This window comes from Aptenodytes patagonicus, chromosome 2 (genome assembly GCF_965638725.1).
Source record: "Aptenodytes patagonicus chromosome 2, bAptPat1.pri.cur, whole genome shotgun sequence".
Taxonomy (NCBI): Eukaryota; Metazoa; Chordata; class Aves; order Sphenisciformes; family Spheniscidae; genus Aptenodytes; species Aptenodytes patagonicus.
Genome location: NC_134950.1, coordinates 39,127,504 through 39,271,682, shown reverse-complemented (window position 1 = coordinate 39,271,682; position 144,179 = coordinate 39,127,504). Strand labels below are relative to the sequence as shown.

Sequence of the window (144,179 nt, the reverse complement as noted above, 5' to 3'; positions counted from 1 at the left end):
GCCTCTGCAGGGCGTGGCTTTCCCTTTCTGCACCTTTTCTGATATAGCTGGACCAAACCTGGGTGTCATTACAGTGAAATACAGACACCTCCTCCCCATCTCAGCAAGCAGGAGGCAACTGGGAACTACGTAAAGCCAGCCACCTCTTATGGGAAACGTGTGCCTGCCCAAGTTCAGCCTGGGGCACACCAGACACAGGCTGAGGTAGCTGATGGGCAGACAGATTCTCCCATGAGATAGTCCTTCACGTGGCTCTATTTAAGGGGGTATTAAAGACTCTGGGACGCTTTCCTATAACTCCTTCACACCAAACTCTCTCTAAACTGATGCACCAGAATAGAAGCAAATAATCCACGTGCGTGGATTGTATGCAGTAAAAAACAAAAATTTGGCCAGACCAGAGGTTTGGATCTGAGCCTGGATCTGGGATCTGGGCACGCTTTGCAGTGTATATACAGTATATGTCAAGAGTGACATTTTAGAAGAGCTTAGGAGAAGAAGAAATGATGTCTTGCATCTCCCTGAACGTAACTCCAACGGCAGTACTAGAAAAGAGCAATCAGCCCTTTTTAACCACACTTGTTCTCACAGAAGAGTCAGGAAATTAAAGATTTTTTTTTAGGCAAAGAGATCAAATGAATTTTGGTCCCACACTTCAAAAAACCTGGCACTTTTACCAAACAGTGAAGATTTTAAATAGGAAAGGACAATTAATTACTCCAAAGAAGTTGCTAAACATTAATAAGCACAGAACTTAGACATAATAATTTTCATCTGACAACTATTGCCATTAACAGTTGCTGTGTTAAGGAATATTTAGAAATCCTGACTGAAATTTTCAAATATAAATACAGTAATGCAATATAGATCTATTGTTTGATAGACTTATGGCATGGACACAGTACATAATTTTCTTTGCCCTAGAGCAGGTAAAGAGGAAAAAAATATTGCACCAATGCAACACAACTGAGAGAAAAATGAGCTGCAATGGTTTATAGACGAGTAATTAGAAACAGTTAATTACCACATTACACAAAGAAACTAATCTGTATCATGCATCAAGGCAGGCCTGGGCTCAAGCAAAGACAAATGTTGTCCAGACTTTTGAGCAGATCTGGTCAAAGATTTATCAGAATGTGATTTTGTAAAATGGATTTCTCTTTTTTGTAAGAGACTGGAATTAAATATTAAGCGTAAACTCCCATTGAGATGATGACTGTGACCACTTTCATAAAATATATTATGAAGAATAAAACTCAAATTTTTGTTAATTCATGAAATGTGTGTATATACAGGTGTTCATGGCTTCAGATGGAGAATAATTTAACCATTGTAATTCTCAGTCTATTTTAACCAAAGCCTCCTTCTTGTCACTGGTACTACTCTGTACAAAATCAATCTGAAAGCAGACAAACACATTACTCAAAGCACTTGGGAAGCCACAGTAATAGGTATTTAACTGACCCAAGCATTGCAGAGGGCTGGTGGTCATCAAAGAGAGTCTAAATCTCAAAAAAAAAGTGCCTTTAGTCATGGACTTAGGATATGTTTGTAGCTGTGGGTCAATGTACTGCTGCTGATTTCACAGAATCACAGAATCACGGAACGGTCAAGGTTGGAAGGGAGCTCTCCTGGAGGTCATCTGGTCCAACCCCCCTGCTCAAGCAGAGCCACCTAGAGCCGGTTGCCCAGGACCATGTCCAGACGGCTTTTGAATATCTCCAAGGAGGGACATTCATAGGTGGTACCTTTCTTTTCATGTTATTACTGAAGCAAAACTCTAGGCACGACAGTACCCCATCAAGTGAAATAAAAACCATAAACCGAAGGGTCTCAGTATCTCACAACATTTTATTTTTTAGCTTAAATCTAGGTAGGTCACTAAAATAAAGAGATTCAATTTCAGTCATTTCTTAAGGAAAATAATAACCAAAAAAAGATCCTGTTAAACGATACTTAAAATAGAAAATTTTTTTGTTGTTCCAGAGGTGGTCACATTTCAGGATTAAAGGGGCTACAGAAAAGCATAAGAGTTAATACTATTAACATAATGAGACAGCTTTATCTAGCACTTTGCTGTTTGTTCGTAGATTTTAAGTGAATTTGAGAACAGTTTCTGTCACATTTCAGGCATGACCTCTCATGTGCTCTGACACATTGCGCTGGGCCACGTATGTGACATCATGTTTTCCTTAAAGAAAGAAGTCTGATGTGACCTATACAACTCCATGCCATGAGTCACAGCATGATGTATTGGGCAGAAAATTTAAAAAGATGCTTTTGAAAAATCCACCATTACAAGAGTTAATTTTTCATCCTGGGAAACAAAAATGTTACAAAGTACAAAAATACTTCTAAAAATGCCAAACTTTTCTTCATACATTGTTTAGGTCTAGATTGGTGGTTGTAATATATGATTCTCTTTTAAAGACTTAAATTAACAGATAGATAGATAGATAGATAGCGATAGAAATGTTCTTTTCAAGTTGTTTTTCTTCTTGCTAAAAGACATCCTCAGTATGTTTTTATTCTCTAGACAAGATAAAGGTGAAATGAGCAAACCATGCAACATGCAATGAGACAATGAATGCTTCTCCTTATCCTGAAATTGCAAAGAGAACAGCTCTGTGCTGGGGCTTTTGAGCTGCATTGTTATCACTTCCATGATGATAGCTGGTTGAATTTCAAACTCACGTCACTTATTGAGCTGTTACCTTCATAGCAGGATTTTATCTACTGTCTGAACTCTGTCGGGTCCCCTGAGCTCACAGCAGAGCCTGAGCAGCATGGAGTACACAGCTGTTTCATCTAGCAGTTGGGTGTTGTGGAGCATCTCGGCATCTTTGAATCACAAGGAGCTGGATTTTGGTCCCAGTTCAATGTCCCCGGAAGTCAGACACATATGAAAGATATGTCATGCTCTTAAAAATAAGACCCTGGACCCTTCCAGCCTACCATGAAGTATCTTTACAGAGCTGCAGCGCTCCTCTGACAGGAAGCACAACGTGTCTGTGCGTGGGGGCATGCTGGAGCCACAGACACAAACCTCCTTGCAGCCCACTGCCGTGGTTACAGCTCCTCACTTTCCATGACCGCCCAGCTTACAGAGCTGGCTTCTCTATTGCTGCCCACTGAGCCACTTGTGTGAGCCAGGTCAATTTAAGCAGACTAATTTAAACAGCAGATGCAGATTTATTTTGCTCATTTTCACTGAGGTGGGTTTGGGAGCACTCACACACGTAGTTGAGTGAGAAGATCGGAGTAGCAATAGCCTCTAAGAGTGGGTAGCACTGAAAAGCTGGGGCAATACATCTTCTACTGGCAGAGCCACATCCAGGAGAGATTGCCTACAGCCTGTTTTACTCTGAGTGCCATACTGCTGTACCTAGGCTTTTTTGGGAGTAGAACTAGCTCATTTAAAACTTCCTCAGGTCTCTCCAGGTTACGTCGCACCCTGTGAAGAGCAGACACCTCCACAAAAAAAATCCTTCTCCACATCCAGGAAGGTCACAGCTGTGATAGTCCCTGGATTGCCTTTGTCTTTGCCCTCCCAGCAGTGCAAGGTAGTTTGATGCAAGGAAAGAAAATTTAGCACCAGTCTGTGATGTTCATGCATTGTGAATAACCCTCCATGCTGATGGAGCAAGGTGGCATGGCTGAGGGCCAAAGATGCCAGTTGAAAAACCTTGGTATAAATTCAGGATGTAGCAGATTCTGTCCATTGCCAGTCAGGGTTCAGCCCAATAAAAGCCTTTTGGGGGTGAGTCTGCATTGAATAACCTTAGCCACTTAAGCTGGACATGTAAAATTAAATGCTGCGAATACTCACACCATCCTCTGTGTTTCAACCTCCTTTGCTGGGATGATGGAATGTTGTCCTGCACATGTATTTCCCTAGCTTCCTTCCTCCCCTGCTCTGGACAGTGATAAACAAGGAAGAGTGTTTCTCCTCCACAAAGCTCTTGCCCTGCTCCACCTCCCTGAGAACTCGGTGGCGGCTAAAGATTATCCTTCAGGTAGAGACTCCTCTGACTCCCTGGGGATCAGCACTGCTACTTCACTTTTTCTTTGCTGCTGCCTGCAATAGTCCTCTCAGATCAGCCTGCTCCAGAAGAAACGTGTTGAAGTGAACTGAATATCAGCAGCAATTAAATTTGTGATGGTGTCTAAGCAAATATCCTCACTCAGTAACTATGGTTTGTTTGTTTTGCTCAGGTAGCATCTATAGTCAACTTTCCATGAAGTTTTTTGACTTAACAGTGAGCCAGCGCCATGAAAATAATACGTTCACTTAAGCACATTCAAATTCCCATTATAAAAATATAACTGCTGCCGGGTGGGCAGCTGGATTTAATGCATACGTGCTTGTGAACAAAGAAATTTATATATGTATCTGTAATGCAGCCTCTATCAGCTTTGCACCTTATTTTTACATTGGCAGTGATTTTCTGAAAAGGAATAAAAGAATCTGTCCAGTAACTAAACTTCAGTGTAAGAAAGTTTTTAGATATACTATTAAAATAAAGTGAATCGATCTGTCTGCTTACAGTTCTGTACATTTTGATTCAAGTTCAAAGTACAAAATTATCTTCTACTGTGCAATTACGCATCTGCACATAGGAGACTATGCCTCTCATTCAACCACCTCCTTATATTAGCTGAATATGTTAGTCATATCTTGTCATAAATTGTACCTCTCCATAAGGAATCCATAAAGAAGGTAGTAATAGAATGGCATTCCCATTCATATTTACCTACTCTAAGTCTGCATTAAGCATGTATTTCCTTTACTTATTTACTTTATTTAAAAATCAATTGGATATTATGTTTGAAAACTTCATAGCACAATATAGCTGACTGGAGCCATTAACTTGTGCATAACATTAATGCAAAATTTATTTGGAATCTTCTGCTTGAGGGGAAGGCAAAACGCAGTTTGTTTACAGCAATAATGATGGAAGATATTCTCAAAATGTTCATAAGAAGTGTATATAATTAGAAGAAGGTTATTTGAGTTTCTCCAAGAGCAAACACACTGGAAGAGAAAACTCAGCCCAAAACATTTTTTTTCTGAGACTACAGTGGACAAAGGAGCCACCTTCCACACCTCTGGTTTCAGGGCTGGAGATGTGCCCTCTGTAATGACAGCAGGGAAAGAAACGTTCAGGTAACAGCTTAGTGATTTATATCTGGTGGTTTCTAGAAAGACGGAGCCAAACCTGAAGACAAATGGAGTAACTCTCAGCTTTACACTTGTTGTAACTTAAAGCAGAATTTGCTTGTCGGTAGTAGAGGAAATAGAAGGCTTATAACTATGGCACAAAAGTCCTTTGTAAGGTAGACTTGATGTGATTTTTTTCAATAGGTATAATGTAAGTACTTAGCAGAGTGTCTTTCTCTGGCCCCTTGACATTTAAACAGGAATCTATTAGTCAACTGATGTCATTAGCTAAAGTACATTCTTTCTAAGGATGACACTGATGATCTAATCGATCATCATTATTAAGCTAACATCAATCAACTGCAGGTAGACTACAGCAGCTGCCTGATAGATAAAGTTCCTCTACTAAAGTTGGAGACAACGGACTTCTTTTCAATTCCTTGCTGTTTTTAAAACTCACAAAACATTGACGGGCCAAATTCTGCCATTGATTTCAATGGTGGTATTATTTTAGATTTATGTTAGTGTAAGAAAATAAGAGGAAACTGTGTTCTCTTGTTTCAGCAATAGGAAGACCGTAAAAGTGTCATGGTTGTGGCATAGCAATTCAGAAGAATGAGTAAGATATTTGCCTGTTAGGTGCCAAAGGCAAATTTTATTAACAAGTCTCAGCTTTAGACAGCATCAGTCTAATACAGTGAAATAAACTGTTAGAAATTCCTAGTCCTTTTCACAGCAAGTTTTAGCAAAAATGAAGGAACAGCCTAGAAATAAGACGAAAGTTGACCTGAGCATTCATTCATCCACTATTGACTGTATTCACTGTGCTCCCTTGGTTTGTTGAAGCTATTTTATAGGCAATTTTATACATATGTTGAGCAAAGTTAGGAACTATTATAATCATATTAATTGTGTTCAGGGAACAGGATACCACCAGCTTCTGAGCTGATTCTTTTCTCCATTTGCTGATGGGAAGGGAGTGAATCACCATAGAGTGGGTGTGGATGTACAATGACCTCCACCAAGGTGATGACTTCCAGCAGTAAACAAGTGTGAGGAAAGAGGTGAGCTTTGCTGGGAAAAGGGCAGGCAGACATTATCCTCTTCAAGGAACAAAAAAGAAGCAGAGTTTAAAACACTTCTTTAGTCACTATTTGGTTATTCATCTTCTTCTCTGGTAATGTAGGACTGATTTCACCAGCTCATAGACTGCATGTTCCTCATGGCAGAGATCTGGCACCCAGCTTGGTCTGGAAGGACCATCGCACTCAGGAGCTGCTAAATACACACGGCCACAGCAATCCATATTACCAAGCCTCTATTCAGGAAGGATCCACCACCGCTGAGTTTCTAAAGGGTACCCAGATAGAGAAGTCCCTGACCATGAGGAAACAGAATGTGCACGTGCCCTGTCCGAAATGGGTTTCTGCTCCCTGAGAAATTATTTGCTCATTTCAAAGACCCATGCCCTGATGGCTGCCATCAGGACAGCAGCAAGGTCATAAAGTCATCCCATAAAGGCACGTTTCCCTCCAGTGGCAGTGAGACTGCAGCAGGCAGAGCATGTGCCGTGGGGAGGAGATGTCGTACCAGCCTCTGAAAGACAGGAACGAAAGGGAGAGGAGAAGCAAGCCAAGATGGGGGTGCCTGTCAGGTCTGCCTCATCCCTGTCAGATGTCAGCTGCCTCCATTGCTTCTAACTATAAATGTGACAGATAGGTGCCTCATGCCAATGAGTGCTTATAATCATGCATGATGAAAGGATCTGAGATTATGGTGCTGTCAGTGGATTCTGTGTCAAAATGGAAATTTATATTTGGTATTTACCTCACTTGAAGTCTCTTAAGTTATTACTGCAGTTTTTAGCCAATTCTGGGCCCCACTCCCTCCACCCCTACATCTGACCGAGAGGTTATGGAAGGGACATTCAAAAGAGCCTGTGGGAGGCAGATGTCCAACCTCTAAAGAAATTCAGTAGGATTTGGGTATCTCAAAGCTCCTTCAGAACCTGTGCCCACTGGGTGCCAAGTAAATGGAAAGTGCTTTATCTTAACCCAATCTCTCAGCGCAGCTTTAAGTGATGGGACAAGGTGCCAAAGATTGGGGCAGATTGAAGAGGTCTGCAGCGAATTGTGGGACATCCATTAAGTGATGTAAATTACCCAGATGCAGGTCGGCCTTGCTCAAGGTACTGGGTCCAAGTGCGACCTACTTCTGTTCCAGATTCAGAGCAAGCTCTCCAGTTCTCTGCACTTCTCCATCAGCCCAACTGTAACTATGCTAGGATAACCTTGTCACTGTAACGCTGCTGGGATGGCTCAAGAGCTACAGTTTTCTAAGGTGGATGAGTTCTTACCAGAACAAATCTTGTACCAGAACAACTGCCTTTGGGTGGACTCTGATAGCACCTCTGGGCATCATTCATTCAGAGAGTGTATTAGTCTGAAGGAAAAAGAATGAAGTGACAAAGAGGAAGTTCAGCTTTAATGAAATCAACTCCACTGAGACAAGAGGCAGATCATCAAACAGCCATATATGCCTGCACAGATTTCTGCAGGCAGAGATGAGCTTGTTTTGCTCTTCTTCCAGTTAAAAGTCATAACCAGTCTAGTTCTTGGTTGGTCTTGGCATACCCTGATCATTAGCAAACCATAGAGTCTCTATGGTCCATATTGCCAGAAATGGTGTGTTTGAACCCAAAGCAAACAGAATAAAGCTGGATTCTCTGTCTCAACAATCCTGCCAGCGATAACAGCTTGCTATTTTACTCCTTAATGGTGGACTATGACAGCAGACTATGGGGCCAGCACAGAGGTTCCAGCCAAGAGAAGCCAAGTGAGAGACAGCCTTGAACACAGTAAGATTTTGGTAATATACATCAGTGGCAATATGTCCTCACTACTCTGATCCGTTAGCATTTTATATATATATTCTGTCTGATGTGAATATCTGCACAAGTGAGAGTTAGTTGGAACCTTTCACTCTATTCCTGAAATTGTTCTTGGATTCGCAATAGACTCCACAGTTACCCAGCAAATGAGGTCTGATGTGCTCACAACCTACTGGGGCATGGCTATAAATTATGTGCCTGACAAATTTTAAATTTGACCTTAAACACCATATGTGTTTAGCATAGATATCTAGTTAACAGCAACCAGCTCACAACACTCAGGTTTGTATGCTGTGCAGAAAATTTCTTAATCTATACATGAAAAAGTATTTATTATACATTTCCAGATACACTTCTCTTGAACTGATTTTTCTACCTCTGTATCACATTCTCATAAATTTTGTATCTGCATATACCAAATCGTGGGCACATTTCTAGTTTACCATTTTAATATCACTCATTATTTTTAATGTTACAAAATAGCAGTACTGGAATTATGACTTTAAATAATCAGAGTAACCATTGACAGACAAAGTACTCCATACTTCATGAATTGTGCTAATAAATACTTATTTAGTCGACAGCAGAAGTAAAAAATCTCTTCCAACTACATCAAATTGACTATATCCTGCACTGTCAATTTTTAATTTGCATGGCTCCATCTGAATAACAAAAATTCTAAGATGTTTCACATTCATTTACTGGTGGAAAAATAAATGTAACCATAGTAAGTAATCCTATTATGTTCTCAATTTAAAATGGTTTATAGCGCTGGTTTATCATCAGACATCTCTTGTCTAACAGACTGGCTCAACATATCTTAAAACACCTGAAAGACTGAGAATTTTCCTGTAAGAAAAATTTTCTGTTTACATCTGAAAATAGTGTACTCGAAGTCTAGGCATAAATTTGCAGAACGAGTCTTAATGGAAACCTTTTTGTGTCTTGGCTCCTTTCAAGAAGAGGAGCTGCTGCTTGCTCTGACCTTTCTCAGAATGATGCACCGTACCTATACCTGAAAGGCTCAAGCTGACTTTTGCGATACCTACTTCTGGAAGAGAAGGTGCTCAGTAACCAACAGAAATAAATCAAATCAGTGACCTTTACTTTAAGTACATCTGTAACATCTTCCAGTGATCTAATGGTTTTCTCTTTCCCGTCCAGGGTTGTAGGTGTGAAGAACTGACCTATCTGTTGCAGTCTGTGCAAGTCCTTACTGTTTTTCTCCCAAACCAAACAAAGTTTCCCAGATTCATTGGGCACATTCAGCACTAATCTGCCTTTTAAGATACTGGGGAGACTTTGTTCTCACTTCTACCCACAGAAACCCTGAGTAAATCAAGCAGGTGACTCTGTGTCCCCTGAAGTTAATAAATCCTCTAGGACTCCCTCCCGAGTTTACTCCTTATTCAGATAGTTTCACATTTCTCACACATCATCATGATGTTCAGGAACGCTTCCTGGTATTTGAACAACAGTATTTTATTTACAAACTCCCAACACACAGCACTTTACAAAAAATAAATCTGCCACTTGTTCAGATTGTTTGTTTGCTCCCTGGTCAGTGTAAATACATGCAACAGATAGGAAAGGCCCCACCAGCTTTTTCAAAGTAGATGTGGAAAAAAGCAAACCTTTCAAAACCTTTTGCCTCATTCAACATCAGAGCCTAAGTCCTTTGCTCACAGGGGCTAGTTTCTGCTCATGTGTGAAATGTTATTAGAACGCTGAATTAAAATTACTCCAAACACCGGGATTTTTCAAAGCTTGCAAAAGAAGTGACAGGAAATCGGGTTTTGCAAAGAAAGCCAGTACCGAGACTTTGACTGCCATTTAGAAACTGCAAGTCAATGTACAGCTCTTAAGATCATATTTCTTGACCTCTCATCAGGAATCCTCACTTATCCTGCTAGCATTTCTGAGTCACATCAAGTTGAAGCTTCCTGCAATCCTATTTGCCCAGATCTTTTAGCATACCTGTTAACTCTTCACTACTACTCTCCTTAAATTTGTCCTTACAGACTATTACTCCAGTAATGCCTACAAAATTCAAACCAAGTCTCCTTGTTGCCCTGAGGCCGAGCATACGGACTTTTGCTGATGCTGCCTGCCAGTTCCAAGATGCTGAGTCTTAAAATGCCTGCATCTTCTGGGGACATCACTCTAAAACACTGTATTTGGGGACTGCCATGGAGAAAAGAGACTGAATCATGGAGGGAAAGCAAGAAGGAAAACAAAGACAGCAACAACAAAGTAATGCAAAGTAGATTTAGGCCGGCAGCACCAAGACTGTTTTACAAGCATTTCACTACTTTGCCCTTTAAAAAAAGGACTTCTACCTTTTCGTTTGGCAAGATACTGAAACGTACTGATAAATATTTATAATTTCTTTCTTATTTAAGTAAATGTAAGTAAAATATTACGTTTTATGCCTTTTCTGTTCTGATGCTCCTGATTATATAGTAGAAATGCAAAACAGAAAGATAATCTGAAAAGAGGTAACAAAAATATCAGACTAGGATATGATGAAAAAGGAAAATAAATGGGTCTATCCTTAAAAGATAACAGCAGTTTTATTATTTTTAAAAAAATGATACTTGCGTTATGTGTATTAAATGCTAATTGCCAGAAGAGTTTATATCATCAAATGTTTATGCATGTAAGATATAGAAATGATAACAGACTTATTCAAAATTTTCCTCCGGGGCTTCTTCTGATGAATGTTTGAATGCAAATGATTTATTAATTAAAGACGAGTGGAACTTCTGTGGTACTGTTAAAATAAAGCACGCCAGTTTTGTCCTCAGGTAATATAAATCAGTCCATAAGCCTCATTCTTCATTCTTTTGCATCAATGAGGTATGTGTGTAGCACCAGTGATATCACTAGGCTTATAACCAGCAAGAGTTTATGCTAACACAGAAGAAAATCAGGCCCATTAAATTCAGTATACTTTTCATGCTGTATAGCAACCTGGGTTTAAGCATATTTCTTTCAGGCATAAAGCAAGTGGTGAAATGTTCATAAGTGTGACAAATGAACATCACTTATCATGAAGCTCAATCCAAGATCCACCAAAACAGGTGGAAAGACTCTTTTGATCTTAAGATCTATTGGATTTCTCCTGTTTCATACTATGGTGTGGTGCTGCCTTCTAGGTCTTCAGGCAGAAGCCTGTGAGACCTCTCAGACACCAGGCAATACAGTGAGGGCTGGCTTTTCTGGGAAGGGAAAGGTCAATGATCCCAACATTTTTAAAATTAAAATTATAAATAGTGCTTGTACACTAGTCTTTAATCAGTTAGACCGGGATCTCTAAAGGAGATTCTTCTTTCTCTGGGTATGGAAGACCTGACTGCAGTTATCTCCTTTGTCTGACAGGAGCTGAATCCAGAGAGTCCCCTAAATATCAGGCTCCACTTGGAAGGAATAGAGGATGGGAAAGGCAAGAAAAGTCCTAATGACTTAATTGCTTGGTATTACCTTTTTTTGAGGGGAAAAAAAGTCCTACAGTTTTCACTTTCCTAATGAGTCTAAACATGAGGCACATTAGTCACTCTCTGCGTATGTTTGCTCAGCGTCCTATACAGCTCCCAGCTGAGATCGCACCACCTGAGAGCAGTCTACTGGAGGTAGCTGGGGTGCCCACTGGGAGATAGGGGAGTTCCGTTTGAAATCCCCACCCTGAATAAGGCCCCCAGTGGATATGAACATCCTTCAGCTGCACTCTTCTCGAATGTCCTAAAAAGGAGGCAAGGGGTATCCACGTAGTTTTTCCTTTTCAGGCTGGTCTATTTTGCAGTAAGTGTTTAGACAGACAGAGACTGGGTGGCAGCCTGACTGCCAGGAAACTCCCATGGTGGGCAGTCAAGTGACAGGCTGTCCCAACAGGGTGCCAGGTCATCTGGGTTCGGCTCTTGCTTCAGTGGGTATTAATTATTTGTACATAGCAGGATAACAGGAGAAACTTTTCTCTTCCCACCTTCTACTGTCTGCCTCTCCACCTTACAAAATCCATGGATTAAAACACTTTCTGAGACAGTGAGAGATGTGGGCATCAAAATCACTTTGCAGGGGTTAAAACTGACCCAGCATCTCCCATACTGTGGTAGCGAGTGCTCTAGCCCCTGAGTTACTGGTCAAAACAGGAGCCACTGCCACCAAGATGTTTAGGATTTACAGTTTAGTGAAAAGGAGGACAATTACACATGGTTCAACCCGAACACAAGTTGTTCCCCATTTTGTCAGCTATCAATTAGTCATGCAGCTCTAATTTTGAACATTAGCAAATGCCTCTATTTTTAGAGTATCCTTATTCAAGAACCCTGAGTCCACAGAAGATAACAAAGACATTTAGAAGCAAGAAAACAGGAAAAATATTTATCCAGTGTCACCTCTGATATTGCTTTATACAGTGTGCTAGAAGCGTTAACTATTACAAAGGTTTGCTTGTTCAAAGTGCTGTGTTAATATTAACTTAGTAAAACTAGTCGTGCTTTATAACTAACTAAACAGCAGCAGAATACTGATATAGAAAAAAGCACATAAATTCACTAGTCAGTGGATAAACTTACTACCTCTTTGGTGTTCCACACAGGCCAATGTTAAGAGGGTAAACCCTACAGTCAGAATAGAAGAAGGTAAAATCCACGTATTTGCTCTGACCTTTGACTCCTCGCTACTACCAGCTGCTAAACTGCGTAAGAAAAAATTGCCAAGAAGAAAAAGGCCATGGTGTCAACGTAAGAAGGACTTTCAGTATAACCGAGGGAAAAAGGTAGTGAGCAGAATGATGTAAAGACTGTCCTTTGCCACTGCAGAAAAAAAACAAAGCAAGGACCTCAGGGGAAGCTCTCTTCCAAAAGCCACGTAATCCCTCCCGGGAGTACGCTAAGGTCTGTCAAACATCCACTTGGATGGATGGTCTTGTTGAAGGCTGCTCCTGACCTTTTCCCTCAGCCAGTCAGAACTCCCCTTCCAGACCAAACATAATAATTAGCAGCTATGTTTACCTTGTTCCTGCAATTCGGCAAAAATTGCCCTGTCCACAGAGCGTTCAGAAACTGATGGGGCTACTGATGTGGCTGGGCCCTACACGTGCACCCGAATCTGCAGGTGGGGACTGAGTAGCTGGCAGGCAGCTAACAGCAGAACTTGGAGCCACTGCTGGTAGAAAGTGTCTTTACTGGAGGGAGAAGTTTGGTGCGTTTATTTGTTTATGTATTTTGATTTGATGTGTAAAAATGCCTCTAAGCACTCTGACAGTAATTAAATTTACAGTCCCCATAGGATTATTCTGTGAATTATGCCAATGTAGGTATTGATAAGGTGCCCGTAAAACCACACTGTTGCAGCACACAAAATGAACATGTGTCACGCTGGAGGAGTAGTACTGTTGTTGGTGTACGCTTACCTCCCACATGAAATGCCATCATACCTGTTAAATCGCACTTGAAAATGTGTTAGCACTTAACCAGAAATATTTTCAAAATAACACTTGAACATAAGAACCCTTAACTGCCAGAAACTTTCCCCTAATTTCCTGCTAAAATTTACTTGCTGAAGAAGCTCACTTCCCAAACAGATTGCAAGAAAAAATTCAGGAGACCCACTGGCTGAGTGGAATGCCCAGACTATGAATGCTTTTTAATAAGATCTTGACATTTCTCATTCTGACCCTGCTTAACACAATGCTCTTCAATTCTGCTTCCTGAAAATAAGTTTTATTAAAAAGAGAGAGAGAAACAAAAAGTGTAAAAACTTCTTGCAAATATCTATAGGTCACCCACACTGTGTTAAAGAGAAACTGCTGAGAACTTGAATGTTGCAAAGGCAAGCACTTAAGAAAAAGCTGGAATTAAAGTTGCCTGTGGAGAAAGTGGTATATGAGTGTGGAACTGAAAACAGTCATAGGGCAAACGAGTGAGGTGTGATAATCCCCTGTACGGGGATGGTACAGGCAACCTAGTCATGTCATTTTGTATCTTTCAGTGCTTGAAGCTTTCAATCACAGTATTCTTCTTGGGTTTTTTCTGTGTAATTTCCTAGCTCTGCTTTTTTTTTTTAAAGCTTTTTTTTTTTTTTTAAACCTCTAGTGTTGTTTCACAGTGACACTCACCACCAGCAGGACCACAGCCGCTACAGAGTCACCAAACAAGACAGGAACGAACATGATTTCTAGAAACCTCATCTTCTCCAGACCCACCTTAGCTGCAGCTTCTGGTCAAACTGCGATTTGGCCCTTCAACAGGAGAGCAGGAGAGCTCAAGATGAACCAGAACCTTAGTCCAAGTATTTCACAAGCAAGCGCTGGTATGAAATTGTGCTAGGTCTGGCTGGGATGGAATTAGCTTTCTTCATAGCAGCCCGTATGGTGCTGTGGTTTGGATTTGTGACTAAAACAGTGTTGGTAACACACCAATCTTTTAGCTATTGCTGAGCAGTGATTGCACCACGTCAAGGCTTTCTCTGTTCCTTACTCTGCCCCCCAGGGAGCAGGCTGGGGGTGGGCAAGATCCTGGGAGGGGACACAGCCAGGACAGCTGATTTGAATTACCCAAAGGGATATTCCACACCATACAACATCACGCTCAGCAATAAAACCTGGAAAGACCAGTTTTCAAATTGCTACTTTCCAAACTAGCCATTGCTCGGAGACTGACTGGGCGTCGTGGGAATGATTGTCTTTGCATCACTTTTTTTTTTTTTCCCCCTCTCCCTTCCCTTCACTTACTAAACTGTATTTATCTCAACCCAGCAGCTTTCTCACTTTTGCTCTTCTGATTCTCTCCCCGATCCCACTGAGGGGAGGCAGTGAGCAAGCGGATGGGTGGGGCTGAATTGCTAGCCAAGATCAACCCACCTCAGAAGATCCTAAGCTTGATTTTCCTGTTGTTGGCAGTGGTTAGTGTGTGCCAGCACCGGATACAAGGAGGTCATTCATCATGTGCACCACAACAGTGATGGCACCAAGAAAAATGACACTGTTGGTGCTGTAAAGCCAGCGGGAAGAATCCACCTTGCTGGCTTTTACTCAAACAAGTTGCTGAACCTGATCAGGACACTTCTCCGGCCAGTACAGAAAAACACACGGCCCTGTGCTACCTGAATCTAGGAGTTTGAGTAACCAGCAAATATGTGGTAGAATAGATGGTAGTCACCAGCTAAAGAAAATCTTTCTCCTCTCTTCAAACCTGTAACTTTGATTCAAGGTTTAAATGTCAGTGCTTGTCACATCCGCTTTTGTCCGCCGCAGGCTAGTCCTACGATAGAAATGTCTTCATATTCTTCTGTGCTTAGAAATCATTTTGAGTGGACCTGACATTTTCCTGACCACAGGCTGTGATGACTAACGACAGGATATATGTCATGTTCTAACTTGCAGTTTGACAACAGTCAAAAAATTCAAGAACTGCTGTGCTTCAAAATGCAAGAAGTCCTGAGCCATGATACAAATTCTTAGTCACACCGTTACCCTAGGGTATGAGTTTCCACCACGATTAGAGGGTGATTTGATTTGTTTGTTTCCAATAATGTTATTAAAGCTTCTGATTTACTTGAAAGAGTTCATTATTTGGTCTGTATTTGTTTTGCAATTTACTTTAAATTTCAAAAAAGTTAATTAAAGGGTTCTGTGAAGAGCTCCCATACCCAAGAGCAGTGGCCTATGGTGACAATTCAACAACAGAGTGTTTGTGATATCTACACCACCACAAGCATGTAGCAGGCATCACTCTCAGATTGTCTCCTATCTGACGACCTCATGATATAGGCATGGATACACACTGTAACCAACATTGCTAATTACCGACGTAGCAACAAAAATGAAGTAACTGTAGAAGTTTACTGAAGCTGTGCAGAATTCTGAATGATCTAAAAATATGCCATTATCCCTGCCTTTTTATTTGTAAGAGTGTCATAGTCTGTCATTTTCTGAAGGTGGGTAGATTTTTTTTATTTGTATTAATATGCACAAAAATTAGGCCCCTTTTAATATGCACAAAAAATACCCAAAAAGTAGCCGCCTTTTGAAGGTCTGGAGCATTTTGAATATGATTTAATGGCAAGTGTGAAAAACAAATGAGCGTCATAAGTAGTCCCCAGAGATTTCCAGATGCCATAAGCAGACAGAGAGTTATTGATTGTTGCTTAACATGCCTGTAGAAAATAATGGGGTAACAGCATCTGTGCTGTAGCAAATAAAGTTATTCCATCTGTTGTGCCAGCACCAATATTTGGATGTGTCCAGAGCTGAAGCCTCATTATTTGTAATGCCAGCTCCACTGTAACCAGAAGAGAAAGCAAGCAGGCTCCCAAGCCCTTGTGCTTTTGCTGTCTCGCACCAAAATTGTGAAGCAGTTCGAGGAAGAAAAGGCAAATCAATAAGTAATTATTTTACAGCCCTCACCACTCTTCACCCATGTCAACTAATTGAACTAATAAATAATTCATGGCTTTCTTGCTACCTCGTTGAAGACGGGCAGCAGTTTCCTCAAATGTGTCATCACTATTGATGAAGAGGTGACAGGGATGATCTTTCCCCATCTCCTTTCGGTCACAAGTGGCCTCGTGAGTTTGACAGCGGTAGTTCAGTTCTGCCAAGCTGAGCGGGGCTGGCAGGGGAAGAGGGAGGCCCGGGGTGCCCAGGCTGCCTAACAATAGGGTGTTGCTTGTATTCAGTCTCCTCCTAACAATACAAGTGGGCCAGGAGGCTCATGTACATGGTCCCCACTCCTGCGTATCTCTGATGTAGCTCATGAGACATGCCATCTGAGGAGTGCCAGGTCGTTGCAGGGGCTGGGGGCTCCCTGGGGAGCGGCAGGAGCCCCCCGGAGCGGCAGGGCAGGCCCTGGCAGCCCGTCCCTTCCCACCCCAGCCAGGAGCAGGACAGTCAGGGGACACCGGTGCAGCCCCTGCCCCAGGCATCGGGCACCTCCCTGGGGACGGGCTGAGGCTGGGACAGGATGTCAAGCCCATGAGTGGGGGTCAGGGTCAGGCCTGGTGAGGGTAACTGGGGTTAGACATGCCCTGGATGGTCCGGCTCAGTTCTGGCCACATCATCCCCATGGCTACGGGGCCAGGGGCCACACTCGGCTGCACCAGCGCTGAGCTGCCCCGAACCTGGCAGCCAGTGTCCGGAGCAGGGGATGTGCTCGGGGCCCTGACAGGCAGGAAAACTAAAAATCTCATGAGATGAGTTCGTGAGAGCTGGAGAAAGCAGGCAAGCTGTTGGGACACAGCCTCTTCCGCAGGTCTCCATCCACGACAACAATACACAATTTATTAGGCAACATACAGTTTAAAATAACCTGGTGGGATTTCGGCAGTCTTAGTTGATATTTATTAACATTGGTTAATAACATAACATTTTATGTTATTTCTGTTTTTTTAAATATAACACTGCATGCTCCATGATTGCTTTTCCTTTCCCCACCAGCAAATAAGGGCCATTTTGGATGACTGGGCAGCCTGATGCAGTCTGATTTAACTTCTTCTTCGGTTTCTTTGATGGGAGGTTATTTCTCACCAGCTTTCAAAAACTGCATACATCACCTTCCACATCCAAGTCTTCATGTGTGAACTTTTGGACATACCAATATTACAAGCTTTGAAAAACATATGAGGGAGCTGAAAGGTAAGTTAGAAGAGTAGGTAGTAATGTCCTTTTTGATCATGGAGTGCCATGTTATACTGTGAACATCAACATGAAGTTCAGACTCTGAACAGAGACATCTGATGGGGTAATTTCCAGAGGATGTTTCCCAGAAATCTCTTTTAAGAGCTTATAACTGCTTACCTCTTCAACAGGCTTCACTTTTTCACTCGTGTTTTCCACAGGTATCTGCTTTACACTCATAATTTTTCCTAAATTCAGTGTATATGTTTTGGGTGTTTATGAGAATAATCTTAGGGAAAAGTTACTGTTTTGAAGTAACATTTCAAGTTGAAAGAAATCTCACACTGAGAAACTCAAGAGCCCTGGCGTGGAGCAGAAATTTTGTCCTCATATCAGAGATGCTTCTCTGATGCATTTCCAAATTCTGAGGAATCTTTATTCACACGTGCCCAGTAAAGATTTGTTAGTATTTGGTGCCTAAATTCTCTAAAGATGTTGTGGCACCGGGTACCTCCAGCTCAGGCTATAGAGGCACTTTTTCCCTGCAGTTGGTTTTCTGGACTGTCAGGGACCAATGTGTTTTCACTGCCGGAGACACCTTCCTCCCCTGTATAGGTTCAGGGGATGGGAACCATAGGTTCATCTACTAGTGTGTGGATGAGGAGCGCACTCTTGCAGCAAATCGCCTGTCTGTCCACCGCTTACCATGCTTTGCTTCATTTTGTGGAGTGCTCTCACAGTGTATGGGTCGCACTCCTGCAAAGTGAAATTATTAAGGGAGGGATATAGTCCTAATGTAAAGGAAGGGTCCTGCCCATGAAAGGTTGTCCAAAGTGAAATCCCCTGAAACACTTACGGGGTGGACACTGGATCCTGAACACATACTGTTTCACTCCAAAGGTCTGCTCCCATTGGGCCACGGTATTTGCTAATGCAGACATAGCCTCTCTGTAGTGTAAAGAAGTAGGAATTTCCTACCTGAGCTGCAGAGGACAAGGACCAGACCAGGGGAAACGAAGGAGCAAGGAACCTGTTTGGAAATAAAAATGGGGGGTTTTTTGGTAGGTGCTATGAAGTTATTTAGACTTACAGACAGTGAGTCTCAAACTGGGATGAGGAAGCTACAGCAAGAGAAACTGGAGCCAACTGCACATGGAAGTGGGAAAGGAAGAAATAGCTGGGAGGAGAGCAGCAGAACAACAGCTGGCAGCAACCAAACTGTAATTCAATGAATAGGTCATGGGTGAAACCCACAGAAGTTTTGCCATTGACTTCACCCTAGAACGCCAAACAGCTTTAGGTTCATCAGCATGAGCAGGATGTAATTTTAAGGCTGTTACAAACACATTTGAACTTTCATATAAAAAATTGCCTCTGGCCCCCACTAACACCTCACTTCCCAATCTCTTCTCATGCTGTGCTTGTGCCTGTAGCTGTAAGCTAAGCATGGACAGCCACTCAGCAGGAGTAAGTTGTCATTGATCCACTGGCTTAAATAGCAGTTGCTTAAATTTATCATAGAATCATAGAATGGTTTGGGTTGGAAGGGACCTCTAAAGGTCATCTAGTCCAACCCTCCTGCAATGAACAGAGATATCTTCAACTAGATCAGGTTGCTCAGAGCCCCGTCCAACCTGACCTTGAATGTTTCCAGGGATGGGGCATCCACCACCTCTCTGGGCAACCTGTGCCAGTGCTTCACCACCCTCAGAGTAAAAAATTTCTTCCTTATATCTAGTCTAAATCTACCCCCCTTTAGTTTAAAGCCATTCCCCCTTGTCCTATCGCAACAGTCCCTACTGAAAAGTTTGCCGACATCTTTTTTATATGCTCCCTTTAAGTATTGAAAGGCTACAATAAGGTTTCCCCAAAGCCTTCTCTTCTCTAGGCTGAACAACCCCAACCCTCTCAGCCTTTCCTCATAGGAGAGGTGTTCCATCCCCCTGATCATTTTTGTGGCCCTCCTCTGGACCCGCTCCAACAGGTCCGTGTCTTTACTGTGCTGAGGGCTCCAGAGCTGGGCACAGTACTCCAGGTGGGGTCTCACCAGAGCGGAGTAGAGGGGCAGAATCCCCTCCCTCGACCTGCTGGCCACGCTTCTTTGGATGCAGCCCAGGAGACGATTGGCCTTCTGGGCTGCAAGCGCACATTGCTGGCTCATGTCCAGCTTTTCATCCACCAGTACCCCCAAGTCCTTCTCGGCAGGGCTGCTCTCAATCCCTTCATCCCCCAGCCTGTATTGATACTGGGGGTTGCCCTGACCCAGGTGCAGGACCCTGCACTTGGCCTTGTTAAACCTCATGAGGTTCACACAGGCCCACTTCTCGAGCTTATCCACGTCCCTCCGGATGGCATCCCATCCCTCTGGCGTGTCAACCGCACCACTCAGCTTGGTGTCATCTGCAAACTTGCTGAGGGTGCACTCAATCCCACTGTCTATGTCACTGATGAAGATATTAAACAGTACCAGTCCCAATATGGACCCCTGCGGGACGCCACTCATCACCAACCTCCATCTGGACATTGAGCCGTTGACCACTACCCTCTGGATGCGACCATCTAACCAATTCCTCACCCACCGGACAGTCCACCCATCAAATCCATACCTCCCCAGTTTAGAGAGAAGGATGTTGTGGGGGACTGTGTCAAAGTGGTCCAGATAGATGACATCTGTAGCCCTTCCCTTGTCCACTGATGTAGTCACTCCATCATAGAAGGCCACTAGGTCAGGCAGGACTTGCCCTTGGTGAAGCCATGCTGGCTGTCTCGAATCACCTCCCTGCCCTCCATGTGCCTTAGCATAGCTTCCAGGAGGATCTGTTCCATGATCTTCCCAGGCACAGACATGAGACTGACTGGCCTGTAGTTCCCCGGGTCTTCCTTTTTTCCCTTTTTAAAAATGGGAATTATGTTTTCCCTTTTCCAGTCAGTGGGAACTTCACCAGACTGCCACGACCTCTCAAATACGATGGATAGTGGCTTAGCAACTTCATCTGCCAGTTCCTTCAGGACCCACGGATGGATCTCATCGGGTACCATGGACTTGTGCACCTTCAGGTGCCTTAGATAGTCTTGAACCTGATGTTCTCCCACAGTAGGCGGCTCTTCATTCTCCCAGTCCCTGCCTTTGCCTTCTGCGGCTTGGGCGGTGAGGCTCGAGTACTTAACACTTATACCTGCCTGAGATCCTACTCTAGGAATTTGGCAGTTAGATGAAGAAAGAGCTAATTCTGAAATATTTTCTATTTTAAAATGAAAATGTCTTTGTAGCCTAAATCTAAGTATGTATTATTATGCCTGTTACCAGCTGTAGTTTACGAGCAAGGCAATAGGACTCGTGAAAAGGAAGAACAGGATGCGATTCAGGTAAATCAGAAATCACTTCAGGATTGATAATATTCAGGACTTTTACCTCCTGCAGTAGTATGTAATAGCAAGTTGGTTAATCAGCAGAGGAAATGCACAGGATCTCTATAAATTATTTAATTCCAAAGTGACAGGAAAAGATTATTAATGAGTGACACTATGATACAATGCCCTCATGGTGAGACCACCTGTAGTTTAATGAATTAACATTGTTACAAGAATCTTTGCTTAAGACTTATACATTTAATTTGATTGTGTTAAACATGCCACTTATTTATCATTAGTAATGGGATTTCTATTTTTAGATATTGGTCTCAACACGAGCAATGGGACAATATAATCAAAAGCGGCTTCCATGATATATACTCTCTATAGGAAGATTGGACAGTGTTTCGCTATGCGTTCCCTCCATTCTCTAATTTTTCGTCTGGTCTTGCTGCAACTACAAGCATAAGCCATGACAGAGTCAGCATCTAAAGAGCAGCAGGTTATGGAGACTAACTAGACAGGTGACGCAGGAGGCGCAGTCCTACCAAGCAGCTTTTACTTTAACTTCAGGTAATATTTCTTATTACAGCCAGTGAAATGTCATATTTAAATCTGAACCCTGCTCTGTGCACTGCTATATCTCTCTTCTACCTACAGTTCATCCTGTGCTTGTAGTCACACAGCAACACTGTCCCTTTCATTTCGCTGGTCTAATTTCTTCCTGGTCTGTTCCTTCCACTCAGACAGTTCTGTCCCTCCTTCAAAAAGATTATAGCACAACTGCAAAGCATACAGGAGCCAAGGTGGGAAGGGGCCTCTGGAGATCACCTGGCCCAACTGTCCTTTGAAAGCAAGGCCTCAGATTAGGTTATCAAGGGCTCTGCCAAGCCAAGGCATGAGTGCTTCACTTGTAGTGAGGGAGATGCCACTACTTCTCTGGGCGTCTTCTTCCAAAGTTTAACTGTTCTCATGGGGAATAATTTTTTTCCTTATATCCAGGCACAATTTCCCGTGAAATAACTTGTGTCCATTGCTTTTTGTCCTGTCACTGTGCATACCTTTTTCCAGTTTACAGGGCACCAGATTATCAAGTACTGTAAATCAGCACAGTTCTGCTAACTCTAACCATCTGCAAAGGTGATTCACTAGCATTAGGGATCTGTGCTTTCTCTACCCTGACGTGACATCAGAACAAGTTTCCTTGGGAGTCTCAGCATGAGAGGCTGCAATCAGGGACCAGGGGCTATGAATACAGGTATCAAACTGCCTGCCTAACTGACCTTCTGAGCATCTCTGCAGATGATGTATAGCAGGGGCACTTGACCTAGAGGCTCTGGGTTAGAGCCAGCCAGCCTGAAGACTAATCCGTCTTCTGCAAAAGGCCCAGAAACATTGGCAGGAGCAGGTTGGGAGCCAGAGAAGTTGCTCTAGCCGTCTGTTACCTGCTGCTTCCTTTTCCTAAAGTACTGCAGTCCCCTCCTGTTACGTCCAGTCTCATGATCTGTTGCACATACGTGCTCTTGTCAATTTTGTTTATGTGACAGAGCATGTTGGATTATGTGGCAGAGAAACCTCCACTCCATAGAGCCCACAAGACCTTCCACACAGCACCTCTGTTCAAAGCTAGCATGTATTTTACCCAGCCCCTACTTTCTCCTAACCTTCCCCAAGTCTATGTGACTATTTAAATACGTTTCCTGCTTTGGGTTTGGGAGTTTGTGTGGTTTTTCTGCGGGGGTGGTTCTTGACTGTTTGAATAGTTAAAGCTTGGGTTAGGAACAAATGCCTTTGATTATTGATCAAATTCCAACCAAACACAGCAAGACAAGTAGAAAAATCTTTTAGCACAGGAAAAGAAGGAGGATTTTTCCACATGCAGAGAATACAGAGAAGGAATCAGGAGGCAAAGGAGCTGTCAGAGCAATGAATGGCCGCACTGTCAGTAGTGCTTCAAAGGCTGTGCTCTAGCTGCAGAAAAAGAAAACTGGAAATCAAGAAATGAAAAGGCTAGAAAAACTCATTTTGGAGACTCACCCATAAGTAATACTGTCCTTCCACACCCTCCCACCCTAGACAAAGTAATTACATGTGAACTGTAATAGAGAACTGGATATTGATTGCTGTTTTATTGAAGAGATGTGGCATGGATCTGATTCCCTTTGCTCTAGAGATGTGGAAACAAATGAGTTCGACATAGGCAATAGGAAGAGCAAACACGTAAAACTATACTTAAGACTAGTTAGAGAAAATTCATTTTGAATTAAACCTAGATAGCATGACTGAACATGACTGCTACATATCAGTGCCAAGCCCACCATGAAAATCAACTTTTTAAAAATGTAGCCTATACTGACAAAAAGGAAACACGACACTTAGGAAGTGATAAATTCTCATTTACCTGAAATTGTAGGTAACAATCTCAGGTCTCTCCAGACTTTTTGGCACCAATTACTTTTTTAAAATTTCAAAAATGTGTGTTCTCACTGTCTGCTGCATCCTCCCGAAGTGGGAGGTGGAACTGAAGTCACCGCATCGGTTGGGGCCACTCCTCGTTTGTGGGCTTCCTGGGGGTGCAGGGAAACACTGGCCAGAGGCTGGCTAAGTAACCCATGTTCTGATTTCCTCTGCCCTTACTTCCTCCACGTGGCCATCATCCCAAAAGTTGAGGCTTCCCCTTCTTTTCTTTGACTCTAACACTTCATGCATTTCACTTACTGCCATCTCGCAAATCCTTTCTCATAACCTGGTGCAAGACCTCATTGAAAATGTGGAGCCAATCAAGTCTAAATGAAGACTCACACCCAAACTGGAGAGAGTATCAACTTGGAAAAGTCCTATTTAAACTAGCAATTATGAAAAAAAAAGAGTCATAACCGGTCTTTTCCACAACTCCCCAGCAGAAAACATTAACTAATGTGGACCACTTTTGAAGACCAGTTTTGATGCAATTAGAGACAAATAAGTTCAAAACATATTGCACTATCTTCAATATGGAAAATTCTGTAAAAACTGCTAAAAAAATAGGAAAAACCCTAGCACAGTTGAATCATTTACTCAAAAATCCGTTCATTAGGAAAAGTTAGCTATGAAAGCTTTTATCACTGTCTGCTGACCTAAAACCACAAAAATGACCTTATCCTTCTTACAAAACTGGCTGTTACCATAACTGTCCTATTCTGAAAAAGAGCTAAAGGTCAGGTTATCTTTCAGAATCTACATCTTGAAGGAAAGCTGAGAGACACTACCTTACAAATACATCTTAAGGTTTATACACCTACATAAAATACCCAAAACACCTGTCCAAATACCCAAATATTTTGATTCATTTGTCTTATTTCTTGTTGAAGAATTCCTTTATTTTCCTTTCCAAGAAGCAGAAGGATAGCAGGATCCTGAGGTAGAGCAAATGTTTTAATAAAAAAGTAAAAGCAACACTTTGTTCCACATACAAGAATGAGAAAATGATCCACTCATGACCGAGCAAGTGCCTTTGGTGGGTGTCCTGATAATTTCCTCAATGCCATTATCTTGTTTATAATATAAGACCATAACAAAAATTAAACATGGAAGTTGTATCTTAAACACATTTTAGAATAGTTACATTTTTGTAAATAATTAACAAAGTTCCCACTACACTAATTAGATATTCAAATTCACCTAGTGGCTTTGTTGACACCTCTTACACATCCCCTGATATGGCTGTGGATAAGAAGCAGGATCCGTACAGTTATTTTAGGAACATCTTCATACAGAGAACTGTTGCAAAACCTCACTAACCGTGCAGAAACATACAATAGGAAATTATGCAGTCTGATGGTGGGTTTTGCACTCCTTTTGCATACAAAAGCAAAAATCATCATGCAGCAGAATTCAGATTTTATGCACTGCTTTACACACACACAGGGCATAAAATAATTACATGCCTTTATAACATACTGTCAGTTATGTCAGTAACAACAAAATGTATCTGAAGCAAGTTTACCATTTGAGAAAGCAGATTCTATGAATTTGCTCTGATCTTTACTGAATTCAAAAGGAGCAGCAGGGGCATTTTAGAGGCAGAACTTTGCTCCTCAGATGTTTTAACAGGTGCAGTGGGCACACGCTGGTGTTTGGGAAAGGAGCTGTAGAGCTACAAGGAGCCACAGTGACAGTGGCAGGGCCCTGAGTCCATCCCCTGCTCCGGGCAATTGCCGTCAGGCTCAGGGCAGCTGAGGGCATCCCCCATCCCCATGCCCGCAGGAGGACATGGCCAGAACCAAACCTGGCCATCCTGGGCCATGTCTGACCCCAGTTCCCTCACCAGGCCTGATCCCGACCCCACCCATGGGCTGACATCCCGTCCCAGCCTCAACCCGTCCCCACGGATGTGCCTAATGCGCAGGGCTGACCCAGTGTACCCCAGCTGCCCTGCTCCTGGCTGGGGCGGTGGGTCCCTGGCTGGTTCCCCACTGCTTGGCCCCACACAGTCATTCTGACTTTGACCCGCAGCAGGGTGTGCAATGGCATTTTATGTGCAGTTTGCATAGAAAAATATACAGGTTTGAGGCAAAAGAACATCAGGCCCTTTGTGGGAGATTCACCTCAACCGATTTTAAGGGCAGAATCCGGCTGCCCGAATGTGAGCACCTGGTGCCACATGAGGTCCCTTAGGGTCTGCCACCCAGCCTCCAGCGCTGCTCCAGCAAGACACAGATTTCCCACTGCTCCTGCAGTACATCCTCCAGCCTTGCCATGGGGTGGGGCATCTCTGAATGCCTATGCCGGGGAAACGGAACTGAGCCCTGACTGTCTATACGGTAAAAGTGAAATTCCTCTTTGGTTTGACACCTAAATTTAGCTATGACAGATGTTGCCATGGGAGACAAGTGTCTAAGCTCCCATCATTGTCAGTGGAGCTCTAATCAATACAGTCAGGGGAGGTAAAGAGCTGCCCAGCCAGAAGTTGTTTACTTTTTGGTGGGCTAAATCACTACCTTGAGTGTCAAGGAGCAGTAAGAGTGGGTCTGCTTTGGAAGGGAAGCTAGGAGCCGAGGGTGGCAGCGGGGCAGGCAGGATGGTGGCCTCGCTGACACTGGGCTCTTTCCTGGAGCATCCGGGCAAGAAGAGCTGAGCAGACGTGGCAATGGGAACCAGCATTAGCCAAGAGCCCTGTGATCCCCCAGCGAGTCTGTAGTGGCAAGGAAGACCTGAGGCCGGGCCAGAAAGGCAAGTCAGGGAGCCAGGGTCAGGCTCAGGGAGCTGCAAGACCAGGCAGGGGCACCCCTGCACTGTGGCTTTGTTAGAGACTGAGGGAAAGAGCTCCCAAGTGAAGGAAGAGCAGGACCTCGCTGAGGATCCTCAGGGCCAGACAGCTGCACCACATCTAAGCCAGTCTTGAGCCCAGGCTGCCAAACCCCCAGGATTCAGAGGGATTTGCACAGGTTCCTGACAGCAAGCTTCATTGTCTGCACTGAATAGGGGCTTGATTCCTCTGTCCAAGGATAGGCATCTTGTGCCTTTGGGATGTCCTAGTGTACCCCTCCTGACCTCCAGCTGCTGCTTCAGAAGGGCTAGTGTCTGCTATAGGTCCTATGGCATATCTGGCAGCCCTGAGTAAGTGCATTAGATTCTCTGGGGGATTTCAAGTGGCTATATACAGGAGCTTAGACACTAGTCCACACCACAGAGTCTCCCACTTGTAGACACCTAGTTGTAATCTGCAGCTAAATGCCACTCCAGGTGTCCTACCTCAGCTAACTGCCTGCACTCCCTCTGCCATCAGCGGTGAGAGAGAAGAAGCTCCAGAGGCAGTTCAGCTCATTTTAGGTAAGTTGGATAAATCTCTCTTTAGAGGTGCCTTCCTCTCTCTGTGTAGAGGAACCTAGATCATTGATTAGAGGAGACAGCTAAAGTTGAATGAGATGTGTCCCACCTTTTGTTTTTAGAGATGTAACTGTGCAGGAGATACTGATTGAAGACTACAGCCCATGATCCTAGTGCAAGTTCCTAGTGCAAGGACTCACTAACAGTGTGGGCAGCTACACTGCACATACAGCTACAATGTAAAATTCTGCACCTGGGTCTTCTCAGAAGTACCCCAGCCCTGGCAACGTTAACTCCTAGCTCCTCGACTCCTGTCTGCATCCTCTCAGGATCTACAAACTGAAAGCTCTTTGTTTTGTCTGCAGCACTTGAATCACTGAAGAAGCAAAGCTCTGTGTGCCCTAATACATCAAGGAGCACATAAAAATAGCAAGAAGGAGCAATTTCCTCAGTTTAATCCAGTAATTTAGTCAAAGCAACACTCAGCAGGTAAGAGACCTGGGCTCAGTGACCTGCTCTCAGCGACCTGCTCTCAGCCCTACCTATCACTTCTCCAGAGCCCTCTCCAAAGGCAGAGAGAAGAAACCATAAACAGAAAGAATACGTGAGAGCATCTAGTCAGATGTGTAGAGCACTCATCTGAGAGAGGAGAAATCAGCACTTCAGTTTCTGCATCAGCTATTATTTATTTCATCAAATGGCTGCCTGATATAAACCACAAACATTAATTGGCACAGAGACTTGTGGTATCAAAGTTCTTTGTTCTTGTTCTTATACCCCAAGTAACTATGGATTCCAGTGAAAAATGAGTAAAAATTACATAATTCATTTGCCTCTTTATACATCAACTCATCAAAAGCCTATTGAAATATTTCTTCCTGCTCCCTGCATCACACACCCCCACTAATCAGGCCTGGAAGTTTTTAAGGTGATTGATACAGCAACACAGTCTTTTGGCACAAAGTGATGTAAAGGTGGAGGGTGTAACAAGGACAGAGCCAGGCTCTTTTCAGTTGTGCTCAGTGGCAGGACCAGAGGCAATGGGCACAAACTGAAACACAGTTTCCCCTGAAACATCAGCTCCCCCTGAACATCAGGAAACACTTTTTCTCTGTGAGGTTGACCGAGGGTGCCCAGAGAGGCTATGGAGTCTCCTTCCTTGCAGGTATTCAAAAGCCACCTGGATATAGTCCTGGGCAATGAGCTCTAGGTGGCCCTGCTTGAGCAAAGGGGTTCGACCAGATGCCCTTCAGAGGTCCTTTCCCACCTCAGCCATTCCGTCAGCCTGTGCTTATTTCACTCACTGAGTCTGGTGGAGCACTGGTTGCTTTGTGTCAGTGTGGTTATCTAAGTGCTTCAAGGCTGTCTCACGAGCTGTGATCAGCAGAACTCGGGCACTAAAGTTTGGAGACTGCTGAAAACCCCTGCAGAAGAGAGAACCTCGTAAAAAGAAAACAGATTACTTGGACACATGACACATGCTGGTGTGCCCCAGGGAAAACTACTGGAAAAGGTGTTGTGGTTTAACCCCAGCCAGCAACTAAGCACCACACAGCCGCTCGCTCACTCCCCACTGGTGGGATGGGGGAGAGAATCAGAAGGGTAAAAGTAAGAAAACTCGTGGGTTGAGATAAAGACAGTTTTTGCTTTGCTAAAGCAAAAGCTGCGCACGCAAGCAAAGCAAAACAAGGAATTCATTCACTACTTCCCATGGGCAGGCAGGTGTTCAGCCATCTCCAGGAAAGCAGGGCTCCGTCACGCGTAACCGTTACTTGGGAAGACAAACGCCATCACTCCAAACGTCCCCCCCTTCCTTCTTCTTCCCCCAGCTTTATATGCTGAGCATGACGTCATGTGGTGTGGAATATCCATTTGGTCAGTTGGGGTCAGCTGTCCCGGCTGTGTCCCCTCCCAACTTCTTGTGCACCCCCACCCTACTCGCTGGTGGGGTGGGGTGAGGAGCAGAAAAGGCCTTGACTCTGTGTCAGCACTGCTCAGCAATAACGAAAACATCCCTGTATTACCAACACTGTTTTCAGCACAAATCCAAAACATAGCCCCATACCAGCTACTGTGAAGAAAATTAACTCTATCCCAGCCAAAACCAGCACAAAAGGTCACTGATTCAATTTATTTTTGACTCACTTTAAACTTTGCATAAAGGACATGATTCAGTGAGCTCATTTACACTGGGCTGAACAGCACAGTTAATAGGCCTTGGTGCTAATCATTTCAATTAACAAAAACTAGTAATTTTGACTGAAAAATGTAAGCAGACTCATATTCTCCCTCACAGCCAAATGCACAGGGTCTCTATTAATTTCTGTCAATCCATAAAGTGCAGTTAGGATTGTCTCCTCTCTTTGAGGCCAAATTCAATATTTGGCTGCAACCTGCCCTCTTACAAAGTCTCACCTGTCACTCAGTGGGAAATCCACAATCCTGGTAGTTGTTTCAGGATATAGTTTGTCCTTCCAACAAAGGGCATCCTGTTTTTCTTTGTTAGCTGGTTCTTCCTTTCCTCAACAACAACAACAAAAGACTTACATAATTAAAACCGTAGCTCCGTTTTAAGGTGTTTTTAAAGACAGTCTGAAGGAATGTGTTAACAGCAATGCACGTAGCAAAGTGAGTATAAAATTGTACACAGATTCTCCCTTAAGCACTGAGAAACGGTGAGAAACAAATTGTTGTGCTACGAAAACTGACTGTGCATCAGAAGCAAATCAAAACAATCATTCAGAGGGCAAAATGTGATTTTTCTGGAAAATCAGAAATTTAATCAATGGCATAAGTGTTAGAAACAGTTAATAGCAGAACTCTATTTAAAAGGTTTGCAATCTTATTTTTCTGTAGCTCCCTCTAGCTTGGTAGCTGGACCAAAATATTTCTAAGTTTAGACCCATGAAGATGAAGACTAAATATAGGATATAAAACAACACTTTATGAAAACAAAAATCCAAAATTTTCAGCTGTGGGTGTCTTTGGTAAGACGTTCACTCTTAGGTGACTGGATGCAGATCTTACTCATTTCAGTGGGAGTTGTGGGACTAGGCATTTCTAAGCTCAAGGACACTTCTATCCAGCTGTGTCAATGTACATGAAGGAGTTTTGAACCTGCTCTTCATTTTCCCAAACCATTTCTTTTCAGCTTCCTTCTTCTCTCTGCTTCCCAGTCTAAACCTTTTTTCCCCCTGCTCTTATCTAACAAAGACAGACATCACTCTGTTGAATCCCACACATCTCCAGTCTGGAGACTGGCTCTCCCTGCTATACCATCAAACTTCCTAACTTTGATGAGACCAGGAGGAATGATATTCCCCTCTAGTAATAGTAGGAAATACCACAAGATGTTGCTCAGTGAAGTATTGACTTTTTTAATTTCATGTCATCATGTTTCTCTCTCGTGTCATCTTTCAGTAACATATGGAATGTAAATTCACAAGTTGTAATGACAAAACAGGAGGGAACAAGCACTGCAGACACAGACTCCTTCAAAAAGTTGGGGATGTTATCGCACTGCTTTGCCATCACAAGCCCCCCAGGAGGCGAAGGGCCAGCCTAGCTATTACCAGGTGCCGTCTGCACATCTTTGAAGATATTCCCCTTCTCCAGCTGCAGCAGTTAAGCACATCCTGCAGAATTTAAATGTCATTGTTGGGGAGAGTCTGGTTAATGTTATCTAGTAAGGAGAAGACACTTCTCTTCAGCATATGCATAAAGAACAAAACTCCGATAAAATTAATTGGGATCATTTTACCGTCGTGGCCAAAGTCAACCCTAAGTGCAGAAAGTAACAGTAATCATAGAATAAACATCAGGCAACAATATTGTTTCTGGATCAAGTCAAGAAAGTTCATTTCAAAGTTGGAGTGGCTACTCTTTTCCATCTAAACCGTAACACTTCTTCGATGAAGCTTGACCCACTGGAAGCAGAGTAAGAGCTATCCTCCTTTAAGAAAACAACATATGACTCCTCTTTCCTCCTATCTATGACTAACCCCAATTAGAATTTACTCTTTTTATAAATATTCAGGCATCATTTGACGCACTGCTGAAGGAAGATAAATCTGAAACCATTTCTGGATGAAGAAGAATCACAAAGATCATTCACAGGAGGCAAACGCACTCATCTGGGAGAAATGGGAGGTGAAAGCTCTACAAACTATCTGAAGCACTTGATGGATCTTTTCCCACCCTCTGTGATTAATAGAATGCATAAGCTATTCAGTCTCCAAGCATTTTGCTTGAGGAAGCTTTGATTTGAAAAATGAGACAAGTGCTTCCAATGCTGTCATTGATAGGAAATTAGGTGATAAAAGAGAGCAGCTCTTAAATATTCATAATTAGAGCTGTCAAACCGCTATACTATCCCCTCTCTCTTCTTGCATTTACCCAAACGTTCTGTCAGGAGTAATGAAAACAGCAAAGCCAGGGGGATGTGACAGTACTAAAGTGTTTCAGAAGTAATCACAGGAGGACAAACAGGGTTGGGGTTTTTTTGGTCCAGACCACAGTACAGATATAATCATCAAATCAGATGTACCTAATAGTTAACTTGCTATGTTGTGAGGTTTTGAGTTACTTTTCTTTTAATGAATGGTACCATCAGAGGTTTCTCCTTCTGCTACTTCCCCTCTGTTTGGTGCAGTAACAAAGCATTTGACTTACCAACTTTTGATTGTTTTCCTAGAAATACATTCCAGGATGATTTTTCTCATGACTCTGAAAAAAAGAGAAAATTATCTAATGCAAAATTACAATAATAAGCAAAACCAGCTAATTTATTTTAATATTATTAAACTAATACATATTTATAGAGATCTTTTGTATCTAAAGCCCCATAATGACAGAAGTGGGTCTCAAACCAGGATATCCCAAATATGAAAGTAGGTATACTCAAAAAATGAGGGATTCAAATTGTTATGAAATTCATTAACTTTCTTCTAGCACTCTATTAATTTAGAAGAACTCCAACTCGGCTCTGCTTTTTTGGTCAATTTTGTGCACAGTGCGGCAAGAACCTGCAGAACTTCACCAGCAGCCGTGAGACGTGCTTGAACAGGCAGCTGCACAAGCGAAGCAGCACTACACATTTCAGGTTGCTCCTGACTGGACCAAATCTCTGCCACAGACATTTCCAGAAGAGCAATATCTGCTCGGGGTGCAAATTCTCACCATTTGGTTCATCACTACAAAAACATCTTCTGTGAGAACAGCTGCTCCTACAGAAGACAATCTTTGCATCATTTATGTTTTTCCATATAGCTTGTAAAGGTATGAGTTCCTCCTGTACTGGGAGGTGACACAAGCAAGCTATAGCTGCAGGAGCTCCAGTGCAGCCGAGGCCTTAACCTGATGTAAAGCAGTGACTTCCAGCTGCCTTCAGTGTCCATTAGATTGGCCCTTAAGGAGCAGCAAGGGCAGATTACGATTTGTCACCTAGCACATATAACTACTGCTGGGACCATTTCTAAATTGGAACAGAGTTATAAGGTTGACTTGAAACCCACCTGAGAGGTAGAGAGCAGTACAAGGCAGTAATTGGTACACAGTAACATTGTCCTCCGGTTTTGGTACAGGAAATAATGAAGACAAATGGCTTTTACAATTGACACTTCAGGAGTATATATGCATGAAGAATGGAATTACTTCCAAAGACTTTTGGATAGGTCCGTATCCCTACGTTAATGAAACGAGACTAGCCTGTAAAAATTAAAGGGATCAGCATCTGATCCTAAGATGCTGATCTTTGTCCCTAAGACAAAGTTTTATGTCTTTTCTGAGAGCTATCACACAGCTAGGGCTGGGGAAAAAATAACTGATTCAACAAACATACAAAAAATCCCAAATGTATGCGATTCTCTGGAAAGGGAATGGAGTCCAGGACAGACTGTCTGGGCGGTGGATGCTGAATGCCCCAGCATGTCTGGCTCCAACATCGCCTGAGTGGCAGACTGGCTCACAGCTGCACACCCCCGACACGTGTAATGGAAGATCTGGCAGACTAAAAGAAAGTGGCCCCCACTGGGGAGCCAAGTCCCTGGATCTCTATTCCTAAATGTGTGCACCCAGATCATCTGTTAGAAAGTGGGCAAACAGAAAGGGGTTTGCAGTGAAAGACACTATGTGCTGAATGCATAGTCTATGTTCTTCCATATCTGCAAACACGCTGATTGAATGTGTATGTAGGGGTTTTTATACTGTATAAGAAATTTACTGTTTAAGCGGACAAGTATAATATCATTTTCCCATGTGTTTGTGATAGTCCACTTCTGCAAAGTTTTTGTGCTCAATCCACCATTCCGAAAGCCTTTCTTTAGAGTCAGAGGGAGGCAGGAACCACAGTGTTTTCCCTTCAAACTGGACTGACTGGTACCACCTTGCATCTTCCTTTACAGCTGTAGGAAAAAACAAGCATTCTGCCTTGCAAAACTGTAAAGGGCTCTAAGGAGAAGACTGGACTTTACGGCTGATTAGGCTAGATCACTACGATAGTCTTTCTGGAACAAGCAAAACGCTATTCCTCATTCCCCTGTGCAAGTGGTGGGCGGATACTGAAACATTTCTGCTGTCACTTTTTGATTTCATGTTATGTGGCTTCATGTTGAGCCTTAATTTGCTGCTTTTTATAGCTCAAGTGTAAGGAATACAGTTGAACAAATGTTACTGTTCCCCCTGCCCCCCCCAAAAAAAAAACCTGCTGTGAATATTCATTTGCATTTTTGAACAAATTCACTGGGATTACACTCCTAGTTCATCTCCGACAAGTAATCCAGTGAATTCTCTAGTGAGAAGCAGCCACAACTGTGAGCAGGGAGCGCTGTGCTTCGAACGTGGGGCAGGCTCAGGTCTACCAGGAAGAAGAGAAGGGGCTTTAGCCAACCACCTTAATACTGGTCACTCCTTCTCATGTAGCAGGACCCAGCTATGGCTATGAGGACCATGACACAATTTGGCTTACCCCTTCACGGAGGTCAGGACAGTACTTGTCCTCACACCTCAGCAGCACAACAGCACTCAGGGAGGCCACACTGAATTTCTGCCTCAAAGGTTGCAAGAGGAGGAAGCAAAAGATATTGCAGACCTTTTTTTTTTCACATTCCCTTCATGGCTGGATCCACAGAGCTGACCTACGGATGTTTTGGGAATCAATCCTGAATTTCAGTAGCGTGAGCAAGAGCAGAGTGCAGCCTGGTGTAACAACAATACATAAAGCATAGCTGTATAAGTGCTTTCCAGCACGGGGAGCCCCATTTTTAATGTTGTACTGAAATATTTACAGTATCTTTGCCTTTGACCATGCAGAACAAGTAGGAGAATATTGACAGCACTACGAAAACACAGCAGCAGGTAAACGGAGTTAAATCCTGAGTCACTGAAGCCAACAGGAAATTTCTGAGGGAGCTGGACTGGATCATTGTGTACTACCTCTTCACAGACATTTTAAAGACGTATATACTGCTTTTGTACTGTACCCCAGAGCACAGTGCTGCTGTACCTGAAAGCCTGCAGTTTCGAAGATAAGAACAGAAATCTCCACCTCTCCTCTTTCCCTCATGAAAAAAATGCATTCATTTTTAATGTGATTTTCAGCCGTTCCATCCCCTGAGCTGACTCACTCCAAGATCAGGAGAGCACCGGTGGCACATGGGAAGCAGCAGGGGCCCATGGCCAGGGAGGCAGGGGCAGAAAATGGCACCACCACCCTCTTTCAGCCGTGCCCAGCCCCTAAACCAGCTGTATCATCACAGCACCCCGAATGTCCCAGTGCATGAGACTCCTGGCACTGGACGAAATACATGAAGCTGCCATGAGAGGCTCCAGGTAGGGCAGAAGATTGCTTGGAGTAGCCTCTATGAGCACACTGGATAACACCAGTCTCACTGCTGTGCACAACCCCTTCTCCAGATTACAGGTCAGATGACTGGCTGCATCTGGTACCTCAGGGCAAGGACTGAAAGTGGGTGAGACACAGGTGGGGCAAGGGCGGTCAAATGGGTCTGTCCAGTTGACTGGCCTGCTTTCCATCTCTAGCCCTCAAGAGATGAGTAAAGATTTTCAAGGAATTCCTTAAGTAGTTTGATTGCCAAACGCATTTATATAGAATCATCATCGTCTCAAAGCACTGAAGTGTAAAAGAAAAATAGACTATGAGTAAAAATGTAAGCAAGGGAAGAAAAGAAACAGGAAAGGAGAGAGGAGGAGAAAAAATAGCTTCTTCAGAGGAGATAAAAAGAAGGAAACAAGAAGAAAAAAAGACTCTGGATAGGGAATAGATACATAGTACCTTGAATGGTCTCTACCTGTCAAGGTCCCACACAAGAAAGACAGGATCATCTCACCTACCTGTGACACCTACATAATGAGGGCTATACTTGAATTACTCAGATTGCCACTAAGCTTACTGAAGAGAAGCAAGCACTTCTAGGGCAAGCTTTGTCTTGTCTCAAAGAAGTTATCCAGAATATCTCAGTATTTCTTGTTTCTCTCCACTGGCTCTAAAAGGAGCCTGAACAACCAGCTCTATGTGGACGCCTATACTGTAGACACCTAATTGAGGTTAATACCACAGTAACGTCTCCCACGCTCCTGTATGGTCTCTTCTGCTTCTTGATGTTCTCTGGGACTCTTGAGCTCCATGTTTCTCCCTTCTCAGAGAGAGATGCCCATCACAGACAAAAGCTGTCACGCTGCCAAGATGAAGATCAGCTGAATGCTTGGGAAACCAGGACCTGGCACACCACAACACACAAGACAAGTAGGCTTAGATGTCTCAGGGCATCACTGACATGCACTACCAGTTTCTAGCCATAAAGCCAATGCCTGGCCAAGTAGCAACCGGTGTATTTCTCCCACTGTGAAGACTGATAAATCATGTAGAAACAGCAACTATGTCCACTTCAAATTTGTCAAATACAACTGCCTGTGGTAATCTGTCCTTCACAGGCTGGGTTCAGCTCTTGTGTAAATCCGCTGAAGTCAGGGAGAAGTCGTAACAGGAACAGAGCACAAGTCCTAGTAGAATGACAATAGCAGGCATATTCAGTAGCATACTAATTCAGTTCACTAAATTCGGCACTTCCCCACTTTATTTAAATAATTATAGTGAAAGAGACATTTATAGAATGAAAAGTTTGGAACAAAGTTCAATTTAAACAAAACTGAATGAAATAAAAAGGTACATTTTCAGTTGGCAGAAAGAAATAGACTATATTTGGATTTTGGTCAGAAATTCAAGGACTGTTTTTATTGCCTCTAAATATGGCAGCAGAATTCTGAGGTCCCTGGTACTGGAAGTAATTCTGGAGGCACATCCTCTTTGGAAGAAGATTAGGGTAATTTTCCACACATTTATGTTTATTAATAGAGGGGGGAAGAAAGATTTAACTGTCTCAGAATTGATGGAAACTTGTAAAAGCCTCAATGCCGGGAAAAGCTTCTGTCCAGAGCTTGTACTTGCCGCTTTAACAGGCATCTTGCATCAAAGCATGGCTGCTTTCAGTCATCCACCTCTTCATCCCAAGAGAAGTTGAAAAGTTACCAGGAATTCCTGATCCATTCAAGAATGTACTTTTGAATCTGTTTTCAGGCAGGTATTCAAGTAAAATGACACTGATTTCGATTCACACTGATGAGCTAGGCCACGAACGGTGATGGTCCCAGTTTATGTCCATGGTGGCCTTCCAAAGGATGCTAGCAGAATCTGCACACCCTTGCTGAACAATGCCATGGCTCAGCTATTTCCTTTTTTTTGGGCTGCCGGCCAGACTAATTGCTGGCTTTCAGCATTTTTGGATGGATTTGGGCCAACAGCCAAGTGACCTTGAGCTCACCATGTTCTGCCAGCTGCTCTGTGATGCTGTCTGCCTACTTCTCACCTCCCTGCCCGTTCTCACCTGCAGAGTGCAGGGGTGTCAGCTCATCCCAACAGGACAACTTCCCTTTCCCCCCTCTCCCCAGCAGAGAACAGTCTTCAGACGGACAAGGCCACATTTCTCAAACTTGTTGACTTCAGTGGAATAGCTTCAGGTTTTACCTCCAAAACAGGCGGAGTGGGGATGTGCAGTGAGGACCACTGACGTACTAGAGGGGAGCTCTGGGGTGACGTAGCTCTTTTAATACTTTTGTGCAATCTTGTGCCCTCCACAACACCTCTGACCTGCAGTTTCAGCAGAAGACACTTGCCAGAGCCTAAGAAGCAGTAAAAACGGGAACGTTGCCATGATCCAGAGGTGTGACTGCAGCTCTTCTAGACATACTTGAGTCACCTTCAGCTGCCAGCTCTGGCACTGACAGCAAGCATTTCTGCACAGACTGTGCAAATCTGCCCAGGACCCTGGGTGAGCACTTGGCTGCGGATGTCCTCAACGTCACAGCTCCCTTGTTATCTGTACCCAAGCCAGGAAATTTCAGGTGAGCTCAGGATGGAAAGGCAAGCCACAGTCCGCCCCTTGAACTGCACAACAGTGAAGGTGTAAACCAAAATGCTGAGTACATGGGACCTCTTGGTACTTCGGAAATGCAAGTGCAGTTGTTGGCACGCCAGATGGAAGGGATGTAAACAGACCACACATCCATCCTGAAAACCTCCTGTATATCTACACATGCACCAATCTCCCTATGAAACAGCATCAGGTTAACTACATGCATTCATAGAATCATAGAATCATTCAGAGGCTTTTAAACCTTGTGATCTTACTGGAAGAGGAAAGCTGAAAGCAGGGCACTTATTTATAATGAAGGCATTTACAGAAGCAAGACTCTTTTATCTGTTTACCGTGTGGTACCGAATAGAGGATTCTGTGAGCATGTGCATCAGATAATTGTGAAAAATGTATCTGCATTATCTTTGTTAAATCTCTCACTAACGTGAAAGAAAGACTAAAGGTCATCTGTCAAATGTAGTTGTGAGGCAGGAAAAAAATGTCTCATGTTAGATATCTCAAAACCGTTAGGCTCATGGTATTTTTGTTGAACAGAGGAAATGTGATCAATGAATCATTAGGAGTCTTGTGCCTGATAATGGAGGTCAAGAGTGCCTTTTGATTATGAGTTTAAGATGCTTTTATTAACCTGTCTCAAGATGGTTGATTGCTTTCTAATGTGATGAGACCCTCTCCAGCACTTGAATTTTAAAATAGAGATCTTCATTGTCAAATGCTTCTCAATAATGCTTCACAATAAATGAATTATTGTGCAAATGAAACTCAAGGTAGTTTTTAATAAAATCAGAGAGATTTCAGTATTCTGTAAAGACTAATCATGTTTTACAAAGTACTCGCTAAAATAAAGGTAACTAATAGGAAGACACCTGGAAATGAATGAGGAACTAGGTGGATCTCATTTTCTTTTCACACTAAGTTTCTGAGTATGAAAATACACTAATTTCTAATTCTAACTGCCTCCAGTTAAGCTCTGGCTCATTATAACAGTGCATATGTGAGAAGAAATGAATTCATCTATGCTCAGGTCCTAAGGAGCAAAGCCATTTTCAGCCTTGATGCTTTCTGATACAAAATCTATTTTGCACCTCATTGGCTATATAGATTACATTCACATTCGTGTCACAATTCTGCTACACAGTTAGAGAAGTGCAAAGTGATGTCTGACTAAATGAGAATCAGGCCGTCGCACATAAATTTTCACTCCTCTTGCAGGGTCCCAAGTCCCATTTCACTTACACCAAAGTGAAACACAAGTAAATCCATTTAAATCCACTGGACTGTACAGATGGGAAAACAGAGTAAGGAAGATCTTAATTAGAGAAGATGAGCAGCAATGTTCCATATTTAAATGGCTGCATGCTTTGTAGAGTTAGAATATATAGGATTTTGTTCATGCACCCTTTTTAAAACTCTGACAGCTTAGGCCGCCTTCTTGAAAGGCAGTTCCAGTATCAGTTCTGAATTTATAAAAAGGAGCAGAGCACAGTTTTTCATTAGGTCCTGCCAGCCCCAACTATTCATGGTAGATGAGTTTCCTGTACACTGTTTTCACCTGGTGATATGTTAGAGGACAAATTATTAAGTCACTAATTAGGCTGGTAGCTGTTCAAATTCATATGACTTCACTTCATTGTACAGCTATGTGACATAATGCTCAATTGTCTCATCTGCCATCTGCTTTGGTGTCAAGATGTGCTTTTTTCCAAGTGACATTCTGTTGTCAATTGCAGCATTCTTGACATTTCTAAATGTCTTTGTTGAGAAGTTTGTGGTCTACTTCGTGTTTCCACAAGAAAGTGTTGTTGATCACCACCAGTACTATGGGACTTGCTGTTCGTGGCAGCGGGAGGGATCACTCGCCCTGCCGTTTCTAGGCAGCACCCTACAAAATTCTGAAGCTTTGCAACCATTTCTCCCAATTCCCTGCCAGTTTCACTTCTGAGTGAAGGATTCAGATGGCTTCACTTGCTCTGTTTGCTATTTTGCTCTTCACTTGCTCTACACGTTCAATATTCTTCTGACATTACATGCAAGTATGACATCAGAAAAATTAACACTGGTTGTGAGGCCTTAGTCACCTCATATAGTCAGGACTGCAAAGAGTTAGTATGTTATTGAGATGCTCAGCTTACTGTTCTCAATTTAATTTAATATGGACTGGCTGTGTACTGTACTATATTATACTGTGTACTGTATTGCATTCTATAAGGGGGAACCTCTCATTAGGCAGCAGTTGTGCACAAAACAATGTTATACTGGCTCATGAGCTGAATATGAATCAACAGTGTATGATGCTGCAAGAAAAAAACAAACTAGTCTTATTCTTTGGGGTACTGACAGGAAGGCCATTTGCAAGACCTGGGAAGTATGTTACTGATTTTCATTTGGGGTATCAAAGCCTAAGAAAGATGTAGGCATATTTGAAAGCTTTCAGGGGGCAACAACAAGAATAAAAAGTCTGGAGAACCAACAACAGACAAGGATGGGTTAGCGGCACAATTATCATCAGTGCAATTTCTCGAGATCCCTTCCATTTGCAATGCTGCAAGTGCGTGATTTCTGAATTCTTGACTCAATCCTTCCAGCCCACAAACACCAATGTGTGCTCTTGGGGGAACTTTTAAAGATCCCAGGGAACTGTAGGGAATAGGTGGAAGAAGCTGCCTTGCTGAGTGCTCATTCACAGTGCCCATGTGGGTATGTAACGCAAGTTACAAGGATGTTAGTAACTGTCTGAGTATCTGCAAGACTTTTTCCCCTTACATGCCCTTTTCAACAGCTTAGCCTAATTGTACGCTCTGAGGGTACCTAACTGTATCTTGCAGATACTCAGACAATTATTAACATCCTTGTACCTAACTAACTGTGCCCTAACTGCACCCTCAGAAATAAACAACACAGAGCAACTCTTTGGCCCGATGCTGTAAAGCTGTGGCCCTCTAATTAGTCCCACTGACAGTCTGTGCACAAAAGCAGGCTCAGATAGCTGGCAAAGCTGATGTAACCCAAGGCAATGCCAAGTCACACCTGTCAAGGATCAGGCTGTAGGCCTGTACTGTAGCAATGAGAGAATTTGGTTCATAAAAGCTTTCAGGATCAGGCCCTGCATAGCTTTCATAATGCATTTAAATAACTTCTCTTAGACACGGCAAAAAAGTAGTTTGTACCATACAGAAAAAGGTCACAACAGCACTTACATTTCAACAAGAGGTAATTAACACATTATTTGGCCTTTCATTTGTCAGTTCTTATAAAGTGATGTACATGGCCAGCAGTTACACAAGGACTCTGTTGTACTAATGTCAGCAGAGAAAAATTTCATTAAGAAACTAGAAGTTGCATGGAAGTGTTATTAAGTTACATAGAAGGTATTTGCACACTTCCACTTTTTTGCTTTAAGGTTCACACTGAGACTGAATACACAAATTTTCTTTGTGGGGCACTTGCCATAAGACATGTTCATTTAAACAAAATATACATCCAGCAATCCTTGTTCTATTGGCACATACACTCCTTCTTTTTGATACCATGGTGAGAATGCCGGGCCTTCCGACTTTTTGCTCAGTGAGATACACTATTGGAGGATCTTGCATTCAAAACCTGCAGTTAAATACATACCTCGCTTCAAGCCCTGAAATCAGTAGGACTCTTCATGTGCCTGAATCCCTTCCTGAATCAGACTGCAAACAACAGTTTTCCCACCCAGTTTAGCTAAAGATGAAGCTGAAAGATGAAGCAAGGTAGCAGCCAACATATTTTGGTTTGTCTGAACAGCTCTCATCTAGCATTAGCTCTCATTATCTTGGCAAGCCCCACTCACTGCCCACAACACATGGAAAACCTGGCTAACTTTTGCTCTTCTCTATCCTAACGCAAACAGTAATGTAATGGCATGATTTTAGTGCTGCTACAGAGAAAGTTTGCTGAGGATTTAAAGTTAAAATGTGTCTTCTGGACTCTGAAAGCTCTATCATCCCATTTGTTTTTAGACAGAAGCATAATCTGAAAGCAACTTTTCCTTAAAAGTTGTCATGCTACCACCCTGAAAGATAGCAGAACGAAGAGGTATTTCAAGTGATTGCAGGGACTTGTACATCTGGGCATTTTGCAAAGAGCAAGTTTGCAACAATCTGTTGAATTTTCCAAAATTATAATGAAACCAACTCAGAATCATAGCCTGTGTCCTGTTTGATCTCAACTCAGCAAAGCTGTATACAAAAAAAAATTGGTGGGTTTCTAAACCGAAGGGATCAAAGCTCTAGTTCATAAGGTTCCTAAATTCATGCTTAATTTTATCTGCCTGAGTTTAAACTTCAAAATCCAAACACAGGAAAACACAGGTGGTTAGCTTGCAAAACAAACGTACCTAGCTGAAGGTAGGTAGGAAGACAGGTTTACAAGCATATTTTATTTCTATACATATGCAATTTTAAACTAGTGTAATTTACATGGAAAATGCAAACTCAAATGTGATGGTATAAAAGCAAGATTTTTTTTTTCCAAAGGACAGCAATCAATATTGCAGTCAAAGTACATTTTTCCTATATGTAAAACAAAGATCTCATGCCACCTTGGAGACCACTGCTGAATCCATTGAGATGATGAACACAAATCTTTGAATTTCCAATCCAAAACCAGACTTTTTAGCAAATAAGATGTTTGATAGTATCCATCTACTTCTCTTTTTGTTCAAATTGTTTGAGTTTAGAGGGTTTATTTAGAAGACATAGGCTTAGTGTCTGATGTTTCCATCATAATAACTCATAGTCTGAACAAGAGCATCTCCCAAGATCTGTGAATATGCTCAGTCCAGTCTTAAACCATCTACAGTTTTTTTTTCTTTCTCTAATCAGTGAAAACATAATGAGAATATGCTTTATCTAGAGCTGTTTTGCACAGCTTGAGTAAATTGGAGTGAAGGAAAAGCTGCAATCATTCAAACCATTCATTTAAAGAGATGTTGCTCTCCTTCTTCCCTACTGATCCTCTAAAACTCATTTATGAGGTATTTTTCCACTTAGCTTTCCTCTTCTTTCCTCTACTCTCTCCAATTGTAGACGTCTGTATTTTCATTGATGCAGGATACAAAGCCCAGGAAAGGCCTTACCAAGTGAGTGAAAAGCAATTGCTTTCCAATATGTAACACTGCCCACACCAAACGTACAGCTGGTATTTTCCATGATCCTCTAATTGACGGGTAACATCAATAAGGATTGAGTCATAAGCTTAATTCACAACTCAACTATTTCTCAAACTTACCACCAACTATTTCTCAAACTTACCACCACCTGTTTCTCACACTTACCACACCATTCAAACTTACCGCACCATTTATATCAGTGCATTATAGGAAGGTTAAGCCTGGCTTACTCACGCAGTTTAGTAGGTACTTTTTCCAGGTCCCCGGGAGTGCTCTGTAGACCTGCATGAGAAACGCAGGCTCTGACAGACCTCGGCACAGCACACGGCTGTTCTGTCCATCGACAAATTAGTCCAGAGACAGGCTGCGGGCTGGAGCAAGGTTGCCCCACAAATGAGGGGAATTCGAGCTCAGTGCTTCACAGAAATAATTAGAAATACTAACAGACATGATCAGGGTAGAGCATAGACTATGAAGAACAGCTTCAAATACAGGAGTAAGTAAGTAAACACAGTAGAAATAATAGGCCTTGGAGATGTCTGCATTAATGCGGCGAAGAAGGAGGAACAACGGAAGGGAACGAAAGGGATGAGAGGAAAACAAGGCTCCAGGTGATGGGTTACGTGGAGCACCTCCGAGGCACTCTGGATGGAGCGAGGCGAGTGTTGGGAAGCCCAGAGAGGAGGCAGGTGCAGGATCCATCTTCAAGAGAGAAGGAAGGTGTCCTTTGTCAGATATTTGGACAGCTAGAGAACGCGAATGCCTGGCCCTGTAAACACTATAGAGAAACGAGCAACAAGGAGTAACAGCACAGCCCAGCAAACACTCCTATTTCCATATAGCACCTCGCGCCAACAGGTAGTCCCAGTAGCAAAGACTGAACTTGAGTTGTATGAGATACCTGCAGGTTTTAAATCAAGAGTTAACAGTATTGTAGATTAAGCCAGTCATTCACCCTTGGCTAAAGAAGCAAATCTTTTCTTTTGTCCCTTTCACTTATGTGAAAGTATTTATTTATTTTCATTTTATTGTTGCTCCTAACTACTGCCACACAATTTCCCTGCCCCTGCCTGAAAATTTCCTTAGTAACTGAGGAAAATTACAGACTGAGCAGTTCCCACAGTGTCTGTAGAAGGATTTTGGAAACTGAGATTCTATCCCATTTTACAGGTTTGCTCCTTTTCCTGTGGTGCAGCAGCTGATGAACAGAAGCACACCACAGAAAACTAAAAGAATAAGGATGCACTGTGCAGAACAGCTGATTCGGTTTTGTGGCAGCACGAGGGAGGCTCTGAACAGCTCGGAGAATCACTCATCCCCTCCAAGGACTCAAGAGCTCTGACTGCAGATTAGGACAGGGCATTTCCTGCCCCAGCTCTGAGGGCTCTGATTCAGCAGCAGCGGGGAGGTTACCTTGTGATGGCCAGCGATGTTCCTGCTCCCAGTTATCCCCGCCACCACCCCCCTGAGATGCTCCCAAACCCTTTGCAGGAATGACTGAGCAACCCATGTAGCAACTGGTTTAGTTTGTAGTGTGTTATAAGGTAACCCCAAATTACTGCCAGTTTCCCTTAACGCACCAGGCTGCAAGCTCTGGTTGCTGCAGGAGCAGTTATGGGCCATCTCTGCTGCTACACGACCAGTTATGCCACCTCTACAAGACAGACTTCTTCAAGAAGAGGTTTGGTAGGCTGCTGTAGACATGAACCACAACTGCTCCTCCAAGGGAAGCCATCCTCACTTGTGAGTCAACCTGTGGCTAATTCCCTCAGGGACAAAGCCAGTTTGAGAGATTGCTGTTCCCTCTGGAATGCCTAGCCAGGCATTCACACTCCCACCCCACCCCAGAAGCTACCTCCCCCGGCTATGCTGATTCAGCTACCTTGTGAGCATGGTCTAAAACCTGTGAATTCACTGTGTTAATCTCTAGGACTTCTTTTTCAGTGCAAGAACTATTTTAACCACATCTGTTGTCACTGGGTAATGGCGTAGAGTCACAGCCTTAGGCTGTATGACATTCAAAATGAAAAATATTTGTTTAACAGAAATTCCCCTAATTTACGCTGAACCACGACATAGATCCTTGGTACAAGCTCATACAAGTTTACAGATGATTCTTGTCTTACATGAGTCACCTGTAGTTACATGTGGTTGAAAACCTCCCTAATATCTCAGATTGAACCTATAAAGTGCCATATTCCTGTGTACAAAAAGATCTAAACCAAGACTTTTTTCCCCTTTCATTGATAACTGTCAACTGAAAATGTATTAGCAAGACCTTGAAGTGACTGCCACCGATGCAACTGAAACATCAAATTTGAAGCGCGGCACTTAGTATCTTTTACTTGGACACCTACAGCATACATTATCAAAATAGCCTGTGGGAGGCACAGTCGCACACACAAACGCTTTTGCTGCTTCATGGCAGGACCTGCATGTACATTCCCCGCTCTTCATCACACCACCTTCAACGTGTATTTCATCACGCTGGTGTCAAAGGTAGTTCTAAGAACAAAACAGTCTGAAAACACACTGAAGACAAAATTCCATCCTGACTGATCAGCCTCGCTGATGAATGGACGTGTGGAGGACAAAAGGTTACAAACCGGGCTTGGGGATCCTTTTCCTTGCTGACTGCCAAGTAGTGCTGAGGCTTGCTGAGACATCTTTGGCAAGCAGCATTTCAGCATACATCTCCATGTCATCCAGCAAGGGTTGGGAGAAGATTCGGGCGGTTGTGGTGTGTGAAATGGTTGCGGTGTGTGTGTGAAATGATGCCTGGATCTACGCCTAGCCCCAAGTTGAAGGTTCCCCAGTAAGTCAGTGAAGAATTGTGGTCCTAAATGCATTGCATTGTTTTGCTTTGAGATCAGGTCTCATCCTTTTTCCTTTGGCAAAAATCAACATCCAAATCTTTCTTGTACATGTGAATGCTGTTATCTGCGTAGGCTTACTCACATGCATGCAGTATTTGCACATGTGCATAAAAGGCTGAGATTTTCTACTGAAAATGCGGCCCAAGAAGCCTTTTCTAAGGCCACTCCTGAAGATGGATTGCTTCTGACTCACAAAGGCATTAGAATATGGGAGCTGGCACAGTCACTGTCAGCAGACACACAGAGATTTATCCTCACCTCAGACTCACAGTATTGAACCCTTAGTTTGATTTGATTTGCCTTGTGTCCTTCTGTCAAAAACCAGGAGTGACTATGGCACATCCTTTGTGTCGTGGATGAAAACCTACACGTTCAATCTCACTCCCAGCATCGGAGACATTTCCAACCATGAACCCAACCCAAGAACGGAGGAACCATTTTAGTTCTGGTTGCAAGGGCAGACTTAATCCAGGGCAAATCTGTGTGCATGACAGATTTCTTGTAAAAGAAGGAAATGTGTTCCATGGCTTTTTTTTAAACTTGTAGAAGTAATCCTATGCCAAAAAGTAGGTCTACCCTAGACAGGTGATGAGAAGGACTGACCCTGGAAAAAGAACACATTACTACGTTGCCATTCTTTCCATCACTGTCTGATAGTTCTCACTCTGTTCTTTAAATTCTCCTTAAAAACACCTAACAAAACCGAGCCACACCATTGCTGGTATTTCTAATATTAAGACCATGCTACAAGAAAACTTTCTCAAAGAAATCAGGTCACTGTAAAGCTCATAAAAAAGCAAACCACATCACAATATGTTTTCAGCCTGACTCCCTAATGCATAGCAAGATAGGCATCAAGCACTTGGGAAGGCCTCAAATTAGCTTAGCTTTGTTTTGTTTACCCAAAACCAGTTCAGTGAAACCACACAGTCACAGCCAGTCAACTGATCAAAAGAGATTATGGTCTACCAATCACTTTCCACAATGCCTGCAGTTATCCAAATCTCCCTGCTATCTCGCCAGCTATCTACGTTCTGGCTTCTGAACCAAAAATCAGGCTCTACTTAGTATCCACTTGTAACTGCATCCCCCGTTGCCCAGACTTACGTTTTGGGACCAGAGCTACAGCCTCCTGAGTTGCATCTTCATGGTTTTTCACAACTACAGCATTCTGCTAATATCACATTAAATCTTTGGACAGGAAATCTAATCCTGCTCATTTACAAACCAAGTTTTTAAGCACAGATAGTATCATCAGCATCAACAGAAAAATCCGCATGCCTAGAATTAAGCACGACCCTTAACACATTTCTAGTGGGGCCTGACATCGATGAAACCACAAGAAGCAACGACCCATTATCTGTAATCAGCAACTTAACTCTTTCTTGAATAGTAAAATCTGTGACTACCAGGCATATTTTTGTTATACCGCTGAAGTCAATCCTGATATTTGATAAAAGATGGCGGCTCAGGTCTTTGCAAATTTTTTATTCTTTACAGACAGTTTCTTCACATTATATGGACTAGTGAATAGGAAAGAGTGTTTAGCCAAATTTTCATGCCTATGATTCATTATTTGGACTGCAAAAGCACTTATATGTCTCCGGAAAGAAGATATACGCTGAAATACATGAAATACATTTTACAGGGGTAAAAAACGTATTGGGAAGCAGAATTTGGTTCACGAACCGTCCTACTTAATTTAGCTTCAGTGAGCGAACAACTTCTCCCTTACAGGAAGAAATCCTACAACACAGTTTTTTACTTCAAAGTGTACTGAACAAAGTTGGTGGAAAGGAATGATTCGGAGGCAGTGTGGGTATTTTATGGGCACTTTCTCCTATTTGCCAAAATTACCAGCACTTTGGGTTTTCCTGATAAAAGTGTTCTTCATAATGATCCTCACAGCAGGCTTATGAATTGGTTGAATCATCTTGCAACTACATCTACTGCCATCCAGAGGTAATTGGCAAAAGTTTGAAGAGTAAATCTAAGTTAATGGTATCACTAAGAGTGAGACACAAATACTGTACATTAGAGCAGTTCCTATCAAACACAAACTTAAAGTTGTAGCCCAGTTGAACAGAAATGACAAAAATAAAAGTTAAGCGGGATAATTCTTTATTCTTTTCCAATAGAAAAACAAAACCAACAGTGTGTCATACTGATGTTGTAGTTCTTCTGGTGCATCACATATATCCTGCGTTATGCGTTCTATTAATCTTTTGGACAAGTGTTTCTGCAAATTACACTCTGCCATCTTATATTTTTCATGCAGACTTCAACTGTGGTTAAAAAAAAACAACCCCAAACCCTACAGCTTTCTTCACCCCATAGAAAGCCTGCACTTTCCCACAGCATCCAATTTCTGTCTGATCATCTCACAGTAAAGAAAGTAAGCAAACACTAAGGAATTAAGCACATACAGACACGCCATGACTTCTGTATTACTATCATTTATACTGAAGAGATAGAGAACCTCATGGAAAGAGACAGTAAGGCTGAAATTGTTTAAGCATCTGTGGATTGTGAGTGCCCACAGTAAGGGATAACTGCTTTCAAGTCCTACGGCTGAGCACTCACAAATCCAGCCACAGGTGGTTTGAGAAATGCGATATTTGAGATTCTAAAACTAGGAACCCAAAATCAGAGCTGACCAAAATGAATAGGCATTGCTAAAATTCATCCTTAAAACATTTACTCCAAAAGCCTGATAGCAAAGCTGGAGCAAACATGAGATAATAAAAACGTATATTTTCTAACAGCTATTTCTATAATTCAACATTGATATCACCCTTTCATCTTTCAAAAGCCCAAATTTTCAGCAGTACACACATGACTGTTCACTTACAGGAAGCTGTGTGCCTGCTCGTAATTCTCAGGTCTAAACCGGGAGCTATAAGCTCAAAGCGTGGCTATGATTACTATGGCAAGCACCTCAGAAGCCACTTCTCACAACGGGATAGTTCCCCAAAATATCCATGACTCTTATTTACAAATCCTGTTTGGTTTACAACTCTGTTCAAATATTCTTCCAGCTACCACCTTCCCAACCACACCATGAAATCACAAACTCAGAAATGTCCTGTCTGAATAACACACCATCGCTATGTACAGCAGTAATCATTTTGTAGCCAGGCTTCACTAAGAGGCAACGTTGTGCTGAGGACACTTGAAGCACAGTAGCATGAGGCTCCTTCTTTGGTTATGTCCTGTGCTTACAGGACAAAAAGTTTGGCGCTGTCAGTAAACCAAGCAGATATTTTTTTCTTCTACACAACAGGAGGAGGTCTAGACAAAGACTATGAAATTTCGGCTTGGAATAAGTAAAATCTGACTCTGCCAAGGCCTACAGCAAGACTTCGGCTTGGTCAGGGTTTCTCCCATGTTCTTTAGAAGCCTGAATCCTTGAAATGATGCAAGAAGCTTTTTCAGAATTGTTCTCTAAACAGATATTTAGATTATTTTTGTGGGTTTTTTTAAATAACTTTAAGAACGTGTTGTAGCATCTACTTGTGACAAGTTTCAAAGACTTACCTAATTTGCTGAAAGTGTGATTTTCATAAACAGCAAAAAAAAAAAAAAACAATGAAAAAGCATTTACAGATTTCTTCTGTTGATCATAATTGTTACTGTTCAATCATGTACGTAGAGACTAAATACACAGGATCAATGCATTGTCTCCAGCAATGAAACACACGGCAAAGATCAGTAAAAGGAGAAAAAAGGCCATTAAAAAATTCACCTTTGAACTCCATCTGAGACCAAGTATAGAATCTCCTGTCACTAATCCGTAATCATAAGGGTGCCCCTATTAGACTATTATCGCAAAGTAACACTGAAGCAATTGAGCAAATGAACAGTCCCGTTTACTGCGTTGGGACCACCCATACAGTAAATGGCAATTTCTGGAATACGTTCAAAGGCTGGAATTCAGTTCTACACAGCAGTTGCCAGAAAGTAATTTTTACCTTCTGAGATTCTTTTTTCCCTTCCTTAGCAGGTTCATGCTATCAGGTAAAACAAGACGACCGCCTCCTGGCTTGCACTCCTTCTGCTATTCCAGTGATACACAGTAATCATTAACGCTTAAAGCAACTTTGGAAGTGCAATAGATATTATCAATTATGTCCTCTCAGTCCCAGACATTTACCTGAAGGCTTCTGGGCTTCGTTCAAATATAAACCAAAAGAACTCAAAGAGTTAGCTGCGTAATGATAAAACAGGAGGGTACAGGGATCAGTGTAAAGGTATTGACCAGACTACCGAAAAAGCGCACCTTGCGGTTCAAAAGTATAAATTTATGCCTAAATCTAAATAGTGCATGTGCATCTCTTCAAAGAACTGTCTTTAAAGTTAATTTTATCTGTAATTCCAGGTGAAAGTGTGAGCTGTCCAAGACAGCGAACAAAATGTTACCCAGCGCAATGCCATCTTGTGGTAAAGGGGAAAACTGCCTGTGCCGCCTGGCCCGGATTTAAACGCACAGGGACTCTGCTGCTCCGTACTGTACGAACGACACTCAGAACCGTTGCCATGGAAAAACAAAGACTTTAACCTAGTTAGAATTACAAAGTATAAGCTTTGATATCCTAGGCTTTAGGATTTGAGAATCAGCCATTCGTCTTCATTTTACAAGGCTGGCATCTTATTTTCACTCCAACAATACTGCTGTGCCTTTATACTCGGAACCGTTTCCATCACACCAAACGTAATGTGAAGGCAGAGACATGATATAACCTAGCAGAAAACTGTATCCAGTATAAAAACTCCCATCCCTTTCCTTGGCTACAGTTAAGTGCTATCATGAGCTTGTTTTTAGGACACCAGGGATCAGCTCAAAATGTTATGGCCATGCGAGCCAAACCACTGTACAGCTATAAAAGCATTCTTCCGTAGCTCATTTGTTTAAAAATAGCAGAGAGGTATCTTTGACCCAGCTGATCTTTGGGTGCACGCACTACCACCCGATCACCTCCCTTATCATCATGCCCGACGAGACAGCTGCCAGGTGATACTCCTTTCCAAACGCTGTTCCTCCCCTCCCTTCTCTGCGGGGAGACTTGCCCACAAGACCCGCGTTGGTCTCTGCGGAGCTGCAGCACACAGCACTTGAATTTTGGTCCTGCAGCGAGCACTTACAGGCATCGCTCTACAGCAACGACTGTCAGACACAATGATACGCTACCAGAAACAAAATAAGAAAACCAAACCCATGCTAAAAGTATTTCCCCGTTTCTCAGCGTCGGACGGGCTCGGTGTTTGAGTTACCATGGCACACCCCTCACGCAGGCAGGGGTAGGGAAAGCGGCGGGGCCCCGCTGGCTCTGCGGTGGCGACAGCTCTGCACCGCGGAGCGCCAGCGTGCTTGTGGCGTTTGCATCCCCCCGCGCACTGCCTCCTTCCAGACGTTTTCTGCCTCAGGCCCACTCGCGGCGAGGGCGGGAGGCGGGTTTGGGGCCGCCCCGGCCCACACACAGCCCCAGCCTGGGGGCCGCTGGGGATTTCAGTGCGTTCACTTGAAGCGCCTGCCCGTAAGCCACGGCCGCGGGCGTCCCCTGACAGGAACCGAGAGGAACGAACGCGCGGTGACGCTCCGGCAGGAGGGCCAGGGAGGGTCTGCCGGGAGTGACGGCCCTCCCTCGGGCGGGGGCTGCGGCTCCCAGCACCCTCCGCTGCCTCCAGCCCCTCCCCGGCCGCACCGCGCCGCCGGGCCGGCGCAGGCGGGACTACAGCTCCCGGCAGGCAGTGCGCCGCCCCCCCCCCCCCCCGGCGGGGCGAGGCCTCCCGGAAACAGCCGTTCCGGGCGCGGAGGCCCGCTTCCGGCGCGCTGAACCGGAAGGGCTCTGCTGCACGTCCGGCGGAAGCTGCCCGCACGTGCGGGAGCGGAGCGGCGCGGCGCGGCCCAGCCCGTCCCGTCGTGCCCGCCGCCATGGCGGCCGTGCGGGTGGAGGAGGTGCTGGCGGCCGCCGAGGAGCAGGAGGCGGAGAAGCGGCGGAGCGTCACGGTGGAGAAGGAGCTGGAGCTGGAGTTCGACCTGGGCAACCTGCTGGCGCTGGACCGCAACCCGCCGCCGGCGGCGGGGCTGCGCGGGGCCGGACCGCGGCGGGAGGCGCTGCTGCGGGCGCTGGCCCGCGACAACACGCAGCTGCTGGTGGCCCGGCTCTGGGAGCTGCCGGCCGAGCGCGCCGGCGGGCCGGGGGGGCCGCTGGCGGCGCGGCTGCCCGAGCCGGCCTTCCGCCTGCCGCGGGAGAAGCCGCCGCCGCGACCGCGGCCGCCGACGCGCTGGGAGCAGTTCGCGCGGCTGAAGGGCATCCGCCGGCGCAAGCGGACCTCGCTGGTGTGGGACGAGCAGGCCAGGGAGTGGCGGCGGCGCTGGGGCTACCGGCGGGCGGGCGGCGACCCGGCCCGCGCCTGGCTGGCGGAGGTGCCGGAGGGCGCCGACCCGCAGGAGGACCAGTTCGCCAGGCTGCGGCGGGAGAAGCGGGAGCGGGTGGCGCGCAACGAGCTCAACCGCCTGCGCAACCTGGCCCGCGCCCACCGGGCCGGCACCGCCGTCCCCGCCGCGCCCCTCCACCCCACCGGCCACCAGAGCCGGGAGGAGCTGGCCCGCGTCACCCGCGTTGCCCGCGTCTCCACCGCCTCGCTCGGCCGCTTCCAGCCCCGGCTGCCCAAGGAGCCGGCGGAGCCGCCCTCCCGCGGCGGCGGCGGCAGGAAGCGCCGCTTCGAGCCGCTGCTGGGCAACCTGGCGGCCGAGCGCAGCCGGCAGCTGGAGCTGCTGCGGGACATGGGCAGCAAGAAGCCGGTCCTCGACATCACCCGTGCCGTCAACAAGCAGCTGCGGCAGGAGGAGGCCGAGGCGGCCGCCGCCAAGGGCAAGAAGCAGTCGCAGCGGGGGAAGCGCGGCCGCCGGCAGCAGCGGGCTGGCCGCAGCAGCAAGAAGAGTGGAGCCCGGCGGCAGCAGCAGCAGCAGCGGCCCGCAGGTGGCGGCACCGGCGGCAGCAGGAAGAAGAAGGCGTGAGGGATGGAGGGACCGCATGTGGCATGGGGGCAGGCACGCCCGCCGAGGCGCAGGAAGGGACTGTGACTGCCAGCCTCCTGCCCGGTGCTCTATTCGCACACCTATTTGTCAATAAACACGCTCCGGCCTTTCTAAAATGTTCTGCGTTTGGCTCTTAGCTGGCAGTCAGGGTGGGCTGTGTTCTCCGTCCAAGGGGAGCTGGTGGTGTAGCGAGGGGGTCAGGAGCCCCAGTTCCCCCCAGTTTCACTGGGACAGCCAGGTAGCGTTGCTTCATGGCTGGCCGTGGTGGCTGCAGCATTTCCAGGCAGTACTGAAGCTGATCAGAGCTGTTCCTCGCTCAGGTAACTGGGACTGAGGGCGGACTGCAGCTGTAACCTGTGTTTTGGTCGAGTAACAGCCTGCTCAGACACAGATAACGGTTGAAAGACGTGGTTGCTGCTCTCTGCTCTGGGCAAGCGGCCTGACAGTGGAGCTCTTGCTCTGTAAGTCAACTTCTGCCGCTCAGCTTTGTGGTATTCAGGTACAGTTACAAAAGGAACATGAAAACTTACTGTGAGATTTAGTGCAGGGCCTAAGAAATTGTACAGGTTCCCTAGAGAGTTCTGTTGATTAAAAAAAGAAGTCCAAGCTGGTGACCAGCCATTGAATTCAACAGAAAAATGTTTGTATTGAACAGCTGGTTAAAACCTAAATTTCTCCCTGTATTAACATTAGTCCATAGTTTCATAGAAGTAGTTTCACAGTGTTTTTCTTTACCAAGCAGTTTGAGAGCAGATACTGGAAATGATCTCAGACTTCTGCTTATTAGTCTTTTGAACTCTGTAGTGCTTCCTGTATCCTTGAAATAAAAAATACAATTTGCTGTCCCAATGTGTGGCTTAGCTACAGGAAGGGTGCTGTTCCCTGAGGCCATTCCTGGTAAGAGGGGTAGTAAAACAAGTTCCAGCAATTTCAAGTAAATTAAGTTCTCAAACTTTCAAGTAGTAAACTTGTGAGTGGTTAATGATAATGTAGTATTTCACCGCAAATGAGTTTTTGGAAGAGCTAGGTGACTCTATAGCAGTTCTCTCACTCTGTAGCAGTTCAGTAGGATGGCAGCTTGAGCATGATCAAAAAGTAAAACCTCTGTCTGCGTAAGGCAGCTGCCGAGGGCAGAAGGGGTACGTACGCACGCCTTGGAGCTGAAGGGATTTGGGTGCCATTGATGGACTGACTATAGTGCTCAACCTATGGCCTTTGCCTCTTACATGTTTCTTGCCACTGTGCTGAGCAGTCTGCGCCACCACCGGCTGCTTCTGACTTGCCGGTGGCAGGAATGGTCTCATGGACACAACCCATTGACACCAAGCCTTCGGTGTAAGTAGCTAGGCAAAGCAGGGGCAAAAAGCACTGGGAAACGTGGAGAAAAAGTTGCTGCGAGATGTGTTCCAGACCTCCGATTTTCCTGCAGTTCCACAGGGCACGTCTTGTACCTGCTCAACCAGGCAGCGCAGCTTTTTTTACACACACACACACACACCCAATAAGTATTTTATGCTGCTGATGGCGTTATTGGTGAACTTTCTCCACTAAAAAATCCTGGGCGGTTTGTGCATTTCCAGCAGCGATGGGGTAACCCACGCAGAGGTGCGGGTGCACCGTGGGTGCTGCCGCTTTCTGGCTCTCCCGAGCGGATAAAGGTTTCACGGCTTCGGGGGGGGGGCTGGCAGGCCGTTAGGAGCTGAATCGGGACAGTCCTTATTTCAGCCCTGCAAAGCCCTCGGTTTCGGTAAACCCTGTGACTGAAACGGGGGTCGGGAAGCGGGTGGGAGCCCGCTCTGCCCTGGCGCCTGCCCCAGGAGGAGGCGCTGCCGCTGGCTCGGCCCCCGGCCCGGCCGGCCCCCTAGAGCCGCGGCGATGGCGGCCGGGCGGGAGCGGGTCGCCCGCCTCCTGCGGCAGCTGCAGCGGGCTGCGTGAGTGCGGGCGGGCCGGGGCGCCTGAGGGGAGCCGCCGCCTCAGCGGGGGGCCCGCGGCCTCGCCCCCTGCGGCCGTCCCGGAGCCCGGCGGGGCCGCCCGTGGGGCCGCTGGTTTTATCGGCAGGTGCCGGCAGCGGGGCGGGGGGGCCCTAGCGCTGACCTCCCGCCTCACGCGGGCACCCCACGGCCGACTGAGGGCCAGCTCCCGGGACCCACCCGTGTTCTTCCGTAGGTGGGACCCCACCTGCCGGCCTGCCGCTCCCCTGGGCCCCGGGGGTGGGCCAGGCCTCCTCCACCCCCAGGCTCCGCTGGCAGGCCTCTTTGGGGTAGGGCGCGATGAAGGGGTACATACAGGAGACTTTTAGGCAAGAACAGATCCGTTTTTCTGCTTTAGTTTTTCCTTTTAACCATGCCTCTTTTTTTTTTTTTTACCTTTTAACTAGATGTCGGTGCCCAAGTCATTGCCACACTTATTCCCAAGGTAAGACTTAAATTGTGTCTCCAGAATAATTCTGTAGGAGACCATGGCCCTGTAGAGCCTTACGTATCGGTGTAACCTGGACAGAGGGTGCAGGTAACGGGTAGGAAAGAGAACAGTTTAAAGGGTAAGGTAAGCAGTCTGTTATTTTGCAACTGTACAATGATAGTGGTTATTGTTGGAGAGATTCACTGTTTCCATGTAAGCCACAACTAATGCATCCTGTCCCTCCCCTTACCATGAGACAAGTTGATAAGAAATTTGCTCTGGCTGCTACTACCGCTGTCATCACCTGAGCCATCTCAACTTTAGATGTGCTTTTGAGGGGAAAAACACGCGTCTGTTACATTAGAAAAGAAACGGGAAGCAATATGGATGAAAAGGAGTTATTCACAAAGGTCTGCTTTGGCTTGGGGAATGTAATCTCCGTAGGCTTTTTATACAGTCAGTCCCGAGAACACAGCTCGCTTAGGCCAGGGTTGTGGAGTAAGAGGAGAGCTACGCCGAGTGAGCAAGTCACTCTGGGAGGAATTTCTGTTTGTATTGACTGTAGGGAGGCTATGGGAATAGCTATCTGTGTGCTGGTCAATCTCCAGATCCAATAAAAATTAGTATTTTGGATCATAATTTCAGCAATATGTAATTCTCAGTGGTTTGGTTTCACGTGTTTTACTTAAGACACTTTTTAAAGAATTACCATTACCATTTTACATATGGAAAAGCTATATATATGTTCAGATATTTGTTTTGCCCGAGACCATTATACAGCAAGACAATAACGCAGCTGAGAAATAGAATCTCATTCTTCTGCTTGTCTGCTTGATGACCTGCTCAGTCAATTCAAACTAAGCCCTTGCTAAATAGAAGTTTTAGTTAGGAACCCCCTCTGTAAGTTTTAGGCAGCAATTGAGTCTATAATGTAGCAAGACGGTGTCAGTTCAGTAAGTGTCTAAATAGTGGGAATTGATTTAACAGTGACTGTAGCAGGAAAAAAATGTTCATTGTGTTTCTTGGCAGTGTTCCAGGAAATAGTGCAATTTTTGAACTCAGTAAAATTCTTCCTGAAAGTTAAGTATGGCTCAAGAATATAACAGCAGGGCATCTATTACACTATCGGAAAGCAAGAGCGTAAATGGCTTGGACGTGTTCTTAGCCTGTCAAATTAATGACTGAGAGTACAGCAGACTCAAACTCCAGGAGGGGTCAAACACATACAGCCTGGCAAGAGATGGCAATGAAAGAGCTGATAGCAGCTGGCCTGGGCTTGAATAGAAAGTGCATAAAGGATTTTAATATATCTATCTGTTACTGTTGTGGGTCAGTGCTTCAGTGCACCCCAGAGTGTCTGTAAGACTCATTATCATGGCTTCACTCATTGGATCTGAATCCAAATCGCGTATTTTCAATTAGCAGACAGAAGGCATGACTTCAGCAGGAAGAACAGAATGCCTCATCTGATCTTTTCTTGGAGAAGAATGAGCTGTTTCAGTTGATGCAGTTTGCTTCACTTTGTGGCAAAATCAGGATATGCAAGAAATGGAGAGTTTTGTGGAAATCCATGCAAGAATGACATGGCAGAGAGAGACTGAAATACTATCCTTATAAATATCTTCTCTCTTCTACTAAATAAAGTTGATAGTGACACACCAATTCTTACTAAAATTCTGTTTATTAGCAATGCATGCAGTTTCTTAATTTTCAAGCACGCAATTCAGTTTCACCTGCAAGTTCAGGACTAGGCAGAAGTAAAAAGAAGTGTAAACACCTGCCAGTATTACTCTCACACGTACAAAAGATGTTCTCTATCCGGGTACGTATGGAGGATGTCTCATGGATTTGTCTTAAAAGTTGTTCTGAAGGTTGTCATGTAGCCCCTACACGTTCCTAACACCTCTCAACCTGTATGTAGCAGCCTGTATGCTCTGCAGATACTCAGTTCTATGTACTTATTGTGTACTGTTGTGGTCTTTGCAGACTGCGAACAAATTCTCATGCAGACTTCCTGTTAACTTACTCAGTTTTTATAGGAAAGAATTAATTCTTGAAGGAAGGAAAAAACACCCTTGCTTTGCTGAATTGTATGAATCAAATTAAGTAATTGGATCATTTAATCTCTCAAACAACAAGGGACGAAATGGGTAACTGTTACCCAGACAAGCCAAGATGACCTGTGCAAATGTATTAGTGATTTTTAAAAGCAAAAGAATCTGTCAGCTTTAGTATTGAGATACAGATTGAAGTCACTTTTTGTTCCCTAATTTTACTGTTTCATTTCCATTCCAGTCCCTCAACGGCCTACCCTGGGAAATACAGACTATGCATTTGAGGTAGATTTAATAATAAAATATATTTGATTTAAAAGTAGTATTTTGTATACTTCCAAATATGGCATTTAACAAACATTTACGTTAGTAAATATTTATATTTTACTTTGACTGCTTGGTACTAGGTGCCATTTCTCCATTTTTCCAGAAAAAATATGTTCTTTTTTTTTTGTAGATGGCCATTTCAAACATCCGATATGGAGAAGGAGTTACTAAAGAGATTGGCATGGTAAGCTTCCGTAGTATAAGTCCATCACTGGTGAAAAGTTATTTTTTAAAGGGCTGGTGGTGCTATCAATCCATTTTATAAGGGAAAGCTTATATATGGTGTGTCTGAATCTCCACTGCTTTGCAGTACGTGTAGTCACATATACCAGTGTAAAAATGTCAGAAGATACTGTTGGGTAAAGAACAGAAGCATGTTACATCAATGTTGCTGTGGTGTGAGTACATGAAATGCAGCTTAGTGGATAATCGGATTGTTGATGATTTGCCAGGATTATGCAACAATATTTTTCTCTGACAGGGAATTTAATTCAAAAAGTTTTGAATCCTGGTGACTCACCAGGATTTTCTCAAGATCACTTTCGTCTCTTCTAGTGCTCATTAAAACGAATCAGAGACTTTCCATTAAATTAGGTGGGTATTCGTTCAGCTCTGAGTTTGCACTGTGAAAGTGTAGAATTTTTCTTTCAGCACTGTGAGATGATTCACCCGAGTATATTGTTCCAGGTTGCCTTTATCATTGGGATTTTTCATCTATCATTTTTTCCTCTCTTCTTGGCATTTATGGCATTAACAGTTCTTTTTATTTGCAAATTTGTAAAGTAAATTAATAGTCAGATAGTAAATGAAGTTAGATCGTCTGTCTTTAAACAGCATTAGGATTATTTAGAACTGCATGTATTTTATAGCTATTGTGACAATTTAGCAAAGGTTAGGATGTAGTAGTATTTTTCTTCTTTTTGCCACCTTATTTTGATTTTTCATCAATAAATTAATATTCAATATTAAATTTTCAAGATTGTAATGCTGTACTTTGGTAGGCAGTTAGGGGAGACCTAACCTGTGGAAAAGCCTTTTTATGTCACAGGAATTGTGGGGGGAAAAAATATTTTACATTTTACTGTAGTCTTAAGTGGTTCACGTGGTTTTCACTTGTTCAACATCTTTATCATTAGTTTTCTTCTACCATAAGACTTCAGCTATATAAGTTTGGCAGCTTTATACTTTATGCTGTTTTCTGCATCCTACATGTATGTGGTTAATCCTCTTTTTCTTTAGCTGATACTGTTTCAAAACTTTTACAATAACCAACTATTTTTAGGTTGGGGTTTTTCTTATTATTAAATGGTTCAGTTGATGTCAATTAGTATTTAAATAGTTCAGTATATGATTTTATACCAGTTGTTTGGTTTTTAATTTCATTGTTATTATAGGACCTGCAGAATCTTGGTGCTAGAAGAGTTTGTTTGATGACAGATAAAAACCTCTCCCAACTCCCTCCTGTAAATGCAGTATTGAATTCCTTGGCAAAATATGGTATAAACTTTCAGATGTATGATAATGTCCGGGTGGAGCCAACAGACCAAAGGTACTAATTCTGACAGTGCGCTTCTCAAAGTAGTGCCTAGGCTCTTTCAGCATGCCACACAGCTGTTTAAACACCTCCTTGTGACCTGTACACTGGTCTTAATAGTTAGTTTCTCTATGTGCTGCTTTTCTCCTGACTAATTGGAAAGCTTTTCTTGTTTTCCAAGTTTCCTGGACGCCATTAAATTTGCTAAAAAGGCAGAGTTTGATGCCTATGTTGCTGTTGGAGGTGGGTCTGTAATAGATACCTGTAAAGCTGCCAACCTGTATGCGTCCAGCCCTACATCGGACTTCTTGGATTACGTCAATGCTCCTATTGGGAAAGGAAAGCCTGTCACTGTGCCCCTCAAGCCACTCATTGCAGGTAAAGCAGCAGGGGGGGTATGTGGAGAGTGAGGGCTAGGAGAAGGGGAGTCATTCTACACTCTGTATGATATTTGTTGAAATCAGTTTACCATGACTGTTTCACCTTCCTGTGGGCTTTCTTCTCCTCTAGTTGTATTCAGCAGCAACTTTGCTGTTTACTTCAGTGGAAGTAAAATCACAGTTTTTGTCATTAGTTTGTCTTGTTTAGCTGAGTTTGACTCCTTTTGCTGAGAAAAGAGATCAAAGTGGCAGTTTCTCTTTGACCTATTGGCTTCGGATCAGGGATACCTCTGAGATTTCCTGGATCCTGTATTTTTGGTGGCGTAACTATTGTGGATTTATTTATTTATTTTGCAATATTATGTATTACTTATTATTTGTTGTTATCCCCATTCTTCCTTTTAAGTTCCTACGACAGCTGGAACTGGAAGTGAAACCACTGGTGTTGCCATTTTTGACTTCAAACAACTAAAAGTAAAAACCGGTGAGATTTTTTTTTTTTTTGGTCTGCTATTCAAGACAATTGCTTTTCCAAAGTCTTTGTTATTTCCCTGCCTTGAAAGAAAGGGATACTGCATGTCATTTCAGTATCATTTTGTTTGATTCAACTGCTACAGGCAAATTTGAAGAGCTTAAAGATTTCCTCCTTGAATTAAATTTATAGCATATTAACATAATGAAATACCTATGTAATACAGTGGATTAGAGTTTGAAGGCAAAACAGGAAACTAAAATCTTTCAAGTTCTTAAATGGCAGAAAATGTTAATTGCAAAGGAAATTTCTACTTACATTGAGGGTCAACCAACTGTTTCTTATTTCCTCTGTATTTTGCTTTCTGCTTTTAAGACTTCTGTTTCTTTGTTGTGTAATTGCAAGCAAATGTTCCTTTTCCTGACTTTTGAAACCTCAGTCCTGAGATGCTGTGCAAGTTAGGGGCACTGTCTTCCTTTGGCCTTTTCATCCCTGGCAAATAAAGATCAAGGCTAAAATGTCATCTTAAGCTTCGTAGCTGTTTTGAGGTTTTAGTTCTAAACGTGTGGATTTTATATGCCGCACAGTCTACAGTACTTGGGACCCAAATGGGTGTGGTGAGGAGCTCTGACTATAGCTCAGAGTTTTGTAGTCTATATGTAGTCAATCAGTCTGTTCATGTGTGTCTGTCTGTATGTCTCTCTCAAAGCTACATCTGTCCCCCCTTAACCAAAATATGAAGGTTATTACAGACACTGAAGACAGCAATTAGCAGTAGCAATTGATTGTAGACACAAACCAGTCTTGCCCTCTAATTGTTCACAGAAGAGACAAATCTAAGAATAATGTTGCAGATGCCATTCAGCACAGACATTTTGAAAGTGTAGGCTGCTCAGGGAGGGTTACAAATGGAGAGAGAACACTGTCTGGTATAATTCACTTCAGGCAACAGTCTCAAATCATGTAACTCTCTTACAGGGACTTCATCACCAGGAAGACTTAGATTCGTAGATACTTCTTACTCTCCCTTCTCTCTCTTTGCTTTTATCTTCATAGTTTCAAATCATTTCCCCTCATTATTGTCATGTTTTGAATCTTAAGCTTGTCATGTCCTATTTTGTTGCAAAAAAATCTTTAACTCATTTTCCTTACTTACATATTGCAGGTATTGCTTCAAGAGCCATTAAGCCAACATTAGGTATCATCGATCCTTTACACACACTGTCTATGCCTGAGCGAATAGTGGCCAACAGTGGCTTTGATGTGCTTTGGTGAGTTTTCTGTGTAGGCTGCTGCTTGAATTTATTACAATTTTGTATTTTTACTATGATGATTGTAGAAAAAATATATTTTAGGAGCAGAAAAGGATGATCTTTTTTCTCCCTTTCCTGTTCTTGTTAAGGTGGTCTCCGTTACACTTTCCTCTTACTTAATTTCACTACCTCCCTCAGAATGTATGGAAACAAAGCACTCATTTGCATAAATTTTAATGTTTTTGCAGTGCACTGGAGAAACCATTTGCTTCCAGGATGGTTGTTGTCACAGAAGAGAGTCCGGGTGTCCCTTTTTAAGAGATCAAGTAGATGATTAATCACAATTGCGACAGCGTTTAGCATGTCTCTCAGACATGGCAGGGCATAGAGAACAAGGATTTTCTAATAAAAGCCACAATGTTTCAACAAAAATTTGTGAAGGCCTGTGGGATGCTGACAGGTGTTAGCCCAATTACGACCATCCTCAGAACCTCTTTTAATGTACATTTCACTTGGCACAAAATTTTCTTCATCTTAAACCTACATGCACAAAATGCATGGAAGTTTCTATTCAGAGAGCCAGACCTTACTTTGCTTCTGGGAGCTGTGTATATTAAAGTAATAGATGTAAATGAAACTGTGTGATTTCTCAAGCTTGGTGAAGTGTCCTGAACTATAATGAGTGTAATGGAATTGAGGCATTTGTTCATAAATGAAAATGGATTGTCTGTAGTTTTGTACATCTAAATGTAGCAATTTAGGCAGTGCCCCTTCTTTATGTAGTTGGATTCACTAGTATCTGGGAGATGAGACTGTCGGCAGTTCCACTTAGCTTAAATATCATACTCCTAATTTTTCAAAGGTCAATACTTCTAAAAGCGATAGGACGAGAGGAAATGGCCTCAAGTTGCACCAGGGGAGGTTTAGATTGGATGTAAGGAAAAATTTCTTTACTGAAAGAGTGGTGAAACATTGGAACAGGCTGCCCAGGGAAGTGGTTGAGTCACCATCCCTGGAAGTATTTAAAAGACGTGTAGATGAGGCGCTTAGGGACATGGTTTAGTGGGCATGGTGGTGTTGGGTTGACAGTTGGACTCGATGATCTTAGAGGTCTTTTCCAACCTTAATGATTCTATGATTCTATGAAAAGAAAGGTAGCTTACAATGCTTCCAGTGCTAAAGCCTCTTACGGTTCCTGTCCTACAGAAAGGAAATGCAACCATTGCAGATGCACAGTGCTCTTCAGTGAAAAGCATTACACCCCAAGATGCCAGTTCATCCAACCTAACTTTAAGCATGGTGTGAGCTGTTAGATTGTGGCTGTGTTTGGGTTGCCTTCTGTATGTCTATTGGAGGGCGACGCACTCTGGAGATGCCTGCCCAGCATTCTCCCAGTTGTCTATGAGATTGTATTTCTGTTTTTGGCAACTGTTAAACAGAAGTAAATAAGAAGAACCTGCATTCAAAGGGCAGCAGGGCAGTAAAGTGGAGCTCTCCCACTTAAATAATTCATTTTTCAATCTTTCTTTTAGCCATGCTCTAGAATCATACACTGCTCTTCCTTACAACATGCGCAGTCCCTGCCCTTCAAATCCAATCAACCGACCAGCTTACCAAGGCAGCAACCCCATCAGTGATGTCTGGGCTCTTCATGCTTTGCGCATCGTGGCTAAGTATTTGAAAAGGTAATACAGCCACCCCCTTCGCAGTATGTTCAGTCTTCAGTGCCCAAAAAGGGATGCTTAGAAGAACTTGAATTTTAGGGTAAAAATAAGGCAAACTACTACATTAAACCTTCATTTTTCTGCCCTGGATTTCTCTTAAATAAAGCAAAAAGCTTTTCAAATAAAATTGAAAGTAAAATTAGGGTTACTAGGTTGTCTTGAGGAGATAGCTTTTTAATGCCTCTGTGAATCTATTTTGTAAGTCCTCAGTTAAAGGTATTTCAAGCTGCTCAGTTAATATGGGAGCAGCATTCACATATTTTTTTCAAGAATCCTCTTTCTATGGCAGTATAAAGGGAATATGTAGCAAACTGAACAAAATACTGCTGGTGTAATTTCTGTGACCTTCAGTGTAAATTAAGATACTTGTAGATCCATCAAGAAGGTAACCACATGTACTTACAAATGTGCAAAATTATGCATTTACTGAAAACTAGTTCATATTGAGAAGACTTTCAATTTAGATTAAGTTTTGACTTAACTGCGAGTTGGTTAAACAATAACAATAAAGTTTTAGCCTGTATACAGCTGTTGTATACCATGTGCACTTCTATTAAAGATCAGTGTGGGGGTTTTTTGTAAAAGACTTTTTATAGTACCTAGCTAGTCAAAGTAGTTGTTTATTGTTCCTGTGGAATCTATTCATGAGACTTTTTCTCCATGTTTTCAAACTACACAAGCAGTCTGATGCGTAGGAAGGCAAGGAACCTTGTCCTCTTCCTGCACAGATGGTGGGGTCCAGACCACCACCTAATGAGATGGTGAGAAAGCTTGAGTGATCTTGGAGCTGTATATAGGATTGCCAAAGCTCCTAAGTAGAATTGTTTAAACCACCACTGAGGTGAATATGGCTAAATTCACTCTCTTTACTCAGTTTTTAGAAAAGTGCCCTTCACTGAACCAGTTTTGATCTACCTTACTGATCCAGAAGCAGGATTGTTCTCTGACTGAAGTGTGAATTGATCCTATTTCCACCATTTTTATCTCAGCTTATCTTAGAGGTTTTTGTATATCTGTCCATAAAGAAGCCCTCTCTCCCTTCTCCATCCTGAATTACCAATCCGTTTGTGAATTCACTGGTACCATTGTCTCCATGGTGCACAGAGCCATCAGAAACCCTGAAGACCGTGAAGCAAGAGCCAACATGCACCTAGCAAGTGCTTTTGCTGGTATTGGCTTTGGCAATGCTGGTGTTCATCTCTGGTGAGTACAGAAAAATGTTAACCCCATCCGAAGTCAGCTTCTAGCTAGTGTTTGTTTCAGATTGTCAAAGACATCACTGCCTTTGTTGCTGAATGTGTAATAAGACATTGTAGCCTGGCCTGTGATGCAGGGGGAGCCGTGTGTTGTGAGAAATTGATGGGCTCTTGGCATTTATGTGTATGAGGACTGTGTGTTCTGGCTTGTGATACTCAAATTCAATCATGTGAAAATGACAAAACATGGCCTTCTTTACCTTCCTTGATAGTAAAAACCAGAGTTAGAAAAAAAAAATATCAATGGCATTTAAAATGTTGAATTTCATGCCAGCTGTTCTGCAGTGAGACAGCAACGAGGTAGTCTCGTGCCATTCCTGACCTGATGCAATTGTCTGTACGTTTGTCTGTGGGGGAGGCATTCAGCAGGCTGAAATGAGCTGTAATTAATATTGCAAAGCAATGTAGTTTCATATGGGTGAAAATCTCAGAGAAGCAAAGCCTAAGCCTGAATTGTGTGGAGAAGTTATTAGCAGTCATTCTCTTCAGAGACCTTCCTTTCATTCCTTTTGTTTGAGCAAATCCACTCTTTAATTATACTTTAAAATTAATGTTTATTTTTCTCAGGCAATGTGATCAGGTAGGGATGCAGATTATGCTATTTTTGGCATACCTGTATTACTTTAGTAACTGAACATCTTTCAGTCCAGTCAGTGGAGTAATATAACTTCACACTCACAAAGTAAGGAGGTACTGGTTTTTATAGCTAGGTCCCTAAGGTGCAGCAGGGTGAGGGTTGTCCATACCTAATATCCATACCATATCTGTACCTAAATACCTTTTGAGTACCTGTACCTAAGAGACTTGCATACAGAAGACTGACCACACAAGGGACTGAACACAAATTTTCCAAATACCAGGAGAGCTGCCCTAACCACTTTCTCTCTACTCTCTGTTCCAGCCATGGAATGTCTTACCCTATTTCTGGTTTGGTGAAAACTTATAAACCAAAGGATTATAATGTGGATCACTCTTTAGTGGTAAAACTTGGTTTATCTTTGTTTTCGTATTATACATTTCAATTCTCTGTTATCTCACATTAATGAGCATTAAAGCACATTGAAGTTGAAAGTACATGTCTTGTTGATGTGATTTTATTCTTTTTTCTTTTTTCTTTTTTTTTTTTTTCCCCCCAGCCACATGGCCTTTCTGTGGTGCTGACATCCCCAGCAGTGTTTACTTTCACAGCACAGATACATCCTGAGCGGCACTTGGAAGCTGCAGAGATACTAGGTAGGAATCTCCTCTATGGATATAACTTACTCATACAAATGGAATTCTTTCTAAAATGTCTTTTTGGGAGGGAAAAAAATGCATGCAAGCAATTGTAGTTGGTTGTTGCAGGGTTTTAAGTTTAAAAAACAAGATTCTGCAGTCTGAGTTACACATAATGCAAACTTAGGTAGAATAATGCTAAATTTTTATATTGGATGATGTAGTTAGAGAAGCAAGCTGGAGAGGTCTGCTTCTTGGCTAGAAAATGGGACAGCTGAAATTAACTGTAGATCTGTTACGAATCAGGAGAGAGTAGCTGTGATTTGCATCTTTCTTGTTGCTTTATGGAGAGTACTTACTTTAGAGTAGGTACCATAAAACAAACCAGTACTCAGGTGCGTCTGTTAGCTAAAAGGAAGCATTTTGCCTAAAAAATTTCCTGCTGTGGCAATGAATTAGGACAGAGTGATGTTCTGAATCACTCCTGCTCTTTTTCCATGGCACGCAACTGTGGGTTTCGGTCTTTCTAATATAGGGCTAAGCTTGTTTGTAGGTGTTAGAATTTCTCAGTGGCCGATGTCAAGGGAAAGCATGGAGTAGCTATTCTGTGGACACATCTGTCATGGCTCAGAAGTGGGTTAATGAATAAAGTGGCCTTTTCTGCTTCTTAGCAGAATAAAAGTAAATGCTGCAAGCTGACAGCTCATTTAAAGATTATCTTTTCATACAGCGCTTTGTTATCTGTGCAACCCATCACTGGAAGGTGTCCTAGAGAAGGGGTACCTCTTCATTGCACCCCCAGCATGACCATGTGTAATAAACTAGCTTTCAGTGATATAATCTTGGAGCTGTTAGCAGTCTAGCTGTGACAGGATGGCTCTGCGGTGGGCTAATGTATTTATATCTAAGGTCAGTTTTTTTCTCTGCACTAGACTGTGTTGTAGCTAAACTGCTGCTAATACCTGTGCTTGCTAATGAGCACTCACAGTCACATGGGCAGCAGTGTAGAGAGAAAGTGGTTAAGGCACTAACCTGGTATTTGGAAAATTTCTGTTCGGTCCCTTGTATGGTCAGCCTTCTGTATGCAAGTCACAGCAATCCAGTCACATGTATGACTTCCTCATATAAGTAATCTGAAAGCATTGTGGGTTTCAAGGAAGAGTGGGACTTTTATATAGACAATGAAAATATCACATTTATTTTAAAGAGGATGTAAAACAACATGGTCAGAAAAAATACGTTGGGGGAAAATTCCATTTATTTTACAAATGTTGGCTATGAGGTTTGTTCAGCCTTCCCCCGAAATACACAGTCCTGCCTATGGTCAAAACCCGAACACAAACCTAGCTGGAATCATATACTAAGGTACAAAATGTCTGTGTTCCTACAGCAATAACATACAACTCAAAGTAGACTAAGAAAATATTTCTGCATAACTGGCCAGCACAGCATATCAGAGAATTTGACTGTGGCTCCTTGATTTTAAAAGAAGTGGTGAAAAAGCAGTTCTTTTAGGTTTTGTGGTATCAACTCCTGCCATAAATTCTGTCTCCAAAAGCTCTGTTAATTTTCTCAACAGAAATTTAAACTATGTTATTGTCTGCCTTGCTGTGAAGGGACTCTGCTGAAAACGTCACATGGAATTGAATTTGTTAATTCCCACCTGGGGTGTTTACTTCTGATTCCAGTCCAGAGTCCAACTGACTACAGTAGCTGATTCAAATCTGTCATGTTGCCAAATGCAATGACTAAGAAAGTATTTTATGACATGGAGCAGATTACTAAATAGTTATGTTGTGTGTATGTACAGCTGTGAATTTGGGTACAGCCATTAAAAGCTTAATACCTCCCTGGGTGGATTCTTAAACAGTTGAAATAGGTGTGCGTGTGGCCAGAAGTTTTCTAAGTGCAATCAAAGACTGATGTATCCTTTAGGTTGAGAAAAAGTACTAGAACTACAGCAATATTTTAAAACTGCCCTTCACATTTACTGTCCTTTTTTTCTCTCCTCCATTTCCCTTTTACTTTACCATCTGAAGATACTGGATTTATGTCTCAGTTACTCCTCTACAGCAAAACCCAGAATAAACTCAGACTGCATGGCATAATCCCAGTAGCATAAGACTTCATAAAAGACTCTGTCATACCTGATTTATCAATTTCTCCCAGACATTCTGTACCACGGTACTGCCAGTCTTACTACCCGAATATCTGAGCTCCTCAAATGAGCTTGTTAGTCTCCTGTTCACTTAACCCCCTTTGAATGTTACACTGAACTGAGTGAGGATGACAGAAAACATTTTTCCTTTAGCTATGCTGTGCTCTTACTCATCTCGCAGTATGGCACTTGGACCTAACATAGTCCTGGTGTAACATCATTGAGGTTACACAAAGGACAAATTTAGCTCAGCTTACTTTGAAAAGAAATCATATGGAGGAACGTGTGTCATCTGGACATGTTTTTATTATTACTTTTAAGTAAGTCCTGACCGTTCATTGAAGGAGGCAAGCAAGCTATTCTGTAAGAAGTATTGGTAATCTTTCATTGTATATTGATGCTTTCATTACTGTTCAGTAGATGTTTCAAAGATACCAGTTCGTCCTCTTCAGTTCTACATTATCCTACACAAGTCAGCACATATTCAAATAGCATTAAGTTTAGGATTTACTTAACCCTTGAACACTGCCGTGCCATCTCCTGTCTTTCTCAGCCTACATGCTCTAGTCCTCTTTGAATGAGTAATTGAACAGAACAGTCAGTGTTTTCCGTGTCCTCTAGATGTCAGCAAACTCAAGGCCTTAAAAGAAAGTTAGCATTTGGCACCCTGTCCATAAAAATAAATACCACTGGCGCTCATGTGTTAGCTTCTTTCTTCCCAGCAGTTAGTCAGACCAAAAAGTGCTTCTCCCTGTAAGCACAGAGGAAAGGAAGTTAACCTCATGTGGCAGTTAGTCTTTCTGGCAGCAGTTACCTGCTTCTCCTGATCTTGTTTTATTTCACCTTTTACAAACTATTCCAACTGCAAAATGAAGACTGATTCTTCTTTTTACTTCATGTTGCTTTTAAGGCAGTGACTGTTATGTATGGATATGTATTCAGCTGATACTATGATTAAATTAAGTCCAGAACAGGCTTCCTCCTCTCTCTCCACCCTACAGTCAAGGCGTTATGTCTTATTTTAGGAGCTGACATCCGCACTGCCAGAATCAAAGATGCGGGGTTTATTTTGGCAGACACGCTCCGGAAATTCCTGTTTGATCTGAATGTTGATGATGGCTTAGCTGCAATTGGTTATTCTAAAGCAGACATCCCTGCATTAGTCAAAGGCACTCTGCCTCAGGTAAGACAGAAAGCAAAATAGTTTTTCTTGTCAAATAAAAAAAGCAGATTTTTGAAAAAACAGAAGTGTTTCTTTTCAAGCAAATGTTATTTCTAGTCCTACATGAAAAGAAATAAAGTGTAGAAAATTATGGATAGTCAACTGTATTTTGTTTCTCTGCACAGTTTAGGTTTTTCTTTTCAGTGAGATGGAGTGCATGCTGCAGTCTGTTCTTCACGTGGATTCAGAAAGAATGGCTAGGTGTTTGTTGGGGTTTTTTTTTAAATGTCACATTTTTAAAAAAGAGGATGTTTTTCATAGACCTTTGATCTTGGTAGAAGACACTGCTTTTTCGTAACTATATCTGTTAATTATGTATGCAGGATGGATTATAGATAAAGCCTTAATACCAAGTGCTATGTGGTAAGAAAGATCAAGCTCACTTTGCATTAAACTTTTCTGTATTGAGAAGTTGCACTTTTCTTCCCAGATGGCTTTTTTGTTCCATTGACCCCCATCAGAATTTGAAATAAGGTCCCCTGGGATGATATAGATTAAACTTGTAATACCCTTTATTGTTTCAGTGCTCACAAAGACACTGCAAAAAGCAACACACCACTCCAAAAGCAAAATCCAGTGTCTTCCTTGTAAAAAGAGAGTTTGATTCATACGCTATGGACTGTTCTGTCCACTTATGATTTATTTCCACCAAGCAGCAAGGGAAATAAACACTGTGGAGAAAATGAAAATTTTGTAGGCTGAAAGGTTACTCACTTTTTTCAGCAGTACCTCTTACCATGTCTAGTTCTTCTCATACATAATCTCAGAGCAACTTATAACAGAGGGTGAATGTTAATATTCCTATTTTATACCTGAGAAAATGACACAAAGGTGCAACTATTTAGGATTACACACAACAGAACAGTGGCAAAGCCAGGGAGAAAACTAAGGTCTCTGAGCGCACATCAAACAGGTTATGCATGTAAATTGTTATGGGGCATTTTGGAGGTTTGTTTTGATAAATATGTTCCTTTAAAACAATTGGGTTTGGGTCATCACAAGCACAGCATCTCATTGAAGGCATGTTTTGCATAGCTGGGGGAGGGGGAAGGTTCTTCACCAAAAGATGTTGAAGGGGTTTTTTGTTTGTTTGTTAGCTTAGCTCAAATTGACTTTTAATTCATTTACTGTCGTCTCACGGCATTGATGATTAATTGTACTGTGTAAAATGAGATGACCTAATAGTTTCTCAAACCTCATTTTTGTATATGAGATGTAGCATGATGAAAATGTATTAGTGTTCCTTAATAGTCCATTATTACCTCTGTGGGTAATACAGTCCATACAGTTTAATCTTTGGTGTATTTTTTCTTTTCATCCTGCAGTAGGTTTTCTTTGGAATACAGCACCGACCCATTCACGTCGGCAAGGCAGTGTGGTGCAGCAGTGATAGCACTAATAAGCGTGCAGGGTGTATTTCACACTGTGAAGTGCAGGCTGCAGGAAAACAAAACTAATCTACTCTAACTGCCGGGATTTGGGGTGGGAACTCTACTGGGGCGAACGTTTATACTTGAAGTTAAAACAGAATTTTATTTTCCTTTCTAAGTGAGTCTATTGAAATTGATCCTATTTACAGACAGCAGTGAGTCTAGCAAAGAAGATCCTGTCCCGAGGTCTGAGGTAGCCGGCCCTGTGATGGCGTTTGAGGGGAGATGGGGAGGACTGAAAATGAGAGACGGCGGAAGGGCTGTTCTCTAGCCTACCCACCCCCTGCAGACAATCCAGAGGCAGCTACAGTGGGGCTGAACCACTGATGAGCCAGGAGTTGCGCATTTTTGGCACTATACCAGAATGCACTGAGTCAGACTGGGTGAGCTGGGGCCTTGCTGTCTGGGCACCAGCAAATATCAGCAGGCTTGTGCAGAGGGAGCGCTGGTGCCTCTGTGTCGAGGCATACGGGAGGAGCACTCGTTTGCAGCCTTCTGTCAATATAGCTGGGAAATGCTACAGGCTGTCAGGGTGATCGTCTCCTGTCACCCCGTGTGACTTTACAGATAACATCTTGGTGCACAGGGCTGCAAAACTGTAATTTGGCCCAGAGTGCCCTAATATAAGCCTGATGAATTTACAGAGTAATTGAGCACTGAGTTGTTATATTTTGCATATTGTGAGTCTGAAAAAAATCATACTTTTGCCCTAGTGCTCTTTGAATTTTCCATTTGGTTTCAAAACTGCGTAGAAGGATCTTAGCCTTTTCTTTGGCTGGATCTGTGTGCAAGGCAGCAGTGGTCAGGGATGGGGAAAGAGGTATCATTTGATTGCTACTGCTGCAACAGCAAAGCTTCTCGTGTAGGTAAAGTTATGCACACAAAGCTGCACTTTTCAGACTCATCACAAACCATGCTAGCCATGCTGAGCGTGATTATGAACTGTGAATATCTCACAGCTGACTTCGTCACCATGCTAGACCAATATTTCACATGTTAAGTTCACAGTGCGGTGGCCTCTCTTGCTCTGTAACCACATCCAGCCTGTTCACAAATCACAGCCCTGTGGGTTGGGAGGGAAGTAGAGCAGCTGCAGCATTGCACTGCAGTGTTGTGCTGCGGCGGCAGCGTGTGCTCCGCTCGGGAGGGCATCTGAGCTGAGCCTCTCCCCGAGGCAGGGGGCTGGAGGAGCCCCTTCCCCAGCATCCCACTTGGTGCATGAGGCAAGGCCCCTAGCAAATGACATCCAGTGTCTCACATGTGAAAAAGGGGGGGGAAAATGCAGAGCTTTTACTGGGACAGCCTCTTCCACGAGGGAGATGTTGAAACAGGTTGTAGCAGAAAACTCCATCTTGCCAAAATACACCACATTCATCTAAAGATAATGCGTTCCTAGTGTAGGCCTGGCCTCTGTCTTTGCAGATGTTTGTAACTCTCCCCAATCTTTCAATAAATGTTAAAATCATTGATTGCTGAACGCATAAAAGTACTAATCATAACCAGTACAAGTACATTAATGTTACACCCTTTCAGCTGAGTGTTTCTGCAGTAACCGAATACCTACACTAATACAGCTCCTCATCCTCAGTAGCGTGGGGCTTTTCTGAATTGCCATCCCTGCCTTTGCGGTTGTTTAGTCAAACAGAGCAGTGAAGCATATACTTGAGTTTCATTTCAGTCGGTGGGACTTCAGCACCCGAAAATTCTGTTGAATCACCGTCCAAATTAAGACCAGCCACAACTATTTTGTATTCTCATTCCAAAGTGTCAGGCTATTTATTAAGCAGTTTCACTACCTTCCCTTGCTGTTGCTCTTTTTTGGAGTCTGAGTTGCAAGCACTGTTTACTCTCCCCGTTTATGGCAGTTCCTGGGCTTTGAGAGATGCTGTATTTTGAAAATCTTGGTCCCTAAAAATTGACCTCCTAGTCCAATGCTGGCAAATTAATTTTAAAATGGACTGTATTCCCAGGATACTACCCACCACTGTACTGACATCTGTGACTGACAAGACCCGTGTTTGAAGTACTTTGCAACTGAACTGCATTTTAATCTTGCTTCTGTGTATTTAATTATAGGCAATTTAAATGAATATATTCTTGCAAGTACTGTACAGTTGATGATGCTTCAACCTTAATTACTTGATTACTTATTTGCAAAACCTTGTTATATGTGAAGGACATTAGTACAAAGGCACATAGTTCAGCTACTGTTTGATTAATTTTATTGGCAACCTTCTGTAATCCAGTTTTTCTTTAACCTTGCAGGAGAGAGTGACTAAACTATCACCGCGTCCCCAAACAGAAGAAGACTTATCTGCCCTCTTTGAGGCTTCCATGAAGCTTTATTAGCTTAAACATTTTGTTCTGAAAAGCATGCTCTATTCTAACACAAAGGTAATTTCTTATAGGTATGGGGCTAAATTTGTTTAGAGAATGGAAGAACTTATGTGTCTTTGACTTCGGTTCCATTGTACACTGCCAAAAGGTCAAGTAATTCATCTTTAACTAAATAGTGCTCTGAAGTGAAGGCTTGACTGTGGTGGTTTTTCTTGCTCAGTAGTCAGTGGTGTTAACTTGCATAAAAGTTGGAGCAGACTTCACGCTTTACTGAAGGGTTTCTTGTGCTTTAGAGGTGGTCGAAGGTGGAAAAATGTTTTAAGGGGTATTCCAAAATATTTTACAAATTATGTTTTTTATTAAAATTGTCTGTGATTTTGTTTTAAAAAGTCATGCTATTTAAGAAATAATTGGGGGCATTTTTAAATAAGGAAGGGGAGTTACCTTGCGGAAAATGTCAGCTTGCTGTATTCCATTCCACTTTATCGTCTTTCTACCATCTTGCTTCGCTAAGAAGGCTATTGCACTGGGGTACTTTCTGTGGTTTGGTGAAGAAAAAACCTACACACTTCATACATGTTTGGAAAAGGCTTCCTGAAAGTTTGCTTTGGGTTAAAATTTTGACATGTATCATCAGATATTTATCTTTCCTTTTAAAATCTATATAAAGCGTTCATAGGAGGAGCAAAACCAGAGCAAAGCATGGTGACACGTTCAACAGGAACCACGTCACAGCAGGACATCATCCACCATGGTCATTTTTTCTTTGTGGAGGCAGCAGCTCCCTTTTCCTGCTGCATTCTGTGGAAAGAAGCTATCAACTGTATCTTGCTTCTCTGTGAAGCAATTGCTTCTGCTGAGCTCCTGCAGGTGCTGTCACTCAGAGTGCAGCCACCAGCTTAAGGAAGTGGCGGGGTGCTGTGGTTCAATATTAAAACGTGGTGGTGTAGCATATGGCTGCACAGTGCCCCGCTGGGAGCTCTGGTTAAACGTGGGAATGAGCGTGCACGTTCAGAGCAGTTAACCAGCTGGTTGACTGTCAACTGAGAAAGGGAAGTGGGAAAGGGAGAAATGAAACTAAAATTTTAATACTATTTTTCTTTTTTTAAAAAGTGCACGTGGTTGTGTGTACAGTTCATTTAAATCAGATTCTGCTTCACGTTGGACCCTTTCAGCACCTGACTCATGCAGCTACCACAGCACAAGACAAATGCAAGAAGAACCCCATAACTTCTGGTGTGCTTATTTCTTTCTGCTAGGGAGGGAGCGCTTTTCAGTCACCCAGTTGAAGTAGAAGGCTCTGTACTTACACCTTTGCATTCTTGTGTTTGTCTGATAAAGCTAGTGCTATCCTACAATCTGAGGACAGATGTGTACTGGATATTGACATTGGATCTGTTTTAATGCTCAGTTAAAATAGGTGGATGGATACTGGTTGAGGACCGGAGATTTTCTTTTTAACCACAGAATGGGTTTAGTGGCTGTAGGGGCTGCACTGGCAGCATGCCTCAGCCTGTGCTGGGACACACATTTGATTTCCATGTCCTTCTGAATCTTGTCCTCTGCTGAACTCGCCCACAAGAACATCTGTCGCGAATGCTGATGTTGTAATAGCAAGGGGCAAGGGATTCACTTTATTGTATTGTGCAAAGCTGCCATGTTTGAAAAAAAACTTTTTGTCAAACCCTTTTGTATATAATCTTTTGGCCTGTTTCATCTTTCCACTTCTGTCTTTGTCCAGGCTGTGGTAGTGGTACAGAGTCCTGAAGAGAGAATCTTTTTTCCAGGAGCCTAATTCATGGCAGCCATGCTGTGTTTGGGGAGAATATACTTTCTGGGGAACTGAACAGCATGTGGGTTTCATCACTGCAGCAGAGCACTTTGATGGGCAGAAATGTAGGGTATTTCCTTCCAGCACACTTTATTTGCCATTTATGCCAGTATGGCAGTTACTAGGAGGCTGCTTTTTCAACTGACAGAACCTCACACTTAACTTCCTATACCAGGTAACCCAGAGCTCTTCCTATTTTTTTAATTGAGCCTCACACACACACATCACACACACACCCTGATATAGCAGGTTTTATAGATTTTATATTTTATAGATGAGACAAAGGGTTTGATATAATACCTAACCCAACATAAGCAGATGGTGCTGTAAGAAGGGCCATTTCTGTTTCCCACACCCCTTTGGCAGCATCAGGGTCTTTGACTCGCTTAAACTGGTTGTGAAATCTCACTCAGAGACATGAAATGTTCTCCCACCGCCAATTATTAGTTACTAGTGGAAATTTTCTGAGGAAAAATCAAGGGAGCTCAAGCCACCCCACAGTGCTGTCTTTCAAATAGCGATGGTGTGACAGGGAGGCACACCCTGGCTCCCGGGCAGTGGTAGTTTTATTTACAACTGAAGAGTTACCGGGGTTTTTCATGTATTATCTTACTAAATTACTCTGTACTGAGACAACCTAGTTGGTCAAATATATCTGTATCTTTGAACATGCCTATTTTGTGCACATGAGCCTGGCATTTGTGTGGGGAGCTGGGGTGATATGAATTGTGAATGCCCAGCGGTGATTGGGCACGTGTGTGAAATCTGGGCAGCTTCTTCTTGTGGCTCCTGTTACTGCTCTGTTACTCAAGCCCTCCGTGATGGATCTGTTATTGCCTCTAGATGATATTGAAATGCAAACAACAAATAATACTGTACTTGCTATAAACACAAGCTTGTTTGAAAGTGTTTGAGAGCAGTGTTTAACTCTGTCATGTTAAATTCAATCCTATAAAGTAACTATGCACCAAAACCATTCAGAGAAAGTAGGCTTTCACTAGCTTCACAGACCATAATGATTCCTCCTGCAACGTCGTTTGCCTGGTGAGCTTGGCGCTGTGCAGATAAAACCATTGTATCATGGGTGACAACCGAGAGCAATGGTGGAAATAAAAGCATCCAAACTGCTGCACGGTATTTCTGTGAACATTTAAGATGGTTTCTGCACGCCTTACTCTGCCTAATCAGTACATAGTTATAAGTATTATTACATATTTCATGACAACACTATCAATCCTTGTATTGTCATACTTGTTAGCAGTAGGGCTTGATTTGAGTCCCTCCTCTTCCTTGTGGAGTCAGAGACTTACTTTCTGCCTTAAACAGCTGTAACTATATAAAAGGATTTGTCACTCTTTATATGAAGAAGAACAAATGCCCGGTTTATCTAGACCGTGGTTTTTGAATAGGTTTCAAGTAAGCATAAATGGCAGCTATTCAGTCATGGCAGAAGAATGTTTGAGAGACTCTAGGGACTCCTAGTAGAGTAGGAGTTACCACGTTCGTGATGCTTGCTGTGGATGTTGACCTGCTACTTCTCTCCCCTAGTCCTGTATTCTCCGCATTCCGTGCAGGCAAACATGAAGCGAACCCTGGCCCATCTGGTTACTCACTCAGTCCATCTACAGTGATAAAGTTAGCTTTGGGGAGCAAGTACGAACAAGTGCACGTGTAGTGCTGGTGAAAATAGTTTAACAGCGGGTATAGTTTTACCTGGACTACAAAATGGAAAGCCCACTCCCCTCACAAGGTACTGGGAGCTTGCAGGGTTGCTGCTTGGCATCAATAGAAATGAGGGCAGCTGGTACCATAGTTTGTCCGGCCCCTCTTTTCCCTTGCCTCTTCCCATTCCAGTGCTGATTTTCCCAGCAGTTAAAGCAAAAAGAGAACGAAGTGAAAAATATGTAACCAACGTGCCTAAATCTGCAAAAACTCTCACCATCATCCTGTGTGAATAAACTTGGAAGAAATCACCCATTGGTTAGTGTGTATGCTCCTTCCTTGTTGCACTGTCTTCACTTTAAGGCAATGTGCCAAGGCTGTCATCTTCTGTCTTGTGGTTGGCTTTCCATCCCCTTGGACCTGAAAAATGGGTGAGAAAGTGATGGTTAAGTGACACAGCCTAGCTATGTCTAGGCACTTTCCATAACCCCTGAATAAATCTGCTTAAGCATCGCAGTGCTCCAGGACGTGTGCAGTATGCCTTGGGTTCAACAGCTCCAACCTAACAAAGCTGTCACTGCATTCAGCATGTCTGTGGAGAAGGGACAAGGGCCACCTGATGCAGTGCAGCAGGAGGCCTAAAGGTGTGGTCTCCATTTTTCCTCAGACCATCCCTGTGTGCTTCCTAAATAAAAAGGTACTTAATAGAAATTCAAACACCAGCTAGTGAATACAGCAAGTGATGCAACCGTTTTCCTGATCTCCCCAGGAGCTGTAGCTCACACAGCAGTACACAGACTGCTTGTCTGCTGCAGTGTCAGCCCTGGGCAGTGAGAAGAGGGTCTTCCACACCCACCCGCCCCTGCTAATCCTGCCTCGAAACCTCGTTCCATCTTTGACTCATCACCAGGTCACCTGCAAAAGAAGAGGTTGCTCTTTGAGCAAGGGTATGGCGGGACTGTCTGTGACTGAATTTGCAGGTGTCTCGGCTCTCTTTGTGCATGTGGTTTTTCCGCATTCAGTTACCTTTCTTCTTAACCTGCAGTGTGCGTGTGTGAAATCACGCAGGCACAGTTTGTTACAAAATGTTTAGTGCATATTTTTTATGTGCATGCATCATAGTGTTTGTGGTCACATATTTGTACGTGAGAATAAGCAGAAGCTTCTACTTTTGCTTTGCATTTCTCAGTGAAACTGAGACAAAGAAACCCAAAACCTGGGCTATCATTAGGAAGGCTGCAGTTCCCTTAGACGCAGCATTTCAGAATGCAGTTTTATATTTTGCCAGTTCTATGCTCCCACTAAAACACCCAAAATACCATTCATTTTCTTTTTTCCCCATTGTACTGAAACAGCTGCCACGAGTGAGTTGGTAGAAAACGTTGTGCAGCCAAATAATAACAATAAGAGGAAGAACCGTTTGACACAGCTCAATGGAATGTTAATCAGGGCCTTAAGTTAACTACTTTCCTACTAATAGGAGAGATGAAAAAAATACTTTCAGTCTTTGGTTTGTTTTGGAAATTTACATGTACCCAGTTTTCAGAGAAGTCTAAAGACAACAAATGGCAGCAGATATTTTCCTTATTTCTCTGAACATGGGAATTAAAGGGGGAAAAATGAGTGCACATCCGTGAGGTGGCACGGTTAAGTGAAAGCAGAGGAAATGTGACCCGTATCCTTTGGGGAGCCGTGTTAACTCCTGTCACACTCTAGAGCCACAGAGCTTGGTTCTGCAGCCATGTACACTGGCAGCACGTACACCACCAAGGTCAACCGAGCGGCAACAGAATGATGGCTGTGCCCACACTGTAGTCTGAGCTCCGGTAAATGTTTAATTTAATACTACTGTATCATGAAATATATATCTCATAGCACAAACGCTGGTTTATTGATGTAGGACTTTTCCTCCGTGTTCCCTGACTCGCAGTGACTTTGACCTACTTTAACAATGCACTTGTGCTTTTCCTGGGGTACACTATTTGGGTGTTTGACCATACAGCCTTAAATTAGCAACTTGACATTGAAATGCTGATTTACACCTGCAGTCAAATGGATAACACATGTTAAAGACTGATTGTCAGCAGCTCCAATACGTTATCGCTTCATTCTGTGGCATTGTCGCTTGCCTTTACAGGACGTAAGGATGCCATTGTGTGGCATTGTTGGTATGGCTACGGCACAGCTGGGGGGGGGGGGGGCTGACACTGTGTGTGGACTTTGTCATTATCTAAAAGCTGACATCACGTTCGAAAAATCACTGTGAAAGTTTGGATGTTCAAGTGTTGCTTTATATTTTAAGACAGCGTTGGAAATAAAGACGCTTTTTTGCTGGCATAAAAAACAGTTAACATTGAATAACTTGCTCTTCTGACCTTTTCACCTTAAGGAAGATTAATGGTCATTTAGATCAGAACTTCCCCCCTGATCAGGGGCCTGGAAGCTTCAGGGATTCAGACGGACAAAGAAAGTCTTTTCACCTCCAGGTCACCAGCACAGACCTGTGGTGTCTCTCTAGTGACCATTAGATGGTTGCTCAGTGGTTTATGTGCGAGAGTTGGTGGTCGTAATCCATTTTCCAATGGACAGGTCCCTGCCTCGTGAAAGCTGTCACTACGTGCTTATCTGAGCAGCGAGAAATGGGAATTAACATAAACAGAGCCTGAATTGCATTTGCCTTGCACTACTACAACCTCAGAGCCTCTGTAACACTTGTTTCAGTGGATCAGTCCTTCTCCAGGGTCGTCTTTCCAAGCCAGGAATGGTTGAAGCCGTGTCAGTGCTGTGCTGTGAGCGGTGGCACTTTGGTGTTCCCTCCTGGAGGGCTGCAGCCCCCGCTCCCACTTCTGGAGCACGCAGGTCCCATTCAGGCACACTCACAGTGGTGCCACTCACATTTCTGGCAGTTAGGACATCCTAGAAGAGCACATCCTACAGCCTTCATGTAGCCACCTCCCAAGTTTAGTTCCTGGTGTGGTCAAGCTGATGTACTTCATAAATACTGTATTTATGTTTTAAATGGAAGTCCTAAAATTAGGACTAATCAGTTGGTAAAACTGAGCACAGAGCTAGGGGGCAGATTTTGATAGTAAAGTAACCTTTTGTGACTTCTCATGTCAGAAATGATAATGTCACCAACTGTAAAGCGCAGTTCAGGGACCTACCCAACAGAGCCGAGCTAAAAATGCCAACCCACTGAACAAAGGCAGCACAGGGCCAGCTGATGGATGCTAAAGGTCTAAGCATGTCCTTCACTGGAGACATCTGCATGTGCATAGCAAACAAGGCATTGGTAAAAAAACTGACGTGTGTGTAGACATATGCATACGGTTGCTTACAGCTGAGACATTGAGCCTGAATATGTAACATGGGTACAGGCTAGAGAGTATAAAAAGTTGAAGAGCTAGGATCTAGGAGTCTACCTCTTTTTGGCTAACCAAGTCGAGAGGATATGGAAACGTCAGACTTCAGGGGAACATCTAAGATGAGAATACGCATTTTACAAAACATTGTAAAAACCCGAAGGATGTACAATCTAAACCTATGTAGTTATTAAGGAGAATGTGCCATGTCTATTGCAAAGCCCCCGAAAACTCTTTCCTGTTCCCTTTTGGTTTTCTCTCTCCCAGGCTTACCTCTGTACATGTGCCATGTAGTGGACAGAGCAACTGAACAAATTACAACCAGAACTGAGTTAATAAAGGTAAGCGTTTAAGTGTAAAGGCTAACAGGACAAAGGACAAGTAAAGATCATCAGTTCTGCGAAAATCAAAGATCTCAGAGGCTGCGTGACTTGAAAAGGACTGACCTCTATGTAGCTTATGAGCTTGAAAATCCTCTCCTATGTATTTGCAGCATTAATTCCTCTTGTTATCCGAGGTGATCTACTTTAATCACATTCCTAGAAACAAGTCAGGTACTTAAAGGAGAAGATCTTTGACACCCCTGCTGGCAGTGTCAGTAGACGCCGAAGACCAAACCAGCAGGGAGGCAAGATAACCTGCTTCATCTCTCCAAAACCCTTTTTAGGATAATTGGCATCAGAGGGAGTCCCCCGGTTTCCCCTTCCAGACTCATAGCCGTATGGTGTATGGCCGTTTAACGTACTTGTCACGCAAAAGCTTCCTCAAAAGTTTCACATTTCCAAGACACAGCAATTCCGTACTGGTGCTCCCACTCTATCCTAAAACCTCCTTTGTCGTGGTGCCATCTCCTGTGCTATCTTGCTGCTTCACACAGGCACCATAACTTAAATCTGGACCAAAAGGGGACTCTCAAATTTGATCCTGCTTCTGTGCTTTTAGTGCAGCTTCTCCTACTTCCTATTCCTACTTCCTAAGTTTCTAGCACAGGGGTCCCTGAGTGCCAATAATGATGGTCCTTGTTTTAAGTGTAATCTCATTTTCATGCAGAACTTAGGCCAGAGGAGGCAATGCCATCTGATACCCTCCAAAGACCTTTATCTCACAGAGCACGTGTGTAACACGTGGCAAAAGGAGCTTGATGGCTGCGTGAGGACACACTAGAGACAAGTTAAGGTGACAGTTCAGGTTGCCTCATTCTTTAGACTTATCCATGGGAGGAATCCTAAGTAGTTTGTGCCTGGTTACCCAAGCAGTGGATTTTCCTCCCTATGGTGTAAGACATAATATGCAGTTGCAGCAAGAGAGCTACCACTGCACAAATCCAGGAACCACAGGACAAGCTTTAATTAACGTGCTTGTTTGTCCAAAAATGGTTATGTTCACATCAGGAGCCAATAGTCAAAATAATCTTAAAATGTTTTAAAGGAAAAAAATGGGAGTGAAAAAGCCCCATTCAAAAATGATTGTGCTTTATCAGGGGAATAAAGACCTCACTGATCAATTAGCTTGAAAAATTAATTAATCAAGGGCAAATGTAATTAAAGTTCGGCATCTTAATAAGCTGTTGTTGTCACAGCCCAATTTGGACATATCGCTCTTTTGTTGACATTTTTAATGCTTTCTGTGGATTACCAGTACATGACCAGTGTATGAAAGCTTGTTAAGCCTCCACGTGCTCAGCCTGGCCCTAGCTTTAATGCTGGCTCAGTGCAATCCCTGCTGCTGGCACAAGCTCTGCGGGACTTGAACCTTGCAGTGCTGGGCATTGTGCTCCTCGCTAATCATTGTATGGACTTACTCAAGTGTGTTTTACAAGCTTAGGGCAAATTTGCGAATGTCCAATTATCTATATGTAACTTTTTTAAGAGGAGCCAACCAGGCTTGGGGTTTTTTTCCCTCCGGATCCCGCAGTATCTTTCTGTAACTAGCGGGGGGATGCTTTCGGCCTGGCTTCCAGGTCTGGCTGGTATTTCCTTTCCTGATTAGCAGAGAAGTCTGAGCAGTAGCCCTTTCAAACTGCACGACACTTGCATCCCTCTCTCCTGGTCCCCTATAGTGAATTTAAAGTTCAGAATGTTTTTTAAATGCCTCGATCTTATTCCCATTTGGGTAAAATCTGTTACAGCGGCTTCCAGCCAGATGCAAATTAAAATGTTGCTTTTGAAAATGCTTCACTTATTCACAGACCTTTCAGCCATGCAGTGCTGCTTTAATTTTGACTAGTTTTTCAGACTGCTATGGGTATGAGGTGAAGTTGTTGATAGCATATCTGTCTCTCTCTTCCTTTCACTTAGAGAAAAATAACAGATTATGTACGAGAAGCTCACTTTATATTTTGCTTTTTTTGTTGGTTTTCCTTTTCAGTCATTGGCAGCTGCAATTCTGTGGCCCTAAAATGAAACAAAGCGATTTGCCTTCCACAAAAAATGCCACTTGCATTGCATCACACAGAAGTGTTTTAGAATAAATGTCCGCAGCATGCATGTGCAGTTTTGTCCCGTCTTATTTTTAAATGGTTAACTGTGCATACCTCTGGTTCACAATCCTATTCCAAAAATACTTGGGGTTTATCCTTATCATATTGCCCAGCTAACAGTAAGAAATAGGCTCAAGTGGCTCAGTACGGATTAGATTCGCCTCTTACGCAACAGGGTACAAGATCCAGAGAGAAGCCAGAGACCTGCCTTGGGAAGAGCTCTGTCCTCTGCTGGCCAGGGAATCCCTTGGCAATATCCCTCGCATATGCTGAGAGTACCGGGATGCTTCCCACCAACCTCACTGGAAGAAAATGCTGCGCTGGAAAAGCATTCATTTGTTTACAAAGGCCAGGATAAAAAAGTTCTAGAGGTTTCTGATACTTATCTGAAATAACTCAGTTTTTATTACAGTTTTTGTAACCATAATTAATTTTTTTTTATTTGATTCCTTTTAAGTTTACAAACTCTGGCATACTTGGTAAACAGGACAAGCATCTACACTTGTTTCTTCCAAATCTGGCTGAACAGATGGGAAAAGCACCCTTGCCACCTCCCCAGAGGGACATTTCGCCAGTTTCTGGGATTTTCTGCCACGTTCACAAGGTTCGCTGAGCCTTCTGCTGTTTTCACCAGTTGTTTTTACCTCAGCCTCAGCATACGGCTCTTCCCCTTCTCCACCTTTCCCTCCTTTCTGCCCACATTCCAAAAAATCAAATACCTTCCCTGTCCCAGACCTGCAGATCAGGTTAGATGGATGTTTTGTCAGACACCGTATGTCTGTTCTTGTGTCCTGAGTTGTCCTCCTCCTCCTCCTCCTCCTCCTCAGTTGTCCCCGTTCACCTTTGGTCGCCAAGTTCTTGCATCAGCAAACGTTTTGATGCTTTACTGACAACACTGGGAGTTCAGGTATTTGGTAAACAGCTATATCACAGCTCACAGTGAGGCACTTGGATTCCACGTGTTGGCTTGGGAGTCTTCAGTCAAAGATACACCCCGGTGCAAAAACTTTTTTGGTCTTCTTATGGCTGCAGTGGCACCATGTGAATTAAATTAATAGCTTATTGATTGTGTTTAGCAGTGAGGGAAAATTTGAGCCTATTTTCTAGATATTTTATTCAATTTGGGGAATAAAAAAAGGATTCATAGGATCAATAAACATTTGGTTTCCTGCTCCCACCACAGACTGAACTCTTGCTAGGTCAGTAGGGAGCCAGAGGGACAGACTGTGTGAAATCATCTGATGTGGCTCTGCAAGCAGTTCCTAGGTTGGAGATCATGGAGAGCATCTTCCTCAAGTCTAAAATTACTGCCTGCTGTTCTTCAGCAGGTTGCATGCAGTTGAGCTTTATAGTACACTTCCTTGGCAGGTGTTATCACACCTATTTTGTAGCTAGATAAACCAAGACATTTGTCCAAAATAACTCACGGACAGCTAGAAAAAAGTAGCCCAATATGTGCAGTCCTTCTCTTGAAGCCACGTTAAGATTTCCTGCAAAACCCTGGGCACATATAGTGCTCGACTACCCTGTAAGATCTGGGCAGAATGAAGCAGCAAACTCCCTTTCATGAACAGGGGAAAACTCATTCCCAGATGAGACAGATTATATTGGCCCTCCCGAGCCCTGTTTTTCTATGGAAGTGATGGGAGAGCCTTTTGTCAGCTCTCTGCACAGAGTGACTCATCCCCAGAGCACCATGTCCCTTGCGAAGATAGGTGTTCAAAGCCTACCTGCTCAAAACCTAGCCTATAACGCAGTGAATGCCAGCTGGTAACCAGCTCTTGAGTCTCACTTCAGTTTCCACATCCGCACCACCCCTCAACATGATGAAACACCAAATATTTGTTCTAATGTTAAACCCCAGCTATGATTTTAAAATATCTTTATGTCATACCTATAACTAGGAAAACAATGACTCAGATCTAAAAGTGCCTCTTCTCATAGGACTCTGAATATCCAAAGGTGAAATAAAGGGTGGGTTAGATTTGTTATAGCTTTTTTTTTTTTTGGCCAACTATTCAGTGTTGCTCTTCATTATTTTTTTTATCCTTTTGAAAGCTTTAAAGCCTCCCTGCATAACCGCCTCTGCTCCATTCACTGCTGAATGGACGGTGCGCTGATCTTTTTCTCGGTGGGTAATGGATTTGGTTTGATTGCTTGACACAGGAACAATAGGGCGATAAACAATTGCATTCGCGCCCGTGCAGCTCCCCATCTGTTGAGCGTGTGCGCCTTCAGAGGGAGCCAGGGAAGGACAGATGAACACGCCAGCCGAGCCTGATGTTAATGACATCAGTCATACAAGCAGAACATGTGGCATAATAAATCAAAAACTAATTGAACTTTTGCTTGATTATATTGCCGTCCCACCGCCCGTTTCAAACACGGCACGGTTTCCTGGGACAATGCCTCCAGCCCCGCAATGGCTTTGCTGCCCCTGGACAGCAGGAGGCTGCCCTGGGAGGTGACAAGTGATACCAGCTTCTCTTCACTCGTTTCTTTCTTGGAACAGTGACACCTTCCACTCAACCAAAATGCTTCCAGGCTCAGGATGCGTATTTGACCAATATTTATTATTTCAACTAAGAAACGTTACATGAATATGACAGTGACAGCCCCTGTTTGCTGTCGCTTTCCGTCTGGGACTGTTGGTGGCAGACGTCTATAGGAGAAGACAGCACTAGTTTTTGTGTCAATTACACACACGTGCTAGTAATGAAGGCTATTCATTAGACTGATATAATTTAATATCATTATTCACACTTGAAAGTGTTTCTGCTACATCAGTTGCTGGAGCCTGCAAGCCAAAATTTTCTATCATCTTAGGTGTCCATGGCAGCAGTAAGTCACCAGAAGTTGAGGGGGCTGATTTTCGTAGATGTGGAAAGGAACAATTTCTGATGGGAGCATTAAGGAATGAAAAGCTTTGGCAAGAAGACCCTTTATTGAAGTGCATAAATACGGAATTAGGCCCCAGAACCATCAAGTCATGTAGGAACTCATCTATGACTGAGCCACCTGCCCTCCCTCTGCAGCCACTGAAGTGTAGGGGCATATAGAACTATGGACGTCTGCCTGACGTGCCCTTCTTTAGTCATCCGCATTTGAAATTTTACACTGAAGTGCCCAGGATTCAGGCACTAGTTTATGAACTCAAAAGGTAAAGCACAAAATGCTTTTCTTAATACACCTAGAATCAGCTCCTCATTATATGGGAGGAGCAAATTTTTATGATAAATGTGTTAAAGTACACCAAGTATTAACCCAACTTATTTTAAAAATCCTTGCAGTACTTCTGTAAACGTTTATTTGCCTATACATTGGCTGCACAGAAGAGACTTTAATTATTAGCCATTTATTGTAGAGGATTCTCCAAACTGGTAAAAGGAGACATAAAATAAAATGTTCCTATCTGAATAGAGGGTTAAGTAACAGCTAAATTAAATCTTTGCATTAATAGTATTCATAGAAAGGCAGATGGGAGCAGAAAATGTTGCAATGAAGAATATGGAATGAGATGAGATCACAGCATCAGTCTGTCCTTTGTAGATCTGGACAATGATCACAGAGCCAGATTGGATTAGTGAAACCTATTTACCAGAAGTTCAGAGCGGTTGCATGAAGCTGAAAGGCAGTCAGGAGGGAGAGGTGGAAAATGCACCAGATTTACAGCTGCAGCGACGAAAATTTAGAAGTTTTCACCACTGTGATTTCATCCAAATGTGAGTACATCAAAACTGTAACAACCGCTACGGTGTTGTCTTTTAGATGGATGGGATGTTTAGCGTCGGGGAAATCTCTGAAGCGAGCAGCTCATCTGTTCTGCCGTGCTGTGCTCTGCTTGCAGTCCAGCGCTCGCCGCTTGTTTATGGAGCTAATCTGTGCAGGTGCCTCGACACTGTGGCTGTGTAAAATCTTTGCACTGGCAAAATTGGGAGATCTGGAATCGGTGTTGATATACCTATGAGGTAATTGCTAAAGTGACAGCTTGCAACTGTGTGGCTATTCTGTGGAATAGAAAAGAAAATGAAGTTCTGCGAGCAGTTAGCAGCTCAGATGAACCGGGTGAACTGCATGAATGTTGGATTTAAGTCTGCTGGCTCAATAAGTGGAACATTTCCAAAGCCATGCCCTGGAAATGAATGCATGATTAACATTAATTGCTTGTAATGAAGAGTAAGAACCGGACAAAGCCCAGTCTGCATTTGATTGAACAAATTAGTTTAAACTCAATAGCTGCATACTTCAGCAACAAGAAAAAGAAAGCAGGTAAAAGCAGGGAAAACAAATTGTGGGGCCAGATCAGATCTTTACTTGCAAGCTGCGAGCATGAGCTCTCAGCTGCTTAATTTCAGAATATAAGTGGAAATGACAAAGTGAACCATCACTGTAATTGGTTTTGTTGCCCAAAAGCTGGTCTGTACATACAAACAACCTTTTGCAGGCAAACCCAGCAACATCATCTGCAAGGATTCATTCTTCCCTTCCTGCTCCCACTCCCTGCAGAAAATCATGTTTGCAGGGAGAGCCCCGCAGCCCCACTGTTTGCATTGCTGCCATTGTGTTCCCGCGCAAGTGGGTCACTTCTGGCTACCTCCGTGATTCATTCTTCATTCAGTGGCTATTCAAGTAATTGCATGTTTGCTGGTGCTGTGACTTGCCTTTCATGCCTTGCCTTTCTTCAGCCCCTGTAAGCCATTTGCCACTCGTGCTGGCAGACGACAGGCAGAGAGTTGGACTGTGGATCATACGTACTCTGAAAATATGCAAATTTATCACCTGGGCACATTTATGTGTTGCTCCTTGTGCACCAGCCTGGGTACCAATAACAGCACAGCGGTACTTGCTTCTGGTAGAAATCCATATAAACTGTGCTCCTCACACTGTCCAGTAAAATACATACAATACCAGAGAGACATGAAGATGATTCCTTGCATCACTAAACTTTTCTGCACTTGAGTGTTTTGTTTGTGAGCAATTAGTTTAGTCCTCACACGATGAAATTCCAGAAGGAAAGGTGATTGCAGCAGCTTCATAAGCAAGTTACAACATATTCCTAGGAAAAAAACCCACCTCCATTATGTTTGTCTGGTTTTCATCCCACACTCACCATGGTTTAAAATATAAAACGTGTCCTGCAGGAGAAGGCAGTAGGGATCCCTGAGGATACCACGCCGTGCAAAACAGACTGTAATCAAACTGACAGCTTAGCACACTCTCAAGCTCTATACAGGCAGATAACTTACTTGTGATGAGTTCGGTGTGGAAGTACCCTGTGCTGCAACGGGTCGCTGGCAGGGACCCTGGGCAAGATTTATCACCTCCCGTGTTACTGTCCTGTTTCACTGTGGGCAGAGCATCGGCCAAAACTTTATTTCTAGCCACTGGGGTCCTAATGCTCAGCACTTATATCCTCACTGGGGTGTCGAGGGGTGGCTTTTAGACACACACAAGCTGTCTAGGAAGAGTAGCTTTGGTCCCACTGCCAGCTCTGCTTGTACCAGAGCCCTGGAAAGCCCGGTCACTTGTTGTCCCTGCCATCAGAGGAGAGGAGTTTGGCTGCAGAAATGAGCAGCCTTGAGTGAACTCCAGCTGCTTCCACAGCTTCAAAACTCTCTGCAAACATTAGCACGTAGCAACGACAAGCACTGCAACTCCTGGAGTTGAATGTATGCCAAAAATTTAAAGGAAAGCTTACCTAGAGAGCAAGAGTCACCTGTCATCCCATAACAAACCTTCCTGGCTCGTCAAAGCCTTTGGACTATATGCAGAGCCTGAATAGGAAACCCCCATTCACCTGCCTTGCCCTCAGGGTCAGTCTTTAGAATTGGAATTAATTCTCCAAATTTGGCAGGTTTTTACAGGCCTGTTTCTGTCACCGGCTGCTAAATCCTGTAGTCATGACTCCTGTATCCTGAACACGGGGAAGAGCAATAATTTTAAAGGGCAAAGGGTAAGACATGATGAGAGAGAGAGGTGGGAGTATCACTGAGTTTTTCAGGCCAGTTTCAAGTCAAACTGAAACAACAAGTGTTGAAACAATCTTCACTTTGTCCAAAAAAAGCCCCACCCAAAACCAATCGCTTCAGTCCAGTCAAAAGCTTGGCTTATGGTCCTGGCATCTTGTGTGTCCAGTGGCTAGCGATTCTGTTTTGCTTATGATTTTGGTGTCTTCATGGGTTTAAGAAATAAAATTGAGAAACAGACTTCAAGCAAAATGCCCCAAGTTAAAGAACCTAATGGGGCATTTTGAGGATTGAAAAAGTAAAGACTAGGCTTAGTGCAAATGTTGTGCTTTGGACGTCATGCAGTAAAAATGAAACCATGTCACGAAGCAGTTCGAGCTTATTGAAGAAGTCCCTATCTAGATAAAATTATAGGCCTCTCCAAAGTTAATGTATACACTAGTCATGTTTGAAGGTGACTGGATGGAAAGAGAAGCTCATTTCCTTGTGAAACTTTGGCAGGTGGGAGGCCAGATCAAAACTCAGAAAGGGGAAGGACGGTTCCTCCTGGAAGCCTATGGGAGAGGTACAGAAACTTGGGGAAGGCTGTTGCCCTGTGCCCACGGATGTCTGTATTGTATAGCTAGAGCATGGTCTCTGAGATGACATTAAAAAGGACTTTCTTTTGGTTTGTTTCAGCTGGAATCCTCCTTCAACCCTTTGTCCCCGCCCCCCCCCCCCCCTCCATGCCCCCAATGTATTCTCACGGAGGACTTTTAGAGGCATGTGTAGCCTCATCTTGTCCGCCTCCACTGCACCCTGACCATGTTCCTGTTCTTCTTTTTGCAGCATGTAGTCCTGCCCGAAGACGAGCCAAAAGTACGCAGCACATCCTAACAAAGAGTGTAAGAAAAATATCTCCTTTTCTCTCCCCCCTTTTTTTTTTTAATTCTAGTTGGCTACATTTGTCCTTAAAAATGTCATGCATAAATGGGAAGCAGATCTTTCAGGGCAAAGAAGTGCATCGGTGTCTGATGCAGTGAGTGAGGTGGGAAACAGAAAGGGGAGTTTCTGTAAAGCTACAGTTTATCTACAGAAGCGCTTTGAAACTTCAAAAAATACAGTCTGTCTGTGCAGAGCCAGTCAAAATGAACATAACAGCTTATCAACACGGGTCATCTGAGGGAATCACAGATTTAATTCTTATCCATAAAGCCCTAATAATAGTGCCAGAGGGACATGCAGGAATGAAAAGCAGACAAATCATATCAATACATACATGCATTAATCAAGGAGCCAGTATCACATTCCCCAGGGAATTTGGGATAAAACCACCCAGCAATGGACTGTAACCTCGACTCAAAAAGATGGCTCTGAGAGAGCCACAGGAGGATGCTTGTGACTTGATCCCAGCGGCTCTTGCCTGTCCTCGGCTCACCCCTGGTGCACCGGCGCAGAGGGCACAGCCGGAGTTTTCCCCACTCCCTGCAGGTGAGGTGCCCCCCCCAAATTCAATAAGCCAAGCTCCCAACTGGCAGCATCCCTGACTCCATTTTCTACTCTGCCTGCCCTTCACAAATGCAGAGAAAAACTAACAACTGAGTTCTCTCTCAGTAAGTCGTTCGATATTTTTAATCACGAAGGCAAGGTGTGCGCAGCCCCAAAGAAGAGCCTGTCCCCCCTTTGCTGTCCCACAGCTGCTGCTGGGGCACGAGCCGTTTTCACGGCCCTCGTGCAAAGGAGCCCAGCCGAACGGCACGGGGTCGACCTGCAGCTAAAGAGCAGGGTGGCGGCTTGCAGCTGGGCACGGGCATGGTCCTTTCCTTCCCACCCAGCCGTGCCCAGCCCCACCACCCAGCACAGCCCTCTCGCCTGCAGCGCTGTGCTGCGCAGTCTCAGCTTTTTTTCTCCTCCCTCCCCATTTTCCCTTCGCTGTATGGGGGACTCTTGTTCCCCGCAGTTCTCTTCAATAGGTCTGTAAACATTTTTGCCCCCAATTATTATGACTAAATAAATAATAATAACAGCAACAGTAAAAGAACTGAACATTTTTCATGCTCTGAGAAAAGGTTTTCCAAGTTTGGACACTTTGACACATTGGTTCGGGCTTGAGGTTTCTTGTCTTCAGAGCCAGTTTTCCCTCCTTAAATCCACTTGGCCTATTCACAACCCCTTCCACGATCCTTTTATCACAGTTCTGACTTGCAGGAATGACAGCCTCTTTCTCTTGTGCATATCAAAGCACTTTTTACAAGCTTTGAGACTCTTCTGCCAAAGCATTTCTTCTCACTACAGACCTGTCTCTTCTCTAGCACTTTGATGAAATATTTTGCTCCATGGTCTTTCCTTTTCCATGCCCTATCCTACTTCCCAGCCCCATCTTCGTTTGTAACTAGCCTTCTCTTCATATTCCTGATTCCCTAATCTCCCCACAGCACCGTAGGTCCCTCCTGCTTACCACACTTACCCGTGCACGGGGAAAAAACTCGCCACGTTTACTCCCATCCCCTCTCTTGATTATTAAAGCGTATCGCAGGATCCCAACACTTCACAGGATGCCTGAAGTGGCCCCCAGGAAGGGCCAATAACACGCCTGTGGTGTCTGAGTAAAAACTATGTATCTGTGTATTTTCTCAAATTGTGAAAAATCTTATTTTTGTCCCGTAACTCAGGCTGAGGTTTCAAAATGACTTTTCATTCCAAATGAGGATGAAAGTCATTGTCGGAGTGTTACTCAAAATCAGCCATTTTGAGATACTCCTTTTTTATTTTTATGCCTTTGGTATATTTTGTTTGTCCCATAATGGAAAAAGAGCAGAAAAGTCCAAACCAAAGTGTACTATTCCAACTTAATAAAACAGAATGCTCAGATAATTTCTCCCTCCATTTTTTGACAAAATAGATACTTTTCCAACAAAATGCCCAGATTTCTTCTAACCAGAATTTTCTCATAAAACTAGTCAGCTGGAAATTTTTCAGCTAGCTCTCATCGAAATCTAGGGCAACTGTATGTCTGTTATGATGTTCCGAATCTCAGCAGATAGTTGTTGTTTCTATTGAGTGGGAGCCTCTAATATTTGATTTGGATTGGATCAGCTGCTGTAGCAGCACTATACTCATAAAGGTCTAAGAAAATAAGATAAGAAAGTCCCTGTTTTGTTGCTGTATTTTTAGAGGATTTTTTTTTCCTTTGGGGCTTTCCTGACCCCAATTAAAGACGTCCTTTGATTGGCCCTTAGTCATGGTGCAGGCAGCACCATATTAGCAGTTGGAGCACGGAGCCTGAGGAATGGTCTGCAGCTCCAGCTAAGAAAACAAGCCAGGCTCTCAAACCAAAGCAATTGGCACAGTCAGCTCTTAGGCTTGTGCATTCCCCTTCTTCAGTATGATGCAGCTGCTTACAGCTCATGCGCAAGCATGCAAATAAATCGCGTACTGGAATATACATGCCTGTGAGGAAGTTGTGATTGCCAATTTCTAGACCCACAGAAAAGTAGCAGAATGATTATTTATTTCTCACTTTTACCGCTGCACCTGCAGTCAGTGCTGTAGAAAGGCCTCAGCTAACATGAAATCTTCTGCTCTGGTGATTGCAGTGGATGCACAACTTTAATCCTTGGCAAGGGCAAAAATAGCAAGCAACGTGGACATCTGCCAGACCTTTTTTTCGTGGCAGAAATACTCAAGCAGTGTAGCATTAAGTGATTTAACATTCAAATGACTGACCTTGGGGGGTAACTTCCATCACATTCAAGAACCCATCCCAAAAGCACAATCATGAATGTGGAAGGGCGAGAGAAAGAGGGAAACACCTTTTTTTTGACTGTTTCACCAGTATGCTTATTTGCAGTTCCTATTGCCCTATTAAGAGTTATTTCCAGTGATAGCAGATCTTTCCCTCCTCTTTCCTTGCTCTTCTAGCCCCAAAATCCTTTGGGTAGAACTGTCTGGACACCAGTACCTGGCTACTTTGCAGAAAAATGGCAAATCCCTCTGTGCATGCTAGTGCTGCCACATTAAAAATTATATCAGCATTAGACCATCAAAAAGAGCTTAACTCTACAAATCTGGCATTTCCTCCACTAACAAGCACTTCGTTGTTCAGCCTCTAAGCTTCAAAGTTTTATCCAAAGCCAGATGTTTAATTGTCACCTTTTCTGGTCGGTTGTTGGTTTGGCGGTGGGATTTTGGGTCGAGGAGCACTGGCTGGGTTGTTGGAACACCCTCTGCACCGCTCTGCAACCCTCCTGCATCCTCCGTGCTCCCTGTTCAACACAGCTAATTCCAACAGTGGGTATGCCAGGTGGTAAAATCCACAAAAAAGAGACTTTCCTGAGCTCTGAATTCACAGTTGGCATCCTGCAAACAGACTGAGCTGGTCAAGGGACTTACAGGTTCTAAAAACAGTAGTTATTTAGAGAGCAGTTTACTAATTCTGCATAGTTTGGCTGACTGCCATTCACACAGATTTAAATTCCCTGGTACATCTAGAAAAGAAAAGTGACTTCCAGCTGATCCTTCTGCCTTACCCTAGGTACCCTAGAGAAATGTCAGCTCCAGTTTAGATCAAAACTGCGCTACAGCAGGTTTAGTTTCCTGACCTAGATAAGTCTTTACATATTACAGTAATGGGTGAGGTAGCCAAAGTCACAGTGAAATCTTGAATTAGGAGGTAAGAAACTCCGAAAGTGTACTAAAGCCAAATGCTGCAAGGAAAGATATTAACTGAAAATGTGCTATAGAGATTGCGCTGTTGTCTCCAGCTGTAATGGAAAATGGCATTGCAACTTATTTATACAGATTCTTCTGCTTGAAGGCATTTTGGCATTACTGATATGACATGTAACAAGGAATCTTGAAAACATAGACAACGCACCTAAATAAACTCCTATTAATGGAGTTTAAAGTCCTGCTTCCTTTCCCCAAACCAAATTTCATCCTTTGCAATGCATAGGCAGATAAGTTTCAAGTTTGTGGTGATTTACACTGATCAAATCAGCCACTTTCAGGAATAGAGACGACTGCAGCCAGCATCCTACTTACCAAAAATGCTCTTTCCATGACCATGCAAAAGAAGTGACCTCAGGTGGCTCAGTAGCAGAGGGTTGAAGACATTTTCTGTCACACACCAAAGACGACTGAGTGTGACCAAGAGCACTGCGCATATTTCCAGAGCTGTTGGGAAAGGTGAGCTTTGTAGCATTCTTTGACAGCTGGAAGAGCTCGGTTCACGTGAGGCAGACTCCAAGGGTTGTCATGAGAGACCCCTGCCAGCCACCGCCTCATCGTATTAGTGATGAAGACAGATGTCTCCACCGATGTCGCTATGGTGATGGGGGGTAACGCTTCTGGTAAGCAGCTTGCAAGGTTCGGGTGATCAGGGTGGTGCAGTGAGCTGCACACCCGTGCATGGCCACGGGAGCCTGCGAGGAGCTGCTGCAGAGGGATGGGGAGGTCCTGGAACTGGTCCAGGGGCAGCTGGGAGGGAGTCAACAGCAACTGCTTAAGCAGCAACAGGATGCTTCCCACCACCAGCATCACCCTCATTTCTGAATTATCGGAACGACGCTGAGGCTCGGCTCTGTCTGGCAGCACCAGATTTGTGGTCAGTAGAGCTGGGCCCCAGCCGCAGCCTCCTTTAGCACGTGCTTGTCTTCAAGGACACCAGTAGTCCCTTTGACTTTAACTTAACACTGGACACGTCCTTAAGTAGCTTACGGAGCAGGGACTGTGTTAGGCTGTGTGCCAAAATCCACAGAACTAAGAGAAAACCCCTCTTACGTCTTGGATTAGGTTTTGGTTGCCTCACCAGCCCTTACCAGCAGTATTTTTGCCTGCTGTTGGGCCGTTTCTGCTCTTTGTCCTGCTGGTCAGTAGCCTCTAGGTCATGTAGCCTTCTCCAGACGCCTGAGGGTACATGGAGTCAAAAGAGTAAAAAGTGGTCAGGTTGGGGTGTTTCTTTTTTCCTGCTTTGGAAAACATTGGTTTGCATGTGTTTTTATATCTGTGTAAAAATTCACGTACACAGAATATTGCAGATTAATGGCAAACTGAATTAAAACTTACTTAAAGAAAATGGACAATTTTGCGTGAGGGGACATGCTTGAATGCGGTCTTGTTTTTATCTTCAATGTATGTTAGAAGGCAGAGCAATAGATGGAATTAAGGCTTTTTCTATGCCAATAGCGGACTGGTCAGTTGCTGGTGTCAGTCTTGAGACAAAATAACTGTATTTATATATAAAACACATAGATGGCAACTATCAGTCATCAGTTAGATGCAAGTAACTGCTTTTCTCCTGGTCTTCCAACATAAGATCAACATAAGTACATCTAATAGGAAACAGTCGGAATACTTGCCATGTGTCTTGTTTCCTTGCTGGTTTGGATCTTCGCCCTCGTTCTCTGTGTGACAATAGGAAGTCTTCAGAGAAGAATAAGAAAAAACAAAGTATGAAACACTCTTTCCCTGCTGTTGGGACTTTAATCTTCTTGAGAAAATTGCTTCCGGACCATCCTGGATAACCGTCCTGATGGATCCACCTGCTTGGAGCCTATCCCTGTTTTTTAAGCTCACATTAGCTCTGGCCTCCCCAGTTGCCTGTGGCAGCACAGTGAGTGCCATGGCTGAGTTGCGATCGATGTAGAAAAGAACTTGATTTTGTCCATGATCGTTTTCAGGGACTCCGTTCAAGATAAAGGGGGCCTAATGTTCAAAGATGCAGCTCTCAGTGAGTTTCGTTTGTGCAAGCTAATGTTTGTGAAAATTAATCTCTAGGAGCACAATTATTCACCGCCTTGTATCCTCTGTAGTCATTTACCAGGTATAAAATGCAAATAAGTCCAAAAGACAGGAGAGGCCATGAAGAAATAGCATTTATAATTCACATTGCGTAAGTTTAACTGATTGCCCAAGATACAATGTGATAAGAAATTAAATTTGAGCTGTCTCAAAGGCATATCCTATTCAGTAGATCTTGAAAAGGACCACATTTCAGTCTCCTGAGGAGAATACAGAAAGGTGCAACTAAGTAGCTGGGTCCCAGAGAGACCACACGTGATTTTCCCATACTTTTATACATCCCATGCACAGAGGCAGGACCCAAACAAAACAAACCCTTCAAATCTGACAGTCCCCACCCAACAAAATCCCCTTTGGATGACAGTAAAGCAGTGGGAAGAGCAAGCGTCATGCTGCTCCCCTGTGACCTTGACAAACCACCTTATCTCCAAGGCCGGGTGTAACGGGATGGTTTTGCCTGTTCCTTGTAGGTGGTAGCCGTGTCCGATCATCAGCCCCACAGGACGGAGAAGCTGCAGCCCCACCAGGGTGACCTCCTCCAGATGTTGTACAGCGAAGACGAGGTGCGGGGCTTGGGCCGCCTGCAGAGCGGGCAGCGGGGACCCTGCCCTACCAAGGGCGCTGCCCAGCACAGTAAGTCCACAAAAGTGGCTTTATTCCTCTGTGGCTTCAGAACACTTTTAGATGCTGCAGTCTTCCAGTCTGCAGTGAAGCAGGTGCTTTGTTATGTACCTGAAGGATACTTCCATGCTTAAAATGTCCGGTGGAATTAATGAGATAACGACCATGGCATTGCAGAGCTCTCGCTTTATTCAGAGTCATAAACGTGCTTTATTCAGTCATAAACGCTCCCTTTCCAAAGGCTGACAATATTTCAGAAATGATAGATTGCATATTACTGAGTTCGCCTGAGTCATCTTATTGTATAAGATCCCTGCTTAGAACTTGCCAGAACATAATTATTTGGGATGAAATTTTAGATTCTGGATGTCAGCCACAGACCTGATTTTGTTTTCTCAACCAAAACTTGTTCAGCATATTTGTGAGAACCCGTGAAGGAAAAATAGAGTTTGCCAATGCAAAACCAAGGAAATGAGTAAACATAAATAGACGGGTCATTCAGCTCCTTCAATGCTGGTGTGTTTTGTTTGGAAGGTCGAAGCTGGAGCAGGGCCATGCAGTTTGGCAAGGGGTGGCCTTTTAATCAAAACCGCATCTTTTGCTCTCCCTTGAAAAAGTCGTAAGTCAGTCATAAGCCTTTGAAAAAATCCCATATGACACGTGTTTGGTAGAGACATTGGACATTTAGCTGTTAAAAGGTGCTAAATCTGTAAAGCAGGTACTACCATGAAGGTGCACATTCTTCACACCACCAGTCTGCAACCGCACTGCTCATAAGCCATCCCATTTGAACACAGACCAGACAAGAACGGAGGCTGGGAGACTGGGAAGGAACAAACTGAGCTTGGGACCATAGGGAAAGATCTCAAACCAGGACCGGCGACAAGAAATGGCTGAACAAAAAGCTGGGGCTTTGGGGCTGGAGGGGGGAGAGGAGGAGGAGTGGCTGGGACCGGCTGTGGGGTGGTGTGTGGCAGAGAGCCGGTGGGGGAGAAAGGAGGGACTGCTGGTCTCTGCTCTTAGGGGCAACAAAAAGTAAAGGATGGCAGGTAGGTGCGAAAAGATGTAGGGATCCGAAAAGAAGAGCAGAAAAGGGGGAAACAGTTCTCGTAGGGAGAGAAAGGAAAGCGATTGGGCAAAGAAACTGGAATGCTGAATGGGAAAGAGGGAGAAACTAAGTTTAAATTAGAATGAAAAATTTTTTAAAAAGGACTGAGGAGTGGAAGGAGGGAGTGAGGAGAACAGGACAGGACAAACTCACCAGGAGCATCTGGACAAGACAAGAGAGCTACTGCAGGGCTGCCTAAGCTTGTGCAACAAGCTCGCCATGGTTGTTTGTCGGACCCCTGTTCCCACCAGCACAGAAGGTACTCGGGGACCACGGCAGGGTGTCTCCTGCAATAGCTCCCTAGAGTCTGTCCATCCCTGCCACCAGACTCCTCGGTGATGCTCGTCACCTCACACAGCTGATGTATCCCCCTTTTCTGCATGCCTGCTTCACACCTCCAACTGCAACACCCGGGAGCGCTCAGTTCCTGCTGCACTAAAAACTGCACTTTGACTATGAACAGTGCTGCATCCTCCTCAAGCCTCTGAAAAACTGGATCCCAGGAACCTCTGATCTTAAACTCAGTACCTACCCCTGCTTCCCTGGCATAACTCCTTGTCCTCCTGGAGGTGACGAAGCTGGGTTTTTAGAACATTTGTGCAGATGATGACCACAGTGATCAGTAATACAGAAAAGCAGGTGAAAATATTAATAGTTCTGTCCTCAGAGGATTCACTGGTGGGGAAACTAAGAATAGGACTGTGCACTGAGAAATAAAAGCTAAGGATGAACAACTGCTTTCTGAGTGAACGCTGTCTATATGAGTGAAGCAGAAAGTCTGTGGAAAAACGGTTTCTGATCACAAATTAAGAGCCTGAATCTCTAGATCCTTGGGGGGATGAAATAACTTCCAGTCCAGTTCTGGTATTTCATAACTTTTGAGTGCCTGACTTTACAGATTCAGCATTTTAAGGGGAGGAAAGTAGAAGTGTTTGCAAATATTTATATGAAAATAGAAATAGCTCTTTGCTGTGATGTGCTGCAGTGTCTGGTTTCAGTACGCACCGTACTAATAATACCTACACAGAGAACAGGGTGCCATGAGAGAGTCTAGGAAGGACCAGCATAATGTGATACGAAGTGAGGTATATGTATGGATATGTATCATCTATTTTCACTAATCTCTGTACAAATGTGACCTCCACATAAATTTCACGCTTCAAAAACATCTTTCAACTTTCTTACTGGAAATAGTTGTGCCTGTAGAGTTTTCCATGCTTGCTCCATAGACAAGTACTGTTGAATATCAGAGAGACTTCAGATTTGGTAAAGCACAACTTGAAATCTGGGTCATAGAGCGAACAGTTCAACTTCCAGAGGAAGCGAAAAATGTGTAAACAGGAACATAGATGAGAGCATCAGCACACTTATTGCTAGCATCGGAAGGCCTACCCAAATATCAAAGCGTAAGGACGGTGCATTCCAGCACGCAGGAAGGCAAGTAAGTGTAATGGAAGGCCAGAACAAGAAACCCCTGACTGCACTCAAAGCTGTGCTTTGCTTCACAGGATGGATAGATTAAAAAAAATTGCACTTATTCTCCAGGAAAGAAGTACTTGGTTTTGTACCAAGTTTTTGTACAAGTATTCATCTTGGAAACACAGGGCAAGTCAGAATAACAGATGTGGAGCAACCCTTGTCCCAGGCCTGGACACCCATAGCACCTTCTGGAAGTGAAATTCACACCGCACCCAGCCACCACTGTCCTGAAGAGCGCTTATGAACCTGAAGCCATGAGGACTTACTTTTGCTTACGTATTTTGCTAAAACTTGGCCAGAACATTTTCTATATCTAATAAGAAGAGGGACAGGCTGAAGGGAAGAATCAGACAATGTAAGAGCAAACAAAAAAAAGAAAAAGAGAAAATGTGGGCATTAGCTGAAGCACTGATGCCTGGAGCCGCTTGCTGAATATTGTTAGTGCCTAATATGCAAGATTAGAGGAGGTAATTGAATTAAACTTTGATGTGAGGGATACAGTTAGGTACCTAATGGAATTACTGGGGGGAGGGGGAGGGAAGCGGGAAGAGAGAGGCTGGTTAAGTTATTTATCATGGTCAAGTATTGCCCCCAGAAGACGACAGTTCTGATTGCTAACTGATGCTGGAGACAGCACTATAAGCAGCACCTTGGCTATTTCTGATGTTTGCTGTCATTATTTATATTCCATTGGTCACAGCAGTTGTGAATCATATTCTATCCTCTGTCTTGGTGAATCTTGGTGTTTCTGTAGGTCCTTGGTCTTCACTTACCTGAATATCCTTTTAAAATCAGCAGACAACCGAAAATGGCCAGGAACAGAAAGAAAGGGGAAAAAAAAAAAAAAAAGAGATCTCCACATTTCCACAGCCAAATGGGAGGATTTGGCTCCATGAAAAAAATCTGGCATCCCTCACTCATTTATTTCCTCGGTGCAACTAGCAGGAATGTCAGTGAGCATTTATCCATGGATGAGTTATTGGCTGAGTGCTCACTTGTAACTGAAAGGTAACCTGCAGGTTTGAGGACAGCAGAGAGAGGTGCCACTCAGCCACGGGCAGATGGAAAGGTTGGAACCCCTCCCTGTGATGGGGTGGATGTAGCACACATCTCTGCCCAGGTAAGAATAACTCCCCAGGGCAATCCAGAAAGGAGAATGATCTCCTAGGCAGGACAAACCTGGCAGTGGGGGGCTCCAAGACGCAGAAAAACTGCGTTACCCAACCTCTGCTGAGGAGCAGCAGACGGGACCGCTCTTTGTATATACGTACACGTGAGTGTTCACGGAGGGGGAAGGGCTCCCACTTATCTTGGTCTGCTAAGGACAGTTCATCTCATTTGAAAAGTCTAGGAGCAAGCAGTTGAGTGACTTTCCAGAACGACTTAAGCAATTCCAAAATCGCTTACTTTGACATCACAGTAGATAATCATAATAAAGAAACTTCTGCACTTTTGGCTGTAACCAAATCTAGTGGGACTATAACCTGAATCTGGGCTCTGTTCATATCTGGGTTTAACTGCACGGAAGGAGGCTTTTAATACAAGTTGTGCCAATGGGATAATTACCGAAAATGCCATGTTTCTTACGCTTTGCAGTGGGAATTACTGAACGAGAGTCATCCAAGTCGTGTAATCACCTGTTGGATGGAAAATCTCTGGTAAGTAAATACAGCAAGACCAACTACCACTGTCTGATGCATCTTAAAACCTAGTACCTGTCAGTATGTCCCACATTAACGGCATGCCAGTCTGTCACAGTACGTGCAGATTTCACAGTCTTCGTTAAGGCTTTGAGACATGATTTATGCCAGAGGATCCTTAGCTGGGAGCAGAGACTGCCGTAGGATGGCTGCCCCTCGGAGAACCAGGAAGGGTTGTGGGATGGAAACAGGCAGGCTCCCGTTCTGTATGCTCAGCCACCTGCAAGAGCTGGGAGGAATTAGCCTCTTGTTTCTCAAGGAATTTCACAAATTGGGGAAAAATTAATTTCTAAAGTGGAACAAGCATCACGTAATTCATATTCTGCAGAATACCAACCTGACAGGATAATCAGACCAATCAAAAATGTCAGTAAAGAGTTGATAGACAAATCATCATACAAAAACCAAAAATCTGTTCTGTAATGGACAGACAAAATGTTGTGGTTAAAAATGACTAAGCTTTACTAAAACATTTTCCCTCCCTTCTTTTTCTTACCAAAAAAAAATTTTCAAAGTCCCTACATTTTATAAAACTAGATTTTCAAACAGAAAATAGTCCTTTGAAAAGTTTCTGACCAACACCAGACCATGCTATAGAAACTTCATGGCTTCAAATGCTCTTTTGGATGGCTGCAATATACTTGCTAGCTGGTAGCTGGGCTGCACTCGAGAAAAATGACTGTACAATATTGAAGGATGGTCAAAATTAATGGTGTTCAGTGTAATGAAACTAATTGCACCTACCAATAATTAACCCGGTTAAATTTCAAGGGATGCTTGCAAAAGTGATTTCAAACATCTTTAAGTCTTGGGATACTTGCAGAGCACACCTAAACGTATCCAGTCTCAGATTAATCCCATGGGAAATAGCCCTAGACAGCTTAAGACCAGTTATAGTAGTGACAATAACACAAAGAAATTTTTCAGTATTGCCAGTAAAATCAGTCAGTGTGTTTATCGCCTGTAATAATGACAACACATCACAATTTTGACATTTTTTTCTATTTCTGGGCAACCCACACTTTAGCTTACCATCTCGGAGGATATGCCAGTCTCAGTCGCCTGTTTATGGGAAAATGTGACTCAGTTCTGGCGGGCAATTTATGATCAAATAAGACATGGAGGAAGTCGATGATTAGGCACTTGTGGGGCCGTGGCAGAACTGGGGCATGAATCAGGGCCCCCCACACTACAGAGCAGCACCCAGCAAAATGGGGAAACATTTCTGAACGCTCAAGAAACAGTGACGGCTGGGACAGCTGCTTCCCAGCCAGCGGTAGAGGTGGCCTGTGAAGAGCTGCAAGAGGCAGGCTGCTCAGTCTGCACAAAGCCTCGCCTCCTTGGGAAGCTAGACATAAAAACTAGGGAATAAAAAGTTCTGCAAGCCTCCCTCCTTTGATGGGAGGTGTAATTCTTGCTCATACGAGCCCTGTGCTGAGCTCAGCGAGACCGTTCACGTGAGCAATCGGTATTTGTGTGGGTAGGAGTTAGGCAGTCAATTCTTTGACCAGCCTGCTTTCTCCTGTTAAGAGATTTACAGTATTTATTCATTTTCCTAAAACAGCCTCTTTCCTCAGACGAACCTGGGGTCCCTGCTCATCAGTGGCGTTTCCTAATGACATGCTTTTCCTCCCGCAGTTCCCACCATCGCCAGTTGCCCATATCACAGCAAAAGCGGCGGCTGTCACAGACTCGCCCGCAGGTGATGGCACTCCTACAGACGAGTAAGTCCCTTCCCACCCCTCCGGCCAAGCCTGGGGGGCTGCGTGTGGGGGCGCTGCCGGGCAGGGAAGGGGACGGGACACCTCCGCCACAGGTCACACTCTCACCAGAAACACAAAGAAGTGCTCAGCTGCAGATCTCCTCTGAATCGCAGCTGTAAAACCTCAGCGATTTACAGTAAAGCCATGCCGCTTGCTTCCCAAAGGCAGGGAGAGATTGGCTGAAGGACATGCTGATTATATCGTCAGCCATGGCCGTTCAAACAGCTGCCCCGGTGCCAGTTACAGCTGTGTTTTATCACTAGAAAGAAAAGCATCTAAATTCAAAATTTAAGTATTTTCCCCTTAAGAAGTCTATAATATTTGCCCTAAGGCAGTTTAGAAAATGTAATTAAATATTTTTTAAACAAAGCTTTATTGCCTTTAAGTGTAATTAAGGAACAGTTTGACCATAGTAGAAATGCATTCATCAGTAGACAGTTAACCCAGACACGGATCCAGGTGATATTTCAGATGTTGCCATTGCCACCTGAAGACAGTAACAGGCTCATTGTCACAGCGTCCTCGCACTTTGTATGCAGAGACATAAATACCCCTCAGACGGTGTAAGCCAGCGCAGCCCCCTCGGCCAGGTGGAGCTCACCCTGCCTGGGCGCTGCCGCATGGTCCCCGGGGCTTTGGTGGAAGGGCTCAGCTCTGTCCCCAGGCCACCTACCAGCTTTTTCTATAGTGGCAAATGCTACAGAGTAGTGGTCCCACTTGTAGCCCATCCCCTGGTGTGAGTGTTCACCCAGATCGCAAGTCAACGAGGGGCTCCAAGGGGAGCGGGGGCAGCAGGGAGGGGGCAGCTGCGGTGTCCAAGCCCACTGCCTCGCCCAGCCCCTGCTCACCCCGGACTTGCCAGTCCCAGGGACAGGCGAGGCACGGACATACCTTTGCAGGCAGGCAGCCCTTGGTTTTCAATGGCTAGTGGTCGTAAGCAGAGGAGAAGGGCCACAGAGATGAATGCTTTACGCATCTGTGCTTTATTTGCCAGCCACAGGCAGCGCTGGAGGAAGACGGCAGAGTACGACCTGACCCTGCCACCGGGAGCAGAAGCTTCCCTACCGCTGACGGGAGGCAACCTGTGCGGGACGCCCAGCCTCCTGAGGAAGATGTGGATGAAGCACAAGAAGAAGTCAGAGTACCTGGGGGCAACAAACAGTGCCTTTGAGGCGGACTGATAAGGCTCAGCATCACTTGGAAAGACAGAAGGTCCTTTAGCCAGGACAAGGTGCTCTAGGATCAATGAGGGAACTGACAGAGCACAGCTCATCCAGGAAAACAATATCCTTTTTGTTACTTGATGCCATTGCCTCAGAATGGTGGGAGAAAGGTTAACTAAGGTAAAAATTGTGATGTGATGCAACGCACTGGCCTTTCTTCATTGCGATATACTAAAATCCCAAGTATCCCACTAGAATTACATCTTGATTCAATGATGCTGAAACTACTGCTGGCCCATTCAACATTTTACATGTCCTGTCTGAATCAGCTCGGACTCACAACAAGAAAAGCCTACCAAGAGGTTTGTGTGTTCCTGCAAGGCAACAGATCGATTACAGAGTGCCATTAAATGCCAGGGGTCTGCTCGTTTATCAAACTTTGCTATGTGGCAAGTGATTGGTGTTTCAAAGTGTCCTGCCAGATCAAACTATGAGCAACTGGATAGCTTCAAGAGATACTTTCTTCCATAGAACCTGCTTATATGTTAACTGATAGTTAGCAACTTACTCTCTACCTATGTGGTACAGAATAGTTCACTAAGTGCATGAAATACTAGGAGGAAAGAAAATCTGTAAATGGTGCAACTAGGTGACTAAACACAAAATATTTGCATATAGGAGACCTGTGCTTATAAATAGATGGATTTAATGGAATTTGCTCAAAAAAATTTCTCAAAATTTTTTCAATTTTGAAATTGCTGGTCATGGCCCCTTGGGTTTTCCTCTCAAAAAAAAAATTACAAAAAAGGTTTCACCAGTTTTACAGACTGTATTATATTAGTCATGAACAGTACTTGCCTCATATGAGTGCTCCCCTGGTTATTATAAAAGACTTTGGTTTGCCTAAATACAGAACTTTAAATATAAAATTGGAGGAAGCGTATCTCCTGTTGCTCATAGTAATGACGATCTTCTCTAACCTAACTGCCAGTGCTCCAAAACATAAATGAAAAAAAAGGTCTTACTCTATAACAGAAGCAGAGGAAAGAAGCTCCCATTTGAAACTTGCTTGCCTGCAGCCAGTGTAGTAAAACATAGTGAGATGCCATGATACACAGTGCCATGGTACCGAGGTGAGGAGGCTCCAGAGCCGTGAACCCACCAAAGGTCTGAACCATACGTCGGCAGCATTAACGGCGATTACAGCTCCTTCCCCTCCTACCACAACCGCCTGGGCAACTTCTGCACTTGGGGTACCTGCTGACTTCATCCACTGGTTGTGTTAAGATCATCTTCAACCTGGACTTAGAAAAAAGCATATTCTGAATTTCTCTTACAGTCCAGGACTGAGGGAGCCTTGGCAGTTATTCCCGGTCAGGGGCCACCAGCTCAGAGGTACCAGGGTACCGCCTGGACGGGAGGGAAAGGCTGCTAAAGCAGTCCTCTGGCTTTGGGGTGAGCGGGGTGGAGCAGCACACAGGAAAGGTTTGCAGCTTAACCTGAGTAACCAAAGTCCATGGGATGGGAAAGCAACTGGAGCGGCCCAGTAGCTTTACAGAGCAAATGTCCCTCGTGGCTTCAAGGAGGGCAGCAGGGGACACCTATGTGGGGCTGGACGTGCTGGAGAAGGCAGTAGGATGGGGAAGGAAGTTCTCATTTAAAAAGGTACTATGGGTTTTCATACGGCCAGAGCCAACTCAGTCCAGAGTCTGCCAAGGAGGGGAGAGGCACTAGCCCGTCATAAAATATCTGTCAGCCTTCGCGTTCAGCTGTCCGTCACTGCTTCAGTCACAGGCTTCTCCTTCAGAGGTGCTCAACAACTCACAGAGGACAGCTTGGCAACTAGAAATCACACAGACTCTCCCCTCCTCCTTACCAAAGGCAAAAGTCCTTCTCTGGCCCAGCAGCCTGACAGAGGGATGATTTGCTCTCCTGCTTTTCTTTCTTCCTCCTGGGAAAGAAGGAGAACACAGGTCCTTGTTAACCACACACTGAAAGGCCCCGGCTGCTGGCAAGGCAAGGAGAAGAGGCGATAGTGGCCCGGTGTTGACCGTGTGTCGCCAGCCACGGCATGCGAGAGCAATGCCAATGCCCACTGAAGGCTGCACACCTGAACAGCACCAGAGCAGTTTTCTCACAGGGGTCCACCCCACCTTTAAATTAAACCCTGACACATTGCCCCTGTGTAATAGTCCGGACGCTGTGACCCTGCCAACATCAGGTCCTCCATGACTGAACCAAGCTGGAGCCATGGCCAAGATTTTCCTGAAACATCTTTTACAAATATCACCAACCACACTACACCCCCCTCCCTAGCCCATAGAAATCCTGCCAGAAGGTAAACCTAGTAAATTCAGTGGGACTACTCTCTTGCACAGCAATGCATACAACTCAAGGAGTAGGGAGTATAGTAATCACCAGTTCCCTTTTTTGGTCTCATTCCCTAAGCAAAGCAAAAATAAAGAAGATGGACAGACACTGGGAAAAGTCCTTTTTCTGCATTTGGGGTAATTAAGACAGTGAGCATTTGTGGTACCTGCCCTTGTAGCTAACACAACCCATAGAGCGCCCAACACACAGTCCAGGGCAGCAAGAGATTTGTCTGTTGAGAAAGCTGTATTGTAGTATTTCATTTGTTAATTAATAGCTTTAAGCAGTATGAGGAGGGAGGTGAAGAGATGATTAATGTTTCTACCTAATAATTGGTGTATCTTGAAATGTGTATTTATGGTTTTCTTATTTATTTAATTTATAATTTGGTTCTACAAGAGAAGGAGAGATTTACAAGAAGCATATTTAATTTCTCTGTATTCCAGGACCTGCTGTGGAGATTTCTTGTATTGTAGTAGATACCTATTTTATTGATTCAGATAAAAAATATCCTATTCATAAAAAAAATAAAAGAAACAAGTAGCATGTGGTAACATACAGATCTCAGTGACTTAATAGCTTTTGGGAAGCATTTAGCGGAAAGTAAAGGCAGGGTTTATGATACTGAAGAACATGAACACCTGATGGCAAAGAACCCAAATTTTGCTCCCCACAGGGAGAGCCTGGAAGCGTATGTTTGTGAGCGGCTCCAATATTTTACGGGTGGTAGAATCACTGTTCGTTATCAGATACTCAGAGAAAAGCCCTGGCACTGCCAGCATTAGATACACATTTACACAACTGACCTCAAAAGCATTACTGACACGATGTTTAGTCTCACTGCATCCCTGGGAGGTAAGCAGTGTCACCTCCCTCCCATCAAATAAGAGCACCAAGACAGAGACTCCTCGAGGGTAGCTAAGGCTCTGGTTGAGGATAAAACCAAACACTCCCCATCTTCAGTCCTACCGGTTGACAACAAAGTCATTTAACTCACCTCAAACACAACATGGTCTTCGGAGACCGTATGCTGAACCACGGCCCAACACGAGGTGGGTCGTACAGGGACGCAGGAGCCCAGGCTAGGGGACCTGACTCAGGACTGCAAGGGGAAAGACTTTAAGATACAAGGAGGAAAGAAAATGTATGGTGTTGACATCCTTCACCAACCCGGACTTTGGAAAGCCCGTCCGTTAAGAGGATGGCTTGTCCCCCTGCCTGCCACGCTGCCTGGACTCTCTGCAGCTCTGGTGAAAAGGTGCCACATTTCTGGTCTTTCCATTACAGACAGTGTCTACGTTTAAAATGAGCTACCGGGGAGTGTCTTCTTGATGAGTGTCCACACCACAGGACTTGGCACAGATTTTTTCCAGGACACGGGGTAACAACCTGGCATCTGCTGGGAACTCCTCTGCGAATACCCGACCCTTAGTTATGTGTTAAAAATATCGGCATGAGTATGGAACAGGATGTGGATATGCAACATATTTTCCAGATGAAAACGTACAGAAGGCAATGTTGGGTTGACTCCAGCGCACCGTCAGAAAAATGTGAAATAGTGATTAAAAAAAAAAAATATGAACTGTACCATTTTTCCTTCAAAGACAGAAAAGTTGTTAACTGTGCAGCCGACTGGCACTGCCTGACCCATGCATACTGTCATACTTCGTAACATCTATGAGAGGATGCATATTTCAGATGTGTTTCATGTCATTTTACAATTTTGGGTTCCCCGGAACTAGAGACTAAGTGGGGCACCGACCTGACTGAAATAGACTGCGTGATGACAGTCCATCACACTTACAGTAATTTATATTTCATTTCCAAAAAAGGGTTTCTAATTTCTTCTCACCATTTCAAAAACATCTTTGTGATAGAGCTACTCATTAAAATATCCATCATTACTTTGCATACCACTATATTTAAATAAACTGTAGTGAATTTAAAGCTAGGCTACTATATAAAATAATTCTTACTGATGCATGGGAAAAAAAAAAAATCTCAGCTATGCTTTGCCCGCCTTTCTTTTGCCCTTTTGCACTCACTTTACAGATCCTGTAGCAAACGGGTTTGCCAGAAGAGCTGATCACAGACATATCGCTGCTTGGGGGAATACCGCACACTTTTTACAGAAAAGAGTTTTAACTCAAACATTGGCATTTGCAGAATAATTTCACATCCGAGAGTTACCCAGCCAGAAAGGTTGCAATATCAGGACTGGCACACACAAAGAAAAGTGAAACAAGTCAGATTGCTCAGATGAAACCCTGTACATGAACTCTACAAACAATGCAGATATCAAATAGCCATAAATATTTTATGCTGACCAGCTGACCCAAAGGCAGGAGATCAGCGCAGACGCTGCCTGGCAGCCCCCGGTCCCAGGTGTTTCACCCCATCAGACCTCCCACCCCACAGATTCACCTGCCCTAACAGTTTACTCTGCTTTATTTTAGACCAACATTTTCCTACTGCGCCGTCATGGTTTGCATAGCAGTGAAATAGTAAGAGGCAACACACCATCTATTTGCTTGATGCTCCCTTTTTTTTTTTTTGGGGGGGGGGAGGGGGGGTGCACTGGACCATAAAGCAGAAGAGACATGCAAAGGGCCCCGCAGCGTGCATGGTCCTTTCCCCCCACCACTGACGAGGCACTTTTTGGTGAAGCAAGCCCTCGGCGCAGCCGTGCTGGGAGCTGACGCTGCGAAACCAGCCGCTCTGCTGAGGCGTTGTCTGCTCCTGCGCTGCGCCAGCAAAAGCGAAGGTGGGGTTCAGGAAGCAACAGCATCCTCGTCAAAGCATTTGTCCGAGTAACAAGGACCACTAAACACACAGCAAAAGCTTCAGAAGTTACAGGCTACTTTAGCCTGGGAGTGCAGGGACAAGCCTAGCGAGACTGTGTTTAACTGCTAGACTGCACAGAAAGTCCTGCAAGTGATTTCTTCTAATAAAGACATTAACCTTTCCCGTGAAGACTGCAACCCTATAACTTCTTTATAACTCTATCCCAGAGCCCTCATAATACTCGGTATCTGACATTTGTCCTTGTAAGTTAGGATGCAAGCAGATTTTTTTATCAGATTTGAAGCAAGTTGGATAAAGATTTATCTATAACGAACCCTTATAAATGGGGTTGATCAACACTCAGACTCTTGCAATGTCTATTCTTTTGATCACGATGGTAACATCTAAAATCCAAGCTTGGCTAATCATTTTTTTAATCATTTACATTATAAATAGAAATAACAAGTTATTTAGCTGACTACCATGTGCTCGAGGTGGGTTAACCCATTAGTGGAAGAGATGCAAATATTCTAGGAAAAAAAAAGAATACGAAATAAGCCTTTGATCATTTTCCTCCACGGACAGACCTTTTGATGCAGAAACCACCAGCGGCTGGCACGCCGGGCTCCCGTGCCTCGGTGCACCAGCCACACGCAGCAAAGGCAAAGGTCCATGAAAAGCCGCCATGGGGTAGGCAAGGATGTAAACACATGGTGCCGTCATTCAGCCTGGGGTTTTGCAAGGGAGCCTTTATTTTGGACCGTTGCACCCATCTCAGCTGACGCCCGACCGACACACACTAAGGTAGTTGTTCCTTTTGCAGCCAGCCACAAGGCCCTCACCAGACATTGGGTCTCCAGGTGGAAAGCAGAGATGCTCAGTAACTATGTGGTGCCTCGGGTGATGCCCTTTTTTCCCTGACCTTTGCCACCTAAAGAAATGAGACAAACTCCACCAGTGTGACAGAGGGGTCGCCCCACATGTGCAAAACAGCTACGGTCTGGTTGCCACCACACCAACACCTGTTTTGCCCCATGTCAATCCTCCCTGCAGACAAGGAGCACGAACCAGCCACGCGGTCCCTTGCCAGGGACCCCAGGGAGCGGGAGGGCTCAGCCTAGGCTGCATTCCTCCCTAGCCAACAGCATTCCTGGCCGTGCTGCAACCGGCCCCACGTGCCTCCTCGTGCCGGGGAGGACATGTACGTGCAGCGCTCACGTGTCTGTTGATGCGAGCATGCAGAACAGGGTCTGGCCCCATTTGCATAGCAGCCGCAGCAGCTGGACACATCAAGGTCCTCTCTGCAGACCATCGCCTCAGCTTCAGCTCCTACAGTTAAAAATATCTTCTCACTGCATGTCATCGCTGCTGGGCTGGAGACACGTGTGTAATGAAAGCTCAACCAGGGTGATCAGCAGAGATGGAAACCAGAAACCCTCCGAATCCAAAAAGCACGGGGGTCAGCAGCCTCAGCCCCCATGGAGGGTCAACAAAACCCTTCCTCACCTGGTCCAGCCACTAAAGCAGGTGCCAGCGGCTCTGTGTGGATAGCATGGTAAGGAGGAAGACTGCACGTTCAGGCTGATAATGACCTTTCTGCAAAAGCAAGAGAAACAGCTTATTCACACAACTCTTGCTTTTCGGTGTGACCGGCTAGCTTACACCAGCCTCGCCACTACACAACAGCCCCCAGCAGGCATCCAAAGTATTGTATGAATTACCAGTGCAACCATTGCACACCAGCACCATACTGTCACACAGCACGGCTCTGAGACCAGGTCAGCTTCACACAGATTTGCTCAGCTCTACAATATAACACCATATTTCAGCAGGGAGAAGAGGTCTCCACCTATAGCTGCTGACACACACAGAAGCCTTCAGGTCATCCCACTGGGCTGTCCAGGTCCATACCCAGCTTTTGGGGGTGCACCACCCCCCAGAAACCCTGCGAGGATGCAGGAGGGTGCTGGATGCTCTGCCCAGTGCGTGGGAAATCCCTGCCCTTCCTGGGTATCCTCTAACAGAGAAGAGAGGCAGGCAACCACCCAGGTGTGAAGAGTAAATGCTGTTTTACCTAGACACGGGCTCCACCTTCACATCTCTCCCTACGTCACTGGCTAACCTGGCTGGCACCATCGCCTTCTGCCTTATAGGTGGCTGCATTTTTATTAGGAAAGTGTTGGTATTAGCAGGCTTGCAAATTGCTGTTCTGCAAGACATTTAAAGGCTCAGCAAAAACAGACTTCAACAAAATAAAGGTATACTCCAGCTAATCCAAGTGCCTAAAAATAGGGTAGAAAAATTGCTCTGCTGCGATAAACCTCCTTGCCTTTATAAAGTCACAGGTATGAATTGCACCACAGCCACTGAGCTGAAACCTTCAACAATGATTATTAATAGAAGGTGTGGAAAAGTAAGATTCAAAATTCAGACAGAACAGGTATAAAAGTTTACACACAGCTCCCGATGGCCCATTGACTGCTCAATTTTCAGTAGTTCACCTGAGGTGCAAAGCTGGCACGTGATGCAGTCATCAAAACACTGAAGGAGGCTCTGGCCAGTCCAGACCTCTGGGACCATGCCCTGCTGTCGTGGTAGCCTCCTCCACAGGCTCCAGGGAAGGGGGCTCACCCTCCTACCAAAGGGGAAGCCTTGCCTTCACAAAAGGGGTCAGCAGTGCAAACCTCGGCACAGTCTGCATTTAGTTGCTCACGGTTTTGGAACTACTACTTCTGGTACTTGCCATGAGGACCAGTATTTTTGGAAGAACTCCAAGCAGCTTGAACGCTTCCTTCCGTGATCTGACAAGCACAAAAAGGCCAAACCCTCTGCCCTCCAATCTCCTTTATGATGCACCAGCAAAAACTATTTAACAGGCGTTTGGGGTGAAGTTGGAGATAAATGAGGTTATGGAGCCAGTTTTGTGCAAGTCAGGTCAGCCAGTTACAGCTGCCATTTTTGTCTCTAGAAATCATCAGGTCAACAGCAAAACCCCTTTGGTAGTTCTCCCACACAACCACAACAGAAAGAAGACTACCAAGTCATCTCCTTTGCATCCAGTTGTGCTCCCAGCTGGAGGGTTGTTAGTTTAAGCAGAATATTTCAGAGAGAAAGTAGCACGTGCGTGAACCCTGCAACAGCCCTCTGCAACACTGGACAAAACAACTGCCTCATAGATGGACGCAGGCAGCACCTAAGAGAAACACTTCACATGATCAAGGAAACCTTCTTGCTATGTAGAGGGTAAACGTTGTACAAAGCCACCCATTGACATGCACATTTTGCCCTGTGACTTGACACCCGCTCCCAAAAGACAGCACAGGCAGGCCAGCAGGGTCTCCCTGGGGCACCGAGCAAGGGGGTGCCCGGCTTCACCCTCTCCCAGCCAGCAACCCTACCACCGAACCATCATCACCCGCTGCAAAAGAAATTGCTTTATTTCCTTTTATTTACCATGAGAAAACAGCAAAAAGTGCATCTGATCACGGCAAATGCACACGGCTATTATTAAGTTTTACTGCATCTTGATAACCAGCGCAGACACAGAGACCCGGCAGATGCCACATATCAAGAAACGAAAGGACTTCCCTCATATGTTGGAAATGGTGTTACGTGAAATTACGCTATTGTTGTTTCATAAATATCCTGACAGGATAGCTGGACACGTGCCACCTTACGCCACACACAGCTGAGTACGAGGGTGCCCCTCACCACCACTGCCACAGATTGACTGTGCGCGGTGACCCACAGTCAGCGCGACACCTCACGAGACCAGGGTCACTCATGTACCGCATGCTGCAGTCACGCCAAAAAAAAGCCCCTGTGTCCACGCCCACGTGAACAGTTGGCTCTGAGGCTCTGGCTACGTTATATTTAGGTGACACAAACCTCGGCTGGTTCTCGGTGCATGGTCCAGATATACAAACTCCCCACGGGAAACGCCATTTCACACGGTGAGGCGTGACGAGGAAAACATTCCCCTTCCCTCCAAATGTTTTAACATCTTCCAGCACCGTAAGGCATGCAGTTGTGGGTTTAAACTGCTCTAAAAAGTAAAAACTAAATATTTTTGAGTTTCCACCTGCACAGGCTCTGGGCCGCAGCTGGCAGTGCCCCTGAGCACCACTTGGATGGGCCAGGCAGCGCAGGGCTGGGGCAGTGCCCGCGCCCCTCAGCTCCCCCATTCATTTCAACCCCTCACCAGCCTTTCTGGGGTCTGAATCCCTTCTTTTTTTCACTTGCGTCAAACCCAAGCAGAGTTTTTATCATCACCACCTGACTGCTACTGGGTATGAGGGGGAAGGCGCAGCGGGGGCATTTTCACAGCAAGGCATCCTGAGCGGGGAACAAGTCTGACAACTAACCCGCCGAATGAAAGTCAATGCTATAGAGTAAAGCTTTTGAGGTGGCTGAAGGTCATTTTTTCCAAGATCTACGTTCCACCTGCTTTGCAGCTGTCATATTGCTTAAGTAAATCAATAGCTGATAGCTTTATTCATGTTCAGTAAAGAGTCAGAAAGACTTTTTGTTCTAGGGTTTTTCATAGAAGAAAAACAGAGGTCCATAATCCTTACTGCAATGTGATCACATCTATCCTCCCATCTATAACACGCTTTGCGAATGAAAAAACTGCAACAAGCACTGCTTGCAAAATATTCTGTCCATAGTCATTAGACCAAAAAAACCCCACATCTCCCAAACGCCCTCTCAGAGCTCCCAAAACAAAGAAAAGTCTCAGGGGAAAGGAAAAAGGAAAAAAAAAAAAAAAAAAGGAAGAGATACCAGGGTACAGTGGCAAGTACTTCAGTCCAGCCACCACCTGAACTTCAGGGGTCTGCGCATGTAGATTCAGCCTCAAGCCTCATGACATCTCTCCTGAATGGGCAGATCCACAGTCCTGCCGATATCAGCGCTTGGGAGGCACACAGAGGTGGCACGCTTGAGGGTGCCACTGGTCCTGCTCACTTAGCTCCAGAGATTTTAACTAAATTAATATTATCTTTTCCCCCCATTCTATCATAGTCAGACCTTGCACACTCATAGTGAATTTTCCCAACATTTTTAATTATTTGCATTTTTGACTGTTTAAGCAGGGCTGGCTCCAAGCACCTTTGCAGAACATACCTTTGCTATGAATGCAAGCAGTCTCTAGCAATAAAGGAGGTAGAAGGACATGGTAGACCAGGAGCGCTGCCAACAGCTGGACCTGCTGCTGGGTTTTCCACCTGCAGAGCTGAGCTGCCACAGGGCAGGGAGGTGGGCTGGAAGGGGGGTGCTCGAGCTGCCCTTGTCACAGACCCTGGCACCAAACTGTGGGAAGTGGGAAGCTGAACAGGATCAGAGGCTGCAGGTGCTTCTCCCCTGAAATTGTTCTTGCAACCACTAAATCCTTCAGGGCAACATTTCTCTTCCTACCTTGCTGTTACCTGCTCATTTAAAGCTAGAAATGAGGGAAAAAACACGTGCTTACTCCCGCCTTTCCCAAGGGCGAGGAACGCGGTGCTAACCCATGATGAAGGACCAGGCTGGGTTATAAACACAGACCCCGATGAGTTCTGGGCAAACATTTACCAGCAGGAAACATTAGTTGTAAAACTACTGACAGCATCTGTCATGAGTTGAACTGAGGCTCTGGACGTAAAAACTCTTTTGAACATGATTTCCAGAGGTGGATTCAAACTCTGCCGGTATTTACAGACACGTTGCTGAGGGCCATTCTCTATAAGCATGAGCTGGGAACACCTCAGGTACGGGGAAATTCCCCTCTCCCTGTATTTATATTCACGCTTGCTACTGAGCCGCTGCTGAGGGAGGGAGTCAGATGCCACCCACTGTCACCGAGCTCCTCGGGAGCTCTGCAGGGGGAAAAGCATCTGCTGCAAGCCAGCCCTGCACCACAGCAAGTGCCGGCTCTCCTCTCCGGGGTCATTACCGACGGACCCCCTGTGCCCGCTCGGACCTTCGCCGTCTCCAGCTGCACCCTTAAAGCGTGACCTCGGGTGACCCAGGCCACGTTTGCCATTTTTCCCCAGCCGGCTGGACAAAAGCAATGGAAGATGTAATACATTTTACACATTTGCCCAACGCAATTAGCAACAGGCTCCTGGTCAAGGGGCTGTATTGTCACACTCGGCTGGAGCCAGCTAAGCTGATTTGTCCAGGCTCGCAAAACTCCCCTTTCACAGGCCAGTGACTACGGTCAAAGGACAAACTGACAAGGTCCCATCTTGGCCCCAGCTGCTGAAAGGTCCACCCCCTCCACCTGGCTCGACAGGGAGATGGGAAGTTTTGAAGAGCGCTGGGTTTCTTTCTCACTCGGGCTGCTGTTGGACGACCAGGACCATGCTGGAGGAGTTGCCAGGCTCCCTCGTTCTCCTGTCCTGGGCTGGAGGTCTCCCGCCCCGGCCTGGCTTGCCAAGTTGCCAAAACATCCGTGCCAGCACTGCAGGCCAGTATTTGTAAACTACAGGACGTGCAAACACAAGTGTAACCATTGCTTACTGCTGGCCAAGGAAAAACACTTGCCCTCTGGTAAGCACCAGCAAGGGCACAAAAGGAGCATAAATGCAGCAAACACAGGATGCTCCATACCCAGTCACTGCAAGTTCGCTAAAGGAGAGGTTGTATTAACAACAACAACAAAAAAAAAGGGGGGGGGGGGGGGGGGGGGGCGGGGAGAAAAGAAAAAGCTCTCCTCTTCCCGCCAAAAATTATGCAGCAGCAGGTCCACAGAGTGTCTGCCAGATGACCCACTTGTCACACTCATAATTGCTTCCCATCTGGTGTCTGGAGCACACAAAGCCTGGCCGTTTGCCAGCGCAGGACGACGCACAAACTGGCCTACTTCTGGTGACACAGGCCCTCCAGACACCGCTGATCCGCTCGTTTCCGTATGGCTGAGGAGAACGTGGCATTCATTTGTAAATTGCCGGCGGCTGATTTATCCAGCTATTTGGGGCTGCCGCTCAGCGCAGCTAACGCGCTTCCCCTTTGCTGCGTGGCGCAGCCCGAGCCCTGGTGCTGGGGCAGTCCTCTCTGGCACCGAGGTGCCACAAACGCACGCTTGCCAGCGTGAGAAAGTGGGCAAACAAGGACGCTGTCGTCCCGTACGCCACTTAGCTTTAAGATGAGCGCACGAAGCCAACTCATCCCTCCGCATACATGCGAACACATCCTCAGCTGCTCTGATTTACAAACCTAACTGCTTTTCCAAACTTTCTTTCCATCTAATGTATATGCATAGCTCATTTTGTTCATATAGTTCCTACAAAGACTTTTGAGGCACTTTGTATCACTGCTTATGAGCATGGTCTTTCAATGAGCAGTTTTCTCTGGGTTTTCTTTGTCTGTTTTATGGGTTTGTTCTATTGTTTGGTTTTTGTTTTTAATTATTTTTTATTTAATGCCTATTGGTGTAAGAACATGATACACCCTCAGAAAACCGAGCGAATATTTCTTAACCTATGGAATAGATAATTTTAAAGCAGAGTGCACAACATGCACCACAGCGTGCTCTAAAGTTCTGTTGGTTGTGCAACCACCAAACATCACTTTTACAAGGAGTAACTACGATCAAGCAACTGGCCAACAGTCGGCGTGGAAGTAAATGCTGAGTAAGCAGAATTCTCCCTCCCCAAAAGACAAAAGCACCCTTTCCCCTCAGACTATGACACAGGACAGTTGCAGACGTACATCACTGCCAGCCAATACACAGCCCATTCCCGTCTTGCGTGTGCTAAGGCCATTAACATCCATTTTCTCTGTAGTCAGAGGCTGTGACAACAGAGGAAATCAGAAGTCAGGTAAATAATCCAGAGGACTCTCTAAAAATAAACCCAAAGAACCCCCCCAAATTTCTGTAAAAGGTAGTAGCAGGTAGACAGAATTCCCTTTGCAATAGCAACTGTATCACTGGGGTCATGCAGTCCCAGCAGCAGGCACCGTCAGAGGACTCCTTTCAGTTCTGTACCTCACAAAACACACACAGAGCAACGAAGCAAAAGACAAAATGAAATTTAAAAAGAAAACCAAACCACCAACACAAGTTGATACTGAAGAATGCCATATTGCACATCTCTTACTCCAGATGCAAACAGAAGCTGCGCTACTGAGGTTTCTTCATAATCATTAAGGTGGAATACAGGGGGTATGAGCATTCGGATTTTTACTTTATACAAAAATGTAAGATTATGTATAAACGTCCAAAGCTTACCTCTTCTTCCAACACATCATGCTAGCAGAAATACAAGGATCCTATTGTTCCCTTCAGCTGCAGGGCAAGAATCCAACCCTCTCAAGGGACAAGCTGGCTGTCTCCAGGGGAAGCCACACAGACCAGTATGCTGCAGCTTCAAGAGGGACCAATCTTTTGGCTCAGCTGGCACAGAAACAGTAACCCACAGCTTCCTCATGAAAGTAAGCATTTAAGCCTGTAAAGCTTCAGCTTATCCAAGGTCAAGGAAACTTATGGAAAAAAAAAAATTAAATGAGGTCTAGCATTAGGAGACATCGGTGTATTTTCTGCCTAGGTACTGAACCTTTATCTGAACGTTTGTCACAAAACCGAATGCAAGAATCAATTCCAGTTTCAGAATTTTTGTTGCTTGCATTGTGCTGGACCTTGGTCACAGGTACGGTGCAACCGTGGTCAGTTAATATCCAGTGTTAAAACCCTTATTTCATGAAGCTTGGTTCACTCACAACATTGCATCAGCTTTAGTTCGGTGCAACTCTAGTAGAGTTATTCTCATGTAAAATGGGAATAATAGCGGTAGGAACCGGGCTTATTCTCACCAATCAATTCCTTGAAGACCGCTTCTTCCAAGTAAAAGCCAGGCCCATAAGTAAAAGCTTCCAGTCTTCCTATAATTAAACTTAGGGTTGTAGTTCCTCCCAAGTTTGGCTTACTAGCTGTCCATCTGCTCTACTTTCTTTCACTGAGCAAAGTTGACATAGAAAAATGAACGTCACATCATTAGAGACTTCACTTTCATCTACCTACACTTCCCCCCGATTCCAGACGTCAGCAGCCAGCCACGACAAGAACAAATGCTCTACAGTCAGCCCACCTCGCTTGTCCCAAGCGGTGGAAAACTTCACGCATGCAAACACGAGCAGGTCTGCAGGATGTTCATACAGTGCTCTGGCTATGGCAGCCAGAACCCCAGCAAAGCCCCAGTAACAGTCACAGTTTGCCCGTACAGCTTAAAGCTAGGTGATGCAAATTACCAGGAGATACTTCTGAAGAATTGGCTTGCGCTAGTCCCTCTTGTCCTTTCCCTTCAACTTACTTTGTTTGCCATTTATATTTTATAACAGGGAAAGGCAACAGACGTTATCTATTGAATGCCCATGTTTCCAGCAAAATAAGAGAGTCAAAGTCTAACACGAATTCAGATTAATACATGTTTGTGAGTACTAGTTAGGGGAAAAAAAAAAACCTCACTGCACAGCCTATATTTGCATTTACCTCCCAAGACCCAGGCGCACATACTAAAATACCACTTCTACCATACAAATGAAAGGAACATAAAAAAGCCTTTACACTAGCAACATTCTTCATCCCTCAAACTGTCTCCTATACATAAATATTTGCGTTAAAGCTTTGAGAGACAAATACAAACTGTTAACCAAATACAAGTAGGCTTACAAGTAGGTTGGGTTGAAGCATGTATTGTCAAGGGACCCCATCCTGCTGTGTAACCCACTGATTCCCACGATTGCTGTTTGTCTCTGCCCAGTCTACAAAAGGTAGGTTTCTTGCAGTTTCACATGCACACATACATACATGTTGCTTTAACGAGCACCGAGTGTTTAAATTCTCAAATCAAAGGCACTTACAGTAACCTGGTACATAGATGCTTTATTTCTGACATTAATATGGTCTGTATTGTATGTGAGATTCTCTTACATGAAAGAAAAGTTTGTAGTACAACAAAAACTAAGATAAACAAGGCATTTGTTGCACGTTATGTCAAACCTTAAAACAAAAATATGGAGTAATATGTATTTAGGTTTCATGCAAGTTTGGCTGCTGCATGTACAATCTACTTATAAACTGAAAGAAATGCAAATGCACACAACATTCAAAAAAGTAATAAAAGATGCCTGACATATGAAAGATTAAAACCTTTCTGCTAAAGCAACAAAGTAGGAGTTAACTAAACGATCCAACCAATACCAACACAAATTAATACTACTTACCATAAATCTACGCTTGAACTTGGTATAGGCAGTTCTGGTGATACCACTTCTACTGAAATATATCATCCAGATTCTAGTATTCATTCTCTCTCAATGTCTTGTTTCATTTTTTGTGAATTAAATGCTGTCTCCAGCATTAAATATTGCTGTTAAATCCATTCTGGTAATGCACATCCAAATCTAGCACTGCCAAGAATTCCAATTGCCTCCTCTCAATTTTCATAGGTGAGGAGTAATCCTGGCATGATGGGTATTTTCTGATCCCCTTGCTTATACAGGATTCCCCCCCGCTTAAAATTTTTATGTGAATTAAAAACTGCTAAAAATGTTTATGCCTACTACTATCATAGCCAGGCAAATATTTAATATGAAAAAGCTCTTAAAAATAAGGATTGTATAAGCTTTGAGATGTTTAAAAAAGTTGAATAACCCATTACCTTCCTTGTGCCACTCATCACGTTACAATTCTCCATTAATAAATTATTCTCTACCATCTTTGATATTGAAGTGACAGGAATACTTTCCACACCCTGCATAGTACTGGTTGATCTCATAAAGTTAACTAGAGAACCTGACATCATTTTTGTAATTTTACATACAGTGCATATGGTGCTCGCTCTTTCCATCTCTCATAGCAGCAAGCCGATTCTGCCACTATCTGTAGCAGCACACCCGGGAGTGGAGAGGAAGAGTGTTTGAATTATAAATAAAACTACAGTGTACAATTCTATTTACCTGTCAGTATGTGTCAGCAAGCACACCATTATAACTTGCTCGAAATTAACTACATAAAAATCTCTACAACAAAAGCAAACCAAAACATTCCTTTAAAAAAAAAAAGACATAAAATAAGTGCAAATACCTAAAATAGGCAACTAAAGCAACTGTTGTGACCTGTATACCTTTAAATAAGGACAAAGATTTTTCATAAATAAAAGAATGTTCTCTTTGCTCTTCAAACATTCAGTAAGTATATAATGGTCAAACTTAAGTGCAGATACAATTGTTTTGAGATCCAAGGTGCCAAGTTTCTTTCTTTTTTTTTTTTTTTAAAATATTTAAAATGCATTAGTTTTTAGTTCCTATGCAGGACGAAGTACTCCTGGGTCACATATAGGACCCCACCATTCCTTTCTAAATATATTTAAACAAGGTACAGGAACAGTTGCTGTATAATACAGGTATACCTTGTAATTATTTCGTAGACCAACATGATTTAAGGGTTATAGTGCAATCTTTATGTAGATGTAACATACAGTATAGATTTGTACACTTCACCACTGTAATTCTTCTGCTATTCCATACTTTAAACTTGTCCTTTTTTCATTTTAGCTGTTTTAACAGGAAACAACGTTGGCTTCTAAACAACCTGCATACATATAAATATCTACATTTAAGCTTTAAAATGAAAATAAATTATAAAACCAGACTCCTTTCCAATTTACAAAATTTTCCATGTTCCTACATACTGTACAATACATTCAACAATCATCTCATTTTGAGATTTATGAAGAAAATACTGATGCTTTACACTAAAACCTAATTCACCCCCCTCTACTGCCTACTTCTAGTACCATTTGCAAATAAATATATTTAACACTGTAGTTAATTTCATTGTTTTGCAGCATACCAAAAAAATTAGTAGTGCAACTTTCTATCCTTCCTTTATACTCCTTTTTCCATTGTGTTTCTTTATATACTAGGAAAATGCTACATAAGCAAAAGCACATTCAGTCATGTATGTTGCTCATTTGGAAACCAGTAACAACCTATAAACCTACTCTATATTGAAAATGCACTAACAGAAAAAAAGCAATGCAAGTCAAAAGAATAAATATGAAAAATAGACCTAAAAACTGTATGTTGTCAGTACTGCAATGTATTTCACTATTCTTTATCATATTTTAGGGTGTTACTTTCTTAATATTTAAGAAATTCATTGCAGAACTGTTTGTACTATCCCTTCGTAGAGAATACGGAGCTTCATGTCTGTTCTTTGTCAGTCAAAAGAAGAAAGCAAGCTTTAAGGTAGCTTTAAGGTTTCCCTTGGCAGACTGTCTCAAAGTAAAGACTTAATTCACAAGTATTGTGCTGGAATCGCCTTCAACATTGTGTCAGTTTCAATGTCAGTTGCAGTGACCATCACAGTATCAGAGCCCTTGAAGTGCTGTTGGTAGCTGTGTATGTGCTCAGATATCTTCTGGCTTGTTCAGTCATGATAAGCTGGTCTTCTGTTTTTCCGTAAACAACTGCTTCCCACTCACAATTTGACTGCATAAAATAAAATTCAGTTAAAAAGATTCTTTTAACTAAAATACTTGAGCAATAACTTGAGCAATTCTCGTACAACCTTTCAGAGTAATAATAAATTATCGAAGTCTAGCAATACTGTGTTTTACTGAGGATTCAGTTCTACAATACAATACCTAAAACCTGTGACAAAGCTCCCTCTCCACCCCTTAATCCAGCTTCCCAGCAGTGCATCTGTGTTACGCTTTAAGTTCTAACACACAAAATGAAAAACACTCTTAAAAAGAGACTAGTTCAACAATTGATACATAAAAGGGAAGTTAATTAAGTCATCTTCTCTTTGGATATCTTCCCCTTTAAATGCGCTAAGTTCAACAGGCAGAAAAATACGTTATTGGCAGCTGTCTGGAGACACCAAGGAAGGCAAAATGGTTTGGCAGCTGAAAAAGAATATTGTGAAGGACTTCACTGAACCAAAGCGGCAGCTGTGGAAGAACGGTCAGATGTTTTGGGAATATATTAGAAATGGCAAAGGAATTAGGAATAAAAGTAATGAATGGAAGAATAATCGAGCCACTAGTCCTGCTACTTCCATGAAGCAAACCCTGCACATTTACAGGATTTATTGAATCTCAAGCTGATTTGTAGCAGCTCTAGATTGGACCTGACACCAGCAGATTGTAGCATAATGAAGAATGCAAGATTCTCTCCCTCCCACATTGAGCTAGAAACGGATCCAAAGGATCAGTTCCACATATAGATGCACAGAGAAAATTAGCCATTTGAGTTTCTCTAAAATTTAGCAGGACTTGATTCATGGAAGGGACTCGTGGTTTAGAGAGGCCACTAAACTGAGAGGGAATTTCTCTGGGGAAAGAGCAAAAAGGGAAAGATGGTTCAATGAGAATATTTTTGAGTATAGTATGACTAAGCTCCCCTTTTAAGTATTCTTAAGAGCATAGTTCTGGGCCAGATAGATGTATTCACCTTTGCTGCAATTCACAGCAGTTGATTCTTTTTTTGGAATATCACAATTAAATGAGGTTTGTTCTTTCTTCTCATAAGAAAGGATCAGAAAGTAATACTGTTGTCTCTGTACTTACAAACACATCATCGTTAAAGCAATTAAGTGGGACATGGAAGATCAGGCTCCAGGTGCCCTTCCTTTTTTTTTTTTAAATTTAAATTAATACAGAGCTGTAGATATTCTGAGAAGACACAAAAACCTTATACACTAACTCCCTATGGGGCAAACTGGAACAGGTACCAAGTCAGGTCAAAGAGAATCTCTCTCTAAACCTAGTGGTCAAGACTCACACAGAGGAAAAAGTAGGTTCCACAGTTTTAACAGTATGGAAAATATGCGGATGTACAAGAACAAGCACGTTACAAGAACAATTACCAAACAGAACCTGTAGATGAACTCTCCTTAGTGAATCCCACGGGGCTTATTATGAAGTAAGGACCAGCCAAATTTGAGAAACTTAGATGCTATACAGGTTTAGTTTGCACCAACTCAAGTTTTCTTACTGCTAGACTTGGGTACCCAAAACTGTTTTGTAGGTCTACCCTACCCTGATTTTTTTTCCCCACGTTTAAATCTTAGAGGCCACTCAGTGAAACATCAGGGTTGCATTTAAAGAACTTAGCTATGAATAAACACTTCATGGACAAATGACCAGCTTACAAGGAATAAGGATCATGGAAACACTGACCGAAACTAGATCACTGAATTGAACGTTATTCTAGACGTTAGTACAAGACAGAAACCAAAAAAGAAATTCTTTGTTAACCTGCTAACAAAACTAACAGAATTCTTTGCATCCAGACCTGAAGAGCTTTCTCCATTTTGACATTTTTTGAAGCACATGCATTCAGTTTCTTCTTAATTACTGCATTTGCTTTGTTTGCTGGATTTGTATCCTGGTTTTCTGATTTCAGGTTACATCTGTTGTCATGTATTTCCAACAATGGTATCATTAATAAAGATGTGGTGTATGCATTTTCTGACTATTGACAAAAAAGAGGGTAGGGAACAGGAATAATAATTAGTATTCAATTAAAAAAAAAAAAAAAAAAGTCTTCAACCGCTGTGGTCAGAGAAGCCAAAATGTAAACAAAGCAAATACTATCAGAAAGACCCTAGGAAAGAATCTGAAAAGAAAAAGTAATGAACAGTATATGAAGAACTGGCCTGGTCTATACTGGGATTCACAGTCAATGCTAAGCACGGTAAAACAAGTAGCTACTAGCATGATTTGAGCATTACTGAGTAGACTGTTTCCTTCATATAAAGCCACGCTAGAGCTGATTACATCTTGTTAAGAACAAGACCTGATAAAGTGGTAACTACAGAACAGTTTTAGAGAAAAAAGCTTGTAATTCACCTCTAGTACAACCCTTGTGAAAGTAAGCACAAGGAGACTGGAGTAAAAAAAAAAAAAAAAATTAAGATCACATCAGTATGAGGGGGAGGAACTGCTTTAAGAACTGAAATAAGCACTGGATTGATCATTCCAGAAGAGTTTTATATGCTGATAACATTTATGGAAATAAAAAGAAACTAATCCAGCTTCACTATAGCAAAGCAGAAGAAAGGTATATGGCAATTTTAGAGAGCGAAATAAGATGAGAGTAACAGTGGCATATGTACTTGTTCGCTTACAAAAACATCCCATTAAACCGCATTAAACTACCTTTACATATTTATTCTATGTCAGACGTTACTCCTAACTTACCGCCACATGGGCACACAATTTCTACTTAAGGATTGGTACATTCTTCATTTTTAAATCAGATACTACCACTATCTCTCTTGCTAAGAGCGAATGTTCCTGTTGCACCAGCATCCCTCATTAAAATGGAGAAAAAGCAATTTTTTCCCAGTCCGCTGCCTTTAATATACCACAACATCACAGTGTATCTTGGTTTTACCTTAATAACCTGAACATTAGTGATGCACAACATACCATGTCACAACAAGACATTACTAAGAGAACACCAGACATTTTGTTTCTGTTTTGAATGGCTGCAGCAACGCTGCTCCTCACAAGACAAAGATGTTCTTGGGGAAGGGGGGAGTTTCCACTAGGTGGCAGAGCACCTAACACCCAGCAGACAGACACCAAGGCTTGGCACAGAGTCCACGAGGCATTTAAGAAGGGAATTTAGAAAACCAGCTACAATAATCAGAAAGGGGTATGACTTAAGCACCTGTCCTTTTTAGGGACTTTGGCTCCTACCTCTTGAATATAGCTTTATACCTGATCAAGAGTCACGGACATTTGCTCTTTCAGAATTAAACACATACACACATTAATTTAAGAACTAGATTAGAATAAAGTTTTCTTACAAACTACAAGACTAAAGATTAATCTATACAATCACTCAACTGGAAAAATATTGGGCTACTTTCTAAAGGAATGAGGGACCAAAACAGCCCCATCTCTGAACTCTTGATGTCTTGGTTGTTGAGGCAGAAGTATCCAAATTCCTTCAGGCAGAGGAAGCCTACAAACCTCATCTTTTATGTGCTTGATATTTCTTAAAGTATTCCCCTACTATGTGAAACGGGAAAAGGAAAAACATGCTGCCTAATATGCAATTAGGTATCTGCAGAACATGTCTGCCAGACTGTCAAGCACGCAAAACACGGGCAAATGCCATCTTCCTGGTGTATTACAGAGAATTCCAGTGTGCCATATATGCTGAAGTTTATAGGTAACCAGCATGGAAGCAGCTTTGCTATAACAGGAAATCTGCAAAGCATCCACATTACTTAACCAGTCCTGCTCTGAAGGCCTGAAAGGAAGAATTCATGCATGAATTCAAGCCCAATGTTCAAGTATTGCTTAAGTACTTAAAGTAGTATTTCAAACTGAAGATGATTTTCACCTTCTAGATTTACTCATCTAGCCTCAATCCAAACACTTCATTTTAGTTGATAGAATGGAAGATACTCAGTTCTATATTAATATTGCTGCCAGTGCCGCTCTTCAGTAGTTTAATACTTACCTGTACATCTAAACTATTATCTTCTGTGAAGAGCTGGGCACCAACCTCTTCTTTTTCCCATGGATCTAGGACCAGTGATTTTCTGACTTTTTTAGAAGAGTTGTGCTGCAATAAACATTTTGCAGAGAAAAATTGTAAAATGCTATTTAAAAGCAGTTATTTCCTATCTGAAATTATTATTGTAATGGTACCTCCTGCTTGCAGCTTTTATACACAGTGTCATCTTCCTCCTTGAGAAATATATCTGTTCCAGTTTCCTCTTTCAAAACTTCCCTAATGTCTTCTTCCAAGAAGGCAAGTGGTTGTGACTAAGTTAATTAAAATTGGAGGAGAAAATATAGGAAGTCTGTTAGTTGCTAGTTTTTACCATATTCTACTTTCAGCTAATGTAGGCCAGAAGAGAGATCTTGCAAAATATAGCAACAGATAAAAGGATTTAAGCTATTGTAGTTAATAATTACAGATCAACATTTCAAGGCTATGCAGATTTTTTAACTCATTTTACTCCACATTATTTCTAGCCAGATAAAACACATACACGCACACAGTGCCTCAAAAAATGCAAGGTATCATTGAAGAAGACATGCAAACTACTTGTTTGCATTTATTAGCAATGGTTATCCACTGACAAAAGGGATAAAAATACTTTATATATACTAAACACATACATAAACACATATGTATATATACAGGCATACAAACATATTAAAAAACTGTATTATAAAAGTATGACTGTTGTTGGGAAAGGAATTTATATCAATCAACACAAATCTTTGAATAAGACATTGATAGTCCTAAGTACAGTACAGAATTTCACAGAAGCCATACAGATGGCTCCTTTGTGTACCAACAGGAGAAGAATTCCCTTAAGCCCTCAAAATTTGATTTTGAACAGGAGGTTAATAGTGGACAGAAACAGGAATGCCAAACCACTCCATTTGCATAGTGAGAGACTGTGGATCTATAGGGTAACACAGATGGTGCCAAGCCCTGTGGCAAAGTCTGAGCTACCTTCTGTGTTTGCAGAAAAGAAGTAGTCAATATATGTTGGCTGGAATTTTTTCAGAACTTGAAAAGCATATGTCTACTGAATTCCGAAAGTTATTATGCATTAACATACCTTAGCTAGGCTAGGAAGAGAGCAAAAATTGAATTCATTTGGAACAAACAAAAAAGTAACATTATCTGTAGTCAACAAAAAAAAAAGTCTTCTGTGACAGCCAGAAGAATCAGAGGAATCATGAATTGCTATATTAAGATTTTGGTTTTTAGGATGAAGAAAGTTGTAGACGTCATTCAAGTAAGCCCCTAGGAAGGATAAAACACTTCCAAACATCTTCCCATCAAAAAAATTCTCAGAATACTAGTATGCTGTGGTAAACATCTAGTTTCAGTCCTAGCACTGTAGAAGAACCAAAACCAGAAAACAACTCAGCTCTTACATAGTCCAGAGGATTCAAAGATAATGCAGTTTTTCAAGTAAAATGTGAACGTTGCTTAAAATAATGAAGTCAGTCACATTCATCTGCACCAGTTCGCCCTTACTAGATTATCCAGTTGAAGGACCCACACCCACTCACTTTCTCACTTACAATTTTTCTTTTGAAAAAACAGGACACTAAAGTATTAAAATTAAAATCTCAGACAGTGATGTTACCACCTCGTAAGAGGTACAGTGTGTTAGCAAGGCTACACAAGTTTAAAACAACTCATAAACGCAGAACCAATGCGTTTAAGATTACTATGGATCAAATGATTATATGTACCGAACACCATTCAAGAAGACAATGCCTCCATACTACACTGAAGGATACTAGTCTAACATACAAAATCTAAAACGTTTTTGATTCACATTCTAGCTGTTCTCTAGGATAATATGGAATGTCACTGAAACAACAGCAGTTAGAAAATGCTTTCTAAGATCATGCTGAGGCTTACAATCTCAAAAACAAGAAAATAAACAATGTCATCACATACCGTAAGTTTGAGGGGACCATACTTTTTTTCCTGAGCAGCCAAAGCATTTTTAAAAGGAGTTGGCGTCCTTGGTGTTGAACCCAAAAGAGATCTTCTAATTGTGGGAGTTCTAAAACTATTCAAGCATAGAAAAGTGTTCATACATGCATTTTAATATTTTATTTTATCAACAGTAATGTAATAAAATAACTCTAAGAAACATTTTAAAATACCTTAATTTACACAACAGATATCACCACCATGACTCTGAAAGTATTAAGATCACCATAGCATTACTCCAGGTATAATAAACTTTAATTGGATTTTGTTCAATATTTTAAAAAAGGAAAAATTTTAACTGAGTACAAGTCACTTTCTGTTAAGTTAAAAACAGGAAGCCAGTTTGTTTGTACGCAAGCATTTAAGTGTTAGGGGTTTTAAAACTCATTCACAGTATGCATACAGGTAGACTAAATTATCAATGTTTAGAAAAACTTGTTTTTATTTGAGCAACACCACCAGATGTTTAATGTAATAATCCTACCCCACGTTTTCCTTTTGATCTTTTGGTGTCATTTCCTTGTGTAGAGGAGTCGTAATAAGAACTTTCTGCCCACAGATTGGAGTCGATGTAAATGCAGGATTTTCAAGGTTAAATTGTTCATTTCCAGAACAAGTGTTGAAAAACTAAGTGCAAGAGAGAAAAAAACCTAAGCAACCTTAAAGGACAAAACTTCACCACTGTACTGAGCAGAAAAAAAATTACATGTATATATCTGAAGGGCTTTTACTGACAAACCCCAATAAACTATTCTTGACTTCTACTCCAAGACGTTTGTGATATTTATCGCTGAAACCTTGATTTTTCTCCTTAAAATCCCTACTGCTTAATTAGGTCACAGAAACAATAGGTCTTTATCAACAATTATTTGCATGAGCAAGTGTGAGCTAAGACATAAGTTGCCACCCCCCTCCCCCAGTTAGTCTTCAAAACAGAGGAAATAGGTTATTTAGCAATTTCTTTTTAATGTATCTACCCTCATGCAGATGTTTTAAGAAGTTTTTGGACATATTTGTTTAGGCTACAATGTATGACTAGGGAAGAAAGTACTTGTAATTTATAATCCACCCACTGCAGTCTTCAAAGTTTAGCCATATTTAAAAATAAAAACTCACCTGTGATGGAGAAAATGGTAGTGTTTTCACTGGTGTATGCTTTAGTGCAACATTGGTGGCATCATTACACAAGCCATCATTCAGTTCATTAACTGGTGATTGCCCAACACGCAATCTCTTTTTCTTTCTTAGGATAGTAGGTGGAGTGCTGAATTTAGTTAAGTTTGGGGTTGTTGGAAAAACTGCTTCTTCCTCGCCACTGATGCTACTGTGTTTTTTGCCATCAAGCACAACGCTGACATTATACTGGCACTCAGCAGCCCCTTCATTGTGCTGAATCCGCATTAGTTTTACTGGAGCTGGCTTGACAGGTGATGCAACAGCCTCTGAAAGCTCAAAACTGGTGACATCACTCCACGCTACAGGATCCTACAAGGCAAGATGCAAAACACTCAAACACTAGCAGGCTTATCCAAGATTATTCCACAACATCCAAGCCAGTCTAACAGCTCTCTACCTCCAGAAGCCATATACTGAATTATTCTCCCTGTATCTTTCACACAATCCTAAATCACTGAATATTTTGAAACAATTCTTTTAAAACAGGCAAAAAAACAAACCGCTCAATATGGGTGAAACTACAGACAAGTACAGAATAAGGTAACTTTAAGAGAATTTTACACATATTGTGTAAGTTGATGTTCCTAAATAAACATTTTTTTAGAACAAATACAGACTTACAGATTCAATAAGCTCTAGCGTCTCTGCAAATTCTGGAATGGTCTGTAGAGATGATAACAACGTATTTGCTTCCACAGCCAAATACTTAGGTGGTGAATTCTGCTGAACAGATGTGCCGTGGGTCTCATCCATGCTGTAGAACTCACTTGTTTGTTCCCCAAGGCTATTTAGTGTATTAGACACACAATCTTCCATGACAAAACTTCCAGACCAACAAGGTAAGGTTCCAGCTTGCTAAAAAGTATGAAGAAACATGTTAATCTTATTCAACTTAGAAACTGAAGAGTCAATTATGTGACCATGGGGAGGAAAAAAAAAAAAAGTAGTATGTGGAAAGACTAAGCGTAACTATTTTTTTTTTTTCAAACACTAATTATCTGTTTGCATTAATGCAGTTAGTCTTCTCCTTACTTTAACATACTCAACATTCTCAAATCGTGTAAGATTTTGATCTTACCTCTCATTCATATCTTATACATGCTTATAACTTAGATAATTATGGGTTGTATTGGAAGCCATCTCTGATGCAAGTTTCCTGTGTTCCTGAACATCAGTATATTACGAAGTCATCTTCACTACAGAACACAGGTACATTTTAAGATTAGAAACTGTTTCTAGAATGTGAAATACTTCTTGTTTGAGCCGATTTTTTTTTTTTAAACACAGATTCTGCATTGATAGTTTACTTAACTTCTAAATGGTTATTGCGTTTTAGTACACTGCTTAGTACTCAAGAAACAGATTTTAACTTTCACTGGAAATCAGAAGCAAAGCAGATTCCACTAGATAAGCAGAACGTTGCACTGTTTCAAGAGAATGCCAGGAATAGCTCCACCACAAAAAACTGGAAGTTCACCTGTAATCTAAATTAGTGATCAATATGGTTGGGTTGGTTAAGTGTCTGATGTTCTTCACAGCCCTCTGATCCTGAGGAAATGAGTGACTACCATCTGCAAGTTCCCCATTGAAGTACATGTAAATTTTGTACAGTGCAAATTTATATACTGTCACGTCCAAACGTGGATATCAAGTATTGCAAGCACTCACACAGAAGTTTGATAAAAATATAATCTACAGAACGTTTTGAAATTAAACAGAGCAAGATCTATGTATTTTTCACCTTTCTCTGTTGAACAGATGATCGACATTGCTGATCTATAAAACTGAATGGTGGTGATATCAACAAACGTGCTACTTCTTGAAGAGGATTAAAATCCTGGGTCTTAGGAACAACTGCCAAATTGCAGATCATATTTCTGCTGTTTTCACAGTTTAGAAAACGGCACGAAAAATCATTTGCCTCAATTCTAATATGTAACTTTGTTTTACAACCCAACAGCCATGTTTGATTTTAGAAGGTCGGGTGACAAAACACCACACAAAACCAAACATCCATTACTAAATTGCTGAGGATTAATCTCAGTAAGGCATATTCAAATATTTACAGAAATTTACAGTCCTTACAGAAGACACTCGTTTTCTTCTGATTTCATTCTCTGCTGACATAAGTAGCAATTCAAGTTCCTTTATTTTCTTTTCTTTATCAGGATCATCATCAATAAATGACTGCTGAAAAATTTAAGAAAGAAGCCATTACTATTTTCCACCTCCGCCACCCCTCCACAGTAAAGATTCTACATTATAACACAGCTACATTTTTAGCAGAAATCCACACATAGCGGGAACAGAGCTGTTCAAGCTATATCATATTTTGTAATACAGTTTTGCAAGCGAAACAACTCCAGCAATTACCAGGAGGTGGATCTGATGTTAAAGTGGTATACAAGCTAATACTTTAACAGGTTTCTAATATGGCCTGTACATGCTCAGTACGCTACAGCACTTTTCAACCAAAAGTCACTCAGTCCTCTTTAATAGAAGCAACACTGTTGGCACCTTGGTAGATGTGTTTCTGTTTTCATGTGCTTTCTAGAATTTTGAGTTATTTATCCTCACTAAGTGTGCAAGAAAGTGTTTCAAATCAGCATTTGCTGACAGAGTGTCTACACAAGCAATCCCACCGCTACTATCAGAAAAGAAAATTAACCAATTGGTTGGTTTGTTTTTAACCTCCTTAAAACTTCCTATTATTGCTATAAATATAGGTAAGTGACGATATATGCCATGAGTTTCAAAACTATTTATACTCCCCAGTTTAGGGAGGACTTCAAGGAGCAGAAAGTATCTTATACTTTTCTGTACAGGGCAATCCAGATTGTCAAAGGCCATACAAGGCTTTGTTATGATTTGTATTCTTATACTGAGATCAGGGAAGAAAATGCAATATGAAACAGATGACCTGCACAGGGAAATTTAAGGTTAGGTACAGAGTTCTGCAGAACATCTCTAACGCATCTAGCACAAACAAAATATGTATTATTTCCTGTGTCAAAATATTTTTTTTTACTAATTTCAAAATCACAGAAATTCTTCCAGGAAGTCGTATTACAAACCAAGATCTACATTCAGTCTGCAACACATGAGGAATTTCAGATATATTCTAAGTGAGTCCAAAGGTGCAAAAGGAAATAAATATATCCAATTTTTTTTTTGTTTTAAAGTTTCTCAATACTTCAGCATTTAGAATGTTGCAAAAGAGCATCTTCAACTGATTGACAGAAGTTTATCAGTCAGAACTAAAACCTATTGAGAACAAAAAAAGCACAGACATAAGCGTAAGTCACAGCAAGTTATTTGAACGGAGTCTTTCAGATAGGGTTATATTTATTACCTATATAAAGTAGTAAAATCTTGTCCTTAAATCTCTCAGAAGCTAGGTACTACTAACAGGTCATAATTTTAACCTAAAGATTTAACTAGTAGACTATGTTTTAAGCCATACTTCTGTCAGAAATAAGCACAACCGCTGTGTTTCTGGGATGTATAAAGACAGCTCCTTTTTTCCTACCTAGAACTACCAATTAAGCTAGCAAGCCTACTTACAGAGGAACACTTACATAAATTTAGGTGCATGATAAAGACTTAAAGAGACTTTGAAGTTACACGTTTTTAAACTCTTCATTTTACAGCATAATACACAGTACATTCTCTTCGTTTACAATGCCCGTTAACAATTTACCTGAACTAAGTTGGAAGAAGCTGAAGCATGTTCTAGACAGCTGCCTTCTGGTGAGGCATACTGGTATGCTGGAATCTAAAAAGACATAAATCATTTTACAAACCCTAAAGAAAAGGAGGCTATAAAATTATCTCTAGTTTATTGTACATAAACTATTTATTATGGTTTACAAATCCTAAGTTACCATAATATCACAAAAATACTCAACAGATTTTCATTCTTTCAGATTTGTTTCTCATTCCAAACCCAACAAATTATTTGAAACTGGGAATTACTAATTATTCTGGATTTTGAACTTACATGTGTCTGAACAGGTATGTAAAATTGATTCTGAGTGTGCAAGTGTTCCATAGTCAGACCAGGTTGGGGCTGAAGTTTGGATGAACTAGCTCTTTCAGACTTTATACCATCTTGTAAATATCCTTCCTGTTCCACCTTTCTTCGCATTGTTGAATTCCAGTGATTTTTAATCGAATTATCAGTCCTAAAATGAAAGTGTACAACAGTGACTGGTTTCCATATCTCAAAGTTTAATATATGGCATAATTTACAGGGTTTGTACAGTAGGTTAATCCGCAGCCATAAATTGAGAAAGCTCCAGCAGCTTGGACTGAAAGTTCTATTATCAGCAGGGTTTTAGCATAATGACTAGAAAGGTACTCTTTTCAAAACTTCCTTCTACTAAACTTCAAGTCTGCAGGAAATTAAAAGTAGCAAAAGAAAAAGGCTTGGTTCTGGCTGTTATCATGGGCGAGAACCTTTTTTCTTGGATACTTGGAACAACCATGTGTTCTCTGTCACTACATTATTTACCCTCTGCTACACATTCGCGGAACACGAAGCCAAGGCAATCAGCCTACTGTCCCACAGCATAATATGGGCACTGTGGCTAGTGTTTGCCACTGGAAGACATCTCTTCTAAAAAAAATTACAGCCTGCATTCCCAGCTCTGAGTTTTATGTGCAGCTTTGTGAAAGAACATCCCACTACCTCTTGGTGCCCTTGATCTTGTATGGGGAAAGCAGGCATGGCAGAAGACCAGCACCCATTGTCATTCCCCTTGGAAAGAAAATGCCTGCAGTTTGACAAGCAGGCTGAAGTCACTTTTAACACTAGACAAGCATTAAGGCAAGAGTATGAATGCATCACAGTCTAAAATACTAGCAATATTATTACTAGCCTTAGAGAGAGAGGTACACAGAAATAAAAGTTGCTTTAAGCCCCATTCTTCATTTAAGCTCAACTGCAAGAATTATTCCCCTTTTTCATCCCACTAGTGTTAGAGACTCTTTACAAATCTTCTAGGTCTAGGATCCAATCTTTAGCTAAGAGTCTCATCTTGGATTTATTTTCAACAAGTAAGTTAGTGAATTAGGAATGCCTCTGTCCTTACAAATTCATCTTCCCTCTCTGAAATTCTTAAGATGCAATTCATTCCCTTCCCATTCCTCCAAAGGATTTCCTGTGATTCATGGATTGTGTACTTAATCAAAATGTCAAATTTTTAAACACACATCTCTAAGGACTCATTCTCCCAACATAACAAGTGCTGACATTCCTTAGGCACAGCTAGACAGTCACCTCCTGAACACACAGACTGAATTCAGAGAGGGACAGCTTAACATTGAATTTCAATTAACAGTACAAGGTAAAAAATTTATTTCATTAAACTCTTTATACACTAAAGTTTTGTTTTCCACAAGCATATAAGTTGGCAATCACACCTGAAACAAAGATAAGGAGAACGATGGATACAATTCATTCTTAACTTAGAGACTACATGGTAACCAGCTAGCTTTGCAATGCATGACTCCTAAGCCTGGACTTTTGAAGGTTACCAAGATTCTCTTTTTCGAGTGTCCTGTTTAACAAGAAGTGTTCCACAAAAAATAAAGAATTGCTGATCTTAAACCAAAAAGTCACCACCAAATGCATATTAATGAAGGCACTTTGATATCAAGTCATAGGATGTTAAGGCATTCTTCCACTATTACTTGCAGTTACTCTTCAGCTCTACCACAGTTTTTTCTAAGCGAACAGGAGGATTTTTGAAGGAACCTGCAGAGTGTTGGAGGTCTTTTTATTGGTTTTATGGCTTTTTAAGAATACATAATCAAATGCAAAAGATCTTAAAAAATTTCAGTATCTATCAAGATAAAGATGTTGTGACACAAGTTTCAACAGATGCTTTCTGACTAACAAATTACATTGGAAAGAGTTGTGCGATCACCGCTTTCCATATTCCAATATTTAACACAAATAGAGTTGAAAAGCACCTTCCAGGAAGAAGTTTTGCTATTTCAGCCCATCGGTTTCCCAAACGCTTGTGAGCTTCATAGATTATTCTGTCCTCTTCTTCTGTCCACGAAGACTTCTTTACCTCAGGATTGAGATGGTTATGCCATCTCTCTCTGCATTGCTTGCCTATTCTTCCTTTCAAGTGTTTTGCAATTAGAGACCAGCGCTTTGGACCATACTTCTGAACTAATTCAATAACCTGGAACAGAGATGAAAGCATGTTATAATTCCAAACCCTAATTTTCCTAATCAAAGACTGAGAACACTGATAAACTCACATTTTAGAATAGGATTACAATAGTCAACTTGGTAAGATACTAGGCCCTAAGGAGGCAGACAGTGACTTGGGGTTTTAAAAATTGTTTTTCAAGAAAGCAAAAAATTGCTTATTAGCTTCAAATTCACTGTGTTTAGAATATAAGTATATACTAATGAAAACATTCATTTGGAAGTTTTCTTTCTGTCACCCATTGCATAAGCTGACATTAGGAAAGACCAAAAAAGAAACTGGTAAAGAGGCTTGGTTTGACTTTTTTCAACAACATACGTATGAGAGAAAACCCACACTTCTACTCCCAACCTTCATCCCATTTCTACGTGTTTTTACACGTTAGAAGCTTTTTCTTAAAAGACTGATGAGAACTGTAAAAAATAGGTTAGGAAGACCATATTCACAAGTTGACAAATACTAGTTTTAAACATCTTAGAACAGTTTTAAACAGTGGGAATAAGCAGTCGATTTGAAATATCATATGTGAAAGCTGTATGTCCACCTTCCTACAGGGCAGTCCAGGTTTTGCAGGCAAAACGCTACAGTGTGGGTTAACAGAGATGGGGAAAAAGGAGTCTAACACACCATTGCTAGCTTCTTTAACAGTAGAGTATGAAATAATTTCCCTTATTCCCAAACCGTTTAAGTCTGGTGGGTTTGAGAAATAAAAGATGTGAATAAGACCTTTGATCTTTAGTGCTGTAAAGAGATCTCCTCTACTTGGTAAGCTAGAGTAGTTCAGCTAGCAATCCGAGCAAAGGGAAATGAAACGCTTGAGCAGACCAGACATTCCATCTACTTAAGAGTAGCTGCATTTTTTTTTCTTCTCACACAGTGTAATGTAATGTAATTATCTATGTGATAAGATGCATCAGACATCATCTTTGTGGGGATGAAACCTAAGAAAAAGTACACATTCTTAGCAGTCATATGCCAATTTTATTACAGTAAAAGAGTACAGTATCAATTAGTTTTTATTACCCTCTGATCTTCTTCTTTAGTCCAGGGACCTTTAATCAGTTCCGGGTTTAGTACCTTCTGCCATCGATGCTGGCACTGAAAATCTGAACGATTCTGAAATAGTTTTAGAAGACCGGTGTAGCTGTTAAACTCTTGAATACATAAAACTGTAAATATTAGCTAGCCAGAATTATTAGCTTATTTCAAATTAAAAGACTTATTCAGACCTTTAAGTATAATAGTTAAGTTCTCCCTTATTATTTCTTCTTCCATTTGCTTATAAAAACTCTTATCCAGAAAAAACAGCCTTGCACAAAGCTCTAATCTAATTACTTCACCGTTCTTACTTGACAATCAAATTCAGAACTTACTCTTCTTTAAAGAAAAACTTAGAATTATTTTTGTCCTCATTATTCCACACCTTCTCTGAACTTTATGTGATTGACATGATTTTGACATTATCTATAACCTATACAAGGAAAGAAATTTTTAAAGGAAACACTTTTTCTTTCAAATAAAAGAATAAACTTTTTTCTAAGTCTCAAATGAATATATTCTCAGCTCTTTACTACCATGTAAGGAAAACAGATTTATATCAAGTTTAGCTAACACATACTAATTAAACAACATTGCTTTTTCTGCTCAGGACAGATGGTGCTTTTCTGTAGCTTCACTAAGGATCTTTTGAAATATTGTTCCCAGTTACGAAAGGGAAGTAAGCTTTCACTCAGCCTCCTAAAAACTGTCTGTAGGAAAGTTTGGGACTCTCAGGGTAGCTGGTCGAAACCTTAGAAATATGCAGATAAGAGCCTGCCCCAGCACAGCATACTAGCATGCCTTTTGTAACACTGGGACATGATGATTTACTCTCTTCAGTGCAAGCTGATGGATAGCAAGTACCGATTTCAGGGTTCTGCTGGGCTTGTCTACCAAGCAAAGGTGTTACCACGCTAAGATGAAGTTAAACAAGAAGCAGTCTGCAAGAACCAGGGGAAAAAAAAGAAAACCAAACACCACTGTTTTACATCTAAAATTACATTGATCACAGTACCTTCAAGTTAATCACAAGTGGACACCATATGATTAACAGCACACTAGAGTTTGTTACAAAACATTATCATTTCCTGGTGGAGATAAGCTGTAAAAGACAGACTCAATATAGGACAGCTGTTCCCATTTTCAATGAAAGAAAAATTTTGAAGTTGGCCTTTTAGTGTTTTTACCTTCCAGACATTTCTCATGACATATTTGGGGGAGAAAAGCAAAGCAAATGATGGGATGAAACAATAAAATCGTTTCAGGTCTGCCCTAGCTGCAATAAATTGAAAGAGAATACAAGCTGCGTTCCCTCTCTTGAGAGTCACCTTTAAGCCTTCTTCACTTTTTTGGGCAGAATAGAGGGAAGGTTTTCTTGTGCCCAGCCCAATAGTGAAATGGGGTTCTGAAAACATGGCAGTTTGAGTGCCTTTACATGCCAGTAACTCAAGATACACTTGGTTTTCCTAGCAAAAGACCATCAGTAACAAGGTAAGTGCTAATTATGCCAGCCTCTATTATTTGGCTTTGTAATTTGAACACTGCAATAGGTCGCCCAGAGAGGCTGTAGAGTCTCCATCCATGGAGATATTCAAAACCCAACTGGACACTGTCCTGGGCAGCCTGCTCCAGCTGACCTTGATTGAGGAGGGGGCTCGGACTAGATGATCTTGAGAGCTTCCTTCCAACATCAGTGATTCTGCAATGGGCAACCTGATCCTCCATGCATGTTTCCCATGATAGCTGGGGAGCCTTTACTCAACCTCACTTGGGCCCAGCTGAACGATAGCTTTCTGTCTCCAGAAGCATTTGTTTTCAGCTGGAGAACTTTTTATTAAATTAAACTGTTAGATCTGTTAAATGCAACTCCATACTACACCTACAGATCAGTATCACCAAACACTGTATTCTTCAACAGTTTAATATAAAAGCTTTCTGATATTATCTCTTCCTCCTCTGCCATTCACTCATTTCACTGCTTTTTGGAAGGGGATAATGTACACATAAGGAACAGTGATTTGCTTCTGCACTCCTTAAATTTAGAAGCTTTGAGTTTGTTCCCTGACAAGTATACTTTGCCACCTGGAAAGAAAAAATCAGAAGCACCACAGTTGCACAAATATGATGAGAACAATGAAAAGTTACAGTTGTTCAGCATTTAGAATTCAAGTCTATTTTTGCCTAGTTACACAGGAATTTCATAAAACTATCATCCCACTCAATATTATAAGAACAACAAAGGTGGGGGCAGGGGTGTGTAATTTTTTTATTTCTAACATTTGAATATTCAATACCACTTCTAGGTAGTGATTTCAACCTTAGAGTCTAGCCACGTTTTCATAGTAGGCATTTTATAACATTTAATCAGAAGAGAAACAAACATCATTGATTCTAGTTGTAGGTATTTTCTACCAGTGCAGCTCATACAGCTGAGGAATCATTTAATGTTTGAACCAACAGCTCCTTTACTCATTCCACCTGACCATTGGAACAGAACAAGAAATTTTAAGTGTCAGTAGGAAACTTCCAAGAAACCCACTAAGGTTCCACTTGTAGCAACTGAAGATACCATTGGGTAGAAAAATTTACATATGTTAGGGAAGCACACATCACTGTAAAAAAAAAAACCAAGACAAAACAAAAAACCCAACAAACACCAAAACAAAAAACACCACCACCCCACTTCCCTTTTCCTAAGGTGTTTAAGAAATTGATCCCACTCCTTTCAAGCAATCTTTCAGATGCAACCCACTCTCCTAACTGCTTCAGAAGCAACCTGTGAACTGTAGATGTAACCACCACAAGTGATGCGACCAATAGGAAACAGGAATATATTCCAGAATGTAAACAAATAGCAAATGTGGACAGAAGGCATCAATTATTTTTGATCATTTCAGACCATCGCTTGAGCCCCAGCCTGAGCTGATAATGTTCTTCAAGGTCTGAGCTAGATCTCAAACCCAATTTATAAGCATCCTTTAAAACGTTTTTTACTATTATGTGTTTCTGATTTCTATTTCACCTCATTTCCAAACTAGACATATGACCAAAGTAAATAAATATTAAAAAGGGAACTTAACTGAAACAGAGATTCAACTTACTTGTAGATGACTAGCAATGAAAGCCCAATCATCTGTACCATTTTGTTCCACCAGCTTCTTTAGCCTTTCATCCTGTTAAGACATAACCTCAGCCAATAAATGCTACGTGCTATCCCAATAAGACACTATAATAATAACATTTCACATGCTACCAATATCATATAGGAATGAAACTAAAGCCAGAAAAAAGTATTACCTCATCACGTGTCCATTTCACCCTGTTACATATCTTCTTCAAACCTTTTTGCTGTGGTACTTCATAGTCATGATCCACATATTGAAGGTCGTCATCTTCCTCACTGCAGAGTACGACAGAAGAGTGAAGAAGATAGAAAGTTTAAAATAACTCCAAATAACTTTTTTTTTAACTACTTGTAGCTTTTTTCCAATCTGTACATATTGTTCTAAAACGACATATGGAATTTGCATGAACATAAGATCTGCCTCCAGGAGTGGCCTATATTCACCATGTCGAAGGAAAATAATTAATTTTAATTTCAAGGCCACATACTGGGATACAGACAGATAATTCATTCCAAGTCAAGACTTAAATTTGAAGCAAAAGCTATTATTTAAGATCATGTTTTTGTAACACATTTATGAATCTTTATTTTACACAAATAAGCTTATAAGATAAACTGGTTTGCTAGTCTGCAAGATACATTCATGTTCCACCTCCATAACTCAAACAACAAACACAACAAGGGTGCCAAATAATTTAGTGTCAACTTGAGATTTTAAGTGGGCTCCTGCCTTCAATAAAAGTTTTGCCTCAATGTTACAGGAATTAGATACAAATCTTTGAAGACAGAAATATTCCAGCAAGAAATAACTACCGTATCAGTGCTGACCCTCTAAGTTAAGAGTCAGAGGGGCAGGAAGCCAGGTAACCTCTGTGACTCCATGTAGATCACACTCCATCTACTGGAGAAATGCCTACTTCACAGCCTTGATAAACAAAGCCTTACAAACAAGCAGCACAGGGAAGTGTTTCATGGAAATATGACTTAAACTTATATGTCAGTGACTCACGTTAGACAGCATAAATTCAAACACATGTGGAAACCTAGGCCTAACAACAAAATGAGCAGTTCCTCTGCATTAGTTATAGCAAAGACACAAAGAAGGGACTCCCATCCAAATACACAGCTTTAATTAAAAGCAGTTTCACACTGCAATCTTCGTTTTTCTCCATTTTATATATCAGCACGATATAAATATCATAAATTCGTGTTCAAAACTAAATTTATTAGTTCTGCTCAGCCTTGAAAATTACTTCAATTTTTCAACCAAAGGTAAAAAAAAAATCCTTTCCCAGTAATGGGATTAGCCTGTGCTGGTGTTCTAAGAACCGATTAGATGGCAGATCTCTACATTATTTTCCAGAACATGCAATTCACTCACACAGCATGCTGATCAACCATTTATGTATATTTGTTATTTCCCATGAAGTATGTTCTCAAGTGACCATATACTCATGTTAGCCACAGAGAAGAGCACTACTTACTTGAAAGCATTACTACAAGATAGTATGTACCCAGCTCTTGCAAGACCCAGTGTATTTAACATTGCTTCTACATCCTACACCACATCTGGATTTGCCCTACTTAGCTTCATAATGCAGTAGAAATAGTAACACGTAAACATACTAAAACTTCGTGGAGCCAGTGAAATACAAAACAGTAAGCTTGTTGAAAGGTCAACAGCAAGTACTTCCACAAGTTCTCGACAAATGTCAGGAGTGTATCTTGGTATTATAAGGAGCAAATCTTGGTATTATAATCTTATTTCATACCAAGCAAGCCATACAATTTACTTATAACTAAAATTTGGCCTTGCGGTTAAGCTGCTTGTCAACACAATCTCCTTACCCACTGCACAGCAAACTAGTTCAAGAACAGAGTCTTCAGTTACGTGAAAAGTCGTGAGGATTTTAAAGAAGAGGAAGGGCTCCACGTACACGGCAGTGATGCTGACAAGACTGCCAGTACTAAACAACGTGGGGTCCCCGCCGGCAGCGGCAGTTAAGAACCCTGCACCTGGAGTTCTCCAGCGGCATGCCTGCCCCACAGCCAAACTGGCACAGCCACCGGCCACCTCCGTGCGCAAGGGCCAGATGAGCGGGCACTAAGCTCTCTTGCACCTTGATTCCACGTGAATAACTGTTTAGTCTTTGGTCTTGCTTAGAATAATACACCAGTAGATTATAAATTAAATATATGAGTGGTTGGGACTTCTAACTTAAGCTTTCAATTAAAAAGAAGAGATTTTCAAACACGTGGGTTTGTTATAGTTCATTTGACAATTCTTTCACAGTTACGAAACTGTGCCACAATACTGCATGAGAATGGAACACAGCCACCAAATTTCATCAAATAAGAAATCTGGAACAATAAGGTATTTCATGAGTTCTCTGCTAGCTGTCTTTGCAATTCTGAGTTGAGAACCATTAAAGGAAAAAATGCAAAAACCAAGAGCAGTTTAACAAAATTAAACTTAATTCCACTTGGAGCAAAACAGTTATACTTTCTCCTTACTCCACAGCTAGATTAACAATCTTGAAATCGCCTTTGTGTAAAGTCATAACTACAATGATTTAGTTTTGGAGATACCAGATATCATCATCACACACACTGACACAGTATTCTTCTAGGGCTACTGATCTCTAAGCAAACGTTCCTCTGCTATCCACAGCCAGCTGTATTTTCAATGACATCAAAGCACTCCATAGCCATGAGAGATAATACAAGCTACGGCTTTGCAAAGACGAAACTATTGTTTGCAATACCGCAGATGAAAGTCTCTTAAAGTACAAAATGCAGATTAGGAGTAACAAGAAACATTCTCTCTCTGAGCTGATGCTTGCAGATAGCTAAGTATAGACAGCTTGAGCAGTTAGCCTCTGCAAGCAAAGCCCCTTAAGGAATCTTTGTTCTTCACACAACTAGAACCCCAAACCATTGCTTTCTTGGTTTAGTTACAGTTTTGCAGAAAAAGATTAACTTATGAATTTTTTTCACGTCAGAGGAAAATGCAGAAGCAGTTTTAATACCTGTAACTGTGAAACCACCCCCAATTCCATGAGAAGTATGCAGTCACGGTAAACCCTGATGCCATAGGTAACTCACGCATTAATATTAGTCACTGAGTATCCTTTCCTTTCTCAGTCCTAATCCTTCTTTTACATTTCTTTATCACTTTTCAGAAGGACAAGAATAATATAGCAAGAAAACAGTTCTCCAAGACCCACCTTCTGAACACAAAGCAAAGACACACCCATTTTCATATCAATAAAACAAAAGATGTATCAAAACCATCTGGGGCTGCTGCTGAAGCTCTTGAGGAAAACATTCTCTCTCAGGAAGATTTCAGGCTAGATACGACATCCTCAATCAAAGAACATGCCAAGTCAGAGAAAGTAGGTGCATTTAAGATATTGGAAGAATCAACAGGCCTGAACGTTAACTTTAACTGAACAGCCCCAAACCTTACATCAAGGCTGTGCCAAAGCCACCCGGGAGGAGAAAAGCAAGAAGTATTACTCGAGCAGCAGGAAAGTAACCAGCAGGAAAAGCTACTGTGGAGACAACGCAGCCGTTACTGACAGGCTCAGCGACCACGGAAAAGCTTTGGAGTTGCCTTGGTAAGCCACAACAAAGATGGTCTGAGCGAAAGCACAGAAGTGAGAGCAGCCTCTAAGTGAGAGGCGAGATTTATACCCAAGAGCTGGTGCTCGTAAGACAGAGGGAAGACAGATACCTGTGCGGGTGCCGGGCGAAGGAGGAATCAGAGGGCGGAGGTAGGGATGTGGGCAGTGACACCCGAGGCCGGGGAGGTGGAAGGAGGCCGAGAGCAGCGCCAGCACAGCTCGGCGGGGGGGGTGAGGGGCGGCAGGGACGGGGCGGGGCGGGACGGCGGCGGCACCTGGCAGGGATCCCGGGGCGCGGGGGGGTACCTGGGCGCGGGGCGGCGGCGTGGAAGGCAGCGACTGCCCGGGAGCGGGCGGGGGGCAGAAGGCGCAGAGATCCCCGGGCCGGGCCCGGAGCCACACTCACCTGCGCGGTCTCTTCGCCATCCTCGGGGCGCACCATAGGGGGGGCCGCCACGGCAGCGGGGCGTAGAGCGGAGCCCCCGAGCCCCCGCCCGGGCTCCTTCTCTCACGGCCGGGCGGCGCGGCAGGGCCGGCGGGGGACGGAGAGGGGCACTGGCGGCTCAGGAAGGCTTGAGGCGGGCAGGGCTCCTTCGACGGCCCCCTTCTCCCCGCGGAGCTTCGCGGTATCCACAGCGCCCCAGCGGCCGCCCTCAGCCCCGGCCCGGCCCGGCCCCCGGCGCGTCAGGCATGGCTCGGCCTGGCCCCTGCCCGCAAGGACGGAGCGCGCAGCGGCCCCTTTCTCGCCCAGCTGTGCCTCCCCCCTCCTGTCAGAGCTGCCGCGGGCTCTCCGGCGGCGCCTTCCCGCCCCGGGCTGCTGCCCTGCCCCGCCCTGCCCTGCCCCGCTCGGCCCGACCCCCCGGCCCCCGCTGCCGGCCGGCCCCCGCCGCCCGGGCTGCGCCGCCACCGCCGCGCTCGCGGCGGGCTCGGTCGGTGCCGCCGAATCTCGCGCCCAGCCTCCTTCCAGAGCCACCGTTTGAATCTGCGCAGGCGGACTGCCGCCCCATTGGCCGCCGCCGCCGCACGCGACCCGGGCGGGAGGGCGGGGCCTCGCGCCAGCCGCGGGCGGGGAGGGGGAGGGGCGGCGGGGGCGAGGCATGACGGGGGAGCGAGTTTTCCCGGCTGGCGGGGCGGAGGAGGGGGGAGGGGACCCCGGTCCTCCGCCACCCCCCCGCCCCGTAACGCCCCGGCGCGACCACCCGCGCGCGCCGCCAGCGCCAACGTGGGGCGGCGGGGGTGGGGGGGACTCATGACGGGAAAAAAAACGGCGGCCGCCCCGCGCGGCGGCGCAAAACCGAGCGTCTCCTTCGAGCCGGAATCGAACCAGCGACCTAAGGATTCCCGCGGGCCGCGCCTCTACAGTCCTCCGCTCTACCAGCTGAGCTATCGAAGGGAGCTGGGCGCCAGCGCCATTCCGCGGCACACAGCCTGGCCGCTCCTCACGGCGGGCGGTGCGCGCCGCGGCCCGGGTCGGGGCCCCCTCCTCTAGGAACGGCCGGCGCGTAAAGACTGGTGTTAGACCGGGATCTGAAATCGCAGGCGACCCGACTCTGACGGGGCGAGCGCCCAGCGGAGGGTTCCCGCACGCGGGGCCTCCTCCCCGCTACCGGCGGGTCGGGTAGCACCGGGGGCGAGGACGGTGCCCTCAGCCCCTCACACTGCCCGCTCTCTCACGGGGTGCGAAGACAGCCAGCCCTTCCCTCCTCCCTCCCTTTCTTTCCTCCTCCGAGGCGCTGCCGCCCTGTGGTTACGCGCGTGCTCGAGAAGCGAGAAGCCTAACCTACGTATCCTCTAGGTATTGCCCTACACGAAGGTCTTGAGCTGGAAGCCATTTGTGTAAAGGAAGCCTTGTATGTATGGAGTTTGTACGCACACACGCACGTACCTGCGCGGGCTGCCCCCCCCCCCCCCGGCCCGCGAGGGGGGCAGGGCGAGCGGGAGCGCTCGGCTCGCAGCGCCCCCTGCAGGGCACGCGGGAACCTCAGGCCCGGGCACAGCCCGTAAGGCGCGGGAGGGGGGGGGGGAACCGCAAAAACCCAACTTACCTGCATTACAAACCCACTCTTACAAGGGCGAACTCGTATCGTTGCATCTTTCACGGGGGGGGGGGGGGGTGTGTGTCAAATTTGTTGACGTTTTTGTTTATTTCCAAGTAGTCTTTGCCTGCTGCTTACTAATAGGTGTTCAGCACCAACCTGCATTCGCTGTGATTCACTTTTAGTATCCAGAGATGACAACGCAGCAGGTTTCCCCACATCAAAGCTCTGACAGGACTCTTGGAACTGTAAAAGCTGTAATCAAAAAGTATGTGGAATAAAAACCACCCTGAGACAGGATTTGTGTCGTCAGCCTCATGTGGTATGAAATGTCATCTTTTAGCATTCATTTATACTTAATTCAAAGTGAAAGGAGCCTGAAATAAAAAGTGTTGTTTAAACAAGTACCTTCTTGTATATTCCCATAGTAATACATGTGTTCTTAATAGGTCCTGAAAGCATTAGCTGAGTCAAACTACTAAGTTAATAAGTACTGATGGTGCTGCTGTAAAAAAAATAATAATAATCTAAAGATGCAGTTTGTTATGACATCCAGTAACATTCCCCTTGGAGTACATCAGTAAGCACATACACACGTCACTTTTTTTTTCTTTTTTAATCCTGTATGTATTACTGTCCTGTGTGACAAGGTCTAATGTTCTGAGTTTCTTGTGCTCCTACACGACAAAAAAAAGGATGGAGCTGCATCCCCCTCTCCATCTCTTCTCAGCTTCCAGTAGCTTCACAAAACCAAGCCAGAGGTCTAGCTACTTCTCTCTTCAGAGACCCTACAAGAAGTTGTTTTTTCCAACTCTTCATTTAAGAGCATCCCTGAGAAAGAAGGCGCAAACTGGCAGTCTGTTTCTGTAGCGTGACATGGAACGTCTCCCCCAAATGCCACCATTTTCAGGGACTGTCCCATCCCATCACATCCCATCAGGGCTGTCATGGCCCACAAGCCATCAGGCTCAGCCTCAACAGATTTCTGGTCGGACACTCACCAGCCTGCAATATCTGAGTCCCAATACGCAAGACCTGCTTTCTGCCTTTGCTTGTCCTTCCCAAGACTCCCTTGTGACAAAGGAGAGCTCGATTCCAGCCTAAACCTGAAGAACATGACCAGGTGTAAAGACACTGCTGCAGGTTCAGGGTGGCAGGGTAAGGCAAATGTCACCATCACTCCAAGCTCATGGACCTTGAGTCACAGCGGGCATACTTCCAGTGGCACTTTGCCACTTCCCCATTGCCTTAGGACTGCTTAGTTGGGTCTCCTGACAAATCAAAACCAAACACCACTAGAACCACCT

The 144,179-nt window shown here is 43.2% G+C and overlaps 4 protein-coding genes, 1 long non-coding RNA gene and 1 other non-coding gene across 7 annotated transcripts; 3 read left to right on the top strand and 3 right to left on the bottom strand.

The window, feature by feature from the left end:
- Window positions 1-30,194: 30,194 nt before the first annotated feature.
- Window positions 30,195-50,799, bottom strand: LOC143157370 (uncharacterized). The gene is made up of 3 exons (XR_012994771.1): window positions 50,562-50,799; window positions 31,498-31,551; window positions 30,195-30,461 (listed from the first exon to the last, which is right to left on the bottom strand). It is a non-coding gene; the product is annotated as an uncharacterized LOC143157370 (long non-coding RNA).
- Window positions 50,800-51,177: 378 nt separating this feature from the next.
- Window positions 51,178-52,448, top strand: RRS1 (regulator of ribosome synthesis 1). The gene has a single exon (XM_076332198.1). The coding sequence runs from the start codon at window positions 51,223-51,225 to the stop codon at window positions 52,309-52,311; it is 1,089 nt and encodes a 362-aa protein (XP_076188313.1). The 5' UTR covers window positions 51,178-51,222; the 3' UTR covers window positions 52,312-52,448.
- A 1,759-nt stretch (window positions 52,449-54,207) lies between these two features.
- Window positions 54,208-75,898, top strand: ADHFE1 (alcohol dehydrogenase iron containing 1). The gene is made up of 14 exons (XM_076329622.1): window positions 54,208-54,263; window positions 54,710-54,747; window positions 57,028-57,071; window positions 57,244-57,297; window positions 58,508-58,662; window positions 58,829-59,025; window positions 59,434-59,511; window positions 60,665-60,770; window positions 62,285-62,437; window positions 63,581-63,679; window positions 64,634-64,712; window positions 64,869-64,965; window positions 68,131-68,288; window positions 72,023-75,898. The coding sequence occupies exons 1-14, from the start codon at window positions 54,208-54,210 to the stop codon at window positions 72,104-72,106; spliced, it is 1,398 nt and encodes a 465-aa protein (XP_076185737.1). The 3' UTR covers window positions 72,107-75,898.
- Window positions 75,899-85,083: 9,185 nt separating this feature from the next.
- Window positions 85,084-102,026, top strand: VXN (vexin). Its single transcript, XM_076332200.1, has 6 exons — window positions 85,084-85,150; window positions 88,223-88,278; window positions 94,645-94,807; window positions 98,979-99,040; window positions 100,721-100,806; window positions 101,840-102,026. Exons 1-6 carry the CDS (start codon window positions 85,084-85,086, stop codon window positions 102,024-102,026), a joined length of 621 nt encoding a protein of 206 aa, XP_076188315.1.
- A 16,702-nt stretch (window positions 102,027-118,728) lies between these two features.
- MYBL1 (MYB proto-oncogene like 1) lies at window positions 118,729-141,403 on the bottom strand. 2 transcript variants are annotated; one of them, XM_076332197.1, is made up of 16 exons: window positions 141,243-141,403; window positions 137,384-137,486; window positions 137,188-137,259; window positions 134,072-134,164; window positions 132,798-133,018; window positions 130,822-131,005; window positions 130,522-130,596; window positions 128,907-129,011; window positions 127,443-127,676; window positions 126,762-127,130; window positions 126,130-126,272; window positions 125,607-125,721; window positions 123,821-123,937; window positions 123,630-123,734; window positions 121,446-121,625; window positions 118,729-119,636 (listed from the first exon to the last, which is right to left on the bottom strand). In XM_076332197.1, exons 1-16 carry the CDS (start codon window positions 141,260-141,262, stop codon window positions 119,508-119,510), a joined length of 2,265 nt encoding a protein of 754 aa, XP_076188312.1. In that variant the 5' UTR covers window positions 141,263-141,403; the 3' UTR covers window positions 118,729-119,507. The 2 variants fall into 2 exon arrangements, with proteins under 2 accessions (XP_076188312.1, XP_076188311.1); XM_076332196.1 differs by lacking the exon at window positions 121,446-121,625.
- Window positions 141,404-142,139: 736 nt separating this feature from the next.
- Window positions 142,140-142,229, bottom strand: TRNAY-GUA (transfer RNA tyrosine (anticodon GUA)). The gene is given in 2 exon segments: window positions 142,140-142,175; window positions 142,193-142,229. It is a non-coding gene; the product is annotated as a tRNA-Tyr (tRNA).
- Between the last annotated feature and the right edge of the window lie 1,950 nt (window positions 142,230-144,179).

Excerpts from the sequence above, each read along its gene's own strand:
- MYBL1 (XM_076332197.1), bottom strand. The coding sequence starts at position 141,262 with ATGGCGAAGAGACCGCGCAG. Across the intron at positions 125,722-126,129 it reads GATCAAAAGGAAAACGTGGG|TTTTAGAACTCCCACAATTA; the intron begins GTAGGATTATTA and ends ATGCTTGAATAG. Across the intron at positions 121,626-123,629 it reads ATAATAGTTTAGATGTACAG|TCAGAAAATGCATACACCAC; the intron begins GTAAGTATTAAA and ends TTTTGTCAATAG.
- VXN (XM_076332200.1), top strand. The coding sequence starts at position 85,084 with ATGCACCAGATTTACAGCTGCAGCGACGAAAATTTAGAAGTTTTCACC. Across the intron at positions 88,279-94,644 it reads AGCACATCCTAACAAAGAGT|GTGGTAGCCGTGTCCGATCA; the intron begins GTAAGAAAAATA and ends TGTTCCTTGTAG. Across the intron at positions 100,807-101,839 it reads GATGGCACTCCTACAGACGA|CCACAGGCAGCGCTGGAGGA; the intron begins GTAAGTCCCTTC and ends TTTATTTGCCAG.
- RRS1 (XM_076332198.1), top strand. The coding sequence starts at position 51,223 with ATGGCGGCCGTGCGGGTGGAGGAGGTGCTGGCGGCCGCCGAGGAGCAG.
- ADHFE1 (XM_076329622.1), top strand. The coding sequence starts at position 54,208 with ATGGCGGCCGGGCGGGAGCGGGTCGCCCGCCTCCTGCGGCAGCTGCAG. Across the intron at positions 57,072-57,243 it reads ATACAGACTATGCATTTGAG|ATGGCCATTTCAAACATCCG; the intron begins GTAGATTTAATA and ends TTTTTTTTGTAG. Across the intron at positions 60,771-62,284 it reads AGTGGCTTTGATGTGCTTTG|CCATGCTCTAGAATCATACA; the intron begins GTGAGTTTTCTG and ends TCTTTCTTTTAG.